At 40.0% G+C, this 144,179-nt stretch overlaps 1 long non-coding RNA gene across 1 annotated transcript; it reads left to right on the top strand.

The window, feature by feature from the left end:
* Nucleotides 1–53,346: 53,346 nt before the first annotated feature.
* LOC134404104 (uncharacterized) lies at nt 53,347–120,742 on the top strand. The gene is made up of 5 exons (XR_010025847.1): nt 53,347–53,595; nt 87,896–88,104; nt 90,087–90,231; nt 111,136–111,234; nt 120,611–120,742. It is a non-coding gene; the product is annotated as an uncharacterized LOC134404104 (long non-coding RNA).
* The last annotated feature ends 23,437 nt before the right edge of the window (nt 120,743–144,179 follow it).

Genomic DNA, 144,179 nt, shown 5'->3' with positions numbered 1-144,179 from the left:
TGAAACATACAAATACCATAACACAAAAAGCCTTGTCATCAACCAATTATAGTCATCTTTAAGAAAAAGCAGAAGGCAATTTGTCAAAAATGAGCTGTGTTGGCAGCCTAGGCGCCATTTTGCATCCTCCACAGTGCATTGTGGAGGGTGGAAATTGCAGGCACTATTTTGAAAATGGTGGGAAATACTTCTGCAAAGGAGCCTTTTTCTAAGGGGAGAGAAAAAGAAAACTCACAGAAACTTTCTCATAAAATATCTCAGAGAACTTTCAGCTCTCAGTTTATTCAGCATGGAGTTGGATCCATATTTAGGCACATGCAATGGGCCTTGGGGTGGGGGGAGGGAGCAGACTTCTCAGCCCCTTCTCCCATCCTCTGTGCAATGGCGGCATTGCCACTGGGAGAAAAGGGGACGGAAATCTGCTTCCACCAGCTCAGCTGCTCTTGTCTACATATGGATTCATGTGGATTTAATAGAGGATGGCAGGAAATGCAATGCACTTTGTAAATAACGACAAGGTGTTCAATGACATAACATTTAATAAAAGTTCTTGGTTAATAGAGCACCGATGCTATTCTAATAACACAACCCTTCTATATTTGTTTTATCTATGTCACAAGTTTCTGAGCCTTATACCCATGTCAGGCTTAGAAAGGCACGTAAATTTGAGTTTCACTGCATCAACTTTGAATGGAAGGACAGTTAACTCTTTACCCCAGCAACAGTGAACGATCTTCTAGTTCTTTCCAAGAAAAAAGGTCATTAAACCCTTCAACCCAAATTTCCATAAATATTACACCCAGGTCAAGGTCTCAAGGGGGAAAAAAATAGGAATACAAACTTTTTGCCATGTCAGACTACAGGCAGCTTTATTACTATGCATTCTTGTAGTGGGTCATTTACTATTGTCTGTGGTTCTTAAACTGAACGATTCAGGGCAAAGGCAGTTCTGTAGTTGGGTCACAGCAGGATTAACACTTAGCAAAATGCAAAATTGAGAACATCCTGCTTTCAGTGACCACTTGAAGGCCAAATAGGACACATGCTTGTTTGGTTATATTACAGCCAAGCTCTGATACCAGAAGCAAGCCTGCTGGGGTGGGTGGGAGGGGGAGTCTTAAAGCAGCAGAGGATAAGGTGGAGAAGAGGTGGGCTCCACTCTCACTCCCCCACCTCCATTTAGTCTAATAAGTGAACTCTCCCACATCTACTTCATAGCCAAATAAACTCACATATGCCTAGTTTGGCTCTCAGAAGCCATAGCCTTGCACTATGATATGGGGTAGCAAGAAGAATGGAAGTCTCCATACCATATAATGTATCCATAAATTAATCCATAGTCCACAATCCAAGTCCAGCAGACCTTTTGTCTGAACAGCAGCTATCCAAGTTGCCTAGCAAGCTACATTTGAAACTAGGGGAATTTCAGAAGCAATTTGTAAAGTGGATGGAAGCTACTCTTCATAGAGAAAAGGTTCAAAACAATACACTCCTGGGCATGCAAGTTTAGTCATATGGTCCTGTCTGGATTATGCTTAAAGGAATTTCTGGTACTGTGGCTATGGTTTAGATTCTTCTAAACTCTAGAAGTACAGAATTGGTATCATCAGATATTAATTGCAAAGGTCTTGGGTCAATTAATAGTCTGTCTGTGTGTCAAGGTATACAGCCTTAGGTTAATAAATTCCTCAGCTCCTTTGACTAGCTCATAAGGCTACTTTGCTACCTCCCCTTGAGAAAATGCCATGGTCTAGGACCTCAACTCCAAATCCTCAGAGGACAAGGTCTCATAGTTAATGGGAAGAAGACTCCATGAGGGTTTCACAGCCCCCTGTATCTGGTGGGGGCTATATTGCCATTCTCAGATTCTGAGGACTCCAGCCATGAATACCTCCATACTGCAGTCACTTTCATGCTTTCGGAACCCAAAGCTGCTGAAACAGACCAGGCCCCTTTAAGAGAACATGTCTTAGTCAGTCTGAGGCCTTCCTTTAGGGTCACCCACGTAAAAGAAGCCAAAACCATACTTAAGGCTCATTCATGATTTGCTGCTTATTGAAGCAAAATACAGACAAGCTTGCCTGGCTTCTAGTCACAGCATCACTCAGAACTCTCCGTGGTGCTGATCTGTTTCTGTTCCTCCCACTCTAGGAAACCTGACTGCTGCTTGGTCAGAATCTTCTGAACCTGATTTGCTTCAAGTCCTTGCTGTGAACTGGACCTTATTGTGTCCAAGGATGCTAGGCCCTCACTGCAATAGGGGGCATGCAGACTGACCCAGAAAAGAAAAGAATTCATGTTTTGTTCTTTTCTGTCTCCTTTGATACTTCATTTGAACATTAGCAGAGCTTCTTGTTATTTTATTTGTGTGATGTTTAAAGAGTAAGGAATTGAAGTGCATTGTGATAAACAGACTTGGCATACTTTGGCAATAATATTCTGGCTTCTACTTCTACAATTCCCTAATTTTCGCAAATAAATATGTGTACTGTTTAGAAGCCAAACATACAGATGGCATCAGAAACAGTGAACTCTAGTTCAGTTTTGTATATCAGTCATTAATGAATATGTCTGACAAATAAAGCACTGTATTTTTACAGTTTGTTTTTTTGGTAGCATTGAACAATAAGAGGCAGAGGGGAAGAATCTGAAACAGTGATTATCCTGGGACTAGCAGGAGCTTAAATATGCTATTTGGAAGCTTGTCCTTATGTAAAGATGCTATAAATGGAGATTGTGTGTCACTAGTTCTAAAGATTATCCATGTTCTACTTCTGGAAAACCCTAGAAATGTACTAGACTCTATCAAACCTTTAGTGCTGAGAAGGTGACTGCGACGTCTGAGAAAGAATCTACTGCGGCCAGTGTCATGGGTCCCAACAACTGTCAGTGCACTTCAAAACTGCTATAAAGCAGCAGTGTAGATCCTGCCTAGGTTAAGTAGCTGCATTGTGGCCTGGCCATTTATACTTCAGGGTTCTGTGGAAAGAGGATTGCTGGAAATGATAAAACCTCATGAAAATGCTAAATAGAGAGCTAACTATAACCAACAACAGTTCGTAGTCTTTTACATTTTTAGTTTGTGGATAACCTTCTTGATAGCCACTACATCTAGATCCTGGTAACACATGCTACCGGTAGCCCTATTCAGGCAATCTCCTCATGGGTAAGCCCTAGATTTACTCAAGGAGAGCTTCCTCATATAGAACAGACTTGTCTTCTGTAGAAGGTTACCTTCTAGGTATAGAGGGCAATGAGAATGGTGAGGGAAGGGTGTGGAGCTAGCAAAGTCATCCCCTTGGTCTCCTTGTGTGCAGAGCTCACACACAAGGGAAATGCCTGAATAGGCTACTGTCCGCCCACTCTCATTAATTTTGTCATGTGTGATCTTGAAGTGATGACATCTTGCATGTGGTTTGGAATTTTAATATCAAACCAAATTGCTAGGTATATTCTGTGTTATGGCTGTTCGGGTAGAATAATGAATAGACTCCAGTAGGCTGGTTAGCTCAGCCCTGGGTATGTGCTGCCAAGCAGACAAAGATTGAAACTATGGTTTGGATCCTATTCTGTATGTATGGTAGCTAGACTGAGGAAGACCACTGTCTGAGACCATGGAGTACTGCTAGTCAGGCTAGTTTGAATAAGAATAAGGCAGCTTTAGATGTTTATTCACACACTCAAGGCATTGTTGGGGTGTCCATTTACCTGAAAAGTTTAAACAAACTTGTTTCAAGCAGACTTTACATAGAAAACAGTAAAAAAAAAAATCTCTAAAGTAAAGGTGTGAATACATCATTGCTGAGCACTTATCAAGTCTCCTGTTCACCATTTCTTGATTTGTCTCTTATTTGCTCAGATTTTTGAGGATATGATCCTATACCCACGTATCTGGGAGAAAACTCCACTGAAGCCAATGGAGTAGACATGCATAGAATTGCATTGTAAGTTGCATTTTTCTATGGTCAAAATGAACCTAGATATTTCTCAAAAAATGTATTTAAATTAAACAACATATGTTTATGCAAAACTGGGCTAGGAATCATTATGAGTTATTTGAAAATTCTGTACTTTATTACTTGAAATGATTATTTCAGGACATCAATTTCTGTTTCCAGCTAGAATCAGGAATGTAAAGTGGTGTGGTAAAATGAATTAAATTGTAATTAAATCGCAGAAAACTAATCTGAACTCTGAAAGCCTTAAAATGAGAATTACTGTAGACTTTGATATTCTTCGAGCCCACCATTTCAGGATAAATTCATTATAAAACCTCTGTCTTTTAGGGTGCTTTTTAATCAGAAGTTGTTTGTTTACACACAGTTATGTTTACTGAATTCAGCCAGACATTTTAAAGAGTCTGATTTCACATTTATTATAACCCAGGGTTATGGCTGTCTTGGGAAATATAGCCCAACTTATTACCCATGAGTACTCCCACTAATTCATTGGGGCCATTTGTAAATGGTGTCAGATGTAGTAATAATTCTAGGATAAACCATACTCCCTTATAATAAAAAAGCCAAGGCTCTTACAAATTCACTCATACAATGAAAAGCACGGAAATAGTAAGCTAAGGTTCCTGCCTTATCTTCTCCCCTATGGAAGGATAAAAACATTCTGCAGTCTCACATATTTCAGGCCCAACCTGAAGAGAAAGAATTGGGGATGAAAGAACAAGGTAAACTTGAATGTATAGAGCAGGCACAGCATATGAAGCTGTATAAAGTCTCTAGTGGTTGGTGCAGAATGTATTTCTCAATAAAATCTGTTATTGGTGGCACAAGACTATGTCTTGTTTCTGTTACAACAGTCTTCCATGGCTACCCTTCTGGAATATTCCATGGTGGGTTGCACCTTTGGCTCATTCCCAATCTTCCTCTCATCTTAATTTCTATGAGCATTCTGATAAAAAAAAAACCTATATCCATGTGTGGCTGAAAAAGCATACACCAAATGAAAGGTGGCTTAAATTATGAATTCAAATGAGCAGATCCGCTGTCTTCCATTGTACTTTATCTCCCAAGCCTGTAATGTGGATAACTGAAATAAGGAATGAAATCCAATTCCATTTTTCCATCAGTGGAATCAAGAAAGGCGGTGATTGCCCCTATGCTGCAGCAACTGCACACCCTCAAAAGTGGGCAGGGGAGAAGAGAGGAAGAAAGTCCCATTGCATGTGACATTTATTTGTTAAAGGTATATGCTGTCCAACTGGCAAATGCCCTTGGGGTTTATTTATTTATTTATTACATTTTTATATCGCCCAATAGCCGTCACTCTCTGGGCAGTTCACAAAAATTTAAACCATGAAGAGCATAAAACAACCAACAAATTTAAAACACAAATACAAAATACAATATATTTTGTTTAGGGTTGGTTTAGGACCATAGAAATACCAATAACCAACAATAAACAACAGAAGAAGAAGAAAAATAAAACTGTGAAAACATCAAAATAATACAATATTAAACATTTAAAATGTTACAAAAATATTAAAACCACTAAGAGCCAGCCATTAATTATTAAAGCACCAGTAGTAAAAATTAATAATAAAAGCATCTGATCAAAGATGGAATGCCTGCTAGAAGAGGATGGGCTTTAAACCTGGTGTCTAATTGTATACAGTGAAGATGGCAGGTAGATCTCCCTAGGAAGCTCACTGTACAGAAGGGGGGCACTACAAAGAAGGCTCTTTCTCCAAGGAGGGAGTGTGGGGTTGCTAGGCAGCCATCTGGGTACCGGACCTGCCTCCGCCCATCTTCCTGGTAGAAAACAACCAATCACCGGTCACCTTCAACCAGGCACCTCCCCCAGATTGGCCCCACAGTGACGTCAGACTTTAGAAGCAACGTAAATCCCTGAGTTTTTTCAATCTGCAGGTTCACGGGAAAGCCCTGTGGTAGCTGCGAAGCTGCACCTCCATCATCTAACTGATGCAGTGCAGATGTGCAGCCACCATGGGGCTTTCCCCCTGAATACACAGCCCCATGATTATCTTAGAAGTAAGCCTAGTTTCAGATGACTCTCTCTGTTTGGCCCCTTGTTTAAATTTTTAGGAAGGGGCACTGTCCAAATAGTTCCATCACTGGTCATAGAATCATAGAATAGTAGAGTTGGAAGGGTCCTATAAGACCATCGAGTCCAACCCCCTGCTCAATGCAGGAATCCACCTTAAAGCATCCCTGACAGATGGTTTTCTAGCTGCAGACGGATGGTTGTCACTAGGGCTTTTGTGGATGGGAGCGCATTTCCTCAGAGCTCAAAATGAATTCTCCAAGGAATTTTTAACTTCTGAAGTCAGTACTAAATTCATAAAAAGAAAATTGGAAGTTAATATTAGCTACAGTTGATTGTGAGTTTCTTTTTGAACAGTTTATGGTCATTTGTTTGAATTGTTATTTTCGCATGATTGATTGTTTTCATTTTTAATTGGATTTTTTGTTATTGTATTTTATGATATAAATATATATTTTAAAAAGACTAGTGTAGTGGAAGCAGGGAAAGAATATAGATATAGCGGGTGTGTGCATCAAATTTGACTGAATCCAGAACTGAATTGGATGATTCGGACAGATTCAGGAGATGTACAAATCAAATCAGGGTTTCTCCAAAATGGATCAAATCCAAATCTGCACACTCCTGAAGATCTGAGTTTTGTAAAGACACAGAGACACAGTGTGCCTCCAAAATAGGTACACTTCTACCCATACAAGGAAAATAACCAGTGTGGGAGGAGGGGAAAGGAGGAGGGGGGTCATTTTATGACTTTCAGCTCTAGCATCTAATCACAGGGAATGGTTTTACCAGTACTCTCCAATCCTAGTGCTTTATGGGAGGGATATTAAAGTAATATATCATGGGACTAACTCAGTGTTCAGTGTTCTTTGTGTTTGGTGCCAACTGAGCAGAAAACAAAGAAGTCTTAAACTGTTTTTCATTATAACTCTCTTGTCCCTGCACCTATTCATAGTGAAGTTTGCAGATTTCTTGCATAGGGACACCTGTGTAACATATGGCATTTTCATACAAATTGCAATACAAACAAAAATCATGGGGGGGAGGTAAGGGGAAGTGAATTATCTCTCTCAGCTTTGAACACTCCCCTTTCATAAAAAGTGCTTCTGCTTCTGAGATTTTGGACATTCTTAGATACCACCACTTCTATGCTGTGTATCATCTTCATACCAATTGCCCACAAAAACATGTGGAGATTAGCACATCCTTTTTCGAGGCCCCAAACTATAAATGTGGCCTTTTCACAAAGTTCCCTGGACCCATACATATGAAATTTGGTAGGCCTGATCCTCTCAGGAGGCCCAATGATCTCTTCAATTTACATCCAATTCTGGGAAGAAATTAAAAAAGTTATCAGCAGTTACCTTTTAAAAAAGTGAAAGTAAAAGTGCATAGCACAGAATTCCCTGCACCTATTGGTATGAAATTTGGCAGGTGTTGTCCTTTCATAAGCAACTACTGTGCCTGCAAATTACTTCCAATGCTCCAGCCATTGGTTAAATTTCACTGGGAGGTTTGAAGATTTGGATTTCTGAATCTAGATTTGGATTCGAACCCAAGTTGAAGCGAGTAATCATGTTGAAGTGAGCAAGCTCTAAATTGTTTCGAGCTGAATTGAGAGCCAAACTGAATCTCATAGCCTGCCCATACCCCTCATAAATAAGGTGCAGGTATTTATTTGTATATTCTGTACAGCACCAAGTACCTTGCTGGTGCTGTATAAATAAATAATAATAATAAGAGACAATCTTCTCTGTTTACCATGATGTTCACAATAGTTTAGATGAAGGGGAGTTTCCTTTGATGGCTGAAGTTCCTCTACATCCAATTCTATGACCCCATTCATAAGACAACTTAAACCATGGCTTTAACCACAGTGGTTAAGCCAGAAAGCCAGGCTGTGTTCAGAAGAAACCTTAAACCATGGCTTTAACCATGGTGAATAAAGCCTTATTCGCCATGGTTAAACCCATGGTTTAAGGTATCTTCTGAACACGGCCTAACTTTCTGGCTTTACCACCATGGTTAAAACCATGGTTTAAGGTGTCTTCTGAACGGGCCCTAGGTGTTTTACAGAACAATCCTATACAACTCTACTTATAAGTAATTCTTATTGAGTTCAGTAAGTTACTTCCAGGTAAATGCATAATATATATCATAATACTTTTATACAACTCTGTGGTGCAACCACACTTGGAATACCCTATACAGTTCTCAGAAAGGTGAAGGGCAACTTCCCAATGAGGAACGTTTGAAACTTTTCAGCTTAGAAAAAAGAGGATAAAGATAAGTTTTCCTTCCTTTCTTTTATTACTACAACCTGGGGTCATCCAATGGAAATGAATGGTGAAAGATTCAGGATAGATAAAAGAAAGTACACTGCATAGTTAAACTATGGAATTCACTACCTCTAGGTATAACGATGGCCACCAAAATGGATTGCTTTAAAAGGGGATTGGACAAAGTAGTGGATAAGGCTAACAGTGGATACTAGTCATCATGGCTATATATTACTTTCAATATTGAAGGCTGTATGCCTCTAAATATTAACTTACTGAGGAACACGAGTGAGAGGATACTATTGTGCTCAAGTCTTGCTTGTGGACTTTCCGTAGGCATTTGTTTGACAACTGTGGGAACAGAACGCTTGACTAGATAGGTTTTTGGTTTGATCCAGCACAGCTCCTCTTATGTTTTAGGATTGTGATCTCGGTAACCTTATGTGACAGAAGCTAGTGGAATACATTGGAAAGTACTTAAATCAATTAAATGAAGGGCAGCTTTGAACCAAAAGGTTCTAATTCAACTAAAATTAATGTCACAACTCCCCTTAAATGTGGTTTAGTTAGTCATGATTGACTTCTCCAACTGATTTTGCTCTCAGTTAAAGATTGTTTTTCTCTTTTCTTTTCACTGTGTGATATTTTAAAGTTTGAAATTGCAAGTCACCATGGGGGTTCTTTTTTGGTCTGAAAGGAAATTCGGAAATAATTTTATAAATAAATAAATACAATATAAAATGTATGAGTAATTTTAGTTAGACTGAGGCCTTTATGTCCAAATTTTCTTTTAACTTAGTTGGCTTGAATCACCTACATGTTCAGTTCAAATCAACATTGCCTTCATGTTCCCCCATCCTGGAACCTACATAGAATGCAATTGTTTGCTTTACCTTTTGAAAAATATCTAAACACTTGCAAGAAAGTTGTAGGTTTTATTTTTGGTAGATTTATTTCCACGTATTGTCTAATAACTTCTCTCATTTCTACAATAAATCGGCCATTTTATTGTTTTTTATGGCAAGTTAGAAAATCATTGCTTTGTACTCTTGAGTATTTTTTTTGTAATCAGTTTATCACCAATATTTTGAATTCAATCTTTCTAATAAATGAGTCTAGAAAAGAAAGTACCATAGGACATTTGCAAATTATGGCTGGAATTTCCGACATAATATTATATCATTGCACAAGATGTGTGAAAGAACCAGTCAAGTACATTCCAATATATTTTGGAGATACAATTTCAAGAATATATATATATGGGGATGGAAATATGGGTGGGTTGGGTGGGGGGAGAATGTCTATAGAAAAGATTCTAGGTTTCAGGGGGTTAAAAATGACTCCTTTGCTCAGATTTATTTATTTTGAAATTTTCCGCTTGAGGACAAAGCATTTAAACAGATGTAAAGACTAACAGCTAAGAAAAAGCAAAAGATATAGAAACATTGTCTGAGGAGGAGGCTATGGCTAAAATAATATATGTGACCCCCCCCCCACACACACACACATTGGCGGCTAAACAATTGGATTTTGTACCATGAGCACATTAATAGCTGTTTCATAGATTTTGGAGGAACAGGATGGCAGCTTGCATTTTCACAAAATCCTGTTCTGCCTTAGTATTCTTTCAAAGACAGGGGAAATATCATGGGAACCTTTTTTTTTTTTTAAAAAAAAGGTATTGTTCCATGTGTGATGGTAGCTACAGTACTATCCCATTGACAGTTGGGAGCACAAGCCTTTTAATGCACAAAGGGTAGCAGTACTTCAGCCAATCTGTGATAAAAAGGGGGGATGATATCACTATGGAAACGGCAGGGAGAATCTAAAAGGTTTCTTTATAAAGTAAACGTCTGATGTTTGTGACTGCGGGGGCAAAAAATTCATAAATCTGTATGATGTTATCATTTCTGATTTGTTATCACAGCAAATGCCAAGTATAAGCAGTCTGACCAGGGCTTTATTAAGTGCTTTCTTTTGCAAAGATAGTTACTATTCCACAAGAGAAAGCGAGAAAGGGAGGGAGGGAGAGAAGGAGAGAGAGAGAGAGAGAGAGAGAGAGAGAGAGAGATGGCAGTGCTGCAAGGGAGATCCCATTTGTTTAAATTTTTCATCATAGTTTTTTTCTTTTTTTGTAATCACACAAACCTTAGAGCTTCCGCAGTTAGAAGCACTGTGAGGTTTCCACTGAAATGCATTCACTCAGGGAGCTGAACAGAACTGAGAAAGCGATGCTTCGCCCCATTATGTGTTTGCTTTTGATCTCATATTGAAAATCTGTGACCCTCTGCCTCCAATCCAAAAGCAAATAAAGGCAAAAGGGACGAAACTTTCAGTACGCAAGGTGCTAAGGACCATATAACGAAGGCAGTTGCTGTTGTAACAGCTCTCATGGACCTGCTTGGACAGCAGACAGCTGCCACTGGATTTGCTGGACCAGTTTCAGAAGATTGCAGTGAGCTGAGACAATGCAGCATCTCTGGTCCTGCGAAGGCCAAGCAAAACTGCTGTTTACTAGGCTTTTGCTGTACTGCTGCCGAAGCGCTCATAAAAGCAACAAGGCAGTCATATCTTATGAATTCCCAGTTCCTCCCATCTCAAAGCTCATGCAGAAAGAAAACTATGGTAAGCCAACAACTATTTATTTATTGCTTTTAAACATTACTTTCATTTTGTGTCTTGCAGCTAACAGGAATCCTTGCCTTTTCAGATATTTGGGTCTTTTAAATGCATTTTTTTTTTTTTTTTTTGCCATGGTTAAAGATAAGATTTGTTGATCTGGTCCAATTTGTTCATTAGGACTATTAGAAATAAGGGAACTGGGTGGGTACTAGGGGATTATTGCAGATTGTTTACATAGGTTTGAGGTCTGACTAAGTTCGCTGTACCAACTTTAAGTTAACAAAACACATTTGATAGTTAAAACTATTTTGATTTTCAAAGCACAATGTTCATGCAGCTTAACTTTAATCATATGACTTAAAAAGAATAACTAAGATAAACAAGCTTTAGTGCCACAGATGAATGTCTAAAAGAATAAGAGTTTGAAATTACAATTCACATTGCAATGACTTGGGTTGTAAAGTTCTGAAAGAAGTATGCCTTCCTAAAAGCATTTAGAGATCGAGGTATCTTTATCAGTTTTAACTAGAACAGTATGAATAACAGATTCTTTTCAAGCAACTATAAAACTGGCAGTGGAAACAGAACTAAACTTTTGGGGTAATATATACATTTAAAAATGTTATGGTTTGACATATTGATTTCATTGCTGTTTATTATACATACCATGAAAACCAATTACCTGTGGAGAAATTTGACTTTGTGGTGTGAAATTAAATTGCCTTTTAGGGACGTCCGTAAATAGTGCTAAGTTGAGGGAAAGGCAATAGCACAGCTGTGAATAGTAAGGTCCTTGCTACATTGATAAATCATGTTGTATTCAGTCTTTTATCAGACGATGATGATAAGACTAACTGTACAGGGCAACTCCTGAATGTCTGTATTTTCTTCTGTCAAGATACCCTACACATGGCCTTTCCAGACCAGTAACTCAGCAGAACAGAACTTACAAGGTAGGTCGGAACTGACAATCAGACAACTTGATAGCTTCAAGAAAATGTAAATGGTAAGCCTTGCATTTTTGTAGCGAATAATGTCTTCAACTGAAGTATATTTATGCAAAGGAGAGACTGATTTACATGGATGCTTGCCTTATGTATTTTTATTATGCAAAGAATGCTTTTGGTCCTGGCTGGTGTAGGATACAAAACAGAACTGAAAACTAGGAAACACTTGCATGTATCCACAGATAATGCTTACACCTCCCTTCTCCTCTGGGTCACAACATTCTGTACTGATATTTAAGAGCTTCTGATTTGTACATTTGTGTCTGGAGCGAATGGGGTTCTTGAAAAGACCTGAGAAACACTTGTGAACTAATTCACCTGTGAGATTTCCAAATACTGCACAAAAAAAGTTGTAATTGATAAGATAAGTGGGCTGTGTTTTCCTTGGAGCTAAGATGACTGTGATGATGATGGCAGCAACTGGGAGATGTCTTCATGAATGGATCATCTACCCAAAATATAAACGTTATAGAAGAGTGAATATGATAAGCATCTTTGATCCTGGTTCTCTGATTTGCCAGTTGCTGTTCCTCAACTTGTTTCACAGTGCCTAGCAAATAATGCAGTGTGCTAATGATATTTCTATGAAACCAGTTTTTAAAAAGGCAAGTTGCTGCAGTCATTTTTTGGGGAGTGGGTGGGAAATATATTTATCAAGTCACATCAGAATAAAGTTTTGGGGAATTGATGTTTGTAATCCTTTTTTCCAGAATCTGTAATACTGGAGAACTGTCCCATTGGCATGAATAGAACTGCAACACAGAAAGTGGTTGGGGAATCCTAAAATCTAGCATTGCAATCTACTCTTTTCCTCTGTTGATATTAATCAAATTTAATCTTTTTTTTTACAATAAATTTAAATTATGAATACTTCATGTGGGTTCTGCCAATGATTTTCTCTGCACAAGTGAGCACAGTTGCAATCCTGAACACACTGATCAAAGCCTATTGAAGTTAATCCTGTTTTCAGGATTGTAGCTGAAGAGTACAATATTGAACATATATGTTGACATTTAAAACAGATTATTGATATTTAAAACAGCATTAATTCAATTACTATAAGGCTTGTTTCCCCACCTCTTCCTTTTGTTAACACATCCCATTCATTCTGCAAGCTATAAGCACTAGATGTGACATTAACTTGTTTAATCTTAGACAGGGTAGCTCACCATTTTAGATAATACAGATTTACACATTGAGATGAAAGTTAATCTTGGAAATCTTGGAAAACATGCCCTGAGACTCATAGCACCAAAACATGAATGAAGCTGATATAATTCTAGACATTTTCTCTCTAAGTTTGATATGTATATTTTTTCTCAATCTAGACCCTCTTCTGAAAATTCATTAAAACCATCCTTGAGGGTAAATGGATCCCAGATATCAGTAACTTAAACACCTTTGTGTGAAAGCACATAACGTTATGACTTAGCTGAAGGGAATACTGTAACTATATCCTCAGGTAACATTTCCATGCACAAGTTTATTATGCAATAAAATGTATGTGTGTCATCTCCACTCCACATCACTTTCATATTTCTTATGAGGAGTATTATCTAAACCATTTAAAGCAAGCCATGTTTTTGGTGAGAGGTACAGAAAACAATTGCAATAAATCCTGAAACACATGTAAGAGATATACAATTCCTCTTTTGGCTACTTATGCTTGTTCTTCTGTTCTCTTAATTTAGGCTGAAACTTCCAGTGAAGATTATCAAAACCTGAGACAAAATGTCAAAAAAAGCGCTTTAACAAAAAAGATATTGAGTAAAATTGCCATTACTTATCAGGGGTATTTATTGTTCAGGATGGTCTTTGTTAGAATTAAGACCCATGTAACCAATTCTATGTATTTGTTAAAAAAACATTTTATTGTATTTTGTGGGATTTACTCCCACAAAACTATGCATAAGATTGTAACACATTGTTCCAAAAAGCTTATAATTTCAGTTTCTTTTACACCATCTTTATTTTCTGTTTTTAAAAAGCGTGACTAAAGTCGCTTCATTGCTGTAGTTTTACAGACTTCTGCAGTGAACACTCATATTTATGCCACTATACCTTGTAAGAGCACTGATCAAAAGTCCCTGCCAACCTGAGTAATGTCATGCTTTGCTTTGTGATACTGCAGTGGTGCACGTAGCCCATCATAAGCATATTTTTTTTCTGGTGCAGCATCTCTTGGATCAGCATCAAGTGCCAGGAAGGATTGTGGAGACCCAAACCTTTTGCGTGTGGTGGGGGAAGTAGAAGATAAAGTAAACAAACAGGCAGCTTTCAGGAACATCTTAGGTACAGGATAGTCTAACTTAGTCATAGAGTTGAATGTCCCATCGACTTTTGGCAAGTTTTGATTTCGCCGTTCTAGAATGCACAAGTAATACACTAAGCATTGTGGCAAGTTTTGTCATTCTGTTTTCCCCAGAAAAGGGACATTTGCTTCCAATGGTTTGAAAAACAATTCCAGTTTGTTTGCTTCAGAGCAGTTTATAAATGGTTGCCAGGTATTGCCAGAGCCGAGTACACTTACCTCCAACAGTATAGTGCTGTGATGTGCCATCAGACCATTCTCCTAGATAGTTTAAAATTCTATCCGGTCTCGGTCTTGGTCTTGGTCTTGGTCTCTCTCTCTCTCTCTCTCTCTCTCTCTCTCTCTCTCTCTCTCTCTCTCTCTCTCTCTCTCAAACACACACACACACACACACAGTGGGGGGAGGGCACTTTCCCAATATGTGAATCATGGAGGAGGTGATTGCGTGGATCTTTCCACTTGCTCTTAGAACACATAAGACATGATTGATGACAGTGGGTTAATATGTTAAAGTTTGCCTTTTTTGATCTGTCTATCTATCAATCAATCAATCTTTGTGTTTGGGTACACACACAGCCCAAAATATGTATAAGTAACAGATATAGGCTTTGCTTCTTGATGTATTTATTGCAAACTGTCCAGAGAATTTTATATTATGTCCCGGGCCAGCAATAAATAAATTAATAAAGGACCAGTTCGCACAATCAAATAAGCCATGATGACTTGTTTAAATCCTTGGCTTGTGCCACATACCGTTAGCTGAATTACCTGCCTGGGCGTGGCTTGTTGTATCATCCAAACCTGGATGGCATGGCTTGTTTGAGGGGAAACAATGCTCAAATAACCCATGTCCTGTGTTATTAGGGTTGCCAGGCAGATAGTTAGGCTAATGGTGTCCAACATGCTGATTTAAATAAACCCTGTGGCTTGTTTTATATAATCTATAATGGCTTGTTTTGATTGTGTGGACTGGGTCAAAGTGTCTGCTTTTGTTAAAATCACCAAAATTGTGGACATCAGGCTCTTGGAGATGATTCAGTGGGTTCTATCTCGAGAAGAACAGGCAGGCCAGTTAGAAGAAAATGTCATAGCCTGTCTAACCAAGGAATCTGAGACATACCCTTCTCTAGATATTTAATAGCAGCCTGGCTGGACATCTCTCAGAGGGTTCTAAGAAATTTTGTCATTGAGTGGTCATTGGACCACCAAGCAGCTCTAAGTTGCTATCATTATTTAAGGCTTTAGCTAGACCTAAGGTTTATCCCGGGATCATCCCAGGGTCATCCCTGTTCATATAAATGACACACAAGGGATCCTGGGAGCAGGTAGGGATGACCCCGGGACGATCCCGGGATAAGCCTTAGGTCTAGCTAAGGCCCATGATTCAATATCTGTGCTACTTTTTCTGTATTCTTCTGACAACTGGTTAATTGATCACCACCACCACCCTGTTAAGACAGACATCCCCAAAAGCTGTTCTTCGCAAGACAGCTTTTATGAAGTGACGATACTACTTAAATCCAGTGATGCAGTGGGCTTAGATGTGGTAAACAATCCCCATACATTGATGATGATGCAGATAGGGTAAAATTGAGGAATCATCATCTTTCAGATTTGGAAAGTCACAGGTTTACAAGGTGCTTTACAGATTAAACCTTGCTGCTTTAGGTCCTTGGAGGAAGATCAGCATCCACATATAATCAATTATTTCTTCTATAAATGGTCTGAAGTATTTATTTTAGACTTCTAACATTACATTTAGACTTTAGTACACTGGGGGGGGGGAATGAAACAGTGGCAAGTTATCATCTGATGTTCAAGGGAAAATTGTGTTCCAAGGCACTATTTCCCTTAAAAATGTTCTGTTCCTTTCCTTTAGGCTTTTATTAAAATCACAGATTGGAGGACAACATATATTATAGGAGACTTATTTTATTGAGTCCCCCCCCCAAAAAAAAGCCCCTCATCCTTTTATGGAAACATTTTGTCTCAACTTTGAAGTCAAGTCATTATATAGCATGCACTAATGTATAAAGTAATTCTAGGAAATTACTATAAATAGAAACTCAACTTTCTGCTTTGATAAAAACAAAACATTTCCATTGTAATACATTTAATATAAGAATAAAAATCATTTTGTCATTATCTCAGTTAAAAATATAGTCAGTTTATTCTCTCAAAGATAGATGAATGAAGAGATCAGTCTGCTCACATATATGTATGCACTACACACACACACACACACACACGCACACACACACACCAGTTTCAGGAATTCATGATCTGTCCAAACTTGCTGGGGGTTGTGGTTGTGGGGGGGGGGGCTATGTGTGATATTCCAGAGATACAAATCTGTGATCCAAAGTATTCTCAAACACACCAAAAGATAACATTCCATTAAAAGAGGAACCTCAGCATTATACAGCCTTTGGCCATAATAAGTACATGCCTAAGATGACCTCAGTCCCTGGAAGCTGTGTTTGATATCATTTGAACTTACTTTAAAAGGAAATTGAACACAAATTCTAAAATGCCGACCTGGTCTGAAATTTTCCATGCAGAATTCATATCTGTAATGCTCTGTTTCTTTTGTCCTTAAAACTCAGCTCTTCACTTTTATTTGGAGGAGGAGAGTTTTTTAGAGGACCCAGAAGGACCCTGCATTTGTCTGCCTTTGAAACCAGATGCAGAAAAACCCTCATTGTCCAGAACTGACAAAGCATAAACTTTGTCTCTAGAGGAAGATGTAAATGTATAGTGCAGATGGATATAGCTCACACTGAAAATTGAAATGTGCAAAGTTATTCCTGAGTAAAGTTTTCCTTTAGATGACTTACCTGTAGCATTTGGCATATGAAGTGGTGAACTAGAATTAGAAAATAGTTGTATGCTAGAGGTTAACATATGTATCAGACCACAAATAGAACAAATAATTTATATTTGCTAACAACAAGAACACTTGTATAATTCTTGTTATAAAGAAATTCTTTCTTTCATGTATAAGTTGCCCTGTATGTCAAGGCGACATATGCAATTTTTCATGGAAGGGTAAAGTGATTCTCTTTAAATTCTAAACACTCTCCAAAGAATAATATCCGTTATTCGTTTTGATTATGTATAACCATTTTTCACTTTATACTCGATTTGTACTTCTTAAAACAACAACTCGACATGTTTTTCATTTTCTACGTTTGTTCTGAAAACCTAGAGGTTTGCCCTTAATCGTATTCCACCCTCTTCTGTGGGTTGTGAAGAGAGCCGTGGGTGGTTATTATAGGAAGGTAATGCACCAGTAAATAAAGAGTTAAAAAAAATAAAATAAAGGCCGGCTCCCTGGTTTGTTGAGATCTGTCAGAGTCTGAGTGGCTGGCTACATATCTGTCTCAGGAACAATAGGTACCTGTATTCTGCATGGGTTGCTGGGCAGGCAACTAGCAATCTGGAAAAGGTCTGCTTCTGTTAGAGGTCTCTTCATGAGAATCCCTAATGACAGTCACACTTTTCACGGGAGGGGGAGGGGGCGGTGGAAATCCCAGCTCCTGCCTTGATGAGGGGCAGAGCTTTGATCATTTCTATTCAGCCTTGACTTGGCCAGAGATTGAGGTTCTCAGTCTAGAAGTCAGCAGGCTGCCTTTTCAGTTACTTCACACTGGCACACACAGAGAAGCACATTCTCTCTCTCTCTCTCTCTCTCTCTCTCTCTCTCTCTCACACACACACACACACACACACACACACACACACACACACACACACACACCTTTACTGGTCTAAGCAGCCTGCTTAGTGTCACAACTACAACTGCCATCGGCACGGCAGCACCGGTTTGCTGTGGTAGGAAGAGGGTTCACTCAAGGTGACACAATGGGGAAGACTCCTTGCGCTTGCGAGTTTAGGTAAGAGAGAACGTTTCCCTTCTCAAGTTTTCTGACGCTTTACAATGTGTTAGCTTTAAACTATATCAGTTTAAGGACAAAACTCTTTGCTATTTCTGATGGTAGGTTTTCCCAGTCAGTTTCTAGCACGTTCATTGCCTATATCTATATCTATATACCTTTTCTAGTCTTCTTTTCTGAGATGGAGGCTGCTTTAATTGGAAATTTTCCTAACATTCATTCACCATTCAAAAATGCATTGTGATGCTTTCTTATGAGCAGAGGTGGTTATGTTATGTGGAGCGGTATTTGTTCATTATGGTTCAAAGGGATAAAATGCCGCTTTGCCCTACATATTCAATATTAAAACTGTGTTTCATCAACTCCAATTTTTTTAATTTCCCCCCACTCTTAACTGTTCTGAGGTCAGAGAGTTTTAAAAATTAATGAGCTTCCCTGCTGAGTTCAAATACTATAATTTACAAGAACTGCTGCAGCGGGAAGATACATTATTCTGGGAATATTTTTAATGCAGGTGTAACCTTTAAACTTTTAATATACTGCTTTTTGAATGCTGTCTATTTATCAGGGGCTTGTGCAGTCTGTACTGGAAAAGGATAAGCTATTTAAATTAAATAATGTTACAGCTGAATGTTAACAAAATGTATTATATAGAAGAATAAAGCTAGAGAAAGAGTTTTAAAAATTGGGATAAATAAATAAATTTTGGGCATTGTCTGATGCACTGTGAGCATTGCAAAGAACTTATTGAATATGTGGTACAAGACAACACATAATTGTCAAGGAAAACAGTAAGCAGAGTTTCTTGTTGGAACACAAAATGTAAATTCTGGAATGAAAAGATAGCTGAGAATACAGGCAAAACAATTTGAGGTATAAAGTTAAACTGGGAAAACAACATGAAAGGAGGTGATGCTACACTGGTGTAATGAATTCCATTTTTAATGGAATGTAAACCAGATTCCATTAATTCCTGATCACAAAAAGATAGGATTTGCTATAACAAGCCAACCCTTTACAAATATTAACTTGCAGTATGAATCCCACAGAGAAACAAAAATCATGAACTTTGACACTGTGCACTTTATTGCACTTTCTATTTATTGCAAGCCAGTATATTGTTTAAATGAAAGAAAAAGGAAGGTAGTTTGAAGCTTGAGTGTACAGTAATCAGTGCGAGAGATGCATTTTATTCAGTTGCCCATTTATAAGATTCATTCTGAGGTTTCTGTGATATATTGTTATGTAAATATGGTTCAGTAGGGGAAAGCAGTACTAAGGAGATTCAATTTACTTTGAAAGTTGTTCATTTTAGATGGGATGAATGTTATTTAGTTGATGTGATTCAAAGGCAAGAAATGACTTTTTCATTGTGAAACTTATTGTGATGGTGCAGGGTGATCTAATCTTTTTAATTTGGCTTTCACACTAGAGAAGATTAAAGAGAGATCTCAGTTCCTTTAGTAATGGCTAAGTCTTCGTGGACGCCTAAGGACTATTCTTGGTTGCTATGGCCAATCTGACCTCTGTCTATGCCATTTTAGGAACTAAGGCAATCCTTTTTTACATTTAAGAACAGGTACCTTGATTTATGTCCAAAATTGTGACTAAATGTCTTTGTATCCATGTGATAAATGGTGGCATGCAATTAATCATTTCTTAGAAGTAAACACTGCTGTCCCACTCAAAATATGTTTTGTTCTGAGTTAATGGTATGGAACAAGCCATTCTCGGCAAACAGCTATCTATTATTTCAGAGAGCTACTGAAACTTGGATCAAACAGAAGGAAATTGGCATTCATTTTCTCTTGCATTAGTATTTCATTTCTGCTATCTGATGATGAGACAGCATGTAGATTGACAATGAATAGCCAGCATTCCATCCCTCTACCAGAATATATAATGGATTAATTCTGGAAATATTTATTCCACAAGGCTAAAAGATAAAAGAAAAAAAGGTCCACACGGCTTTATCTGATACTGTTTGTCTGCTCCTCCATTATCACTGACTGTACAAAGATATGCAGTTAGAAGTACTTTTTCTCCTCTGAAAGAAGCTCAGTGTTTTACTCTTATGCAAGTTCCTTGAACTCAAATACTATCAGATATTGTTACTACTAAAAATGTTCAGCATGGATGATACTTAATGGCCCTTGCATTCATGTTTTAGAGAATTCCTTTCAGAAGGAACTGCTGTGATTAAGAGGTTTCTTTAGTACAGAGTGTTTAGTGAGGAAAGAAATAGCAATATTTTCCTGTTAGATGAAAATTACTGGTTTGACTTGTTGTTTGGGTTCTGTATGCCAGGCTAATGTAATAATGAACTCAAACTAGCAGAGAAAATGATTTGTGTGTGTTTTTCTTTTCTTTTCCTTTTTTTAAAGCATAGCTGAAAAACACAGTCATGCTTCATAGTCTTTTCTGTTAGTAATGATTTTTGGCCCTAAATTGGCTAGCTAAGATTGCTACAGCACAAATAACCAGGCATGAGATGGCTTGCGTTATAAATAAAGAAAAGCTTGAACTAGCTGGTAATTATGCAAAAGTAGTGCTTAAAGGTCATTCTTTATTCTCTTTAAAACAATGCTTCATACATAAAAGTGGTGGAAGTGAAAACTTGAATGGTTGGATCCAGACTTAGTCGCTGTAGACCCACTGAAATTAATGGGACAAGATAGGTATGACCAAGTTCAGTCCCACTGATTTCAGTGGGTCTACTCTAAGCATGACAAAGTCTGGATCCAATCCATGGCTAAATAGCTACAGCTGAAATGGATTGTCTCCTAGCTAAGCACCTCTTGGGAGACTAAAATAATTTCTCCTTGGAATGTCATAATTACTGGTATAAAGTTAAATAAGGTTTAAAGTTAAATAGAGTTTTATTTAAAGCTCTTCCCAATCTCGGTATGCTACTTAAATCTGTTGGGCATTTTCATCATGTAACTCTGAAAAGACAATTTAAGGTGTTTGGGGTGCACATACAGTGATAACGCTTACCTTTTAAGAGGTTCAATGGAAATTGCTGTTGTACAGAAAGTAGGAACCTAGATTCAGTAGGTAGTAGCTGGCACTGAAGTCAGTTCTTGTGTAAATGGACTTTGAAAGGTGGATCTTTTGGGGCACGTTTGACAGAATGGTCAAGGGTTACATAGGTGGAACTATGTTAATGGAAGGAGCATGAAAAATAATGATCTTTTTTTTCTCTATTCACTGCACATAAGTAGAGCTAGCCTAAGATTAGGATGCAACCAAAACTCCATTTAATTGAGGCTGTCCCACTGAAGCAAATGAAAAAGTCTGGAAGAAGTGAGTTACAGAGTGTACCGAAGTCTTTTCACTGGATTTTTATAGTTGTCAAAATTATTGTGATTCAAGTGCTCTCCAACTTCCTGAAAAACTGCAGACCTTTTGTCACTGATTTGGATTTGGATATCAAAATCTCTCAGTGTTTAGTATGCAAACATATTTACATTAAAATGAGCTAAGGAGTTTGGTGGCATTTTAACTGCTTACTTTTCTGGCTTCATGGTTGTCAACATTTGGAGATCCACGGTTCATGATAGTTTTAATATTTATAGATCAGAGGCTTAAAATGTATTCGTTTTTATGCATAAAGCAATGGTTAGAAATGGACAGAAATTTCCTGGAGCCACTAACCAAATGGAGACATTAAGTAAAATAAGGTGGTGCATAGGATTGAAAGGCTGCAAAATTCAACCTCACACTGCCTTTGTATTTTCATTGTCTCTGCTCTTAAATGTGTATGTAAATTACAGTGGCCTGAGCATAATTTCCAGTGTTCCATATGTCTACTTAGAAAAATAACGTGATAGAATTACATTGTCTTAGTTAACTGCTGCCAAATACAGCAGTATTGATTAACCAGCAGGAGATGCTGTTTAAGTGTTTCAGCTGTCACCTTTTCATTGGAGTACATCAGTTTCACAACTGACTCATTTCCCACTAATCCATAGAAAGAGGGAAAGAGTTTATTCCTACACTTTGACTTCCCTGAGCTTATGAACCAAGTCTTATTTGTTAGCTGTTTGCTTTTAATATTTGTTTTCTGCTTCTGGAAAATAATTTGGTTAAGGCACATGTGTATGACAGACGCTGAGAGTCAAAGGAATGGGGATATGTTAAAACCAAAACACCCCACATAAAATCATTGCTATATTAATCATTGTCTCTTGTTAATTTGTTTAACACAATATTATCAGAACCCTACACCTGTTTGTAAACATTTTTGTGGCTGAATGGTGTTTAAAATTGGACACATGTACACACAAACACACACATGAGACAAACAGCCACATAGAATCATATAATACTAGAGTTGGAAGGGGCCTCTAAGGCCATTGAGTCCAAAACCCACCCACCCCGCCACTCAATGCAGGAATCCACCTTAAAGCATACCTGACAGATGGTTGTCCAGCTGCCTCTTGAATGCCTTTAGTGTGGGAGAACCCACGACCTCCCTAGGTAACTGGTTCCATTGTTGAGCTGCTCTAACAGTCAGGAGGTTTTTCCTGACGTCCAGCTGGAATCTGGCTTCCTGTAACTTGAGCCCATTATTCTGTGTCTTGCACTCTGGGAGGATCATTCTACAGTGCAATCCCCTTCCTAAGAGGAGTGCTTCTATTCAGGATTCCAGCCATACTCACTCTCTCTCCCCCTCCCACCACTTCCCTGTTACTGTTTTTTTTTATTATTATTATTATTATTATTATTATTATTATTATTATTATTATTATTATTATTTTCCAACTGAAACTCAACATTCTGGGACAACTGAGCATGCTCATTGGGCTGTTATTTGGCGAACTGCCCAGACCCCTCAGGTTGTTTTTAAATATATTTTGTACTTCTACAAATTTCAGGTTTCTCCCAAGTATGCTGATACTTCTATCTCAGTGGACTCATTTTGTCTCTATTCCTATTGACCACACACCACCTGAGTTTGCTCTATCTATCTATCTATCTATCTATCTATCTATCTATCTATCTATCTATCTATCTATCTATCATCTGTCTGTCTGTCTGCATACAACACAGACATAAATTACACATATGCAAATAATCTGAAGCATTCTTTTCATTTTGTTGTTGTATGCAGTCCTGTTATAACATCATTTCAAAGCACAAAACTGATGCCACCATGCTGGCCTTTACCTGCAGAAATGGTTCAGAATTTCTTGAGTTGTTCCAGATATATTGTTCTAACCTTGTGCCCTAACTCTCCCATTACTAGAGTTTTGTTACAGAGGGGATTGGCAACTGTAACCAAGAGAAGAGTGACATCCCTTTAAATTCCCTACTGAATTGAGGAGCAAAACAGCTGTGGATTCTCTTACCTGTTCCCCTCAGTCCTTTACCTGCCCCTCTACCTTCACATCCGGTAATGAGCAGGACTCCATGGTGGCAACACAGATAGCAGGGTAGAGGAGCAGATAAAAGGAGCAAGACTAGAAGAGGTGGGAAAAGCCATGGATGCATCATCTCTCAATTCCTATTGAAAAGTACAGCGCATGGCAATATGTTATTGCATTTCTCTGCATTTTCAGCACATCATATGTTAATGGCACAAGTGAACACTGGACTGTGTATCCAGTGCAGCACAAGTGCAAAGACACTCCTGCAAGAGGAATTCCACCACTTGCACAAGCCTCCTCAGCCTGATATTTTCTCATTCCCCTCATGTTACAGCCCACACCCTGGGCATTTTCTGAGGGCCCATTTTGGGTACAAGTGGGGAGAAGGGGTGGAGAATTCCCCAGCATTCATGTACTTGTGCTGCATTACATGCAACCTACTGTTTATTTTGTGCTTGAACAGGCTATTAGCTAGGAGGTTAGTCTCCTTTTTGTCCATTCCCACTGTTCCTTTCTTTCTTAGCCACACCATCTCTGCCTAAAGTTTTCTTGTAGTATGCCATATCTTATGCATTTATTTAATTGCTCTCCTGCCTTTCCACCCAAAAATGGTGCTCATTTTTATGTGCATTGTACGATAGTGCATGAGTAATCTTCTTGTGTTTCCCTTTGCCATGTTGATGACAATGTTTCAATTCAGAGGATACATTCTGGCTATCTTTCTGACTTTCTGACTACCCAATATATTTCATCAAGAGAACAGGATCTGGAAGGGGAACCCTGGGGAAATGGCCATCAACCTTCCATAAGGCACTAAGGCTCAAAGTGTTGAAGCTCTGCACAAAGCCTTTGAAGTGCATTCGACTGAAACAGAACATTCTTGCAGGATGTTAGGTGGGGCTTCCTATCTGGAAGAGTGGTTTGAACATACGTTAATAGATTGCTTGCTTCACTAAATCCTGGATGCTCACTCACAACTGCAGAGATTTATGTGCAATGCAACAAAGAGAGTATACATAGTGTGCTAAAGGGAAATGATAGAGGGAGGTGGTTGTATGTTTGTGCATGTTCAGCCAAAAGGTGGGAAATGAGAGTTGCAAAGGGAAAAGTGGGAGTAAATAAAAAGGAGAGGAGATTTCTATTTCTCTCCCCACTCTTAACAGATAATTATTTGTCCTGCAATATCATGAGCACTGGTGACGTTATTCCATCTTAACTATTCCGTATATTTCTCCCTATATTCCCAACCACTCTTTATATTTCCTTTCATCATCTTCATCTTGTATAACTAGAACTGATGCTGGTTCTCAAGACCATCTCTGCTTCCTTCTCCTCTTCCTCCTCCTCCTCCTTCTTAAGTTATATATATTTTTAAAGTGTACTTCTAAAAATGTAAAGTATGAACAAGATAGGCAGGAATGTCAAAAATATGCAAGACACAGAGAGCCAGAACCAGAACAGGCAGCCCCGAGTGTGTTGCTGTGTGATGTGTGACTTGGCCCTATGAAGTGCCTTGTTTCCCTGTTCCTGCCATCACTGCTATGAAAGTCACCTCCCAACCTTACCAGGAATAGCTCTGTAGTTCAAGGACTATGTAGATCAGTCTAGCAGGGGAGCTGTCCAGCAGAGAGCACAATGAGAAAGGTATTGCTTCAGCGAGAACTAGGCTCCAACAGAGCAGCTTTATAGGGAATTAGAATACTCTATTCCTTCCTGACTTATTAGTAGGGCCCCAATCCAGAACATACCTCCTCCTTGAGAGTAAGGATCAAAGCTAGCTAATGTGCTGTCAGATGAGCACTGTGTCACTGGTTCTGAGCTTTTGTCCAGACCTGGTACCACCTTTGCTCATGGGGTCCCTGGTGGGCCTGAAGCAGGGGAAAGTGATCAGTCAAGGTGCTTAGGTTTCATCCATGCCACAGCCACCTCGAGTGGAGCATAGCTTCTGGTTGTGGTCTCAGAAAGACTATTGGCATTCTTTGACCATTTCTGAGCCCCACAAGCACTAGGATTGCCTGCCCATGGTCCAAGGTCTCCTCAACTTCCAGGGCTGTCCAGGCAGAAAGGTGGTGGGACGCAACTACTGCACTAAGCCCATTTTAATGTATAGTAATTAAGTATCTCCTGCCTTTTATTTCATTAGCTGTGCGATACCTTGCAGTTTTAGAGGGGTAGCAGAACTGCTTCCAACCACTATCAAATAAAAATCTTACATAGATGTGAGGTATTTGCATAGAGAATAAAGAATAGCATGGAATGTTTGCTGACATGATTTCTTCCCTACCATCTTCAGACACATGAAGATATGCCTGCAGACAAAGATGTTTTTATTGAAGCAGGCCTATTGGTTTGGGGCTGTTTTTATTCTGCTGTTGTGTTTTAATTGTGCTTATTGTTTTATTATTGTTTCAATCACATTTTTATTTATCAGTGCATTTAAGCTGCAAATCATATCAGCTAAATCAAAAAAGGATTTTTTACATTCACATACATTGGCAAGAGAAGTGTTTTGATGTATGTAGCTTTGACAATGTTCATCTATTTTAGAACTCAAGCATCAAATATCAACAAGGTTCTAATTTTTGCATTTGGCTCATTCAAACACACACCTCAATAGGATACCCCAACTTCTTTTTAGGTCATATGGCTAGAAATGCTGATTCCCCCAATGCAACCCTCGGGTATTGCCACCTTGAATGTCTCTCTCTCTCTCTCTCTCTCTCTCTCTCTCTCTCTCTCTCTCTCTCTCTCTCTCTCTCTCTCTGTGTGTGTGTGTGTGTGTGTGTGTGTGTGTGAAAGAGAGCGAGATTGAGTATTCAGCTATCACAATATCCATGATTTTCAGCCACACTTTATGACACAATTTTCTGCCAAAAAGTGGTACTCCTTAGAGATACTACTGAAAATGGTTTCCCAAAGGAATTGATCCCCATCCAGGCTCAAACCAGTGAAGCTGGAGAGGTGCCACCATTGGTGGACCTCCACCACCATTGCACTATGAGCCTCTGCTCTCCATTCCCCATTCCTGGCTGCTGCTAGTAAGGCATGAAGACTCACAACATGATGTCAGAATCTCACTTGCCAACAGGTGATACTTCTTGGTGTACCAAGTGTGAATTCTAGAACTGCTGCCAGGTCCTCCTCTTTTCCCCACTGGCTGCCTCCCTCCCTCTCAGTGCTTCATTCTAAGGGGTCTCTGAGTTATGACCTGAGCAGACTGCCCAGGTCAAATAACTCAGAGACCCGCCAATGCATCACTTGAGGAAGGGCCCCTCAGAGCAAGACATTTGGGCCAGGCAGGCTTTCTAAAGAGCTGTGCCAGCTTCTATCATGCTGCAGAAGTTGCCACAGCAGGAAAACAACCTGCTGGACTTCCCAGAGAGCCCTCCCATATGAAGTATCTCTCTGAGGAAGGACCCCTCAGAGTGAGGCATCTGCTGCAGCAGGAGAAAAGCTGGAGATCCTGGTGGACTGATGCCTCATTCTCCAGAGTGAGACATCATCCCTTCACTCTGGAGAATTATGCCAGCTTCTTTCTTCTTGCATCATTTGCTACAGCATGGCTCTCCAGAGCACCTCCCCACCCTATGCCACACTCTGAGAAGTTCTTAAAGTGAGGCATAGGGTAGGTGATGGTAGCTGTCTGAAGCAGCCTTTGACACAGCAGGAGAGTAGCCAGCAGGGCTCTCCACCTTATGATCTACTGCTCTTCCAGATGTACTGCTGCCTTAGATCTTCTTCGAGTAAGGAGACCGGGTACCCTTTCTCCTCAGTCAATGCTCAGTCACAATGACTTCTTCCTGCCTCATATTTCCTAGTGCGGCATCTGAACTCAATGCTGCTTCTCTTTACTCTATGCAGATGTATTCCTCCACACACACCCCCCCCCCACAGAAGCCAATGCTGGTGATTAGCGATTTCGGCAGCTCTAACTCAGTGTCTTATCCAATGAGGTTTTGCAAACTGGTAAAGGATTTTTCACACAGATGAGTATTGGATCCTGCATCCACCTCAAAGTGCAGGTTTATATTGTGATATAAATTCAAAGCTACTTTCCTAATCCATAATCTCTTTAAAGAAAGATATGTTTATGTAAACCTCTATTTTATTTTCTCAGTATTCCATTCCATATGCTTTTAAAAAATCTACCACAAACAATCCACATAGATTGAATTACCATGTACATCTTCTCTGGGGTTGGCATCGGATATTTTTTCTATTGCTTATTTTACCTCATTATCCTTTGTTTGTGTTGATCAAGGCTGCCTCATTTCAAACTTCTTCTCCTCATTCTCTGGAGAAGTAATAAGAGTTTGCAGTCTTTCATTTTTCATTGGTAACTGAGCATTTCAACAAAATAATCTCTCTTTTCCATAGCAATATCATTTTCCTTTGGGCCTGGAGCATAAGAAAATGGTTGCTCTGTTTTCACTTCTGATGGAATAGACTTGGTTGTGAAGAAATCAATTTTCCTACTTCTGTTATTGCCTTTTGGCATTTAAGTCCTTGCATCCCCTTCCTAACAAGTTCAGTATTTGGAAAGCAAATTGAATGTTCTCCCCTTTGTTTGAGAGACAGAAGGTATTAAGGAGGAGCCTGCAAGTCTCTTATAATAAGGCAATAAACTAACATTTCCACTACAGTGAAGCAAAGTAGGAAAGTCGTGTATTTTGCCATGATTTTTTTTAAATCTCAGGATGGCAGTACTAGCAATAGGTGATCCCACTGTTCCCCATTTCTATTTTACCAGGCCCAAGCAACAGATTTCTGTGGAAAAGTCAATTGGAAATTTGACATTCTTTCAGACCTGTCTATGCAGAACAATGACAACAGTAATAACAAACTGCACACCATTCACTGAAGCCTTAGCTAGACCTAAGGTTTATCCTGGGATCATCCCAGGATTATCCTTGTTCATATAAATGACACACAGGGGATCCCAGGAGCAGGCAGGGACAACCCCGGGATGACCCTGGGACAAACCTTAGGTCTAGCTAAGGCCTGAGTTTTCAGTTATTCAGTTCAATAACTGGAGAACAATTTTTTGTTCACAATAGAGGTTGATGCTTCTTGTGAACATGCCCATGACTAAGGGCATGGCTAGATGGGGCAATATCCTGAGGTTACCCTGAGATCGTCCCTGTGCATCCACATGACACACAGGGCATCCCAGGAGCAGGGAGGGATGATTCCTCCCTTTCTCTGGGACATCACCCTACCCTTCCATCCTGCTTTTTCCCACGGTCTCAGGATGATGTGTGGCCCACAGTCATGATTTCCCCCCCAGCTCCTCATGAGTAACTGTGAGAGCCGGGAACGGAGCTCCTCAGGAGCTCTGTGCCCATTGTGGGTGGGGTAAGGGGAGCATGAGGTGCACCTCACGGTTCTGTTGAAGCACTCATGCACTCCTTTTCCTTAAAAAAAAAATCCAAAATGGCGGCCATGACATTGCGCCCTGCATGTAGATGAGGGGGATGATCTTGTGATCATAAAATTGCGAGATCATCCCCCTCAACTCCCCTCATCTAGCCATGCCCCATATCTTATTCCTACATCTGAGACTATGTACTTTATATCAGGTCTTGAAATATTTCCTGAGGCAGCTATTCCACCATTCCTGCAATAGCTCTTAAGGAAATTCATCCTCAGTATCTGCTTACCCAAAAAGATTATGGCAAAGCAGGGTGCTTGTTATTTCATTTCATTTATTACATTTCTATACCGCCCAATAGCTAAAACTCTCTGAGCAGTTTATAAAGATTAAAAATACAATATTGCACATAATATAAAAACCACTGACATATAAACAGATGCACACACACACATGCACACACACCTAAACAATTCTAACAATAAGAAATCTGATTAAATACCTTATCCTATGCTGCCAAATGCCTGAGAGTATGCAGAGAAAAGTCTTAACCTGGCACCAGAAATGGTAATGTTGGGGCAATTGTTCCATAATCGGGAGTGGGGAGGGGAACCACTGAGAAGTTCTTTCCATCCCATTTATGAAGCAATTATATGAATTTTGATCAGTTCTTATAAAAAAGCACAAACCAAATGAAATTCTCATTCATCCCTAGGGAAGAGGGCATTGGAGCAGACCTCAGGGACTCTCGGCAGGGTTAGAGTGCTGTTTGGCCCCAGTGGGTCCGGATATTAGGTGGGTTTGGAAACAGTACCCGTTTGTTTCTCCTATTTCCAAATTAATCTGAAAGTTACTAATATTAGCCAAATCAAGATGGTGGTGGTGGCAGTGGTTCATCTATCACTGCAGATGATACAGATCTGCTAGCATCATATCCCCTCATGGAGTACGCTGGAATCCCCAAATGCTTTTTCTCTGACTTCTATTCTGCATATCTTTCAAATGTCCAGGATCTTACACCCTGTGAAAATATGAAAATCAAGGTCATTTGAATGTAAAATGTCTTGGGGGTGATTTATTTATTTATTTGCTTTGAATTTGTAAATGTTTTGATATCCAAGGCAAATGATGATACGTGATACTGCTTTCATGTTACTTGTTCTAGCACTCCACTAAGATGAAAACGGCTGCTTTAAATGTCAATTTTGCCTTTCCAAGGCCCGTAGTTGGCCTCAGTGGTCTTTACTGAGCTTATCCCTATGGGGAACACGTCATGACATTATTGACAATTGAGCTCTTGTCCTGACAGCACTGAGATGACAGTGGTTTGCCATTTCTGTTCTATTTCTGGTGTATGTGAGCTCAATTTGAAGGGCTGAATTAGACAAAGCAGCTGCTGCTGTTGCACTGACACGAGAGGTAAGGATACAATCAGAGGGTAAAAGCTTGATAAAAGAAGCCATAAATTGCCACCTCAAAGCCTGCTGTAGAGATTCTGACAATCCCAGCATAATTTTCCCAGAGTTCCTGGTCAGAGCAGACTTGGGAATAGGAATGAATTTGAAAGTCCTGAGACTGTCCTGAATGGTGGATGCTGTGGTTTCTATGGCAACATACACTGAGGATGACAGCCAGGAGGTGTAGCTAACAAAAGCTCCTACTGGACTTCTGGATGCTTAGCACCCAGCTAATATATCTTACCGAATTTATCCCCTTTCAACTTTCTTTCCATGGAAAGGAATAAGCAGTGGGTTGCACTTGCCAGCAGCAATGGATGAAATAATCTCTTCCCACTTTGATATGTTGGCTGTCGGGTAAGAGCCAAAAGTGCTTCAGTTTTCTAAAACTCTGAGCAGCTTTATAAGGTGTGTGATTTGTAATAGTCTGAGGAACCATGCCGGAGGATCTACTTCACCTTCAAACACAGAATGCAACTGTGTAGCCTCTCAGGAAGAAGTTTTCTATGAGGTTGGGATGACCAGCTGCCCTCATATGCTGAGCTGTCCTCACTTAAGTCCTGATGTGCATGATTTGAATGTTGGGGACTGAGTTTAGGATCACATGAACTTTATTCATTTGTTTGTTTGTTTTATACCCCAACTTTCTACAAGGAAATGGTGCTCAACGTTGCTAACAACAATAACAGTAACCCCCCCCCCACAAAAACCCATAATTAAAACAATCATTAGGCAAATGCATTAAAAGAGAATTTAAAAATACAACAGTAAAAGCCCCACAAACATGCCAAAGGTTTGCATGAATAAAAATGTTTTTGCCTGCTGGTGGAAGGACAGCAGAGCGGGAGCCAACCTAGCCTCCCTCAACAGGAAGTTCCAAAGCCGGGGAGTGCCTCCGAAAAGACCCTTTTTTCATGCCCCACTAAATGTGCCTCTGAGGGTGGCAGTACTGAAGTGCCTCAGTGTTTCATTTTCTTCACTTTATACCCTCAAGATAAGAACTTAAGAACATAAAAGGAGTTGTGCTAGATCAGACCAAGGGTCCATATAGTCCAGCATTCAGTTCACACAGGGCCCCCAAAAGCAGGACACAGGTGCAACAGCAGCCTCCCGTCCATGTCCCCCAGAAACTGGCATACATAAATTTACTGCCTCTGCTACTGGAGCTAGCTCATTGTATCAGGAGTAACTATTGTAACTATTGATAGTCTTCTCCAGGAATTTATCTAACCCCCTTTTAAAGCCACCCAAATTGGTGGCCATCATTACATCTTGTGGTAGTAAATTCCACACATGCACTGTATTTAGATGACTAAATATAGAAGTCTAATAACTCAACATAAATAATAAATGGGTTGTATTATTATTATTATTATTATTATTATTATTATTATTATTATTATTATTATTATTACTACTACACCAGTTCTGGAAAAGCTTCTGCATTGGCAAACAACCAGCAGATAAGAATTGCTCTGCTTTAGGGCAGTTATTGTGAATGGTGTTTTCCATATATTTGCTTGTCAGCGAGGTGATTTTGGGCTGTCTATACATTTGACGGTTTGACATAGCAGGTCTTTTAGGCCTTAGCTAGACCGGGCTTTATCATGGGGCGAACCCCGGGAATGTCCCTGTGCATCAACATGACACACAGGGGATCCTGGGATCAGGTAGGGATCATCCCTCCCTTGCCCCGGGATAGAGCCCTCCCCTTTGGGCCCGCTTTTTCCGTGGTCCCGGGCTGAGCCTGAGACAGCAGAATGTGTGGCCCATTGCCGTGGTTTGACCCGGCTCTGTGCACAGACGCAGCGCTCCTCAGGAGTGCTGCACTCATCGGGGTTAGGTTGGGGGGAGCAGGGAAAGTAGTTATTTTTTTTTAAAAAAAACTTACCTTTAGCACACAAGCGTTCATGTGCTCTGTCCTCTTTAAAAAATAAATAAAATGGCGGGCGCAACGCCTCTCTTCCTGAGTTCGTCATGCCTCACGTGTAAACGGAGGAGGGATCTCGCATTAATCACAACGTGAGATCTTCCCTCCTCCATCGTGGACTATAAGGTAAGTCTAGCTAAGGCCTCAGATATGCAGAGCCCAAGGAAATTTGAGATTTATATCAACATTTTGGATTGAGCCCATTAAAAAAAAGAGGGTGCTCACACCAAATGAAGTTGTATCTAGGAGCCACCACAGGACTTGATATCAGAATACCTGTGGGAAATCATGTACTTTCAGTGCTAGGAGTTCTGTAATTAACTTCTGGTCTGTTTCCAGGGACAATTCAAAGTGCTGGTTATCACCTATACAGCCCTATACAGCTCGGGTCCAGGTTATCTGAAAGACTGTATTCTCCCTTACGAGCCTGCCTGTGCTCTGAAACCTGAGGTCTTTCTCTCAGTCCCAACAACATCCCAGGTATGCCTGGTGGGTACACGGGAGACGGCCTTCTCGGTGGCTGCTCCAAAGCTCTGGAACTCTCTTCCTAGGGAGGCTAGGCTGGCTCCCCCTGTGCTACACTTTTGGAAGCAGGCAACAACTTTTTTTGTTCTGGCAGGCTTTTGGAACTACTCTGGACTTGTGTTAATGTATTGGATTTTTTAGTTTTATTTTTAATCTGTTACTGGGTTTTTTTAAAATATTTTTTTTAAATTTTTTTACTGCACTACAAATTTAACTTTTGTAAAATAGAATTTTATATTTATATGTTTTAATTGTACATGTTTTAATCTAGTAAACTGCCTTGAGTCCCAGTACTGGGGAAAATGTGGGGTATAAATACACTACTACTACTACTAAACTTAAATCCCATTCATTTCAATGGGTCTTCTCTAAATAGGACTAACATAACATTGGATAAAACTGAGTCTTTCAGTGAGTCAAGCTAATTATCTCAAAGACGGTTTGCATATTCCAAAGAAGAAGCGAAGGAAGCAATATGAAAATGAGTACTTCCCACATCTCTGGGACCTAACTGAAGATGGAAGATGTGTATATTTGCTATGAGAAATGTACTTCTGGTCCCTCAATCTGGAGAATGCATATTTAACAGAAAAGTGATCTAGAAGTTGTATAAATAATTGATAAATAAATGTAGAAGACAAGAAATGTAAGAAGAGACAGTAGAATTCATCCACGTTTCCTTTTCACCACTTCTTCGGAATATCCAAAGTCTGTCCGTCTTATATGGACTCAGCTTCCATGGACTGACACTTATTGTGATTCCAGCTAGAGATGGTTTGGTGGGAAGCAAAAGAACAACAAACATACTCCCAAGTACTCGCTTGTGACACAGTATGATGTAGGCTGCATAGGAAAAAGCAGCACTGAAAAGATAAAAATAAAAATACATTTAGGGCTCAAACCTATGCACGTTTAGATAGAGAAAAGTCCTATAACTCAGCATTTTCCAGCCAGCGTGTTTACACTGGCTGGCTGGAAAATGCTGGGAGTTGTAGGCCTTTTTTTTCTGACTACACGTGCATAGGATTGTGCTCTTACTGTAGTAATTGCTTATACCATCAGATGCATAGATTGCTTAAGTTGAATCTGTAGGTAGATGTGCCTTGCATTTTGGACAATTTGTTGAGCTTGGTGGCCTCTTGGCACCTTCCAGCTTTATGATTCTAGACTGAGGGCCTTGCTAGACCTGCCGGATAATCCGGCCGGGAGTCGGGGCGACGGCGCACTGCAACTAGCGCGCGCCATCGCCCTTTTCCACATGTAAGACGCGACGGGGCAAGGGGAAGCCACGTCGCGTCCACCATTTTATTTAAAACTTAAAGGGCTATGTGCGCAGGAGCGCACCGCCGCCAGACAAGGTAAGTTTTTTTTAAAATAAATATAGGGTGCCCCGCTCCCGCTGCCCCTGATTTCCCCCCAATTCCTGATGCCCCCCCTGCCCGCTCGCTCGTCCGTCCTCCCCTTCCCCGATGCCTGATGCCCTGTCCTTCTTTCCCCCCTTCCCCCTTCCCCGATGCCTTGTCCTTCTTTCCCCCCTTCCCCGATGTCCTGTCCTTCTTTCCCCCATCCCACTTCCCCGATGCCTGATGCCCTGTCCTTTCCCCCCTTCCCCCTTCTCCGATGCCCTGTCCTTCTTCCCCCCCCTCCTGCTGGGTCTAGCCTTTCCCCCAGCCCCTATCTCCCCCCGTGATTCCCCCCCCCCCCGGCCCGATGGGGTCAATTGTTACGTTCAAATTTCCCCTGTCTTATTCTCGTCAATCCTCCCTTTCATCAGCTTCTGTTCCTAAAATAAATACATATTAATTTCTCCATCCATCCAATTCATAGCTAAATTAATTGGGATAGAAAATGTTAATGAAAAGTTATATTTTCAAAATGATAATCACTTTTTTATACTCCATACTTGGAGACTCTAATATTTAGTTTTTCTTTAAAAATAATGAAAGATATCTTTTTTGCTTAGTTCCAAACGAAAGAATATTTCTGCTTATGGGAGTGGGGGTATTATTGCTTTATTAGAAGGCAGCTGAATACAGAACCTCAAGGTTGAACTACGCATTCCAGAGAAATAGCAACAGAGGATGAACCCTGTGGGTGGGACTATTTCACAAAGCAGAGAAAAGGGAGGCTTGAGTGCCCCCAGAAAATACTACTACTTGTGGCAGGAACTAGACAGATTCTGGAAGTATGTGAGAGATGGAATAGTGTGGCCTGGGGCACCCAAGGGCCATGCTAACCAACTTCCCATGCATTGAAGGCTCCAGCACACTGAAAAGAAAGCCACATCATATAAGATGGTCACATCCTCTTTTACAGAGGACAGTCCTCTATTTGAAGGACTGTGAGTCAGGTTTAAAGATAAAGAACCCTCAGAAGAAAGGCTTGGCCTCAAAGTTGCCATCAACAGCACCTGGACAGCAGATTGAGCACAGCACAGAGGTCACTTGGTCACTGTCTTCCTTCCATACTATGGTGAGATGTACTGATTTATATTTAAATGATAATAATGTTTTCTAAATGAGTAGCTAAACATATAAATTAGAATATGCAAATATTATGCAAAAGACAACTCTTTTCTCCTTTTTTTTTTTTTTTTTGGCGATGCATTTCCTCTTTTTTGGTGATTTGTAAGTGGGCTCCCTTACCTCACCACTTCCTTGGCACTCCAGAGGTATCAGCACAGAAGGGGCAAGGCTCTGTGTGGTGATGTGGATCCAAGGGAGTGATGACATTAGTGTCAAGCTCAAGCTGTGCCCCATTCATGAGTATGTAGAGGAATATGGAGAGCATGTCGTCTGGCTGGCCACTCTGGGAAACAGAATATATCAACCTTCGGTCTGATTCAGCAAGGCTCTTCTTACATTCTTATGAATGTGTGTGAAAATTCGACATCATTTTTGAGAACTGGAGTTGATTTGTCAGTGGCAGTGGCTTTCCTCTCTCTCTCTTTCTCTTTCTTTCTTTCTTTCTTTCTTTCTTTCTTTCTTTCTTTCTTTCTTTCACAATGTTGGTTTGACACCAAAGCAAGTGGCTTCAGCGAGATCTAGCATTGATCCACTGTGTGTGTCAGTGGCAGGGGAAATGAGGTGGGTGGGAATGCAGCCACCAAGAGGTGGCTACTGATATGGCCTCTAGTACCTTCTGCTTGTGGTGACAGAAGACCAATGAAAGAAAAGGCAGCAAAAATAGCTCCTTTGCAAACACCATGAAGAGTTTAGCCCCACCCACCCAAATCATGTAAAAAATTCTCCCCTCAAATGTTGCAAGGGATATTTGGTGTCCCTTTCACAGACACCCTCCCCCCTTTCCTCCCCCCTTTCCCATCCAATAAATCTATGCTTATTTCTGAATCTTAGAACTCAAGGCTGCCTGGAAATTATATTTTCCAACCTGGAACACTTTCCTGCTAATCATGAATAGGGTTCAACAATCTTGCTCACCTATCTTGCCACAGTCATAGGCCAGCCAGACTCGAGTGTGAGATGAACCCGAGGCTTCCTCCCAACCCTGGAAGTACAGAGGGGGAGGGATGAGCCCCACCCTCTCACCAGCCCTAAACATGAACAGAAGCATGCTATTTGTTTAGCAGCATCAGCGTCACTTTTAATTTGTATGCCGCCTTTCTACACAAGATACCTACCCAAAGTGGCTCACAACACAACTACAACATGACAATAACAAACCAAACAATTAATTTCGCTGAAACTAATATGACATTTAAAATTAATTACAAAATAGGCCATTAAGACACAGTATCAAGTTATATTAATCAGTAATGTATAAGCCAAAGAGAAATACACCAGTCCTTTCTGATGCATTGAGACATTAACAATCACAGAACCAATAATCGCTCCCCGCCCCCAAGGACCAGATACAGGAAACGGCAACCAGGATTCTTACAGCCTTTAGCCTCTGATCAATCCCATTCCACACACACTCTCTCTTATTCTGGTGCAATTTATATGGCTCCAGCAGAGATGGGGGAGGGGGGACAATTTGCTGGAAGTGCCGAAATGAACTTCTGCTTCTCCTCTCTGGCTCTGAACTGAACAGGGACAGTGCAGGAGCATTGGAGGTTGGAGCTCCCACAATCCAGCAGAAGCAGATAAAGCCCATAAGCCTCTGCCAGGAGAAGGACGATGGACAGTTATCTCTGTGCAGGGCTGGTCCTACCATTGGATTGGGCTAAGTAGCTGCCTCAATTGGCAGATCCTGGGGTCTGGAGAACAATGTTGAGGTGTTGGGGGACAAAGGTGAATGTGCCCCACACAGCCTGCCCAGTGCTTAGCATTCAAGTAAGATTTGATTGTCAGTCTGTTTAACTTCTGTACATGGAACTGAGGGTGTCATCTTATCCTTTGCCTCAGCCAGCAAAATGTCGTCAACCAGCCCTGTTTCTGTGTCTGTTGGGGTTGGAGCTCCAACCAGATGACAGGCACAGAAGCATTGAAAGCCTGTGTGCCATCACATTACCAACTCTGAGCAAGAGGATAGTGGAGGTTTGGAGAGGAGTTTGAGCACTACTGCCTGGCAGGAGTAGAAGCGGTGAAAGCCTACACACCTACACACATACAGGAGAGGGATGGTGGAGGTGCTGAGGCTTACCTGTGAGCCTCTGGCTTGCTTGGAGCTCCAGTCACCCAGCAGAGGCAGCGAAAAAACATATGCCTATACCATCCCATACCAGCTCTGAGCTGGAGAAGAATGGCAGAGCAGCTTCTGTGTATTCCTGCCCTTGTGATGCATGTCCAAAATGCAGCATGAAATGAGGAACAACCCTTGCAACTGCGTATTTTTCCTTGGTCACCAAGGCCAGCCAACTTCAGAACTTGAGTTCTCATCATAATTCAGGGTTGTGTAGGCAGAGAGAGCCTACACATCTTGATGGTGAGGAAAAATCACCATCAACATGCTGCAAGGTTATCCAGGTTTTAGTTATTCACAAGTGGGACCAGCAACAAAATATTGCAGTCTGAAATGCTCTTGCTTAATATTCCAGCCAGACATGGCTTTTTCTAGGATAATCCATTCGATTACCACCCTCCCCCTTTCAAATTTTCTATTTCCCTCCCTCCAATAGTCAGCCAGCATTCCATGGCCATGTTTGGAAGGGTCCCGTCTTAGATTTTTCCCTAATTTGTTTTGGTACTTCTGCAAATCTTGGGGGTTTCCCTCAGCATGCTGATACCTCCCTTGCTTCATGTTCATGGATTATGCCGTTTTAGCTACATTAAAGATTCACACCTGGAGAATAACTTCTCTATTAGTATATAGGATGTTTTCTAGTGTTCCAACCCTGGCAGTGATGAAATATTCTAGACCTTGGTTCAAATGAAGTTATGGACATAATAATTGGCAAGGAGAGAAAACTTCCCAGAAATTATACTTAAAAAAAAGAAGAAAAAGAATGTAGGTGGCAAAAAAAAAAGTTGTTTCCAAAAAAATTGTGAACATGTGTTGAGATAAGGGATTAAAAAGATGTGTGGAAAGGAGGCAGAAGGGAATTTGAAATATGTTTGCAGAAATATGTTAAGCAGAGTGTGAGCATGTTGAGAGGGGGCAAATTATTTCGGGGGTGGGGGGAATCTTACAATTATTGTATTTATCATTTTACTTTTATTTCTAGTGCAAATCCCAGTCATATGCATTCAGGTCAAACTTCTATATATGAAGTGTTTTGATAGAAAATCTTAATGATTAAAATTGTACTTATGAATGTTGCTGCAACTGGCTTTCTTATGGCCAACTCAGCTTTGTAGCTACAACGGAATGCCTTACCTTGCTTACCCACTTCCATATACTTTGGGGAGGCTGTAATTTAGTGGTAGAGCACATGCTTTGTATGCGGAAGATCCCAGGTTCACACCCTGGCATCTCCAGGTACAGCAGGAGAAGGCCCCTCTCTGGAAATCCCAAACAGCCACTACCAGTCAATGTAGACAAGTGGTGGGCCAAAACCCCACCTACCCTTTTGCAACCTTTTGGTTTCTCCACAGTTCTTCTTCTGCCTTTTTCACAGGAGATGTTGAGAATTTTGAAGGATGTTCTCTGGGTACAGGGCTTCAGCGCTCACCTTACTGTAAGGAGGTGGCCAAGGGGTTCATGTGTGTGCTTAGTTTTACCATTTTTAACGCATTCTGGTTTTGCACCCTGTCTAGCTGTTTGCGTTTTATGAAAAGCCCCATAGAGGACTGGGACAGGAGCTACACTACTGCTTTAAAATTGTTTATAATAGTAGTGACAACAGTTGGGGCCCAGGACACACTTTGTATGCAGTTTTAAAACCGTTTTCAAAGTGTCATATCCTGCTTGATGCAGATCTGACCTTAAGCAGGGCTTCCTCCCTTGGTCTTTCCAGTGCTGCTGCCTGCTTAGTGCCTGGAAGCAGATTGAGGAGGTTGTTGTTGTTAAAACTACTACTACTACTACTACTACTACTACTACTCACTCAGTTTTCAAGCACTCAGCAGGCTGTTTCCTGGTTTTCCCCAGGAACATGGACTTTGTTCCATGAGGCTTCCTCCAAAGTAAAGCTTCATAGCATTGTAGCTATTTTATTCTTTTTTTATTTCGCACATTAAAGCAAACAGAAATTCTTAACTTGTACTCATTTAAAGTCACTGTCAGACATTTTTTCCTAAAACAGGGGTTTAGAAAAGCAATGAACATTGTAAAATATTGCTCACTGGGCGTTAGAGTTAAACAAATGGCACTGGCTTTAATTACACAGCACTTAATTGCAAACTGCCAGGAGGTGAAGCTATTGATGAATATAACTCAAATGGACATCAATTCTGCTTGTTGTAGGGGATGTCCTTCAATTGGCAAATTGTGTTTTCTGTGGCAAGAGGAGCTACTCTGTCTGAAGTTTGGCCCAGACTTTGTGTATGGACTGTTTTAGGCGACCAGCATAATATATGTACAGCTCTCATTTGGCCAATGACTAACTGACCTTCTAATCCTAGGGCAAGCGGTACCATAGGCTCTCCAAATATTGTGCTTTTGGGGTTGGTACATTCTTTCAGTGCTATCAGGCATCACTAGGAAAAAAGCTTTAAACTAATTCCGTAATTCCCTAGCCCCTGCACCTATCCTTCTGAAACTTTCCAGGTTTCTTGTCTGGAGATGCTTCTGTGAGGTATGTTATTTTCATACAAATTGCCCAAACAACCACAGAGGGAGGAAAGGGGATGTTCACACTTCCACATAAACTGGCATTTCTGAGGTATTTCACTTTTCTTTCTTAGGAACACCTCTATGCTGTCATTTTCAGAAAAATGATCCACAAGGAACATAGAGGGATAGTGTGTCCCTCAAAATGTAACGGCTGCGGGCTGCTCTTGCATAAAAAAAAATACATGCACCTATTTATCTGAAACTTCATCTGAAACTCCTCAATTCACACTCGGCCAATCTTGGCTGATTCAATTCCAGTACAAGCATGTGAATAGGATTCCTTTGTGGTGTGCTAAGGCCTCTACAACCAGGCCAAAATAATTTTGCTCAAGGTTATTCACATGCTATTGCAACCTGGTGGCTATGCAATCAGGCAAAATTCCTGGGCAGCCCAAAGTTTGTGTTAAATGGCAGCAGCTGTTATCATGGTGTTAGTGTTTATCTGGTGACCATTTCAGATTATTTTCCTCATCCACCAAGGTGACTTTCCATTCAATCATTCTCCCATCCCAGCACTGCTGAACGATATTCATATCAAAGTATTGGCACTATGTACAAAGCTATTGGATTCTCTTATACTTTTGGTGAAGAATTATGTGTTATGTGTACTATGACTTCAACATGAGATCTGGACTGAACATAAGAAGAGCCATGCTGGATCAGACCAAGGGTCCATCTAGTCCAGTGTTCTGTTCAGTGGCCATCCAGCTCTTGACCAGGAATTCACAAGCAGGACATGAGTGCAACAGCACCCTCCCAATCATGTCCCCCAGCAACTAGTGTACATAGGCTTAATGTCTCTGATATTGGAGGTGGCACATAGCCATCAGTACTAGTAGCCTTCTCCTCCAGGAATTTATCCAACCATCAAAAGCCATCCAAATTGGTGGCCATCATTACATCTCGTGGTAGCGAATTCCATAGTTTAACTATGGGCTGTGTGAAGAAGTCCTTCCTTTTATCTGCCCAGAATTTCCCATTAATCAGGATCATGGGATGACCCCAGGTTCTAGTATTATGTGAGAGGGAGAAAATCTCTCCATATCCACTTTCTCCATACCATGTATAATTTTGTACACCTCTAGCATGTCTCCCCTTACTCTCCTTTTTCCAAGCTGAACAATCACAGCTGTTGTAATCTTCCCTCATAGGGCAGTTGCTCCAGCCCATTGATCATTTTAGTCGCATTTTCCTGCACTTTTTCCAACTCTACAATATCCTTAGCTGCAGTGGCCAGAACTGTACACAGCATTCTGAGTGTGGTCACACCATAGATTTGTATAAGGGCAGTTTGATATTAGTAGTTTTATTCTCAATTCCTTTCCTAATTAAGCCTAACCTAGAGTTTTCCCTTTTTACAGCAGCCGCTCATTGGGTGGACATTTTCATCGAGCTGTCCACACAACGCCAAGATCTCTTTCTTAGCCAGTCACTGCTAACTCAGATCCCATCAGGTTATCCTTGAAGTTGGGATTTTTTGCCCCAGTGTGCACCACTTTACCCTTGCCTCATTGAACCTCACTGATACAACCCTGAAGCTCAGCTCTCAATGCCATATGGAAATTGCATTATAAAACGAAATTGCATAGGCCCAGGGTTAACTGAGCAGGAAGCTACTCAGGAAGGAATGACTCCCATGATCCCTTATGAAGCTCCAGTTTGTAAATAATATGCATATCTGCATTTTTATGTTTATTTGTAGCAGTCTTAGTAGGAATTAAGAACATGTGGCAACACACATTAAAACAGATATCTGTAGCTCTGTGTTGAAAAAGAGCAGGATGTTTAGCCCTGCTTCCAAAATGGTGCTGCTCCTTGTGCACTCCACTATTGCCATAACTAAAATGGGGTGACTCCTGTAGTTGTGGAGGCTCCATGCATGACGTAGAGCCCTGCATAATCATGGCTTTATCGGAGAGGGAGCCTCTGATTAAAGGACACTTGCCATTTCAGACGTTATGCCGAATACAGCGACAGCAGGGGTGAAAGGAGGAGCATGACTTTATGGGTGGAGCCAAACGTGTTTATGGATGAGCTATTTAAAATAAACCACATACGAAAAAAGCAAAACCAGAAGTTTTCCGTTTGGAACTTTTACATACTCACCAAAGGATGCTGCACGATAGTCTGCTCTCAGATCTGTCTCCATGTTCATTTCTGTACTATTCTGAGCCATTCTTCCATATTACAGATTAAGGATGCAATGCTATGCATGTTTAGACTGAAAAAAGTCCTACAACTATCAGCATTTGCCAGCCATCCTGGCTGGGGAATGCTGGGAGTTGTATGACTTCTTTTTCCTTTCTAATCATTCATAGCATTGAGCCCTGAGATATATTAACAATTGATATAATTTGCAGGGTATTCCAAACAAATATTCTTGCTTTTGATAGTATGCAAAGGGTAGGACTGGATTACCTTTAATGTCCTTAATAGCCATAATATTTTATGATTCCAATATTACCTGGAAGGGATTCTTGCTCAGAGTTTGAATTTTCATGTAGAAGTCCTTGTCTCCAAAGTTTGTATTTTGAATTTCAAAAATATAGAGAGAAATTCATTCCTGTGGATTTTCCAAAAATGTTTAGAATAATTAATGTATGTTTATTTGTCAGTTTATTTCTATTCAAAGTAGTCTCTTCTCTCAGATAATACCATGATGTATGCAAATTTGAAGAATAATATGTCTCCATTTTCACACCCCACTACTGGCATGTTTTTGTTGCACAACTCAAATCCTGAATAGTATTTCCTTGTTTTAGATGGCTGTTTAGGATCTATGTCCTTGAAATGTCTGGTATGGCTGTTGGTGGGCCAAATTTATATTTGGCTACACTGTGTATTTTTGTTTATGATATGAGTGTAATGTATATGAGTGTAGAAGCATATATATTTTATATATATATATATATATATATATATATATATATATATATGACATTAGCTTGTCAAGATGTGTTATTTGTCTGTGGGATAAATGAATACATGCTTAAAATGAGTAAAATAACTCAAATACAGACGGACTTTTTATTCTACCGTTTTCCCCTAGAGGATTTGAAACCAATTTAGGGTGTCTGTTGCAGCTGACCTTTGAAAGAATAAATTAGGTTTTTCAAGTCTTCTCAGATGTGTAGCCAAAAGGGAGCTGTCTAGTTACATGCATTTTTAAACATCTGCTAGCAGAATCTAAGATCAAAATGCAAAATCTTTGGCTCAGTGATTGTCCCTTGAGGAACTGGGAAATCTCTGAACTTGTAAAGGAAAAATAGGAGCCCTTTCAGAAATACAGTATTTTCTGCACAGAAAACTCATTTTCTTTCTACATCGACTATTTCAAGCATACCATTGAACAAATAACATTGTTATGCAATAAAGAAGCAAACATGTGGAAGCTCAGCTGTGTGTTTTGTTTTATCAAGGAAAAATAGAATGTGCACCATGTAAGCTTAGTTCATTTACTTATTGCAGTGGAAGCTGGTGGTTCTTATATCAGTGGGGTGATGAATCCACTCCAGGTTTCAGTCAGAACTCTAAAGTTGCTACCCAAGGCACCTTGGGTACCTCCTTTAGAATTCTGACTGGTTCTGACTAAGACCCGGAGCAGATTCACTGCCCCACTGACATCAGCGCCACCAGCCTCCACTGTGTTATTGCATACCACCCTTCCTCCAAGGTCTTCTGCACAAAGGTTTGCCATTTTATCCTCATATCAACTTCTCAAGTAGGTTGGTTTGAAAACTCGTAACAGGCCCAAGTCTAGTCAATAAGCTTTATAGCTGAGCATGGAGATGAACTTGAATCATCTTGGTTTAAGTCTCCTATTCACTGTACTATTGAATCAATATATTTTACCACAGTGGTGTTGAAATATTGGGGAAATTATGATGTAATTTGCTATATACCCTGGTTTTTCACCAATATATACCAAGGCTGCACAACTTATGTCTGGGGCCTGTATGCAGCCCCCAAAGCCTTTATTGTGGCGCCTAAAGTGCCCTGAACATCTCCCCGCCTCCGCTGCCACCAAATTCCCTCCCCTATAGTCCTGCTATAGATTGCTCTTTCCTCACTGACTCTCCACTTCTCCCAACGATCCTCCTGCAGCTACCAGCAAGGAAAGAGCAATCTCTCTCAGGATGGCTGATGTGTGTACACGCATATGTGTATGTGTGCGGCCCGACCCCTAAGCCGGCTGAAAACCTCAAGGCTCAAAACCTTGTGCATCCTTGATATCTATTGTATTCTCAGGTCATTTCAGTGTCTAAAGATTTCCTCGTCACGAGACTAAGGAAGGCTTTAAAAGTTCATTTATCACACCAAAGATACGTTTCTTGTCTGCTAAACGTTTTGTATCGCACAGCATGCATTTCTAGTCATTTGAAGCAGTGCACCAGCAGAACGCACCTGAAAACTCTAATATCATAATACTTACTTGAAGCGAGTCTTATAGGATAATTCTGTTTATACATTTTGTGACAAGCATGAAAGCAGTACTTTCCACTTGGAAAGCTATGTGGTGCCAACCATGTTTACCCAGCGTTAGTGCAATTTATTCTTCTAAAAGCACACTTTCAAGAATGTTATTGGTGTCTACGACACCACATAGCAGGGAGCCCAACCCCATTCCTAACCTGCCTTTTCTTCTTCTTCTTATTATTATTTATTTATATAGCACCATCAATGTACATGGTGCTGTACAGATGTTGTGCAATTGTCCCTAAAATGTACTGTTACCCCACAGTAGTATTACTAATGTACTATTGCTGGGGGGGGGGGCAATATACCAGCCTTAGCGCAAGGACAAATCTGTGCACTTCTACCAGAGTTGGGACACTTAAGCCAATCCTATGGGCTGGTTCATTGCTGGTTCAACAGTTCATAGAATCTGGCAGTAAAGACTCATGACATTGTATGTCATGTGCTGAAAATGGGAGCCTCTTGCTGTAACTTGATTGCATGAAGCTTTTGCCACGGGCTGCTTTGTACTCAGTTCATCTGCTATCATCAGTGTGGCAGGAAATGTCACAAATATGAAGCTCAGTACTATCTTGGGGCCCATAAACACAAAACTGGCTCTGCATGGAGTCTACTTTAATGGCTCCCTGGGCTGTGAAGGCTGGTGACCCTGATTTTGGTCAGGCTGTGAATCCATTCTGGGTTTTAGTCTGAACTATTTTGGGCCAGGGTTCAGTACCTTCGATGGTTCTGACTGAAAATCAGAATGGATTCAAAGCACCACCAAAATGGGAGCCGCTGGGCAATGTAGAGAAAAATGCAAACCACGGCACTTTAACATGGAGAGTCACTGTTGTAAAATTGCCTCTACAACTACCCATCTTCAATACAAAAGTGTAAGAGTATATTATGCATTTAACATTATTTTCAATTTAGTGTGGTTGTTGCTTTTACATTCTTTTTTAAAAATATGTTTTATTATTGATTTTGTTGTATTTGTTTTTATTATGTATGTTGCCCTGAGAGCTTTAGCTATAGGGCAACTCCTAAATTGAATGAATGAATAATTGAATATTTTTAATATAATTCTCAGAAGAAAGACTTACCCTGCTAGGGGAAAAGTGCAACTTGGATCAGACTTGGATCAAATGCTGGCTCTCATAGATTTACACCAGGGTTGAGCAACTTGTACTCCTCCAGATGTTTTGGCTACCACTCCCATCAATCCTTACCATTGGCTTTGTTGGCTGAGTGATGGGAGTCATAGAGGAGAACATCTGGAAGGCTACAAGTTGCCGTACTCTGATTTACACAAAACCAATGTGGGAACGAGTGGAAGTTATCTCAACACATGGGGTGGTGACAACAGGTGATCCCTGAGAAGGTTCTGTGAGGATATCACTGATGTGAATATCATTAATGCTGTACTGAAAATTTATCCCCCCCTTTTTTGACCGCTCTCATCCAATTTGATAGAAAAGAAATTCCTTTTTTAAAAAAATCAAAGGAGAAGAATAATTTGATACATTTCTTATGGGTGGAATGTGGGTTCTTGTGCTTACTTGAGTAACAAGGTAACTGAGAGTGTGTGAATGTCCTGTCTTTCATTGTACAATCCTCTCTCTAGGGGTGTGCAACCTCCCCAGCTTCCTGCATTTCAGTTCATGTATTAACTTCTCCACCAGGTGGTGGGTTTTTCCCCCCCAGATCAGGACCCACGGACAGTGGGTTACAGACATCTTTTAAAAACCACAGCACACTTAGCTACCTTGCAGTGATAAGCTCAAAAACGTCACCAAACGTAATTCAAAAGAAATTCTAAAACTGCCCTCAGGTTGAGATTAAAAAAGAACACACACAAAAAAAACAGTGTAGGGGAAGAAAACGCAGGAAACTGGAGTACAGCTGTCAGCAGAACATTAGCATGTCCTTGGATAGATTTACCTTACCCTAGAGCTAAGATGTGTTTCCCTTTTCTCAATTTCACCTGTATTTGGAACCATCTTTTCCCAGAATGCTAAGTTCCCATGAAGTAGAATAAGACAACTTCTTGTAGCTTGGCTTTGGCAATTAGCTTTGGTTTATTTTTCTGAAACAGAAAATGTAAGGCGAAACATTTGCAAATTTCAGATACAGCCATCTTTCCGTGACAGTGAAATTATAATGAAAATACATAACGTTTTTAATACATAAACCTGGTTCACTAGATACAATGGGCTAAATATATAGAAAGATTCCTGGCAAATGCAACAGGTTTTAGTCTTAGGTAATTGGTACTTAGATTCCCATCCCTCCCATTTCTGTGCCTTATGCCACATTTTTCTCTATTTCTGTATATTTATATCCTTTCTTTCAGTCCACCAATCACCCTCAAAGCACTAGTGGATTCTGACTTTCCTGTCTTCTTTTAAGTGCTTCCTGAAGAATGACTTCAAAAGCAAGTAAACGAAGCCTATTGAGGTTCCTCAACCACTCTTGCTAGCCAAACTCATTGTCCAGTTCTTCCCTTTTCAGTACCCACTACTCTTAACCTCTTCCAGACATCTCTGTTGTGACTGAAAGTCCCCTGAGTAGCAACAGTGCTATATTTGAATTTGTAGTATGAGAAACATATTACTGATGGGAGGTAGCTTAGCCCATCATTAGATCTAGGTGGCCCTTCCCTCTTCTTGCAATTGCACAGTGTGAAGTGCATAATAGTTTTAAGAGTGGCTGCAGGTGGGACAATGATTGTCCCACTGCTAAATACACTGATTAAAATAGGCTCAGGTCCTCCTTCCACATCTGCAGTCTTATACTATTGCCAGATATCTGCCCAATTGTTGCCCCAGTGTGCTCTTCTGAGCCCTTGAAATGGAGGTTAATCAGTTGCTGATTTGGCAGGAAGCAGCTTTGCCAAAACCTTTCCTTGAAGGATGTTCTATCAACTTTGATAGCTACAGTGCCAGGGAGAATATGAACATAAGGGTTTGCCTGCCAGTTTTAGCTCTGCTGTGATTGAACAAATTAGTTAAATGTGAGTTACATCTTGTCACACAACTTGTAAAGGCAAAGGAATCTTTGGCTCAATACCTTATAGCTATAGGGGGAAAGTGAAGATCTTTTTGTTTATGCAGGCCTTTGAAATTGCACATATAGTCTGAGGTTCTTTTAAATCGGTGTGTTTAATTTTCAGGAGCCCTGAATCTTGAAATTATTGAAATTATTTTCAATGCAAAACTTCTTTTAAAAAATTGTATTGATATTGTTGTCTTTTGTAAACCACCTAGAGAACTTTATGTTATGGGGTGGCATCGAAATGATGCAAATAAATAAATAATACAAACCCATAGCTTTTATATATCGACTTTTTTCTCTTTGTATCTCATTTTAACATGGATGGGTCCTACCTGGGAATGTTTGAGGAATTTGATCTTTTCAAATACTGATGCAAAGCTGATCTGCGGGATAATGTGCAAATCTGAATATAATTTTTCTGTGGATTTTGCACTTCTTCAAATTTTGCAGTGCCTTTCTTACCTCAAAAGCATACCAAAATGCATATTTTAGAAGAAAATCTTTAGAAAACATTTAGAATATTTAGAAAGTAGTTAGAACATATTTTTCTTTGTGATCAAATGTGATTATGAATGCATATTTTATGAGAAAAGACATTCAAATGCATATTTAAATACAAATCTCTGTAGATGTTTTTCTGTGAAATTCTCAGAATAATGCAGACAGTTCAGAACAGACTCACATGCAAAACTGACATGGTCATCCATCTATCTATCCCTAGTCCTACAAGGATTTGTAAATGTTTGAGACAGAATTACAATTTGAGTAAGGATGACCACAGTCTAAGAAGATGGCCAATGGTTAAAGAATTAAAACGTTTACTGGGCTTGTAAATAGATTTTATCATGACACAATGCCAGATTTCCATTGTGAATATAAACCTGGTTTAATACTCGTCGATGTAAATCTAACTTTGAGGTTCTTCAGAGTGAATGAAATAAAGTTTTGTGAAGGTGCTGGGAATTTTCTGTTAGAGATCAATCAGAGTGATTCTAAAGTTCCTTTGAGTTCAATGGGACATTCTCCCCATACATCAGTTCAGCCTTAATGCCCTAAGAGAGCAACGGCTTTTAAATTATGAAATGGAATCCGTCTCATTGATACCACTTCTGAATTTGCAGTGTAGACAGATACCAAGCAATTTGATTTTCTACCTATGCTAGGTTATTCCTGGAGTTCATCTGCTGTGGATTGTCAGAAGTCACGTAAATGTCCAGGCTTCTATGAGCAAATGTCATCCACCTATCATTGTTTTTCCCTTCTGCCTAGTCAATATATTTGTTGTGTAAATCGGTCCCACGAGGCCCTGCATTGGGCTATTTAGAAATCACTTATGTGATATTTAAAAATATTGCTATTGTTTCTCAGCCTACTTACAGAATCCTTGACGCCTTCCCTGTGGTGGTATAGTTAACTCTCTTCCCAGGGAAGCTAGACTGGCTCCCTCCTTGATGTGCTTTAGGAGGCAGGCAAAGGCTTTTTTGTTCCAGTAGGCCTTTGGCAAATAATTGGGACCTCTGTCTGTGGCTGGGTGAGAGGGAATAGCACCAATGGAAGTTGGGTTTTAAATTTTAAATTTGGAAACAATAAAACGTTCATTGTATATCAACCACAGCACCAGAGCTTGTCTCTCCTTTCTCTCCGACCTCTGTCTGTGCCAAGGACTTTTAAAATTGTCATTTTAAATGTTTTAATACTGGAATATATTTAATATATTTTTAATTTTGTATATTTCTATTTATAGGTTTTAAATGTATATGTTTTAAATTTTGTAATGCTGCCTTGAGGCCCAGCATTGGACAAAAGGTGGGATATAATAATAATAATAATAATAATAATAATAATAATAATAATACATTATAACAACAACAACAACAACAAAAGAACAGCTTCAAATAGGCTGTATTCCAGGAAGAGTCCAGAACATAATCTGGATCTGGAACATTATACCACAATGTTCCCTGCTGCTCCATGATGAAGCAGTTCACAGCATGGTTTTTGTACCCTTTTACTAGTGCATATTTTACTATTTCCTAATTTCCTACTGCTACCTGAAATCAGAAAAATGATCAGGAGCTGTCTGAGGAATCTTGGGTTTGTCTGTTTGTCTACTGAAAGCATTAGCATATCAGCATCAGTTACCTAGGGAGGTTGTGGGCTCTCCCACACTAGAGGCCTTCAAGAGGCAGCTGGACAAGCATCTGTCGGGGATGCTTTAGGGTGGATTCCTGCATTGAGCAGGGGGTTGGACTCGATGGCCTTGTAGGCCCCTTCCAACTCTGCTATTCTATGATTCTATGATATCAGGGAAATAAACAGAAAAAAACCCTCTCTTATAAAAATAGCTTTAATGGCAATGGATTTTTATTTTATATTGGACAGACCACAAAATAATTGTTTTTACAGCAAAGATCATGGACTTGTAGTAATGAGTTTCTGAGAAGAGATGTGCCTGTATCTCTTAGTTCTTTACTGTGAATCCAAGGGACAGCTTTCCGTATGATATTGAAAGCTGTGCAAGAGAAATTCCACACCCCATCCTCCCCAATGCAGTCCTCTGTACACCCTGAAAAGCATATCTTGAAGATTGGGGGACCCTGAATTCTCCTTACTCCCTCCCACATTAACCCCCACCCCCAATCCCAGGCCTTTTCTGAGGAGTCCCAAAACCCTCAAGAGAGGATTTTCAAAGGGGCTCCCGGGTGCTGCAGTGATCCCCTTTGTGCAGGCAACCTTGCAATCATGCTGCATTGGATACATACAATTTGGCACTTGAGCGTTTATTTATTTATTTATTGCATTTCTATGCCACCCAATAGCCAAAGCAGTAGAGCGCATCAAAGCAGTCTCCATGGGTATGTTTCCCCTGCCCGCTATATTTTGCACTGGTCCAATTCAACTTTGCCTCTGTGGTCTGGCTCTGTTCTTGCTATATTTACAGATGCTGGCTCTGTTCTTGCTATATTTACAAGCAGGAGTAGCTTGCGGAAAAGCCCAGGATGGTTGTAGTAGTGGGTGTGGATTTCATGGGACATTTGGATAGCAATGCACCTAATGCCTCCTCAAAACTGTCATCTGATGTGCCCTTATAGCCAGTAATGTCACTGAAACTTATCTGGTTGGAATACAAATTTGCCTAGTTCATAATGCTCAGGTGCCGCACAAATCAAACACTATCTCCATCAAAAGCTTAGAATTGAAAGCTAGTTTCTGCACATATGCAGAATGCACTTTTTAAACTTAAAATCCACTTTTAGTCCAACTCTTCTATACCAATCAGAACTTGCATAAACCTAAGCTAATGCTTCCTCAAATTGTTGTTGCCAATACTGCTGTTGATTTGGAAAGTTGGTGAGTCAGTCCAGCAATACTCACACATCTTGTGGGGTGTGTCGGAGAACGTGCAGGTTCTGAACATTTCAGAGCACATTCTGGAATACTTTTAAACCCAATTGGCCAGTAGCATAAAAGATAGGCTTATGTTACAAGTGGTGCTATCTTGTCCATGTTTTCACGCTCTCTTCAGCTTATAGCAAGTCCAAAAAGAGTCAAAAGTTCCAGATGCCTCATTCCATGCAAATTACAGCAGTAATTGATGACTCATTTCCATATCACCAGGAGTTTTCTGTCACTAAATAAAATGCTGCTTGCAAACTAGTCCACAAAGTTTGGTAGTCCACAACATTTTTTGCTAGTTTACATAAGCAACCCTAAGTTAGGCACATATTTGTGATCTAAAGGAAAAGAAAAGACAGAGACAGAACCAATTTTGTGAAGCTTTCTTCCCAGGTCAGCTGGTGGTAACTCTCAAGTTGCCACAAGCGACCAGGGGGGCTGTCTATATGCTCTGGACGATACGATGCAGCAGCCACCAGGGAGCTTTTTGGAGAAGCTCTGCATTTTAAAAGTCAGGGACTTTTCAGGATGGAGCGAGGCAAATATGGGCCTTCTGCCATCTAACCTTGCTGCATCCTTGATGCAGAGGCATTCCTGGGTGGATGGTGACCCCTGATTGTTTGCCGTCCTCCTGGGCAGAGGGAAAGGGATGGGCCGATGAGCTAATGGCCACCAGAACGCTCCCGCACTGCATTCAGCATGGGGAGCGTAACAACAGCAAAAGCGCCGGGTTTTGGAAAAAGTGGCGGCAACCTGGCACCGTCAAGGCAGCCCCCAAGCAAGTAGCAATTTTTAATGTATACATTAAAGCCTTTCCACATGTTATGCTTAAAACAGTGCCTGCACTTGCCTTGTTTCTAAATCGATGAAAGTTATATTGATTAGAAAGTCGCTTTAAAAATAGCGTTCTTCTACTTTCTATCCTGTGCTAACAATACTCAAAAGTGATGTATTTGCAACTAGACAAAGGATGAAATTCTACCCACACATATTTGGGAATAAGCCCTATTGAACTCAGTGGTATATACTCCTGGATAAAATTCATTGGATTGGACTGTTCACCACAGATGCAAAATTCTTTTCTGTGACATGTTTGATTAAGTCAGAAGGCTTTTGCAGCTTTCATTAGCTGAAACATTCAAGACCTGAACTGACAATGACATGGAGAATAGCTTAATTTAGAATAAGCTTGAAACGAATAATAATAAAAAAGCATACTGTGATGAAAATTAATCAAGGGAATATCAAGTCAACACTTTAATGTGGGCTTAATTGTGTTTGGCAGAATGGGTGTTCTTGTGTTTTTAGCGGTTACATCTTAACACATGCGTCTCCAATAGTTCAGTTCACAAACTGTGTATTCGAAGGTTCCCCCACTCAGATGTGAACTTCTGCTTTGAAAGTGGGCCCCATTTTGAGCCTTCTTTGAGCTGGATCTGAGTTGACTCTGCTCCTGCTGCTACCCAACATTCCCAATTCCTGCCAGCTCCCAGCTTTTCTCCAGCAAAAAAAAAAAAAAAAAAAAAAGAAAAGAAAAGAAAAGAAAAGAAGAAAAAAAGGGGGGGAGTGTGGAGAAGGGAAGGAAGAGATGGCAATGAGTAGCAGGGTAGGTTTACTACTGTAGAGGAGAGGACTCACAAGAGCTCACCTTAATTGGAAATGAAGTGTGCAGAGCTTCACTTCCTGCCAGGGATTGTAACGTTTGTATTTTTTCAAATGAAGTATATCAAATAGGGTGACCATATGAAAAGGAGGACTGTATCTTTAACAGTTGCATAGAAAAGGGAATTTCAGCAGATGTTGTTTGTATATATGGGGAACCTGGTGAAATTCCCTCTTCATCACAACAGTTAAAGATGCAGGAGCAGAGTGACCAGATTTAAAAGAGGGCAGGGCAGCTGCAGCTTTAACTGTTGTGATGAAGAAGAAATTTCACCAGCTTCCCCATACTTACAAATGACACCTGCTGAAATTTCCTTTTCAATACAACTGTTAAAGATACAGGAGCCCTGTCCTCCTTTTCATATGGTCACCCTAGTATATCATTTCCAGCTAATGAGGAGATTGTTGGGCCTCTCCTGTTGTTTGATATTATGATTACATTTATATCCCACCTTTTTCCTTTTAGAAGCCCAAGGCAACTAACATGGTCCTCCTCTCCATTTTACTCTTGCAACAACCCTGTGAGGTAAATTAGGCTCAGTGACTTCAGTGAGCTTCATGGCCAAGTGGAGACTAGAACCAGGATCTCCTGAAACCCAGTCCAATACTCTAAGCACTACACCACACTGTCTCTCAGTTACCTTGTCCTCCTTTCTATAAGCTTTATTTTTTTGCTTGGGAAAAGCAGGAGGGACTGGCAGGCAATAGGGGAGCTGTACTTTACCCATTTGTGGGTGTGGGAGCAGGCTAGCTGTGGCAGGGGGCGAGGGCTCGCTTCTCGCTCAGACTTTTCCAAACAAGAATGTCACATTTGTGCTGGAAAACAGTCTTTATCCCTTAATATTTTCCAGATTTGCTAAGAAAGAAAGAAGGTTATCAGAAATAATCTCTCTCACACACACCTTGTCTTTTCACTCTGCAGAAACTACAGGTTTATTGAGCGACTCATCGATCCTCCCAAAGTGAATCCGCTCAGAGCAGAATGGCTGTAGGAAATCTGTTCAGATATGGCCATTGATGGCAATGCAGAACGGGACTGCTTCCTTTAAGATTTAATACAGGTGGGTTGAAAATGTTGGGAACATAACTCATTATTGATTTTTCATTAATGTTTGACAAGTAGAGTTTAAGGGAGTAATACAACAGGTACCCTTGATACAAAAGATTATATGAAATAAATGTCACGGTGAAAACCTCTGTAGTATACTAACCAACAGCCCAATCCTATACAAATTTACTAAGAAGGAAGTTCCATTGAGCAAAAAAACATGCATAAGACTTTCAGCTCTAGACTTTAAGACAAGCTGGTGCCCTCCAGATTTGTTGGACTACAACTTTCAGCATTCCTGACCATTGCTCATGTTGACAGGGGCTGATGAGAGTTGACGCTCAAAACATCAGGAGGGCACCGTGTTTTCTTAAACTCTAGGACTGAAAGTCTTGTGCATGTTTTCTTGCTTTTAGAGGTTCAAAGCAGAAAAGAAATGGGTTTTAAAAGTCATTTCCTGTAATAGCACTTATATTTCAATGTTAATATTTTCTAAATAATTGTTTAGATATGTTTAAATAAAGAATTGTACGGATTTCCCACATATTCCAATATGTAGTAAAGCAGAGAGGCTACATACACATGTCTTGTATGTAGACAGTTCAAGGTGTGGTACTTTGCATCTGTTGACAATGGAGGGTTCAAGCACTCTGAGAAACTTTTGCTCCAGAAAACTGAAAACTTCTGGGAGGGTCTCATTTTTGTCCAACTCTCTCAGCTGCTATTTTCACCTCCACCCCTCAATCTGTAAAAAGAAACTGGCAAACAAGTGGGTTGGCAATGGTGAGGCATTGGGGAAAGGCCTGTAACAAATGTATGCACCTGAGACTGCAGTTCAGCAACCAATTGGAGTGACATGCACCAACAGCCAAAATCAGGTCCTAGGATGTCTTCCATTTCTTCTTATTCAGCCATTTCCTCCCACATTCATTTACAATGATTGCCAGTGTCTTTTGTTGTTCAGGACTTCTGATTATCCACCAACCCTTCTCCTTGGTTTTACATCAGCAATAACCTGATTAGTGTAGTGGTAAAGTTGGAAGTATGCAAGCGCTCATCGTGACAGTCCCCATAACCACCCTGCTAAGGAGAGTCCAAGAATGCAGGTAGCTGTGCTGATCCACATCAATAAACCACTTCTAGCAGTTTTCATCTTTGCCTGGAGCCGGTCTTTTGTAAAGTGAATCGGTCTTCATTGCCCATTCAAGACCAAGCCGACCCAAAATACTTAGCATTACAACAGTGAACAATATATCGTTGCTGGAAAACATCCTTCTTTAGCCCAGCTAGTTTGAGAATTGAAGCTAAGCTCAGAGGGAACAAGGAAGTCTGAGGGGGGTGGCAGATGACATCAGCATCCCTGCTAATAATAAAGTGCCATAGCTGCATCCCTGTGGGTGTTGGCTCCACTAGTCCACTGCAATTAGCCGTGGTGTGGTGGCTTGAATGTATATATACACACAGAGAGACAGGTATTCAATCATGTGAGCCCTGTTGCTGATCATCACTCTCTTTATTAAAAAGAAAAGCCACCAAGTGGAAACAGAACAAGAACAATATGGCAACAGAGAAAAACTGTGTTTATGTTGCTTCTGGCCATGTGCAAACTGCACCCACCATGTAGTCATATCATGTATCCCTTTTTTCTATACCCTATTTGCAGTTCAGATGTGTGTGGGGGGGTAGGGTTCCAGGACAGGCTGAAGAATGAGGTCATGAGCACTATGGGAACTGCATGAGCCTCTCAAAAATGTTCAGTGCAGATTGATCCTGGGACATACATATGAATTCCAGAATAATAGGTATATTGGACACCTAATTTCCTGTGGCATGAACATTTTTAGGTATCAGTGAAAGAGTCTGGAATAAAATACCATGCTTATAACAAAATAAAATTTGCCAAGCTTTCAAATTTACAGGATTCTTTGTGGCTTGAATTTGGCAATTATGCATACCGGGACCTAGAAATTTTTGCAAAGTGGTCAATAAAACAATATTCTGACCTCCACATCTCCTGGTCTGTCTTCTGGCAGTTGCATGTAGCAATAGATTTTATGAATGAATAGCTGCCCATGCAAAAGATGCTGGTTTGAAAAACTCTTTGTGATTCATTACTGCCTGGTATCGTCTTTTTACATGTTTCCATTGATAACAAGGAGCCCTCCAATTTGCTAGAAATATATATATATATTTGGATCACGTTGTGCTCTGTTTTCTGTATTTTTTTCTAGTCCTTTTACTGAATGTTCTATTTTATTTAGCTTTTTCACTAATGTTGCTTAATGGAAGGATCTTTCTCATGAAAGTGTAAATTCTATGAGTCATCTAAAAAGAAATGTATGTGTCTCTCATTATGTAAGCACACAATGTCATTTACTATAAGGTAAGGAATTTATTTTGATTCAGCTACCAAAGGGGGGGAGAGATGTAAAGATATAGTGTTCTTTATAAAGCTATAATTTTGAAGAATAAGTGGGTGCACCAGCACGTTCCCCCCTCCCCCCAAGAAATTACGTATCACAAAATGTGCACACTTTAAGGATAAATTGCTCTCTTGAGAGAGGAACATGCTGTTTATTTTAATGCAAATATGTCAGTAAAGGACTGTCCTCCAGCTGTGCTTTCTGCTTTCTTTGAGATGAGGGAGAGAAGGCTGCTGCTTAATGAGAGCCTGCATAGATGGTCACTGAATGTGCAAGCAACCACATGGGAAGTGGGGCAGAGTAGAGAAATCAGAACCATGCCTTCAAGATACCTACAGGGACTAATATCTTTCCTTCTGCCTTCCCAATGCATTGCACATATTTTGAAGTGCCTTGGGAGCATTAGAAGAGTCAGTGGGCAGAAGGGTGCAGAATCAGTGACAGGTTGGAGGTCAGTTCTTGGCAATTACATAAGGACAGTAGGGGCTGGTGGCTCTGAATTCAGTGGGGTGGTTACATCTGTCAGAACTCAAAGGAGCTATCCAAGGTGTGAAGCATCTTGGATAGCTCCTTTGAGTTCTGCTCGTTCTGACCAAAACCTGCAGCAGATTTACTGCCCCACTGACATCGGAGCCACCAGCCTTCACTGTGCAAGGGAACCAAATGTGTTTTCATGCCAATGATGGGAGTCCAAAGCTCAATCTATGCGCTCTGGCAGCATGGGCTAGGACCAGAGGTTATCACCCTCTGTCATGTCATAAATCAACATGGATCATTGCGTCTTACCACCTCCCAGGTTGGCTTTTATTTCGTTGTGTCTGCTTGATGTGATGGGATTTAGTTGTCGATGATGACTGATGAGGACAGCTTCTTCCAGCCAGATTATGAAATGTAACTGCAGCCATTGTGTGAATAATCCAGTACATAAACCTGCCTGTTGTTTTAGCACTGATTTTTGTCTACTCATTATCAGAAGGGAAACAACAGATTGCTCGAAGACCAGGTTGTCATGATCAAGTGATTTCTTGACCATGTTAAAAACATGCATACTGATAATTTCATTTGTTACTTTCTGTCCTGTTGTCATTGGTAGTGAAGGGACACCAAACAACCCATGCAGGCTGAAAGTGCTCCACAGAACTGAATGCCTGTGAAAACTCTTTACTTATACTGAAAAGACACTTGCAGGTACACTGGATATGCAGGAAAGCATTTGAAAGTAACTCATGACTTGCTTGATAGGCCAGTGAGCAATTCTGGTTTTATACCAGGGGCATGTCTACACCATGTCTTATCCCGAGGATCATCCCTGTGCATCCACATGATGTGCAGGGAATCCCGGGGGCAGGGAGGGAAAATCCCTCCATTTTCCCGGGATAACCGGGACAGCTTTTAGACCGATTTTTCCCACGGTCTTGGGATCGTACCAAGACTGTGGGAAGTGTGGGTGGCCATCCTGTCTTCGTCTCATCTCCTCGTGAGTAAACGCAAGGAGGCAGGAACCAGGCATGGGGCATGGAGCTCTTCAGGCGCTCCATACCCATTGGGGGAATCGGGATCGGTTTGTTTGTCTTTTAAAACTCACTTTTCGTTGGAGTGTACATGCCCTCATCTTCAGAAAAAAAAGAAAGAAAAGAAAATGGCAGGCACAACATCCCTCATTCCTCCCAGGATGTTGCATGTGCTGTCTGTCCAAAGGGGAGGATCTCACTATCAGAATATCATGAGATACTCCCCCCTCCTTCCCGGAATGCTAGGAGGAGTAGACATGTCCCAGGAATGGTTGGGCCAGGCAAAACAGGATATATCTTCTTAATTTCCACTCAATAGTCCCACCTAATCTGGTGTTTCCTTGTAAATGTGTGCTCAGTTGAAGCTAAGGTGGCCGTGTATCCTACTTTACAGAGGGCAGTCCTCGATTTGAAGAGTTGTGCCGCTGTCTGGTCAAAAGATAGAAGAGAAAACAGGGGCCTTGACATTGCTTAACAACAGTTAGTACGTGGCCAATGGATGGAGCAGGTGCACAAGTCACCTGGATACAGTCTTATACCACTATAGTGTGATGTACTGCATTCCTATTTAAATAGTAATAATTCTAAATTTGCATCTATATTTATAAATTAACACATGCAAGTTTTAAGTCAGTGATGTCCTCTTCTTCTTTTTGGATGCATTGTCTCATTTTTGGTTATGCGTAAGTGGCCACTATAGGTAAAGCTAGCTTTGGGACAAAAATCAGCCCTGGTAACTTTTATTTGAATCCATGTACAGTAAATTACAGCTGAACTCTTAAATTTCTTCTCAAAGTACATCTTTAATAAATGAGTCATCCTTCCAGCATTACTGCTTTTTCTACCTGTAACATTGCATTTTCACAATATTGATTTGGAAAGATCTTTGACTTAACTTTAAAACAAGAGCCTTATTATTTTATTTATTTATTTATTTATTTATTTATTTATTACATTTTTATACCGCTCAATAGCCGAAGCTCTCTGGGTGGTTCACAAAAATTAAAACCATAATAAAACAACCAACATGTTAAAAGCAGAAATACAAAATACAGTATAAAAAGTTATTAAACTTTATTTCAGTACAGAGACTTCCTTTTTGCTGACCTTAGCTTTGCTTTGCTCCAATATTGCCAGAAAACTTGGCTTTAAAAAAGGTGATCACTTCCCTTACTGCTATAGTCCAACAGCTTGGTGCTGCCAATGTCATTGCTATGTTTTGCACTTCAACATTCTGGATTGGGGCAGTATGGGACAAGTTTCCTATTTGTACACCACACACAAATGCATAAATGAAATGTATCATTCTGATGGTTCCTGATAACAGGCTAAAATTAAACTTGCTGCCAAAAAGCCTTCTGACATACCTTGATTCAGTGAAAATACTAAAAGAGAGATCTTTGGCATGCATTTGGTATGTAGATCAGAATCAATATGAGAGTCCCGTAATAGGATCATATTCTAGTTGGATGAGTTTTCGCAAAATGCTGAGTTCCTGTGGTGGAACCCTCAGTTATTTCACTATGCAGAATATGCAGACCAGATAAAATCCAGCCTTTTCCATCCCCACCCCCACAAGTTGTGCATCTTCTGGAGGAGAGGGCTATTCCTGGAGGAGACAGCTATCAATGGCTACTAGCCCTGATGACTGTGTACTGCCTCCAGTGTCCGAGGCAGTGGACCTGTGTGCACCAGTTGCTGGGGAGCATGGGTGGGAGGGTGCTGTTGCACCTTGTCCTGCTTTGTTGGTCCCTGGTCCACAGCTGGTTGGCGGCTGTGTGGGCAGAGTGCTAGACTGGATGGACTCTCGGTCTGATCCAACATGGCACTTTTATGGGCACAATTATCATGGGAATCAGGCCTATTCTAACACTACAATGTTGAAGTGCAAGTGCTCATCACTTCAGGGAGAAACCCATGGAGTGTCCAAAAATTCAGGCTGCTGCTGTGTGATCCATATCAACAAACCACCTCCAGCAGTCTTCATCTCTGCCAGGAGCAGGCTGTTGTAGAGCGAATAGGTCTTCATTCCCCATTGAAGGCCAAGACACCACAAACTACTTTGAATTACAACAGGGAGCATTATTATTATTATTACTATTTTTATTTATTTATTTATTTATTTATTTATTTATATAGCACCATCAATGTACATGGTGCTGTACAGAGTAAAACAATAAAATAGCAAGACCCTGCCGCATAGGCTTACATTCTAATAAAATCATAATAAAACAATAAGGAGGGGAAGAGAATGCACCAAACAGGCACAGGGTAGAGTAAAACTAACAGTATAAAAGTCAGAACAAAATCAAGTTTTAAAAGCTTTAGGAAAAAGAAAAGTTTTTAGCTGAGCTTTAAAAGCTGCGATTGAACTTGTAGTTCTCAAATGTTCTGGAAGAGCGTTCCAGGCGTAAGGGGCAGCAGAAGAAAATGGACGAAGCCGAGCCAGGGAAGTAGAGACCCTTGGGCAGGTGAGAAACATGGCATCAGAGGAGCGAAGAGCATGAGCGGGGCAATAGTGTGAGATGAGAGAGGAAAGATAGGAAGGAGCTAGACAGTGAAAAGCTTTGTAGGTCAACAGGAGAAGTTTATATTGGATTCTGAAGTGAATATATTGTTGCTGGTAAAATTAATTTCCCCCCAGTCATGGTAAGATTTGCTGCTAAGCTCTGAGGGAGATGGAGATTCTGAGGGGGTGGGTGGGCAGATGACATCAGTGTCCCTGCTAATCAACACATTCTGGTGCTGCATCCCTGGCCTAAACTACACCAAGTAGGATATTGCACTATGAAAGTGGTATGAAAGCGGTATATAAAAGGCAGGAGCCACACTACTGCTTTATAGCGGTATGAGCCCATTGACACGTACCATATACTGCTTTATACTGCTATATGCTGCTTGGTGTGGCTCCTGCCTTTTATATACAGCTTTTATAGTGTAATATCCTGCTTGGTGTAGATTAGGCCCCTGTGACCCCTGCCTTCACTACATCACTGATTACATCATCAAAGGGGCTAGGGGGCTGCACCTCTGGCTCCATCCCTAATGATGCACAGCTGCCATTGCCCCTGCATAGAGACCTCTACATGCATAAGTTTCCCCGGTCCTGGAAACCTGTGTAATTAGTTTCTAGTCTCTGGGGAAGCCTCCATGCATAGAGGTCTATTTGCTTAGGCTCTTTCACTTCAGTCATCCATGCAAATGCACCATCAGCATAGCTAGCAGTCCTGGAATGGGCCACAACTCCTTTAATCCTATGATGCCCCTTTGCGAAAGTAACATGTGAAGGGCTAATTACTGTTAAGAGATGAGAAGATGTTCTTGGAATCATTTGAGAGGACTGATGTCATGCAGAATGACATTTGAGGTAACTTGCAGCTCTTTGGTTCAGTGAAAATAGCAAACCCCAATAACAATCCATGGTCAGTCCCAATCCCAAATATGACTCTCAGCCAATCACTAAGTATGAACCAAAACAGCCCAAGCATTTTTCTGCAAAGGAACCCATGGTCCAATGCCACCTAGCATTGTGTTCTAGTTGTGGCAGTGTCTTATGATCTACACTTCATCCCACCACTCTCACTGTATGTGTGTGTGTGTGTGTGTGTGTGTGTGTGTGTATGTGTATGTGTCAGTTAGAAAGTGTGTGTCCATTTTTAACAGTAAAAGGGGCATATGGGTAAAACATTCTGACCTCTGATCTCTCCCACCGCTTAACTCCCTGTAGCCTCTTCTTTCTAAGGCTTTTCTCCAAGTTGATCACACATCAGGTATCAGATTTTGACTGAGGAGGAAAACCCCTGGAGGGAGAGGTAAGCTCTTGATGCGGGGAAGATTCTGCACTACTCAACTGGGTAGAATCCAACCAAAAAACTCAACTCCTTCTGGCTTTTAAGGAGGAACCCCGCCCCCTCTTCCTATGAGTTTGGGACAACTTTTGTGTCGAATTGCATGGGTCTGTTGCCGCTGCACCTAGTTTAACCCTAATTCTAATCTGTTTAGGTTATCATCAGACTCACTCCAGCTCTATTTTCTGTAATGCAGACTTTTGCAAGCCTGGCTGGCGGACCGGCTGCTGCCATGATATAGCCACTTTGCCACACTGATTGGAGTATTGATTGCACCGTAAATGCCAATACTTCTGTTGAGAGAGCAGAGCTGAAGCACCTTTAATGAGCCCAATCTCGCAGCCTTACAAACAAAGTCTCTGGCTGGTGTTCCTGCCATTCTAATCTACACTGATGTGCATTTAGTCCGATGTGCTGTGTAACCTTCATGGCTTTCTTGAGATAGTCTATTCCTCTCCCTCTCCTGCCTTTTTATTACATAGCAACACATCATGCAAGCGGGAGACTTTGTATTCCTCCCGCTTTCCTCTAGGTTGTCTTTTGCATACCTCTCTCTTCTTGCTACCAAGTCATTCATATTGCTGCATGCATACACTGAACAGGGTAACGTGCAAAAAGGGGTTGCTTGTTTTTAGAAGCAGTGCAGTGGGTTGTATTTGATGGTGTTCTTTTTCAAGAAGAACAGACATTGCTAGCAGATAGAATTCGTCCTTCCGCCAGCAGCCCGACAAACACCCCTCAGATCTGCTCTGGAGGGTGAGGCAAACCTCCAGCGCAGATTTGGGGGTAGTTTTGGGAGTTGCAGGGAGAAGGCGGGGAGGGAAACTCCCATGGTATGAGCAGAAGCCTACTTGCGAAATCCTACACTTAACCCAGTGAAGTCTGATTTTTCAAACTCTTTCTGGGCAGACTTTTCTGTGGTGGTGGTGTAGAATTCCCTCTTTAGGCATATTTCCATGGCTTGTTCATTACTGTCTTTTAGGCTCCAAAGTCTTTCCTGTTCACCCATGCATTTAAAACTGTATGATCTTACTCCTGCTGGAACTGTTTTGTTGGCCTTGGATAAATGTTTTTAGATAGCATTTTTACTGCTGATTTTAATGTTTATAAACTGCCTTGAGCACTATTATAGGAGAAAGGTAGAGTATAAATTTCATAAATAAATATATAAATAAATAATAACTGCACTTCCTTCTTCTTGTACAAAGCCTCTTAAGTTTCTCCTCCTTGAAGTTTATGATATTTAATTTAAATTGTTTAAGGGGGACAATGACCCATATCCAAAGAAAATTAGATTCAGTCCTATGCACACTTCCATAGCTCCAGTGATCATAGTGAGAGTTACATCTGAGTAAGAATCTAACATAAGAAGAGCCATGCTGGATCAGACTGAGGGTCAATCTAGTCCAGCACTCTGATCACACAGTGGCTAACCAGCCATCGGCCAGGGATGAACAAGCAGGACATGGTGCAACAGCACCCTCCTGCACATGTTCCCCAGCAACTGGTGCATATAGACTTACTGCTTTGGATACTGCATGTAGCACACAGCCATCAGGGCTAGTAGCCGTTGATAGCCTTCTCCTCCAGGAATTTATCCAACGCCCTTTTAAAGCCATCCAAATTGGTGGCTTGTGTTGTTTATCACATTAATGTCCCATTGAAAGTTATGGGACATACAGTATGTCAGTTGCAAGTTGCTCAACTAACATCATACTGATTTCATTGGAACTTAAGCAAAATTTAGCTTTGGCCATTAAATATGCTGTTTTGAAATTATAAAATGATTTGTATTATACCACTCTTATTTTTTAAAAAATAAATAAATAATGTACACTTTACTGGGTAGTATAAGCAGGCATTTTTGACAGTGGAAAGACAACAGATGAATTCATAAGGGGAAATAGTCAACAAAGGCAGCTACACATATTTAGGCTTAGTTGCAGCAGGATATGATGACTGCTGGGTTAAGCCAAAGACTTTACAGAGAAGGTGGGCTTTAAGAGAACATCTTACCATCTGGGAGGTAGTACCAGGCATAGGGTGCAACAAGGAAGAAGGGACAGGGTTCTTTGAGAGAGCAGGAGTCCTTGGGTTGGCTGACAGTGATAGATGTAGGGTACAATCCTATACCAACTTATCTTGGAATAAAGCCCACTGAACTCAAGGGGAGTTCCAAATGAGTAGACCTGCATAGGTTTGCACTGTTCGCGAAGCAAGGACTGCAGGCAAGGATATAAGGTAAATAAGAAATTTGGATAAATAAGGAACTTTTTAGAGACAATTGCAATACTGTCTAATCAAATCCATGCCAAAACTTTAGCCTGGTTAAATACATTCTGTTGTATAGCATAGCTCATTATACCTATATCTACTGTATTACTACTATTTATATACTGATAGAGCACAATTATTCTGTTTTGGTCCTCTTGTTATATATACTTATTATACTTTGGTCTTCCTGTTATGTTTGGTCCTCATCACATTTCAGTCTTTTAAAAGTATTTAAGGGTTTTTCTACCCTTATTGCAGTGAGCTGTGATATAATCAAGACACAATGTGTCTTACAATTCTTTATATTGGGTCAATAAGATTGCCTTTGTCATGTAGATAGGTGGTGTGTGTGTGTGTGTGTGTGTGTGTGTGTAATAATAGCTTTATATGGGAAGAATATACCCCCTACAAATTCATTCTGATTTTGATAGAATATGTTAACATTCATATCTGTTTTAATTTAGAACAGTATTGGCATTTCTGTTATTTTTGGTGAAAATTATGTCAGGGTAACCATTCTTCAGTTACTAGTGTCACTCTGCTTGTCTCTTAATTACTGTTTCTAAAATTAGCCTCCTATTTCTATTACTGGAAAGAAGATGGAGTATAGACTAGAATATCTGACGATATTACAAGCAGAAACATCACGTAAGATTTGCAAGGAGCAGCAAAAAAACAGGGGAAACAGTCCAGCCAAAGTTAAACAGTTGCAGTCCCCATTCAGTTCAATCAGACTTATGCATGCCTATGTTTAGCTCTCTCCCATTAACATCTATGATTTCAAATTGCTTTCTTTTGGCTGGAGTGGAAGGGTGGCTAGATGGTATAAGAAGGAAAAGCTGTATTTTAGATACAGAAAAGGTCAAATGCTCCATGGAGACATAAATATGGACCATTTGGTGTATACTCTAGAGCAGCTGGCTTGAAGCTGATGCCCTTCTGATGTGATGGACACAATTCCCATAATTCCAAGGCAGCTCCTTTAAAATTGGGTCTAAGCTGCTCCAAAGTTTGGGCCTAGTTCAAAAAGGGCCCAGGAGAATGAGGCAGGGGTTGGGGGAGTGGGCATAGGAACAGGGAGCTGACTAGCCCTGTTGGGATTGAGCGCAAATGTAAATGCATTTATTGAGGCCTGATTAGAATAAGGCCCAGATTAATTAGTTTAAGTTAGGTCCTTTCCAAATTAGGCTGTGGGCAGTTCGCGTTTCATTACAACATATGTTCTATGATATGGTGTACAAATACTGGTGAACCCCTGAAGAAATGTTTGATTTCAGTATTTGATGCTTTCAGTAAAAACTAGATACTATTTCCGTTTTCCACTTCTTATTCTTTTTTGCTAAGATTTGTCTCTGTATGGGCATCAGATAATTTTGCAAGTAATGTATAAAAAAGCAGGAATTGCATGACCCAAGGAATGTTATCCGGTTTGGCATCTTTCATTAATTTATATGAGAAGTTTAAATCCAAGCCCTTTGCTGGAAATTAAACCTTGTTATCACCAATGGCCAGGCTCTACCTGGTCAATAATACATCTGGGATTAAATCAAGATCCTCCTTGTGTTCCCAGAAAATAATGAGGCAGAGTTGATCTATCTGAGCACAGTATTACAGTGTTTGTTAGGGTAGTAACCACCATCGTCCTGGCACTGGCATTAATGATGTTGTGCTAGTGTAAACCAACGCAATAGGAAAAAGATGTGTTTTGCCACTCAATTTCAGTAGCAAATTGCTGCTTTCCCCCATTGTATTAGTTAAGTTGTGCAAGCGTTGGTTTGTGCTACCACAATATTATTAGTGCTAGCACCAGGGCAATGTTGGATACTATCCTTGGTGCTGATGCTTATTTTAAAATATCATTCAAAATCAAGGAGAACCTTTCTGAATCTGTTTAATCAATCAGGATCTTTACACCAGAATTGGACAATATCTGCATTATCAGTATACAGTGGTTGGGGGAGGATGTACTGTACCTTCCTAAGTGGCCATGCTCGATTAAAAAGTTGGTGCCATATACCAGTAAAGGCTGCAAGTTACATATAACATGGGTTCAGGTGTAGCATTATGAGCCATCATTGCTGGCTCATAATGGGAATGAATATTTCAAAACTGTTCGCTCACATTGAAATGGGTTGATTCTATTCATCAATTTTTCCATAGAATGGTGAGATAGATAAGAATATCCTGCAAAAACTCAAGATGTTTTATTTGAAAGCAGTCATAAAGGTTCAAAAGGCATCCCATACCACATTTATTTAAGAGAGGGGTGTGGAATAACAGTCCAATTCTATGCATGGCTCATCAGAATTAAGTCCCAGTGAATTCGTTGGGACTTGCTCCCAAATAAATACATTGAAGGATCAGTGAGATGAATCAATGAAAGTTGAGTTGGGTGGACTCTGTCACAAAACCATTCCTCCATGAATAACTGTGTCCATTTCCTGTTTCTTACCAGCTCTATACAGGTATACAAAATGAAACAAATATATAAAATTAAAGTGTGTCACATCTCTGTTTCTTACAACTCATTTTTCCTTCTTTAGTTGTGCAACTATGGATGAACATTTAACCAGACAGTGATTAAAATGTAAGGCCAGGACATTGGTTAGAGCTGCAGCTGCCCCCACTGGCTGCCAGTTAGACATCTCTGCTAACTACGGTGATGCTAGAAACATTTTTAAAGCAATTTTTGAGAGGTGGGGAGAGAGATTGGATAACCAAGATCCCAAACCAAACTCCTATATCCAGTCTAATCCATATTTAGAGACCATACATGTATTAATGGTTCCATAGATTAGAAAACAAAGTGGCTTTTTATGAATTGACTGTTTAAATGGACTTTTGCCAAAGCATCCTCTAGTGGGCCCCCTCCTGCATCTGTGGTCCCTCGTGGGGGCTTTCCTGGGGGCAATGATTGACTGCTGTACCTATGGTCCAATGAGCACTGTATGACTGGTTCTGATAGCTACTGCCATTTAAATCCCACCCCCAAATGAATGGCACCTACTAGGAGGAACCATTTTGCTTTCCTGCAATGCCCTGGAGCAACACTACATCATCATATTTTGGGAAAGAAAAATGGTGGCAGCTCCCAAACCTAGCTACCTGACTCTCATTCGAGTGCCAGAAAAAAACATTAGAATGAAATAATCAAGTTTACATTCACATTCTCCAACAAGTCTTGAAACAAAAGCAGTAATTTCTACAGTCAATGCCATGGCATTAAGAAATGAATGATAGAAGAGTTAACTCAAATGAATTAAATGTTTAAAAAAGATTGTGTGTGTGTGTGTGTGTGTGTGTGTGTGTGTGTGTGTGTGTGAGAGAGAGAGAGAGAGAGAGAGAGAGAGAGAGAGAGAGAGAGAGACCTTTGAAAGCATAATAGTACCAGCTACCCATGTCTAGCTACCCATGTCTTCTTTTAATTTTCAACCCATGCTCATATTTATTCCAAATTCATGTCAGTAAAGTCTTGCATTGTGTTACACTTGAAAGAATACCTTCCTTTTCCTTTTCCCTCTGTGGAATTTGTGCTTTCAAACAGGTGAAATGCGCTTATGGGGAGTTTGCAAATTATCTCATGAAAGCTAAAGGAAAATCAATGGGAATATTTCCCTTAGGGCTTAGCATACTGATTGTAGAAATATTAATACTTAATGCCTCTATTACGTCTCTTATCTACACAACTGAATAGGGTGGCTGAGGGGAGCGAGGGAGGGTGGCTTTATGCTTTAAAAAGAAGCATTGATATGTGCAAGTCCTCCACATGTCAATTTTGTTGGCAAGATTTCTGCTTGGGACAAAAGAAAATGTGGAAAAGAGATAAGCGAACACAACTGTGTAAATCTCATGAAGTATATCACAGATGTGCCCTTTTCCTAACCATATACATGCATGTAAGACCTGGTAACATTGATGAAAAGAGCTGATATTTCTCACTGATTATTACAGACTTATCTGTAATAATACGTTGGCTGTTCTTGTTTGAATTACAAATGTTTCCTCTCATGCAGGGAATAGCTATGACTGTTGACAACATAGTGCAATGATAACTTTTGTAATTCTTACAAACGGCCCGGCACCAGGTACAATAGCATATGAAATACTCAATTGTACACTAGAACTATAAATTTTATCTTATGGAGGGAGTGAAAGATATCTGCTTCATTTTTAATTTAATTTATTATTATTATTTAGAAATATAGTGTTCCAAATGGACATGATGCATCACCGTGAGCCTTGTGGAAGTGAATGGGTGTCGTGCTCTTCCACATCTCCCATTCATTTCCTTTTTTTTTTTTTGGTTCCGGCAACTTCCTACAGAATGGTAGTAGTTGTATAATTCTAAATCTCTTTCATTGAGTGTCTAAATCATCCTGTTTGCATTTATTTTTAAATAGTTAAAACTGTATCTGGAGATTTTGCTGAGGGGATCCTGCATAGGTTTACAGCTCTTGGAGTCAATTAATTTTTAAAAGATCCAAGTGAACAATGTCTATTGAAATTATGTAAATAAAAGGGAGGCGGCGGCTATTGTACTCTGTTAAAGATGTAAGAACTATGTAGGCTCTAAAAATTAGCAGTACTAGAAGTGTGAAAAGAAGTACTACCAAACCCCAAGGCATAATCTGCAGGGATTCATCTGCTGTTTTGTCCTGGCTTCTAGAAGAGATAATGATGCCTTCACTATGAGGTTGTATTCTGCAATTTCCACTAATTTTCCAACATAGTACTGTAAGGCCCTCTAGTTCAATTTCCCTATTGAAGATAGGACTATCTATTTACCACATATCACTCCCTGACTGTATGTGCTCTGTAAATAGAAACTTGTTGTGTGTACATATAAATTCCTCAAAGTTGATTACGCAATAATGGATGACTTACTGTATAAAGCGCAATTTAAATAATTGCCACTATCTGACAGAGAGAAGAAGAAATATGCCAGATTAATGTTCAACCAGAACAAAACATTACTTCACATAGCATCACAGAGTTGGAAGATACCTCTAAGTTCATCTAGTCACATCCCCTGCTGATGCAGGAAATCCATCACTCCAACGGCTCTGACAGGTGGCTATCCAGCCTCTACATAAAAACCTCTAATGAAGGAGAGTCCACCACCTTCTGAAGCAATCTACTTTACTGTCAAACAGCTTGTAACTTCAGGAGGTTCTTTCTAATGCTTAATCAAATCTCCTTTCTTGAAATTTGAACCCTCTGCCTCAAGTCCTACCTCCTTATTTCTCCATCATCTTTGTGACAACCCTTCAAATATTTGAAAATGGCTGTCATATTTCCTCTTAATCATCTCTTCTCCAGGCTAAACATATCCAACTTGTACAACCTTTTCTAATAGGACTTGGTCTCCAGGTTTATTGACCTTCCAGTTTGTGGATATCCTTTTAAACTATGGTACTCATCACTGGACACAGTATTCCAGGTGAAGCCAAACAGAAGCAGAATAGAGTGGTACAGTCACTTCTTGTGATCTGCATGTTGATGCAGCCTGGAATTGCATTCTCCTTTTTAGCCACCATACCTCATTGCTGGCTCATGTTTAGCTTGTAGTCTACTAAAAAGGGCCCAAGATATTTTGCTGCTAGGGGCAAATAAGTTCCACACGTAGAAGCTGACTGGCAGTTAAAACTTACTTCATCACTGTCAATGTACAGCACCTAAGGGCAGCAGGCCGGCCACATGGCACATGCAGTCCTGTTCTCCAACACATTACTGCCACTCCCTGCCCTGCAACATACGCTGTCTGAAGCAGCTGCATCACTCTGCCTAATGATTGAGCCAGTCCTCTCTAGATCTTTTCCTGCTTCTGCATCTGATCTTGCCTGCCTAAATGCAGGCCTTTACATCAAATTCATTTGGTTAGTTTTGACCCAGTTCTTCATTCCGTCTAAATAATCTTGAACCCTGTTTAAGTCTTCTAAGGGTATTTCTTACCCCTCCCAATTTAATGCCATATGCAGATCTGATGGGAATCACCTCTGCTCTTTTCTCCATTTAGAAAAATGTGGAACAGCAGTGAGCCCAGAACAGAACCCTTCAGGCCCCACTTATCACATCTCTCCAGGTTGATGAAGAGCCATTGGTGAGCAATCCTCTGGTACAGTCTATCAACCAGCTATAAATCTACCTAACAGTTGAATTATCTGGCCCACATTTGTGGCGGGGCACCTTCTGAAAAGCCTTACTGAAATCAAGACATATTCCATCCATAGCATTCTCCTGATCATAATGAATAATATACCCCATAATACCTAATATAGCATTAAAACTTTGCTAAATGAAATAATATTTTACATGTTTCTATCACATTGGCATTTTAATTTTTACAGCCCTTATTTTTCCTAGAATTTTCCTTGTGAACTTTTAACACTCTGCTTTAACAATAGCGGAGATACAGGGCAAGGAATTAGATTAGATATACAGAAGAATATTTCAGTTTCTAAAACGTAGGTCAGCCCAAACGAATAATGTGAGCACATGCTCCTTTTGTGCATGGTTTTGGGGGTTTTATCTTTTAAAAAGGAAAGGATTTCCATTGGGATTTGCTGGTCTAAATCCATTTTCTCTTCAGCATATGAAATGACAGTCCATTCTCAATGCCCCAATATTAATTTTTCAAGCTTGCCTGTATATTCATCTGCCAACCATCAACGAATTTTCTGGATTTCTATTAGCTTGTCTCAAGCTGCTGGCAAGCTAAATTTCTCTAACAGGCATCAATTCGACGTATTAAATGCCTGTTCTGCCCTAGAAGACATATTGATTATTTTTTTCTCAGTGAAGTGACAAATACCATTTTCATGACTATAATAGAGATTGATTACAATTTTATGGAACGCAGAGGGAGTTGATCTTAGTAAGACAGCCTCAGGGCTTATAAAAATTGAAGAAAATCATTTGGATTAATAACGAAATTAATGAATTCATGGGCTGATGATAAAGCTGAAGCGTTGTAGAGATAATGAAAATTACAGTAGATGCATGGTCATTACTGAATGGTGAACAAAATTTAAGTGACTAAAAAGTTGTGAAAAATAACCAAGTGTTTTTCATTAAAAGTTATATGTCATATGGCTTAATCTTGAGTTTTTAAAATGTTGATTTTAAAAATATTATGTATCCTTAGAGCAGGGGATGCCCAACATGATGCCCATGGTGCCCAGGATGCTCTCCATTCCTTGCCCCCTTTAAAAATATGTGTTAAAGGAAAACCTTGAAAAACATGAGGGCACCAGGTTCTCCTCTTGTTCCTGCACTTGCTGTACATCAGCTGTTGGCAGGCAGGAAGGAAAGGAAAGAGATCCTTTCTGACTCCTCTCTGTCTTTGACCCACACAGAGCTTTCCCCCTTGTTATCATTCTCCCCACTCCCAGTCTCTAGCTTTGCCTTTTTCTCTCTCCCTTCTCCATCCTTCCCCTTCCTCTTTCTAGCCTCCCTCTTTCACTCCCAGTAACCCTATTGCAGATTAACCACAGTTTGACTGGGAGTTTGACATGGCAAATTGCTGTTGATCTAAATTGGAGCTTCTCCCCATGGGCACACAAGAGTTGGAGAGATGCTTGGCATTATATCCAAACGACCCAATGAGTGGCAAATTCCAAAGCTCCAACACTTGTAGTATCAATTCAGTAGGCAAGATCTGCAGAAACCAGGCTGTTGGTTGCTGGCTATTAGGAATTCATTTTGTTTAATAGAGTATACCAAATATTGCTTTTCTAGAGTCCCAAGCCTTGCTTTTAAATTCTATATATTTTTAGCTTGATTAATGGTTTAATTTGTTTATAACTGTGTGTATTTTTTGTTTTATTGTTGTATAATTTTATCTGTACACCACCATGAGATCCTAGTGATATAGGGCAGGATACAGATGTTTTAATAAATAAATGAATAAATAATAGTCAGCAGTGGTTGCAATCGAAAACTGCTTACTGTATATGATGCTTTATGCAAATCTCCATATTACATCCACTTGCTTTCGTGTTCCCCTCATTCAGATCTGAAGGCTCCTGCTGCCTTTAAAGGATAAAGTGCCTGTATTTGACAGCAGAAGCCTAGAGACAGTGTGAGGGCATGATTTTTTAAACTCCTTTCTTCTACTTTGCCCAATAATTTCTGCTAATTGTTCAGACCAATGGAAAACAGGTCCTGTTTCAATAGTCAAGTAATCATAATAACTGTGTTTATCATGGGTTGGATCCAGACTTAACCTTCTGCAAACAAAAGGGCTCCTATTCTTGGAGGGAGCAGAGCCACCCCCCTGTAGCCCCCATCACCACCTAATACACTGTTCCAGAAGCCGCCGCCCCCCCCAAACTCTTCAGAATGGCATGGTGCTGGGGATAGAGGAGGAATGGAGAATCAGAGAAAATTGCTGATCCACCCTCTACCCCAGCACCAGTTGAAGTCTGCTGGGTGCAAATCTGGATTCAACCCATTGTCTACAAATTCTGAGTGCCACCCGAAGTGTAGCAGGCCTGTGGCTGCTTCACACATTACATTTTAAAGGATTTTCCATACAGTTTTGTGCAGGAGAACTAAGAACAAATGTAGTTATCATACAGGTGCCCGCATGAGGAAGACAGGACTGGCCAAAGACAAGGTTCCCTTCCATGCATATATGTGGCTGAAACATATGGTTGCCCACTATGTAACGTGTGGAGGAACTCTTTCAGTTTAATTTTTTAAACCCTGGACTTAGGTGTATCAAATCTGACTGTGTGTAAGACATCTGAGGGACTTTCATCAACTGTGCCCCTTAGGTATCCCTTGCGCCTGCCTCAATTGCTGCTACTCTAGTTCTTTGTACAGTTACCCTTGAAACATCAAATGAAATTCACCACCTCCCCCGCCCCCCGCTCCATTCACAGATTTGCAGTGGATGCTAGTGGCTCCTATTTCTGTGGGGCAGTGAATCCTCTCTGGATTTGAGTAAGAATCAGTCAAAATTCTAAATGAGCTATCTGAAGTGCTGGGCATTCTCCCCCAAACCCGAAACCTGCCAAGCCGGAACTTTCTGAGAAAGGACACACGGATTCCCACACTTTCACATGCTGATCCAGGGAGGGGAGAACTGCTCATGTTTTTCAAATTAAGAGGCCCTAGTTTAACCCAAGTTCTGGTGTCTGTTTCTTTATTCTATGCTTCCTTCTCCACTCGCAAATGGGTTCAGCACTTTGGATAGCTCCTTTAGGGTTCTTACTGCACAAATCACACTGTACAGCAACATAATTTATACTGTGTCTATGCTGTGCACAATTTCTTGAAATAGGAGCATTTGCTTTAGAAAGTAAAAAGAAAAAAGAAAATAAAATATTTTATATTAGCTTTACATCTAGAATAATATTTTTACATTTTCAGAGCAGAAATTGTGACTGTTTACATATACAGTTTGGAAGGAAAATATTCAAGCGTAGAGAAATCATTTCTCTTATAATAGCTGGATTACCTTATCCCAGATACAGGTGTCATGTCAAAAACAACAGCTACAGTGTGGCAACCTGTGTAAGGTAAGCTGCAGAGCTGCCTTGCTTGCATGTAAATAGTTGCTTGGATGTAAACCTACTTTGTCTTAATGTGGGTTAATGGAATTGTTTTATATGTATTTATTTTATTTATTTATTTATTTATTTAAGGATTTTTTATGCCGCCATTCAGCCAAAAAAGGCTCTCATGGCGGCTTACAAAAGTATTTCTTGACAGTCCCTGCCCATAGGCTTACAATCTAAAAGACATGACACAAAAGGAAAGGGGATTGGGAGGGAGGAGGGGCTTTAGATTGTAAAGTGCCTCAATGCCAGAAATAGTGAGGCGGTGCTATAAAAATGCTTTAAATAAATAAAATAAATAAATACTTTCTACAATTTAGTGCAGTGCCTTAACTCCCCCAAAGCCCTTGGCTCAGAGCTCCTACATGGTATAGCAGGTAACAAGGTGTCCTCTACCCTATTAAATAAGGTGGGGGTCAATTCCAAATACCAGAGTAAGCGGATGAAATGTCTCCTTTCAGTGATGCTGGGACCCTTGAAGCTAATCTTGGGTTATGCTGCCGTTACACAACAGAATGTCTGATCAGCTTCACATAGCTTCACATGCACAGCCCTATTCTGTCCATGTTTACCCAAGGCCAATTAAATATAATGGCAGCCAGCTCAGGATTGGAGCAGTACTGTAATGTGTACAACAGGGTGCAGAACCCCCGGTCTGCAAATCTATTCCAGTTTGCCGAGCTGCCCAATCCACCTCATGGCACCATGGTTTCCTCTGAGATTGGAGATCACAGTGGGGATTCCCCTGTGTGCCATGAGAAATCCCCACTATTTTCTCCACAATGGAAAAGAGGGCATGCAGACGGCCAAGTCGCTTCATGCAGGGACACCAGGCATGTGCGAAGCCAGGGACTCATCCAGCATTGGCGACAGACTTTGTAGACTCTAGAAAGGGGGGTTTCACGGGAGCTTTGAAGTGAAAGTTCCCCTTCCCTAAACAATAGTTTGAACTTCCTTGGTAGGAGAAAAATGTTAAACGAGAGAGAGAGAGAGAGAGAGAGAGAGAGAGAGAGAGTTTGCAGGAGGGGCAGGGGGGACAGAGAAAGGATTCAACTTCACCCTTGCACACCCATGCCAGTATTATTATTATTATTATTATTATTATTATTATTATTATTATTATTATTATGCCAGTAATATGAAGCATGCTCAGTGCAGGCTGGTGGCTCTGATATCAGTGGGGCAGTGTATCCGCTCCAGGTTTTAGTCAAAACCAGTCAGCATTCTAAAGGAGCTATTCAAGGTTCTGGCTGAAACCCAGAGCAGATTCACTGCCACACGCAGGAGCTATCAGCAAATTTTCAAATCACCCCCACAACAATAATCTATTCCATGAAAGCATTTGTCTTGCATTTTATGTTAATGGGCATTTTTAAAGGGCTTTGTGCTGAAATCGTTTTCCATATGAATCTGCCTGATATGCTTGGCACACATTTTCCGCTACAACATTTGAGATAGCTTCATCATCCTGCAAATTACCAACTATTTACTTCAATTTCTGTTTTGTAAATATAAATCAAGTTTCTATGAATATAATTATGGCTAATTAATGTGTGTGATTGCATGTTAAAATATTGTTGTATTCCTTCCCTACTTCATTTATTTATGCTTTGTATGATGCATTGGAATTTTGGCTGCGGAGTGACTGAATGATCAAGCACCTGATTCCTGTAATAGGTGGAGGGCCCTCAAATCAGTCTCTTTGGAGTTATTTAGCCGGTACCAATTACTCCCTCATGGTAAACAATCAAAGTGGTTGTATCTGCAGGCAGTAGATAACCTGGAAATCAAATATATCAGCTGTATACAGATCCATAAAGAGATTGTCCTGTCAGCGAAACAAGAATAAAAGATGTGATTGCACATAACAGCCCCTCTTTCTAGCAGGCTAATGTGAGCACTTGTTGCCATCCTGACATGACAGAAAATGCAAGAGAAAATGCATGTTTTTGTTACACAGAACTCTTTGCACTGTTATCCTTTAGATGTCTATTCAGAAGTAAGTAACACTGAATTCAGTGGGGCTTACTCCCAGGTAAGTAAGTCTGCAATTGCAGCCTTCATTACCTAAACATTGTGGCTACAGACTTAAATCCAGCCTCAGTTTACATGTCTAGCGGGCAGCCTTTATGATCTCAATGAGTGTGGTCAAGTGGATGAATGAATATCCAGCAGACGGGCCAAAGTCAGACATTTGGCTCCATGGTAATGGCGTCCTTGTGGTGTGATCCAGACTTGAGTTGGGTCTTCAGAATGAGTGTATACCCAGCACCATGTATGAGCAGAGAAATCCTGCATATAAATTATGTGCAATTTACCACTTGCTCATGATCTTTCTACCCCTTTGGAGAGGTGAAGGATCAGTCATATTGGGTGAACTCAACAAATATTTGTTTGTCAATTGCTCAGCTCACAAATTGCAATTTGCATAGTACTGGACACATCTGAGGTTCCATAGACTTCCTATTGCTTGGATGAATGATTTTCTGTTAGCTTTATTTCCCTCACTCTAAACTGGGAGGAATAGTTTTGTTGTGAGGGCATGTGCAATAATACTTATCTTTATTAGCATGCTACATAATGATAAGAAATAACAGAATATTCTGTCATTGCATCAAACATTGCTCTAATAAAATCTATTTTCTTAACATTCTTGCATCTCTGAAGAGCATATAATTGTAATATAATTGGAAAATGGATGACACAGGGAAGGGAGATTATTTTACTTTTTCCTCCTTGACACATTTTAAAATTGCATGCTAAAAATCTGTCATTTTTGGTATCCTCCTCAGGAAATCTGAGAAGTATTTTGATGATGCTACCAGCTGGAATAATTTTTCCTCTGTTACAGCTATTGAAATTATAGTTTTTCCTGATGTATTTATTTGCAAGGATTATGTTTGAGTGGACACCATAGGAGGTAACTGCAAATGAGTATAGACAACAGAACAATAAATGTAATATTTATTTCCTAGTATTACTGCAAAATAATGATCTTGCTGGCCTTTTACTAGCCTTTTGCTAGCCTAATGTGTTTATATAATTATTTTTAATTGAATGCCTTATTGTTGATGTCAAAATTATAGGGTTGGATCCAGACTTATTCAGACTAGACCTTTTGAAATCAATGGGGCATAAGTTACTTATGTCTTACTGAAGTAGCATTGACTTCAATGGGTCTACTCTAAGTATGACTAAGTCCAACCCAATCAAACAAAACATCCACAGTGTTTTAATTAATTTAGGATTTTAAATAGTTTATGCTGCAATCCTATAACCACTTACCTGGGTGTGTAAGATCTACTGAACATGTATAAGATTGTTACTCAGTTGTTGTTGTTTATTCGTTCAGTCGCTTCCGACTCTTTGTGACTTCATAGACCAGCCCACGCCAGAGCTTTCTGTCGGCTGTTGCCACCCCTAGCTCCCCCAAGGTCAAATCTGTCACCTCCAGAATATCATCCATCCATCTTGCCCTTGGTCGGCTCCTCTTCTTTTTGCCTTCCACTTTCCCTAGCATCAGCCTCTTCTCCAGGGTATCCTGTCTTCTCATTACTCATACTGTTACTCAGTATGGTGGCCCATATCTTAGATCTTCATGCTCAAGGGACTGTGAATGGAGTCCTGGGTGGTTTGTTTGTTTTTACCTTACACAGGATGTATGGGACACAATTGAGAAGGAGATCTATGCCCTAGTCCTTGTTCGATTGTGGTGCATGCGTATAAACCTGTTGATGACAGCTGTAGAGCAGAGAGAATATACTGTGAATTCAGATTTAAGAGAAAAACATCAAAGCCCTTAAAGAAGCAGCAGCAAAACCAAAACAAAACCAAAATCCCATATGGGGTGGTTGTAACTATTTTTCATATATGTTAGATACAAATGAGTCACTGGCATGAAATGGAGGGAGGGGAGGGGAAGAAATCTCCAGATACCCAGAAGGGTGTTTTTTGACCCCAATTCTTTTAGGATGCAGTTGGCACCCGAAGATTGGAGTTGGTGATGTTGAAGCGGCTCTGAAGCATGTCACAGTCATTAAGCCTATTTCTGTGTATGAGGTTTTTTTCCCCTTGTCCTGCAATTGATGCCTTCCCATGTTTCTTTATATGTCTGTGATGGGAGAAAGATGGGATATAAAATCTATAAATATATCTTTCCATCTTGACTGATCTCTTAGCATAGATATCAGTAAACAGAGACCTTGGCCAAATCCAGTCTTTTGCGGAACTCAAGCTGGTCCCTCAGTTGCCAAACGGAGGCAAGAGGGATGTAGGAAAAGTGTATGTTGAAATTGTTAGCATGTTAGTGGTCCAGATGGTTGTGTGTGTATGTGTGTGATTACTGGCCTGTAGCCAGTTCTATCCTCTCAAAGTGGCCAGCTCCTAAAACTAGTTGCTGATCAGCGCATAAGGTTGTATCCAATGGTATCCTTTTGCCAATGAAACAAACAATGGTGACAGAGCAAATGCACCCATCCCACATACCCCAGGTCTGGTCTGGAGGTTTGGACGCCCTCCTGGGCCCATTTGTGGGGTGGGGGCAGGACAGGTGGCTGATTGCAGGAGGGAGGAAATAAGGTCTTTTTGCATAACATTGGATTTAGCCATAGTTTTTAAATACTTCATTCTACAAGAATGTGGACTAGAATGTTTTTTTTAAAAAAACAAAAAACAAAAAACAAAAAACTATAATGTTGAAATCAGTAACAACATGAATGCTTGCTGTTCTTCACTGCATTGCTGAGAGCAATCAGATACTCAGAGTTGATCAGAAAATATTATTATTGATATATTAGTAGGCTATATTATGATGGTAGATTTTAATGTGCAGCGATTTCCAAATGCATGTGGCAATGATAATATTTTGTCTCTTTCCTTTCTTTACTGAATGGTTTCTTAAACCAGATATAAGGAGGAAATATGGCATCATTACACAATATTTTTCTGAAATTTGCCATTTCATTTTAAAAAAAATATGTATGCATTCAGGACACTTCCATGTTCCATGAAAATAGCTCTTTAGTACATAAGTGGCTATTTTTCCTTCCAGGCTGACTTCCTGTGGGTTTGTCTGCAGAATAGCAGGTGTACCATTCCAAAGTGTCTTTACAAGTGGCTCAGCAGGGTCTCTGTGCCGTACATCCACAGGAGACAGCTCATCTGTTTAATCCTTATGTTTTAGTCAACCTTCCTTATTATGTGTGCAGGGCTCCGATGCTCAGCTGGATTTTGACTCTCAGAATGAATTGATGGAGCTCTTTGATCTTTGCTGTGTATTGCATCTGTTTCATCTTTCATCTTATTGCTCTTCCCAACTCCAGCTTTATTTTTCCACATGAATTCATCAATTTTACTTTGTTCTATTTTTCCTTGGCATTCCCTTTTTATGTGCATTGAGCTTGATAGCATAATTTGAATATAACAATAACTGTTTGGTATGCGTGTATTTTAGAAATACACAAGACGGCCAAGAAATTTATGTTTATTTGGGTGGGACATTTAACAAGAGCCAAATCTTTAAAAGAGACATAGGATCCATCTATAAAATATACAAATGATTACACAGATTACATATTGCCACTATCAAGTGAAGAACTGGAAAATGTTGCTTTATTTGCCTAAGGGGAAAAAAAAGCCCACAGAGTGAAAAAGTCACTTAAGTTTACTCATTTGCCTGTGTGCATTGTTGTGATATCCATTACACTACAGGAAAACATTAGCCCGATATATAGGAGGGTTCTTAATTTTATTCAGAATAGTGGTCCAATAGTGCTCCAAGTCTTCTCCAACCTGGTACCCTCCATATGTATAAATCCCATCACCCCCAGCCAGCATGTACATTGGCCATGGTGGCTCAGGGTGGTAAGAATTGTAGTCCAACACTTCTGGAGGGCAGCAGGATGCAGAAAGCTGCAATAGAGTTAGGGAGTGTCTCGTTCTGTGGCTCACAGGGAAAGCAAATGTCATCTGACGGGGTCACCTCTGAGCAAGGACAACCAGTCTATGCAGAACAATCAGGTCAAGGCAGGTAGAATCTGGCCAAGGTGAATGAATCTGGCACAGAAAGTTTGGGAACACCAGAAGCCTTCTTGTGTAAAGGGACAGCTGAAACAGGGCCAGAGATAGCTCAGAGTGAACTTGGTTGGCTGGAGCTCTCTTACTAGAAACATTGGAGGATGTTGTCACAGCAGCAAGTTAAAGCAGGCTGAAGCTGCCACAAGCTTTAGTGTCGTTAGTGTCACCCCCTCTGGGGGAGCTGTTAGGATTTTTAAAGGGCCCTTGCTTGATTCTGAAGTCTCAAATGTCTGCAAGTCTACAGGGGACTTTGCTGGATGTTCCTTCTCCGACTCAGAGGATGATGGCAAGGGTGGCCAACGAGGCCCTGAATATGAGACTAACTGTACTTCCCCTGGTAGAGTGGTCTGATCCTCATCCTTACCAGAGTATTTTCCTGCACCCTCAAAAAGCATGGGTTGGAATTGTTGACAGGGAGGCTCCCTGGGAAGTGCAGCTATTTCTCAGTGGTAGAGCAGCTGCTTTACATACAGAAGATCATATTTCCAGGGAGGGTGGAAAACTCCTGGCTGAAATCATGGAGAGAAGCAGTCAGTCAGTGTCAACAGTACTGGGCTAGATGGACCAATGGTCTGACTCAATATAATGCAGATATTTATGTTCCTATCCCAAGTGACTCAGGGGTTTTATTGAATTTTTGGACTTGAAGAAGTGTTTTGGTCAACTTGAAATCTTGCTTCCCAATGCTAATGTTACAACTGATTCAATAAAGTGTTTGATCTAAAGGTCCACATTTTTGTTCATGTAATTGGGATATATTTTGTGAACTGCCCAGAGAGCTCCAGCTATTGGGCGGTATAGAAATGTAATAAATAAATAAATAAATAAATATACAATAATTGTGTTGTGCTTTTTTCTGGCTAAGTGTTATGATGACTGATGCTACAATCATCCTATACACACTTACATGGAGGAAAGTCTTTTTGCAAACAATAGTGTTCTCTTTTGAGGATTATACTGTGGGCTGTAATCTGCTCCAAAAATGATGGAGATTAGAATGCTTCTCAAATTAATTTAATTTCATGCAATCCAATATATATATATATCAGAATACTGTGATTCTGCCTATTCTGGAAGAACAGATATGCAATACTGAATGCACTTTTTTGGAGGGGTGCTTTTAGAAATCTGCTGTTGTGATCAATTGTTTCATGGTTTTGTTTTGTTTAAAAGGCTTATCTCAATATCCGAAGAAAAGAAGGGGGGAAAGCCACAATATGCTTAGTGTCAGAAATCAGCCATTTTTATTAACCATATTTTGCATCTAGGTTTCTTCAGCTGTTTCACCTTAACACATGAAACTTAGCAACGTTGTCAAGGAAATTAACTTGCAGAGCAATCCTAACTAGGGTGTATGTGTACGTGGTGGGAGGGAGGGGTGAATTAGCAGATCCCGTACCACTTCCAAAGACTTGCTGGCTTGTGCTGGCCAAGATGGAGAAGGGGGAGACCCTCAAATTGTTCACCCTTCATTGGTGATTTTTGTTTTGTTTTGTTTTTCATTCTGCCTCTGTGAGTTATTTATTTTTAAATTTTCCATCCTGATTTCAACAGGTGTTTTTAGCCTGAGGCTTGAGTAAGCAAGGGGACAAACCTGAGACCTTATGGAGGAACAGAGGGGCTATGGATCCAGTGGAATGCCCCACTTAGAGGGCTAAAGCTACCTGCTGTGTGTATAACTGGCTCCATCAGGATGGCTCCCCACTGCTACAGCTCCAACACATTTCCTCTCTCAATCCCATCCTTCTGATTGCCATCTGAGTAGGTTAGGATTCTTGCTATGCTGGACACCAATACAAGAATTGCATCAGCATATGCTTCTGTTCTTAAGTCCAGCCTCCACCCAGTGCAGTTTTTAAACATCAGAGACAGAATTCTCTGCACAGAGATTAAAGGGGGGGGGGGAGGTCATCCAAGGGGAAGGCATTTGTCTCATTTCCCCACTAACACATAATCTTTCCTTTAATATGCAAAGTGCACGGGCATTTACCACAGCTTTGAACCATAGTATCTTTCTCACAGGTGCTTTTTTAATGTTAGTTGTTCTTTTTATGCTAGGGGATCATTAACATTAGACAGGTTGAGGTGTACCATGCTTTAGTGGAGGAAGATGTAAGAACCTTTGGAATACTTCATAAATTAAGCCATGAAGAATGCGTGTTTGCTATTCTCTGTAGATGTGGTGGGGAGTCTCAGTCAATCCCAGGTCATAGAGGTTCCCATGTGTTTTGGGCCAGGCTAGTGAATTTCTTGGTGTGTGTGTAGGTGCACACACAGTTTCACCACACCTAGGTTGCTACAGAGTTTTACCTAAAATTAAATTAAAGTTGGAATTTGGAGGTTCCTGCTGAGCTAAAATTTCTAGAAATTTCCAGAGCAGTGAGAAAAGTATTGACCTGCAACATTTCTTCCATCCCAAGTTGGCCTGTGCTATGATGTGCCCCTTAGAGTGAGCTACTAGAGAATAAAATAAATAAAGGGGCTCCTAGGAAAGGAGTACATCTTGTGTACATCTCCTTTAGAATTTGGACTTGCTGTATTATTATTAGAAAAATAAATTATTGAGTAATAGATTAAACCATAACGATAAATTATTACTATCTAAAATACTCAAGGCTAATAATTGAACATACAAACATAAGAAGAATCATGCTGGCATGCTCGATCAGACCAAAGGCTTCTCTAGTCTAGCATTGTGTTCACACAGTGGTCAACTAGATGCCTACAGGAAACCCACAATTAGGGCTTGAATGCAACAGCACCCTCCTGCTCATGTTCCCTAGCAAATAGTATACAGAAGCATCCTACCTCTGACACTGGAGGTAATATATAGCCATCACGACTCATTGATAGCCACATCATCCAAGAATTTGTCTAATCCCCGTTTAAATATGTCCAAGTTGATGCCCACTACTGCATCTTGTGGTGGTGAATTTTAGGATTTAACTACGTAATGTGTGAAATGGTTTGGTCAAGAGCTGTTATTAAAGCCATCCATGGTACAAGGACCTTACCTGTAAACACAAAGTAAATCCCAAGTACATTTAAACAATTAAAGATATAGAGAAGGTTCTGCCTTCTCTCTCTTTCTCCTTCTCTCTCTCTCTCTCTTGGTAGCGTTTGACCATTTCTATAAAAGTATATTGAATGCAGCATCAAGTTGTAAATGTTGTAAACACTTAAGAATATAATATTCATGTCCACATAAAAATTCAAAATATGCCCAGCTTATGATAACCTCTACATGTTACATGATAACCTATTGTCGGAACTGCTTTTACCTGGGTAAATCCTATATCACAGCTGTAATTTTTAGAAACTGGCAACCATACGAGCAGAATGGATTGTGTGGCTGTTTCCCCTAGAATTGCCACTTTCCTTCTCAGGGACTGTTGGTTAAATTGGAAATATCTATGCACTTGGCCCCACATGTGTTTTCAGGTCTTTAAATATTACAGCAACACCATGGGATGAACTTACAGATGTGTCACTGTGATGGTTCTATCACAGCGACACCACAGTGTAAAGTAGGGATGGACAAATCTTTCGGCTTGCGTTCTGCCACATTCAACATGTTTAAAACTCAAGTTCTTTTTGTCTTGTTTTTGTAATTTTATTATGTTCTGTTAATAACTTCCAAACAAATTTCTCATCCATCTGTACCAACCAAACCAAATCCAATAGGTAAGTTATTCTTGGTTTGGAGAGGACCATACTGTACCTAGTGGAGGCTCACCCAGGATGAACAAATCTATCCGTTTCACTCTCTCCCATATCCATTTTGTCATTTTTGTTTTAAAATTGCAAATTCTTTCTGTCCTTTTCTTATATATAAAAAAATCCAAACAGGACAAAATTCTCACCCATCTTTTGTGTGAAGGGTCCCTGTTGCTCATTATCTTCTAAATGTGTATAATGCATTATTTTAATACTCTCTGGTGTAGCATGGTTTGGAATCTTTAATTTCTATCTGTTTCCTTTAGAGCCTTATAGATATCACCTTTTTGCTAGTTTAGTTACTATTAAAATTGAATATGCATTTCAATTTGGATGAAATAAGAACTTAAGAGTATGTGAAATACATAGATGTAATATTGCTTAGCAGTCTATTGCAGATCCTTGCCATTTTAGAAAATAAATAAGAATATCTACAACATATATTTGACTTGACAGCAATACTGAGGCCTTAGCTAGACCTAAGGTTTATGCCGAGATCGTCCTGGGGTCATCCCTGTTCATGTAAATGACACACAGGGGATCCTGGGAGCAGGCTGAGACGACCCCGGAACAATCCCGACATAAACCTTAAGTCTAGCTAAGGCCTAAGACTGAAGTGCTACTTTTTCAGTTATGTCATAGACAGAGGTACATTGTGCTGGGAAGATAATGCCTTACATACAACCATATGCATTAGTTGTTACTCAAGAGTCATATTATTGAAGGCCTTTCCCTGCTACAAGCATACACTTCCTTTCTACAAGATGTTTTATTGCAACAAGTGGCAATCAATAGGACTTTGAGTTGTTTTGGAAAGGATCGCACCATTTCAACAGTAGGTTCTCAATAGGTTCTTCTTAATCCTGTACAGTTTGCATGCAGCTTTGGTTTCCTAGGCCCTTAATATTCTTTTGTAACCAATGTGAGCCATAGTGGTTTAGTGAATAGATGTTACTACTGAATTTTGGGAATAAATGAATGACACATAGCACTATGTGAGCAAATTAAAATAAAACAAAGCAAAAGAACGCTTACATAGCACAAACATATCGGATCTTAATTCTTAGAAAAGAAGTGGTGTTGTGGTCCTTGGCACCTTTACGAAGGAATAGGCATGGATGAAACTGGCTGTTTTCCTTTCTTATAAATTTCTTAAAAAATCAAGCACAAGCTTATTCTGTTCTGTTAATGCATTTTACAAATTTGTTTTAAGGTCCTCACCAAAATTTGCATGCATGCATTTCCCCCAATATGTACTTTTTTTTGGAGGCACTTTAACCTAACATATGCCTTTTTGTAAACTATTTCCCCCAATTTATGAAAAAAAATGGAATTTCCCCTAGCATACACATTTTTTTGCAGGCAGTTTTTGATCAGAGAACTGAATTGTAAAATTCAGAGAAGGGTGACAACTCAAGGATAATTGTGTTCCTGTTTGTGTATTAATTTAAGAAATGTGAACTAGGTTGTTTCATATCGAAATCTGAACCATACTCTATCCCTACTATGGTATAAACTCAATGGAACTTACACCTGGGTAGATATGCTTAGATTGCATTGTTAGGCATAGGTGATGTAGGCATTTTAGATGATGTAGGAGCAAAGATAGGCTTTGCTCTGCCCAGATTTTCCCTAGCTGACGAAAGCTTGGGTGGAGCAAAGCCTGTGTTTTGGCTGGGGACCCAATGACATCGGTGGATGTGGAAATTAGGGCTCCAACTATTGACATTATCTGACCAGGGGGGAGGTCCCAGGGGTGTCAAATTTTGTCCTGGATGGAAGTAAGTCCCCTCCTATACACACGTATCAGGGAGTGCTCATTAAAGTGAATGCGGATCACCTTTGAGTAGACATGCATGGCATTGCACCATTTTATGAAAATGGTGCACCATTGCACCACTTTGAGTAGACATGCATGGCATTGCACCATTATTAGATTGTAAGCCTATGCGGCAGGGTCTTGCTATTTACTGTTTTACTCTGTACAGCACCATGTACATTGATGGTGCTATATAAATAAATAATAATAATAATAATAATAATAATAATAATAATAATATGGTCTCACTGCGTGAATGTCACTCTCATTTATAAATATGACTCTTTCTCTATCCTGTAAGTTCAGAGTGAGCCAAGAAAAAATACACCATGTATTCACTATGGTGAATGAAATAAGCAGGCATTTGGTATCTATATTGTTTAGATTCCTTCTTGTTCTGTTCATCATCATTATATTTCTTTGGTTGGAAAATAGTTGTGTGTGTGCATGAGTCTGTGTGCGTGTGTGCGCGCATGCACAATCTTGTGGGTGAAGCTTTTGTTCCCAGAAAACTATTTTTATGGTTCCACAGTATCATCGTTGTTTTCCCATTAAGTATTAAAACTTTCCTTTTTAAAGACTTATTCCTTCCTTCCCTCTGTCTGTCTGTCTGTCTGTCTGTCTGTTTCTCTCTCTCTCCCTTCTTTTGGGCCAGATTTACACCAAGCAGGATACAACACTTTGAAAGTAGTTTGAAAATGGTATATGGAGTGTGTCCTGGGCCTCAATAGTTGTCAATATTGTTATAAACCATTATAAAGCAGTAGTGTAGATCCTGTCCTTGTCTCATGTTACTGATTTCAGATTTCAACTCCTTGAATGTATGATGTAGGAGCCTTGATCTAGAGTTCTATTAATTTGGTGGTGGTGGCAGGGTTTCCTTGGTCATCTCAGCCTTATAACAATATTCTTTCTGAAACCATTGGAAATTTCCCGCAAAACTAGCATCATCATATAAATAACTACTTTGTTATCATTTCTAGAGATGGCCAGTGAATTCTATTTTAATTAATTTCTGTGGTTCTGTAGCAAATACAAACATTCATTTTATCAGGTCTTCACTGTACCTATATATTTCATTGGGGAAATATAGTTCCCCATGGCTTTTCTTGGCAGTGTTTAAAAATAAATAAATACTCCACCTTTCCTTATTAAAGTGCAAAGTGTCTCACCATAAGACCCATGAAATAAAATAAAATAAAATAACACAATAACCAAACAGTAATCAAATATGTATTCTATATTGCGTTTTGTACTGCAAATTATAAGTCCTAAAGTGAAGGAGACAGTGTTGCACAACAAATTGGTACGAATCTTTTGCAGCTGAGCTATTATTATGTTCTACTCCCAGTCTGGACAATGAAGAGAGTAGGGTAGAATCTGATTGTTAGGGTCAACGTGGGATTTTGTTTTTGTGTATTGGTATACCTAAATGGTTACATGTGTAAGCTTCCTTAGATTTTTAGAGCAATAGGCCTTAAAATGCTTTAAATAAATAAATAGGATGCTCTAAAAATAGCCCCAGAGTAGAATTTGTAGTTGCATGGATAGTGCTGGTTTTCTCCTGGCTTTTTGAATTCAAAGCAGAATGCAGGTCAGAACCAAATGTGTTTTGATTTTTTTCTACTTAGGCTGCAATCCTATACACACTTACTTGTGAATAAGTCCCATTGAATTCAGTGGGGTGTACTTCTGAGCAGTAACATTCAGATTTGCATTGTGAGCCTCAAGAACAGAGAGGGATGTCACGCTTTCAATGGCAACTTTAAAAAGAGCCAAGTAAAGTGCTTCCCTCATAATTCGTAATGTACATCAACATAGCCATATGAGACCTTGATGTCTTTATAGAAAGAATATTTTGAATCACAGATGTATGAATTATTGTTGCAAGTAATGACTAGTCAAAGTGTGTGTTTACAGTAACTCCTCTACAAGTGCTAATAGTACTTGAGAAAGTGAGATAAATTTTGCATTGCACCGTAAAACCGTCCTAGTCATGGAAAGCACTTATATCTAATTTTTGAAATAAAACTCTCAGCATGCTGGTTTTTTATATATATATAAAAATGTGGCATTGGGTCATAACAAAAGGTTCCTTATGGTATGCATGTATATTTTTGAATTTAAGTGATCCCTGGTCTCCTGAACGGGGGATTGAATTTTTATGAGATGTCTTGCTGTAAGGGATTCCAGCATCCCCAATCTCTGTCTATTATTATTATTATTATTATTATTATCATCATCATCATCATCATCATCATCATTATTATCATTATTATTATCATCATCATTATTATTATTATTTAAATGTTGTAGTTTTAATATGTTGTAGTTTCAAGAGCCACAATGAATATTAACTATCTTAGCACAGTTATTTAAGAGAAACCTTTCTATAACAGGATTAAAATTCAGGTGACTGTTCCACTTGTAGGAGTTTGTAGACTGTCAGACTAGTTAAGATGGAAGGCGCCTACGGAGAAGTCTTTAATGGACGCCAACTGCTTCTGTGGGCCCAATTAAGACTATCCAACTGTGCAATACAGTCCCCTGGGTAGATGTTAGATTGACCATTTTGGGATTAGGGGAAGGGCAAGGGCAAAGGGAATGCCTAGTTTCAAGGTTAAAAGTGAATTGTCTAAATGTTCAAGGGTTCTGCCTAATTCCCTCAATTTTAAGTATGTGTTATTAATAAGGTTACCATTGGAGTCCCTCAGTGCAAGTTTACATATGCACCACAGCCTGAACCTGAAGCTCTGGTAACTGTTCTTGAGATATGGATATGCTCTTGGTCCCAAATCAATCTTGTCATTCCTCAGAAAGCAATGAAAGATAATAAGTACTATTCACCTGATTGCCTTCCTGCTCTGAGACAGCTGGTGACGCTTGTCTTCCTGATAACCAGGACTTTCAGATCTAAGGCAGGGATAAAGAAAAGCCGGGAGCTTGCTGAATCTAAATTTGACAGTCGATGGCAGTGTAGAGGGGTCAGGAGGGATAGAATCTCTGACACGTATAAGAAAGGAACAAAATTTATCTGCTCTGGTCGCAATGATTAGATGTCTCGTTGTCTGGCTTTCTTATAGCGGATGATTGATCGTGCCCGCCAGCTGCCTAATATCATAATTAACAAAGTTGCGACTGTGTCTGAGAAGTTTAATCGAAAAAAATTGCCAGCAGTGGGATGCCATTGTTGCCCACAAGGATCAGAAGCATGGCAAAGTCGACTTTTGGAGTAATGGAGCTGCAGAGCGATGTGGGCAGAATACGAAGCAGTGCACCTGAATGTCTAATGGTATGTTTCTATTCACAATTACATCCTCCCCTCCGATTCCTTTATTTATTTATTTATTACATCTAGGAAGACTTTAATTTTCATTTCAGACTGTCATTTGGTCCATTATCATTGGATGCTGCTTGATATTTATTAGCTGCACAACAAATTTAAAATATCCTGCCATTGTTAATTATGTTGCCAAACATTGTTTAAAACAGCTGGGAACGCAGTAATTGTTGCCATGGTTCATCTGTCTTCCCTAACCTACCCCCGTACCAACTGCAAATCCTTTAAGATTTCCACTTTTTTCTTTGCTTGTGTTTTAAAGGTAAATAAATAGGGAAATATAGTCAGTGCCTGTTGGTTTTATGTTAAGGAATATTGTTTTAAAAATATACACATTTACGCGTATGCTTATGGATGTAGAAATTTGTAATTGTATCTGATTAGCAATCTTGATTCAGATGCGCCAGAACACTTGGGAAATATCCAAACATTTCAGTAATTGATCTGAAATATTTACATGTTTTAAGGCTTTAAAATTACTCTGCTGACCTCTTGCTTCTTTGCAGCTCTCTCTCTCTCTCTCTCTCCTTCCTCTGTGGCTTTATTTGCTCACATCGGTGTCCCCCGAGTACATGTTGCTATTGCCAGTCTAACATATGACTGTGAATATTGACAGTGATGTGTGGGTATGCGTGTCATATAAAAAAGAGAGCAAGATAAAGAATGGGAAATTCTAGAAATAAAAATAAAGGAAACAATAGCTGATTTACGCAACAGCACATGAGAAATCATAACAGGAGAACTTTGTATAAACCTTGTATACTTTCCCACTATTTGGAAAGAGACGTTTGTTTGGCATGTTGATAATTGTGAATGAAATTGCACATTCTAACCACATTTGGACAACCATTTTCTGGTGCATGTTCTTTTAGGTTTCACTGAATATGAAATAGCTAATGTGATGTTCTGACCATAAATATATCTCTGGAAATTATTCTGTTTCACACATTCTTTTCTGTTAGCAATATGTCATCTGCAGATTTTAAGAAATGTTAAAAGAGTATTGATCTCATAATATATATATTTACTGTATAGGGACTTTTAAGGATGACTCAGTAAGTATTTCACATTGATATTTTATCATGTCTAGTCAGATCCCCTCTCTCTCTCTCTCTCTCTCTCTCTCTCTGTGTGTGTGTGGGTGTGGGTGTGTGTGTGAGATTAAAAGTGGTGGCTGGCCTTTTCTCAGGATATTGCTCTGAACTGAAATATAATTTCTTGTTTAGAAACATTATTTGTAATGATAGATAATAACTTTAACCTTGCTTGGCATTTTTATTGTTCATGATTGTTGTTGTTGTTGTTGTTTAAAAAAAATCAATTCTTTGTTTTGCCTGGAACAAAGAATGGTATAAATATAGAAGGGGGAACAGATTAGTAATGCAAATTTCAAACAGAAGGCAAGATTAAGCTACTAGAATGAGTATATTGTTGTTTTAATCGGCACTCCCATAATATTTCATGTAATTAAGACTTAGTGCATTGTTCGAACTCTGCTGGAGAACCAAATGTCTATATGGATTACAGGAGCAAACGCTAAAGCAGTGTCTCAGCAGATGTGTCTGGCTTTTAACAGGATTATTTTCTGGGCGATGTAGCAATGAACTCCTTGTAATAGTTTCATAGGAACTAATAACTTTTAGAAATATGTTAATAGCAGATGTGCTAATGTAGAGGGTTAGAAGATTAGCGATGCATTCTTTTGCAACGAAATAAGAATATAATAAATGTCTCCCAGGTGATTCAGGCTGCAGCAATTTTTATTGGAGATTAAAGCTTGATGGACCTTTGTTCGGGTGATTAACCCTTCAAAAATTAAAACCCAGTGCTACAGAATTCTGACCAATTAAAATGCAAACACAGAAAAAAGAGGTTATTATTCAAGTTTTTAAAAATGTTTTGATTTTTCTCCCTTTTGTCATGTTGATGAGAAGATAAGAACGTTAAAAGGTCCATGATTTAGCTTGGGCAAAATTGTTCAAGGAGCAAAATGGCTTTCTGGAATCCAGAGCTGAGGAGGATGCCTTACAAAGGGATTTCAGAAATATGAATGGATGTATTGAAGCTATGATGAAACAGGTAGGACAGAAAAATGATCTCTTTAATTTCTCTAATACAAACTTCAATTAGATGGTGTTCTTGCAAGGTAATTAATACTGGTGATTGATTTGTATATGTTACAGCCTAACACAAGAAAGGTTTCAAGAGTTTAACTTATAGAAAGTCTTAAATGTCTGCCTCTAAAATGGCAAGCCATTATAGAATATGGTCTAAAGAGGACTGGCGACACCAATTTAGGCTGCAATCCTATACTCACTTATCTGTGAATAAGTCCCACTGAACTCAGTGGGGCTTATTTCTGAGTAGGCATGTTTAGGATTACACTGTTAATCACATAAAAAAGAAAGAGAACTGCATTGGTCCATGAGAAAAGATTCCAAAATCTAAAATTTACTGGATTAAGATTTTTCTTATGTTTATAATAGATTTGCATGATAGGTTCCAATAATAGTTACATCTACTTATTATCTTTTTAAATGTTATAAAATGTAGAGTATATGAAGCATTGATAAGATGACATTTTAGCAGACTGCAATATAAGAGGCACTCTGTTTGGGGGCTGAGAACCTGATTCCTTGTTAAACTGAAGTTTCATTGAAATATTTATTCATGTTCAATATTTTTATCTGTTGGTTTAGAGTAAGTATCTAATGTATGTTTACTCTTCTTTATTTAGACATCAGAATATTAATCATATCAGAGTCAGAATTGTATTTTCTTTTCTTTTCATTACTTGTCAACTTCCATGAATGATTTTGACATTTTGATTTAACATTTTCCCATGAATAAAGAAAATTTCTTGAAATGGCATGGAAAGGAAACAGTGAATCTCAATTTTGCTAATGTTTAAAAATTGATGAAATGGCATAATTTCATCATTGATGATTAAATTAGAATTCTTGCAAAATTTAGCTAAATGCATAGTGAAGCATAGCCTTATTGGGAAACAGATTGAATGGCTTCAGAGTATAATACTAAAATATAGATTTAGAGTACAGATATTGGGTAGTATCCAGGTATGACTTTGGGTTAGCATAATGACATGGTGCTAGTGTAAACCTACATTTACGCAATGTAACTAGTGCTTATGCGGCAATGGGGAAAAGTGGCAGTTTGCCGCAGAAATTTGATACCACTGCTGAATTTTTGGCAGCAAATCTTTTTTTGTTGTCCCAGCAAGCGCTAGTTATATTATGTATAGGTTTATGCTAGTGTAACATTGTTAGTGCTAGAGCCGGGCCTTGATTAGTTACTCCCCATTGATTAGGAGGAAAGTAATGTGTCAGCAGCACATTTGAATTTCTGCACCGAATTCCCAATCAGGCGTGTAGTTTTGAATATTATATGGGAGAATTTGAAGACAATTTTGATGTGTTTCAGTGCTACTGTTCATGTCAATTCATCTGCTGTTACAAAGAAGAAACTAAAGGAATTAAGCCAATGATTCTCAAATTGGTTTCTCTTGTATATATTTTTCTTCTTCCATGCTCTGTATTGACATTGCAAGCATTCTACTAGGGTCTTGTGGCATGTGACTCTGCCAACCTGACAAGCGGACTAAAGGCAGGGGAAGCACTTCTTCGTGGACCTCAAAAAACAATAACATTTCATATTCATTCATTTCTTTATTTACAGTCAACAGACCAATATAAAACAAGAAGATACACCATTATATAAAACAATACAAAGTAGGGAAAAGGAAAGAAGAGGGAGTGTTACAAAACCACTAAAGATACTAGCAGATAATGTGGCAAAACTGTTTGCTCACACTTTTGTGCACTGGCTCTCGCTTTCAAGGTCAAGATAGCTATTTACTGTTTTACTCTGTACAGCACCATGTACATTGATGGTGCTATATAAATAAATAAATAATAATAAGAAGAAGAAAGATCCTTGAGTACAATCTTCTTGCACATAAAAAGGGGGGGGAATATCCCAGTATTTTGTATGTTCTCCTCTTTTGTATGTTATCCATTGATCCTAAAAATCAATGGTTAAATGACTCTGCTTCAAACTTGGCATGGCTAAAGCCCTACTTAAGAGCTATCATGATGCCAAGTTTCATCTCTTCATCTTTAAAATGACATTTTTTAAAAAATAAATAAAAATAAACCTCAAACATATTTCCCCCCTAAAACTCAGTGGATGAACAGATGTGCTTCAAACATGGCATGGCTAAATCCCTACTTAAGAGCTATCATAGTGCCAAGTTTCATCTTTTTATCTTTAAAAATGAAAGAGCTGTAAGCATTTTTGTTAATTCCCATTGACTATAATGTAGAGCTGCCCTTTGGATGGGGAGGATGGGGAAAAAATCTGGATTTTTCTTCAAATTTCATAATCCCCCCCCCCCTTCCTGGATATGTTACCAAAAATCTTGTCAAATCCTGATTTTTTTCCTGTCATATGGTCACCCTGTTCCTGTCCCATCTTCCTCATGGCAGTTCTTCTACCCCCACTCCAAAAAAAGAAAAAGAAAAAAGCTACACAGTATGTCAGGGGCAGCGCTGAATGTGATGGGCTGTGGTGGTGAGAGGATCTCCCCCCCTCCTCAAAAGTAGGAAGGCAGTTTCTATAAAGTAAGTCCATCGCAGCCATCCTAGTTGTATCACCAAAATCTGAAACCAATCCCATGTGTAGGAATCATTTTTATAGGAGGGGAAAGCATTTAATCATGCTAACTCAAGAGTCTGTGGGCTGGCTCTGCTAGTTCTGACTGAAGTGGAAAGTGGAATCACCCCTCCCAATTAAAAAATGACAACAATTGTATTTTTCTTAGAAAACTAGGTGCAAATTTTGTTTTTTTATGTGTAGGTGGTGGCTTTTGGGGGGTGGAGGTGCCATTCATAAATCTTTGGAATAGGATGTGTCTTTGTAGGTACAACATAGTTTGGAAAGCAGACAGTCAGGACTGGAGTGGAATACAACTTCCTGTAAAACAGAGCAGCTGAACATTTGAGAAAAACTGGCCTACATCCTCCAGTATGGCTGTACAACTAATTAGCTCTTTTTTAAATGGCTGAGGGAAAGAAGCCTAGGCCCTTCATGTCTAAGAGAGCAAGGATCCTGCTTCCTTTTTCATGCTGCTACTTGTGAGCCAAGCTAAACCTTGGTGTTACATTCACTGCATAGTTGGAATGTCTTATCTTTTACAATTTGGTGTATGTTATTAAAATGGTAATAAATATGCAATCTCCTGTCCCATTCAATTTATTTCTCTCTTTCATCAAAGATGAGTTCCCAGTGACTCTGTCAAGATAGAGAAGTCCTAGGCATTGTAGTAGGGAAATTAAGCAGCCTGAGGCAGAAGCTCCCTTCTACCTAGTCCTTTCATTTACACTTAAAACACCCTCCAGGAAAAGAAAAGACCCCCCCCTTTTTCTGGGACTCCATGGGAAAAAAGTTTAAAAAGATGAGAATTAAACTTGCTGTGGAGTGGTTCAGTTGGATGATTTTTAAAAAGAAAAAAGAATACTTTTGTATATTGAATATACTGTAGATAGATAGATTAGCACCATGTTTTAACTAAACAAACCACTTGCTTAAAATATCCTTGATTGTCTCTTAATTATATTCCACTCTACATTTAACCATTTTATCTCATTTTGAATTGTTATATAGATTACTAACTGCTACTTGTCAGCTTTTGCTCCTACATTTATTCAAATATTCTCTTTACCATATAAACATTACCTTTGAATTGTTTGCATAACAAAAAATAGTACATTTTTCTTTGAAATGCTTTGAGCAATCACACCTAGATTACAGGTTCCTATAAACACACATTTAAATATTGACTATGCCTGAAATATATACATTTCCATTGGTTTTAGCATCTATGGCCATTTCTACACCTGCCTTTTTCCCCAGGACCATCCCTGTGCATACAAATGACACACAGGGGATCCTGGGAGCAGGCAGGGATGATGCCTCCATTTTCCTGGGATAATTGTTAGGTGTAGAAAGGGCCTATATCATTCCATTCAGAACTGTTTCTTCAGATAGAATTAATTTGAATGTTAAGAAGCCACTTGACTTTGCTAATGGGTTTTATATATCCAGTGTTAATATAACTTCTCTTGAACATTGCCATTACTTCCACATTTTAAATTAAAGAAAAATATGAAATGGAAAATACTGTATAGATGCAGGCCTATACCCACCTGTTTATGAAACTCTTTACTTACCTGCCAAGTTAGTACCCCCTTTTAAAAGGCAATGTGAATTTGTAAAATAATTTATCAATATATTGCTAATTAGGAGCATATTGTATGCATAAGAACATAAGATCAAGCGCCATGCTGGATCAAAGCGAAGGTCCATCTAGTCCAGCACTCTGTTCACACAGTGGCCAACCAGCTGTCGGGCAGGGAACAATAAAGCAGCACTCTCCCACTCAACTGGTGCATATAGGCCTCAGATACTGGAAGTAACACATAGCCATCAGGGCTTGTAGTCATTGATAGCCTTCTGCTCCAGGAATTTATCCAGCCCTAGAGTGACCATCTGAAAAGGTGGACAGGGATAGAAAAGGGAATTTCAGCAGGTTTCATTTGTATCCATGCAGCACCTGGTGAAATACCCTCTTCATCACAGCAGTTCAAGCTGCAGGAGCCTTGCCCTCTTAACCAGATACAGTTCTATACAACTGTTAAAGATATAGGAGCCCTGTCCTCCTTTCCATATGGTCACCTTATCATATTCACAGCTTACAACAGGGGTGAAGAAATTAGGGGTGTGCACGGACCCCCCGCTCTGCTTCACTTCCAGATCCGCGATTTGTGGATCGGGCCGCTTCGCTCCACCCCCACTCCGCCCATGTCCGCTCCGCTCCGCTGCGGAGCTCCGGATCCGGATCGGAGCTCCGTTTCCCCCCCATAGGTTTGCATTAAGCTAAAAAAAATACAACTTTTTTTCTGTGAAAGTTAGAAACCTCAAGTTTGGCACCATGATACCTCATGGAGGTATACACACGCACACCAAGACTTAAGGCAATCCCATCATCCCCTGATTTTTGGGGAATTTATGAAAATCGGGCACCCCATTCACACCCCTTTCCATAGCTCCGTCAATTTGCACGTTAGAAACCTCAAACTCGCCACCATGATAGCTTATCCAGGGATACAGATGCATGCCCAGACTCAAGGCAGTCCCATCATTCCCTGTTTTTTGGCGGGGCTTAAACCTGCAGACATCTCAATGGGGCCATTTCAAAGGAAATCCCAACATGCCATGAATTGGGGAGTAAGAATCTTCTTCTACACTTGAAAAATGGATTTGGAACTTCCAAAACTCCAAGTGAGCGCAGGAAGGACTTCTCCCCTGAGTCAAAGCCAGACACACACAACATCCCTGCGAGGTGGGCAGGGGAGGAGAGAGGGAAGGCAGGCAGGCAGGCAGCAGACATTTCTGGGGGCATAAGGAAGTGAGCCAAGGATAAGCCAGTAATGCATATAAAATGGAATAAATAAATAAATAAACAAAGGAGGGGTGGAATTAAAAGCAGCAGTGTTGCTGAATAAACAACAAGAAGAACTTTTTTAAAAAGGCTATATCTGTCTTTTACCAGCAATAGGGGGACGTGCCCAGGGGAGGGGGAAGCAGCAGCTGCCAATTTGACTGGTCAACCAGTCTTTTAAGAAGCAAGGCTGTCAGTTCAACTCATGAAAGACATTGCTCCACCACTAAGAAGTAGAACTGTCACTTCAACTCATGATAGGCATTGCTCCACCGGGTTACTCTCTTTAGAAGGCTCTGATGGCCTTCCAAGTACAGGAGAGAGTGAGGGCACGTCCACATGGGATGCCCTAGGGGAGCTCATCCCCTTGCACCACATCTTTTCAGTTGTTCCCCAAAGTTAGGGTGGGTAGCAGTGCTGTGTTTCTATCTCTTATTATTGGCTTAGTATATGATTTCACAGGTTGTGTTTGTGCATTTGGTGGGGCTACTGTTTTAAAAAACACTGGGAAAAGTCTGTTCAGACTAAGAAAGAGAAGTTCCCAGAATCCCAAGTTATCCGTTTTGCCTATTCCCTCCTCTGACTTTGGGATCATGTGATCATGACCGGGAGTTGACTCTGCCCCTCAGCCCTTCGGAAAAGGTATTTTTCCCGCCGGTTTTTTAAAAAATTCTAGCGCGCGACCCGCACCACACAGAGAGCTGAGAGTAGTCTCAAAATGACCCCCATCCACGACTCTCCAAGCACAAGAATTTTTAGAAAGATAGCTTCAAAAACAACACGGTTATCCCCCTTTCTTTTCCGCAATGCAATCCTATGGGCGAAATATTTCAAGATGGTAATAGAAGCGGAACGTGGAAACCGGAGCGCTCCGAAAATGGGCGCTTCTCTTCGCCTTGCTTCTAGGGGTCCACGGTCTGCTTCTACTCCGCCTCTGGGCAAGGCAGAGCAGGCCAATTCGCTCCTGCTTCTGCGCTTCTAATCGGAGCGGAGCACATGCCTAGTAGAAATCAAATGAATTAGAGGGCTAGTTCTGTCCCTAAAAGTGTCCATGGCCCCCATCTGTAATTTTTCACCCAAAAATGGTCCATTATTCCACTTCAGTTCACTTAACAACAACATTCCAAACTCACTTTCCTGATACATACAAGCCACTGCAAATGTTTCACTCCTGGAAGTCTGTCAAAGACAGGGAAATATATAGGAAGGGAATCAGGACCAAAACCTCTTCCAAATACCATCAACTGTCAAAGTCCGCATCTTGATGTCTACCTTGCCTTTAGTGTGGGGAACATTGGCTTGCTATTGCCTTGCTTCAAGCCCCTACACCGATTTAAAAGGCAAGTGGGGGTATTTTAGTAGTTCTGAACATAAGAAGAGCTAAGGTTGTTCAGAACAAAGGTTTATCTCTAAGTTCTCCAACATGATGCCTGGGGATACCTCTCTTGGTGCACACCAGCTCCCTGGCTCTCCTGATTTTTATTTTATTTTATTTTATTTCTTCAGTTGTTGTTGTTTAAACATTGTTTAAACTGTTAGGCTTACCAGTTGCCTCCTGGGAAATGTGTGTTTTGTACCAGGCTATGCCCACCATGGCAGTCATTTTATGAATGGGCAAATCCCCATGGCAGTCTGACTGAAATTGTTTGGCTCAATATAGGGGTCCAAGCATATTACTGGGAACCCCAGATAGGGGGAGTTGACGAAGCCTGTTCTAGGGTTACCAGGATCCTGTGCATTTAATAGTTATGCAGACTATCACTGTAGATCATATATAAAATTCTGCTGTATAATGCTGATAAATATTGGCCATTGGATGTAGCCAAGCCTACACACATGTGTGGGAACTGCTGTGAATACTGAAACCCCATAATTCGATAGGAAAGACTCATCTGATTGGTCATGCCCAGAGGCTGCTTTATATTCACATCTGTAGTCAGATATACCAAAAAGGTGAAGCTTCCAAGGGCTGTGGTGTACACATAAGTAGGCCTAAGTGATGATATTGTGTTCATCATTGTGTAGGTAAAAGCATAGGTAAAAGCAGTTCAAAATTAGTACAAGCACAATGTGACATAAAAGAGCTAAGACAGTGAGCAAACAGAGGAGGAGGCTGAAATCCCAAGGGATTCTCTGGTATATGAACAATGGCTGCTCATGCAGACAAGTAGCCATAATTTACAGTTTGTGGAATAACTTTGAGCACACACACAACCATAAATGTGCCTGAAGAACAAAATCCCATGAGTTTCACTGGTTTCAATAAGTTTTCACAGACTTTTCCTGTAATTGAAAAATAGCAGCTTAGCCCATGTACGTACCAGGTGTGTCTGTGAAGATTTGCTGTGGCTTGTGAAAGGAAAACATGTTATTTTAGAGAAAAAACATTTTGAGCTTATATTGGTTTATTATGGGGAAATGAATGTGCCAGGAATAGGTTTGCTAATAGATTCATTTCAGACATCTGGAGGAAGGGAATCGATAATACCCCTTGTAAAGTTTTCCCCTGGCATCCCAACCGCAGTGTGACTAAGGCATTTGTTAATGGCAGTTGCATGCCCCTCCTTTTTTATTTTGGACAATATATATATATATATATATATATATATATATATATATATAGCCAAGCCTCAAGATGTGAAAAATCAACACATCATTATAAAAGAACCAAACAAATGCTAAATTGAAACTGAAGAATACCACTTGTCTGGCACTTTTACTGCATTGGCCATGACCCAGAGGAGCATGGGTTCCACTTTGGCCAAGCTGCTGCCTTGTTTGCTTTCTGCATTGCTTTTCCGCTCTTCCTTCTTATGTCCCAGTTTTGTCGTGATCATTGAAAGCCACTATGGCCCTGGCTGGATGAGGGGGTTGGAGGGCAACGATCTTGCGGCCACCATTTTAGATGTGTGTGTTTTTTATCACCATCAACTTTATTACAGTCACTGACCAGACTTTACACTTACAAAAGCGTAAAGGAAAAGGAGCGCATGAGCCCAGCCCAGCCCCGATGGGCAGAAGGTAGATCATAACTTCCAACGCAATAGGGCTTACCCACACTGTGAAATAGTGATATTGCAGCAGCCACATGGAGCTTCCACTATGTCGAAGCAATTTTTCATGGCATATAACGTGAGCCTTATGGGTAACATTGAGCAATTTACTCCTTTGTAGCCATTAGCCTCCCGTCCCCTTCAGTAATGTGGGATGAATAATAGATTACTCACAGGGTTGTTGTGAAGGTGAACACATCACTTTGCAAAATAAAATGTGCTATAGAAATACGGGGCATTTTTATGACATTCATATAGGAGTATGCTAACGTCTTGCTGTAATGATTACTCAAACTTATTCTTACAGTAATAAAAAGTGCCCTGATATAAAATCTTACAATATTGGTTAATTTATCTAGTTTTATAGCCTCACTGATTACTTTTATAAACCTCCCAGAGAGCTTCGGCTATGGGGCGGTATATAAATTTAATAAATAAATAAATAAATGGAATAGGGTAGATTACAACAATAATAAATGAAACAGAAAATGTCTTAGATGGGTTTACTAATGATCCTGTGGGCTCTTGCATGAGTCTTTGAATCATACAAGCCATGGAATGTGGTGTAGTGGAACGAAAGTCAGACTAGACTATCAAGACCCAGGTTCAAATCCCAAGCTTGCTGTGTGAGCTTCGCGCAGTGTCAGTCAAACCTTCTTTATGGAGCTATGTGAGGATATTTTGGAGGTGTGTGTTATAACCACGCACACTTCCCTGAGCAACCCGGAAGAAGGGTGGGATATCAATATAATAAAGTAGTTCAGGGAAACTAAACAGGGAACAGTTTAGTGTCAGTATAACAACGTGATGTGAGGACATTGTACAGGGTCACAGACAGATCTGCTACATGCCACTGTAGTAGCTGGAAGAGCACTGGAAGAGCAAGAACTTGATGTAGCCCTACAAAGGGGTTTACAGGTAGGTTGCTATCCTTGAAAGGGGCAGAGGTGCTCGGATCTACCCTACTTATCCCAGTTTGGATGCTACTTTAGACTCAATAGTGTATGCATGTGTGTGTGTGTGTGTGTGTGTGTGTGTGTGTGTGTGTGTGTGTGTGTAGCCAAGTGAGTCTGAGAGAAAACCAGTCCCCACACTCCTGCAACTTGCATCTTTCTTTCCCTAATTGTTAATTAACTATATTGTTGTCCTGGAGCTACTACAACTTCACACGCAGAACAACACAATACAACTCAACATTCTTCAGTCTTCCCCAGCTAGTTTTCTCATTTTCTTCCCATATCTCCTTGTTATGTGGAATATTTTTGCCATTTTTTCTATTTTCCCATTTTATGCATGGATAACATAGAGCAGCTTTATTTCCATGCAAATAGAGAAGGTATATTAACAGTGCTGTGCTGTGGTACCCTCCAAGATTAGAGAGAGATCTCCAGCATCAGTGGGAGGGATTTAACCTTGGATCATTTTCTTTGCCCCTGCAGGAAAGAACCATGACCTCCACGTTTTGTTATGGGCAGGGATCTCAAACCCTTATCCTTCGAAGATCCCAATCCCTTGTCCTCCATAGAGGCTCTAGAGTTAATGATTCAGGGAGATCACTCAACCATGAAAAGGTATCATGAGGCTTCCACTCCCCAGGATCCAGTTCAATAGAAAGACCCCTGGAGTCGGTCTCCTGGCATTCAGAGGAGGTGCATTACCATCCTTAGAATCTAAGAACTCAGGCCACGAGGACAGTTGCATATCCAGCCACTCCCACATTTTCACAGCCTGAAATTGCTAAAACAGGGAAGAGACAAAACCTTAGTTAATATGGATGTTGGACCAAACAGTCTAAATGTCACTATTCTATTTAAGTCTCAGTCTTGCTCTGATCCTTGTTAGAGCAACACACAGAAAACCCTGTCTAGCATCTAGCACAAGCACCACATGGAGCTTTCCATAGTGCTGATCTCTTTCCATCTTGCTTCTTGAGAAACTCAACCTAACCTGACCCTTGGTCAAGGTCTGACCCAGAGCAGAACCCTGCAACCCAAGCTACACCACAGATCATCCTCAAAACTCACATTTTGAAATGGCACCCCCTTCTGAAAAAGAGGGAGGTTTGGGCATGTGGCATGGCTTTCTCTGTGGTGGTGCCCACCTTATACCAAATACCTCCCTGGTATTTGGGAGATGCCAACCATGGTATGTTTTAGGCACCAATTAAAAAAACCATCTCTTTATCCAAGTCTTTCCTGACTGGCTGTGCTGCCTAGTTTCCTTGCTAATTATGGCATTGTGAGTACTTGGCTTTTATATATATGCCAAGTATTCAGAATATTCGGAAACTGCTAGGAGACATTTTTTAAAAAGGTAAGCGATATATAAATCTATTAAATAATAACACCTAAGTAATAACTAATGGGCAATTTGGAGGAGGATCCAAAGCCCTTCCAATTTCCAACCCAGGGAAAACTTTATGCCAGCCTTGGAATAGGCAGAAATAATTTACCTCCCATTGCAAGCAATGCAAAGAAATCATTTCTTTTTAAAAGGGAGGGAGGAGAGAGAGAGAGAGAGAGAGAGAGAGAGAGAGAGAGAGAGAGAGAGAATGGGGAGTGGAAGCTCCTCCTCCGTCATTTCTACCCTGCTTTTGGGAGCCTTGCAGTGCTTCAGTGTTAACAATAGGATTGCCCTATTAAATGGTGTTTTGTAGACAGCATTCTTGAAAAATGGCAGACTGAATTTTCCTAGCAAAGCCCATGTTGATATATATTTGCAGATGCCTCAACCTTGAATGCTCTTCTTGATAATGATAAAACCTTTGTTCTGGTGTGAACCATCATAAAGCTCTAGCAATATTGAAGAGGATAATTATACTAAAATTCATACAGTTTCTGAAAATACAGGCCAGTTAATTGCTGAGATGGAATTTAGATATTTTTCACTGAGTCTGCAATTGATGTACATTTTGACTAAATTACCCTTGTTTCTTCATCTTGTTTGCAAAAAGGGACTCCTGCTTATTGAACTATTACTACAGGATCTAGCTTTTCCCCCAAATTACACACTTTTTGCATAAATGTGCCTAATTACCTGAATTCAGTTTTGATTAGCAGTGTTAATTGATGCAGCTGTGGATGGGATCTGTTTACCTAAATTACCATGTGCAAACAGCAATACGTCCGAAAGTGAATATGCTGAACTGAAAATACTAATTAGCTGAGACAGATTGTTATTCAAGTCACATCTCCGGGCCTTTTTAATGAAAGCCTGGCTATGTCAAGGCTTTATGATATGCAGACAGAAATGTCTATATTACATATGATTTCCTAAGGTTAATTCATGAGACCAGATGGGATGTCATCCAGGTTTCTCATAACTTGCTTCTAGTTTTAATGTGATTGCTGTGCTTTATTGATAACATGGACATTGTTTTAGTGCATACGTGCATGTGTACTTATACACACACATAAAAACAAAGAGGAATCTCATTGTATGCTTGAAACTATATTGTATAACTATGTCCAAACTGAAACAATTAGGGCTTCCCCACACCCCAATACACCTGCAAATTCTCTCTTGTTATTATTTAAAAATAATACTGAAAAAATACTGATAATAAAGTATCAGAGACTGACAATAATCTGAAAAGTATCTTATCAGTTTAATAAAAAAAAGCAGTGAATTTATTGAAGCTGAACAAAAGCAACTAGTGCAATGGGTTGGAGGGATCTCTCTCTCTCTCTCTCTCTCTCTCTCTCTCTCTCTCTCTCTTCTCTCTCTCTCTCTATATATATATTGCAATGGACAAAAATAATTCCATTTAAATGAAAAATGAAACTCCAAAACAACATATTGGTTGAAAGGCGAAATCAAAAATCCTATCTGAAACCCTTTTTTATAAAAGCAATGGTGAATTACACTACGATAACAAAACTAGAATTTGTACTTTGAAGCTGATAGACTCAATTGCACTACAGTGCTCAGTTGCAGTGGCCAGAAGCACATGGCATTGAGTAGTTGACTCTGTCACCTGGAGGTTGATCATGGGACTGTGAAAAGTGTTCCCATTCTGTTAGCAAATATCAGTTTGAGGACATACATTTCCCAATGTAGTTCCAATCTCAGAATTGAGATTATATATCTAGAATTTTGAGGAAAGCAGAAAACTGGATGCTTTTAGCATAGTACTGAACAAGAGAAGGGAAAAGCCCTCACAAATATGATCCTGAGGCAATCATGAGCATTGATTTCTATGGCCCTTGGACCTCCCTGTCCAAGGATTAGCTCTAAGAGCTTGAAGATGAATGTCCTCAGTTATCAACTATTTTCAGGCCATAATAGCGAAGAGCCACTGCTACTAGGGAGAGTCAATATGATGTTATGGCTACTTGCTTCCCACTTCAATTTTGTTCTGTTTTAAACTTATGATTTTTATATTATGTTTTATAATGTTATGGTATTTAATGGTTTTCAGTTTTGTTTTGTAAACCTCCCAGAGAGTTTCGGCGAATGGGTGGTATAGAAATGTGATAAATAAGTAAATGGCTAGAACATTAGGTTTTGACAAGGAGGCACAAATTCTTGCTCAGTGACAAATTTACTAGGTGACGCGTTCCTCAGCCTAGCCTCACAGGGTCATTGTGAAGATAAAAGGGGAGAGCCATGCACACTACCCTGAGCTCCTTGAAGGAAAAACAGTCTAAAAACATAAGCAATAATAATCTACAATGGTCTGCTGACTGAACAATTATTTACTTTTGCCATTTCTTGTTTCTCACCCTTTTTCTGTCTTGCTTAAGCCCAGTCTACACAGACAGCTTATCCTGTGTTAAAAGAGTCCATGGACTGTACCACTTTAGTCTGTGGGCAAGGGATTGCATTTTTAGTAGTCTCCCATGTTGGGTGGGGAGAACAGGCATTATTCAAAGTACAAGTTGCCCTTTTGCACAGTACTTAAAGCAGGTGAAGTGGCATGGGGCTCTTGGAACAAAAATGAAAAGAAAACCTCATGCCCATGAGCACTAGAAGAATGAGAATAGCACTACCACCTTCAGTTTGTTTACTCACAAGTAACCCCATGGAATTCAATGGGTCTGCCTATGACGTGTTCTTAGATTGCAACCTAAGTTCCACATATTGGTCTAGGTAAAATATCCAGCCTGAAATATAGCACTAACAAGTGAGGGGAAAAATGGAATAACTTGAGAATATCAAGGTCAAGTAGTAATGATCTTGCAGCATATTTTTAAAGTTGTATATAAGGCCCTTAGGGCAAGAACGATGCCTGTCTGTACAATACAAAGTACAACTGCTCCTGCGAGCCTGCTCACAGTCTCTTGGTGCTACTGTAATAGAAGTATTAAATAATTCAACACTAATAAAGAAACTGCAGAGATAGAGGGAACCAGCTCTCAGCAGCCAAGGCTGATGATTAGATATTGGATCTTGTTTTGGTTATATCAGCAGAGAAAGTCAAAATGCTGCACATTTCTGGAAAGACTATGAAGCAAAAGTGTTGTGCATAAACTCCCCAATGAGCAAGAGATGTTGGCCTTCTGATCCTCGGCTTTTTGTAACTCTAGCACAGCAATTCCTTAAGTCGGTTCTAGGCCTTGCAAAATGCAAATGTCATCTTGCAGAGACCTAGAAATCCCCATGAGTGTCCTAGAAATCTCAACAGCAGTTCCTAATAGTCCTCTAAAGGGACAAGACTGATTTCCCCATTATGGTTTTTGATATGGTAAAGTCACCAGGAAGTTATTTTGTTAGATACATTTCATATAGTGACTCTTTCAACTGAATTGGTAGAAGCTGGTATTTATCACATCAGGGGGAACCCTAGTTTGCCAGGTTTCCTTGGTCACAGAATTGTCTCATGCTGATGTATGTTGAATAGTATTTAGAATAGTTATTCCTAAGGGCATTTGTTCAAAGCTTGTTCTTAAATGAATTTTGACTAAAGCCCTACAAAACCAAGCACAGAAAAGTTTCTATGTAACATGAAAGGTGAATGTAGTAGTATAACCCATGGGATTAGTAGCTGATAATAAATGTAAATCCCAGTAAATTAATAAACCATTATTTATCAATAATTGGTTTTACCCCATCAAGTTTAGCAAATGACAACCCCAATATCTCCCCTCCCCCCACTTCTTGTATTTTATATTGGAATTCTTATATCTTAAATGGTCTGGGTTAATCTATATCCTATAGCAATAATGATATTGGGTTTTTGTTTTATTGTTGTTTTGTATTTTACTTTGTACTTTTACTTCTATTACTAGCCACCTTGAACATCATTTGGAAAGATGGGCTACAAATTTAACCAAAAACCCCCACCACAAATACATGTTTGACTGGCTACTGACTCTCCAATGATGCTCAGATTGAAGGTGAATTCAGGCAATCAATTTACCATATGGGAAATGTGGGCAAGCCTTACCACTTGGTAAAGATCCCAACCTTTAACACACATAAGAAAATGTGGGAAAAATCCAGTGGTGTATTACTGTAGCACTACTGATGTTGCACTAGTAGAAACCAATGCTTGTACAACTTCAATAGTGCGTGCTACTGCGACAGGTTTTCCAGGAAGCTTGTGTTAGTACACGCTATTGATGTTGTATGAACATTGGTATCTGCTAGGAAATGTTAATAGTGCTGTTGGCTCCTTCCCAATATACTACTTACATAGTAATACAGATGATCAACCAACCTCATGCTAGAAAGCCCTTCCAGACAGTAAGTTGGTCAACCCAACCATATTGATTTGCTTTAATCAGGTGTTAGATTTCCTGTTGACAGCTTTTTGTTAATCCTCTTTTCAAGGCTAAAAAGAAGTAGCAGGATTGGAGTTTTAATGGCTCTCAGTAAAGTCAGTGCATCTGATATTACACTGTGCATTTCCAATGAACCTGAGCAGCAGTGCAAGCAATCTGTTTGTCAATTTGTTTGCACAGTCAGGTGTAGGAATATGATAAACAACAGGACTCAATTACATGTCATTTTTATCATCTGGGCATGATGTGGCATCTTTTTTTAAAAGCTGGATAGCAATAATATTATAGCCTTATTTAATGTGGATTACATTCTCTGCTTATAATGGCTCTCTGCTCTCTTATTTTCAGTGCATCACAGGTCAGTTCTTTTGGCAAATCATTGAGAAAACAGCAAAATGCATGTGTAGCTTAGCCCGCTAGCCAGCCTGCTGCCCAGTCCTATGTGGTGTTACGTCACAACAGTGGCTCCACAATTTGGGATGCTGTGGTTGTGCCCATGCATGGTAGTTTGGGCAGTTTCATGAACACATAATTTTTATATTGTTTTATTCAATAAAAAATCACCAAAAGATTTCTAGATATTTGAGAAATAATTGAACATGTAATGATCTAACCTATAGATCTCATTGCCTTACCTGCTGTGATCATTTCATGCCATATAGGTATACAAAGAGGACTTGTATTTGCCAATTTGTAATAGCCATCTAGTTTGCAGGCAAGCTCCCCCGCCCAAAAAAAAACTTCCAGATGTTGGGATTTCTCAATGATAACAGCTGTTGCAAATCTGGAAGTTAAATAGGAAATTGTTCACAAAGAAGCCCATATTATAGGTGGGCAAGGGCAGAACCAGTTTTGCTTAATGATTGTGGATAGTGCTAGTATATTTGGACCAGCAGTTATCACCATGGGGATTGGCAAAGTGGCGTGTCCAGAACACTGATTCAACATGCAATTTTGCTGCGTGGTTTTATCCTGGTTGTGCTTTTTATATTGTATTTTGTATTTGTATTTTTAACTTGTTGGTTGTTTTATGATGATTTTAATTTTTGTGAACCGCCCAGAGAGCTTCGGCTATTGGGCGGTATAAAAATGTAATAAATAAATAAATAAATAAAATGCATTCACCCACAAAAGCAATGAGAGTACTGGGGAAATTTGGAAGCACTTTTTGTCATTTTTAAAATCAAATATTGGCTTGCAGAACAGAAATTTGAATTGGCCAGCCTTCCCTAAACTAGTGCCATTTAGATATTTTGGACTTCAACTCCATCCAGCCACATCCAGCAGGGCCAATGGTCTTGAATGCTGGGAGGCGTATTCCTAAAAATTTGGAGACCACCAGATTGGAGAAGGCTCCTCTGGGCTGAAATGCCATATGAATAGGAAGGGCTAAACTCATACTGGACCCCTAAAAACATTAATTTCTCTGGATGCTATTGATTGGCATTTGATTGATTGACTTTCTATAAAACATTTATAGATCAACTTTCTATAAAACACCATGCAGCTCTGCCAGCCTTGACTCTAAACCTCTACTTTTGAGTTTTGTTTGTTTCATTATGTATAATTACTTACATTCTTTTTATATGTAAAATTACTTACATTCTTTTTATAATGACAAATTCAATCGTCCAGCATTTGCTATTTTGCTTGTATTCACTTGAATCTTGGAAATAGAAAAGAGTAATCTTGAAAAATATTTGATGGAAGAAAATAGGGGTTTATATTCTCACATAGATTTGCAAGCATCAGTCATTCAAATGAAATGGTAAAATAGCTGCTATAACTAGTGAAGGGCAAAGAATTCGTCTTTTCTCTTTCAAATGAAATTTAATATTAATCAGATTCTGCTGAATCAGATACAAATTTTAATCGCATTGTTCCCAAATCTAGGTTTTGAATGCTCATTCCCATGATATTATTGCATGCAACTAAACCAATGTTATGTAAAGATCTAGTAGAACAAAAAATGTATAAAGAATAGATTCAGAACATTATTAGGATTTTGTTATCTGGCTTCAAATATGTCTCATTTTTAAGTGAGTAAGTTTGTGCTATTGCATAAACATTGCAGTTAGCTAGTGAACCATACATTTTTCAGAGTTCCTCTCGCCTTAAGTAGCTAGTGGTTTGGGTTTTTTTTAAAAAAAGTATTCAAATCAAAAGCTATGCTTCTATTCAGTTTTGTGAATATTTTAAGAAGCATTTACCAAGATAATTGAGCCTGGATATATTCTCAGTAATATAATGCTTGTCACTGCAAGTCCCTTCTTCACAAATTATATTTGGTTGTAATTTTAATGAATATTTCAGCTATTTAGTATCCTATTTTTAGGCTATTAATAACCCAAGACATAAGTAATAGAACCAAATAAAAATCCAGCAGCTAACACAGCTAGCTCAAAAATGAATGCTTCCTCTCATGCATTTCAACAAAACATATATCTTGACTATAAAGTCCTACAGAGATTTTGGAAAAGCTGCTGGCAACGACTGGCTGAGCTTCTGTGATGTCATGGAACATTTTAGCTGCTCAAGGAATGTAGTAGCCAGAGCAGAATGTTCATTGTTCAATTGTGAGGGAAGGGAAGATTGTCAATTTGGCTGTAATGGAAACTTTACATGAGCCCTAAGGAGAGGAAAGCTAGCATGTCCTCCAGCATTTCATAGCACTCCTGTGTGCTTGTAATTCACCCCTATTTTCACATGAAGCATCAGTGCCTTCCCCCTCCCACACTATTACATGTTGCTGGAGAGTGTTCTAATCAGTTGTGTTCAGTTACTCTGCAATAGCTTGTCCTGTGTGGGTGTGTATAATAAATTGTATAAGTAAATAGACCATAATAGTTTTCCTTTTTCTTTCCTTTTTCTTTTTAAAAAGCCCACTTTAACCATATTTAATAGAACACTTTATCTCCCAGTGGATCTATAATCTTCCATGCTCTCTCAGCATACTCATAGAAATTTAACTCTGAGGAGAGAGCTGAAACCTGGAAAATGGAAGCCTATTCATGCAGACATATTTAAAAAGCATTACACAAATATTAAATGAGGCATCTGAGATTTTTTTTGTTCCCTTATCAGCAGTGATAAACCAATCCCTTCCCCCCCAAACTATCAGAATTTGTCAAGGCCCTGAAAATTATTATGATCTTCAGGGACTATTTTTCCCTACATTCCCAACCTGGGTCAACCACTTTTGATGAGCTTTAATGGGAATATTCCTTTTGTTCAGCATTCACAGACTGGAACTCCCTTCCCATGGAAGTTTGGTTGGTTCCCTCTTTATTAACCTTAAGATGGCATTTGTTGATCCAGATTGCTCTGTGATTTTGGAGGATCCCCCTGTTTTATTGTTATGTGTTTTTTCAATTTCGTTTTCGTTTTTTTAATTGTATTTTATTGTGTTTATGTTTTTATTGTAAATTGCCTCAAGTCCTCATTGAGTGGAGTGGCTATTCAGAAATACTTTAAATGCATTAATTACATAAATAATCACTGAACAATGCTGGACTCAAGGGAAAAGCATGCAATTCAGTGGAAGATAGTATTTCAATTAAGTGAAGTCCAGACTACATGGAATGGCTATAAACAGGTGACTACTCTACAAAAATTGGTAGCGACATCTCACAGATCAAAATTGCCCATTTGTGTAGACTACGCAGCGTGATTCAACTTACTTTAAAGTAGTTTCCAATGTTTCAACAATAAAACACAAAGACAAAGCAACAGATTAAAGTTCATATACATAAAATGCCTGGGTGAATAAAACGTTTTCATTGCTGCTGAAAAGATAATGTCAGTGCCAGGCAAGATTCCATAGGGAATGCATTATTTATTTATTTATTTATTTATTACACTTATATACCGCTCCCATAGCCAGGGCTCTCTGGGTGGTTTACAGAGCATGGACTTCCATAACAGGGACTCCAAAGCCAAGAATGCCCTCTCCCTAGTTGACTTCACCTCTGAAGGAAGAAGCACTTCCATTACAGCACAGACAACTGTAATGTATGGGAATGTTAGTTATGGGAATAGGGACTCTTTCAGGTATCTTACCTATTAAGTGGGCCCCAGCATTACTGGCTATTATTACAGTATGAAGGAAGGGGCTGTGTCCCAGTTTATTTGGAAGTATCAGCTTCTATCAGTTGAACTCCGATAGCTTTCTCTGCTGTGGCACCCTGGCTGTGGAATGAGCTCCCCAGAGAGGACCGCTTGGCACCTACAGTGTACTCCTTTCATCGCCAGCTGAAGACCTTTTTATTTTCTCAGCATTTTAACACTTAATTTAACTTAAATTTAAACTTTGCTGTTTTAATTCTATATTTTAAACTATATCAATTTTTGCTGTGTGGTTTTAACCCTGGTTGTGCTTTCTAATTGTATTTTGTATACATATTTTTTAATTGTTGGTCGTTTTTATGCTTTTCGTGGTTTTAATTTTTGTGAACTGCCCAGAGAGCTTCGGCTATTGAGCCATATAAAAATGTAATAAATAAATTAACAAATGAACTCTCTCAGCCTTTTGTGTCCTTCTAATGACAGTAGCTTGCTAACATCTGTCTTCCAACACTGCATTGTGCTGTAGGTGTAAGGATATACAGTGTCTTTCATTGCAATTCTTGTTGTTTCTCTGAATACATTGGAGAAAGTGTGAAAAGGTGTGGAAATCTCTTTTCTATTCAAGTGGAAATTGTTTTGGGAGCTTTCAATCAGGTTTCAGAAACAGAATTCCACAGATGGAGTCTCAGGACCATACTTTAAAGTCCATTAAACATGTCATGGAACAATTGAGCAGTGAATACTTATTTTGTGTTATGACTCCAAGACAAATGACTTCTTAGTGAAATCAAATCTTATGTTAATTAATCTTCATCAAGGTTTAGGTGAATAATGTAACTTGTGTGTTCTAAATCATACTTAATTTAAATTTGCATGAGGTGATAGAAGACTGATTGTATTGATTATTGATCATTCAGATATGCTGAACCAGAATTATAAACATGTTTAAATTGTGTTGAAAACTGACCATGTTAACAGCAAAAAGTACACATCATTAAAGCTCATCATTTTAAGAACTTCCATTTTCCTTAAAACAATATTAAATTGTAGAAATAGTTCAGATAAATATCATTATACTTTCTAACTTTGGTATGTTCTTCAAATCCATACAATCAGTCTAGATATTCTCATATTATATACCAAAGAAACATGAGGCATATAAATTGTATTTCTATGTGATCTGTTCTATCGTAAAACAAGCTAGCCCATTTTTAATATTCAGAATAAAATTTGCAGAAGACTCTAGGAGGCTTCAGCAGATAGGATATATAGCATCTCATCTATCTGCGATACCTCTCCTTTGTCTGACTGTCTCTCGATAGCAAGTCAATAAAAATGATTAGAGCTGGCACCTCACAAAATGTACACCCTTAAACCATGAAGCCATAATACTGTGAAGGATTTTTCCCCTGACCTTTTCAAATTACATCCAACTGTCTGGGGAATTTCTCAGTGACTAGAGGTAATAAGGTTCAATCCTTTTTGCTAGTTGGCCTCAATTCAGCTCATCAGAAGCCTTAACTTATCTGTTCTTTTTATCTTGGCCTTGGCATTCTTTCAATACAGTAATCCATGCATCTAATCTTCATGTGTGCTTCCCCCCCCCTTTCTCCCCTCTCAGGTTTTGCTGGAGGATCAAACTGTGAAAACTATGACCATGAAAAGCCCTCTATTTAATGCTTTCTCCAAAACTGTGATATTAGCATGGGAAGCTAAGATGGTATGTTGCCTTTTGAGAAATGCTTCTTGAATTTAATTAGTTTTTAGATTTCATCTCCATCCTGCATCTCAGTTTTTGCCATCCTGTGTGATTTATGCTTCAGTTGCTTTAATTCTATAAAACTTTTAAAATGTAACTATGCCATTGCGCTTTGCAGAATATTAAGAACTTGCGGGGGTGGGGTAGGGGAAGAAGGAGTTTAAAGTTATTCATGTTAAATTGATTTCCCTTTAGTTATTATTGTGGGAGTTCAAATGTGATAGATGCAGCAATGAATCACCCGAGTGAGGCACACAGACTGACAGCTGTTCTAGCCTATTCTTTTTTTGAACTTCAAGGAATAGAAATGAAAACCAAAGTTAAGGGTGCATTTACCAAATAGAAGTGCAGATGTTCCTGGCAGGTCTAAAGGCAGTAGAAGCTCTCTTCATATCTTAGCTAGCAAGTACATGCAAGAGAGATCTGTGAAAGCATCTGTCCACATGCATGGCCAATGCTACATTGGATATGTCTGATCTCAATACTCACTCAAACCCAATTGTACTTGCTAGATTCATCTTATGTTTCAAATAGGGATGTGCAGCTGTGTCCAGTCATTACCCATGATTTGTTGCCCATAGCAACATCTGAATCCAAACACTTGGATTCACTCTTTATTTCTTGAAAGAGAGAGAGAGAGAGAGAGAGAGAGAGAGAGAGAATTATTGAGTCCGATATGGAAGGTGTGCCAGATTTCCCATTACAAGTCCAAACATCTGAAAACTCACTTTTGTTACAGAAGCCTGATCCCCACCCAGCCAGTACGGCTTGGGCGGAGGACAGCTTTTGCCGGGGTGGGGGAGGGAGCCAGAAATAAAATAAAAGACATGTACGTGTGCTCACACATGTAAAGCCTCATGGGGTGGGGGCAGAGCCAAGGGTATGAATGTTCACCCCCGTGTGACTCCAGCCTCTTTCGTTTTCGACCTCACCCTCCCTCCCTCCTTATTAACCAGTATGGGAATAGTCAGTCATCCTCTTTGTAGGGGGGGCTGAGTAGGAATTTCCCCTGTCATCTAGTGATGTTCAGGGTTTTGCCTACTCCATACTGGATCTAATATTTAGAAGTGGAGGATGAATAGGTCAATTATAAATGGCAGGGTTGTGCAGGAATTTTGGGAAGTCAGAGTAGGGATGGTGAGCACTCTAGCACCTTTATGGTGATTGGCAAGTTAGTAATGAAGGAGCTAGCGGAAGAACTCTCAGAACCTTTGTCTATTATCTTTGCAAAATCATGGAAGACGGGTGAGGTGCCGGACGACTGGAGGAGGGCTAATGTTGTCCCTATCTTCAAAAAGGGCAAAAAGGAGGAGCCTGGGAACTACAGACCAGTCAGTCTGACATCCATCCCTGGGAAAATTCTGGAGCAGATTATAAAGAAGTCAATCTGTAAACACCTTGAAATCAATGCGGTGATCACTAGAAGCCAACATGGATTTGTCAAGAACAAGTCCTGTCAGACAAATTTGATCTCATTTTTTGATAAGGTAACCTCCCTTGTGGAACGTGGGAATGCTGTGGACGTCATATATCTTGACTTCAGCAAAGCTTTTGACAAAGTGCCCCATGATATTCTGATTAACAAACTAGCTAAAAGTGGGCTAGATGGAACAACTATTAGGTGGATTCACAGTTGGCTACAGAATCGGACTCAAAGAGTACTTATCAATGGAACCTTCTCAAACTGGGGAGAGGCAACGAGTGGGGTACTGCAGGGCTCAGTCCTGGGCCCAGTGCTCTTCAACATTTTTATTAATGATTTGAATGAGGAGGTGCAGGGAATGCTTATCAAATTTGCGGATGACACAAAATGGGGTGGGATAGGTAATACCCTGGAAGAAAGAAAGAAACTTCAAAGTGATCTTGATAGGCTGGAGTGCTGGGCTAAAAACAACAGGATGAAATTTAAAAGGGATAAATGCCAAGTTCTACATTTAGGAAATAGAAACCAAATGCACAGTTACAAGATGGGGGATACTTGGCTCAGCAATACTACAAACGAGAAGGATCTTGGAATTGTTGTAGACTGCAAGCTGAATATGAGCCAACAGTGCGATATGGCTGCAAGAAAGGCCAATTCTATTTTGGGCTGCATTAATAGAAGTATAGCTTCCAAATCATGTGAGGTACTGGTTCCTCTCTATTCGGCCCTGGTTAGGCCTCATCTAGAGTATTGCGTCCAGTTCTGGGCTCCACAATTCAAGAAGGACGCAGACAAGCTGGAGCGTGTTCAGAGGAGGGCGACCAGGATGATCAGGGGTCTGGAAACAAAGCCCTATGAAGAGAGACTGAAAGAACTGGGGATGTTTAGCCTGGAGAAGAGAAGATTGAGGGGAGACATGATAGCACTCTTCAAATACTTAAAAGGTTGTCACACAGAGGAGGGCCAGGATCTCTTCTCGATCCTCCCAGAGTGCAGGACACGGAATAACGGGCTCAAGTTAAAGGAAGCCAGATTCCGGCTGGACATCAGGAAAAACTTCCTGACTGTTAGAGCAGTACGACAATGGAATCAGTTACCTAGGGAGGTTGTGGGCTCTCCCACACTAGAGGCCTTCAAGAGGCAGCTGGACAACCATCTGTCAGGGATGCTTTAGGGTGGATTCCTGCATTGAGCAGGGAGTTGGACTCGATGGCCTTGTAGGCCCCTTCCAACTCTCCTATTCTATGATTCTATGATTCTGTGAGGTCCTGCTCCTCAGGGGCTTTGCAGCTTTCATGTCAGGATATGGTTTGCCTTTGGGGACCTTCTTGTCTCATCTACTCAGCTTTGCAGCCAGAGTAGGGATGATGCGGGTTGGTCTCACCAAACACTCAAGTGTAGTTGGAAAGGGGGCCCGGGTCACCCGACACCTGTTTTCAGCTGAGTGGCTCACCCTGAGGGGCAGGCTAGTTGCCTGAGGATAAACGAACTAGATTCCCACACATTCACACACAGATCCATGGAGGGGAGAATCTCCATAATTAAATAAAGAGGCCCTATTTTATCCCAAGCTCTGGTGTCGGTGTTTTATTTCTGGAACTTCCCTCTCCACTGGCAAGAATATATGTACCTAGAGTTAGAAATAGTCTTTTGCAAAAAGCTTAGGAAGTAGGACTGTTATTGTTAGACATGTCTGACTAGCATTATTTAACTTTTATTTAAGCCATACAGTATACAGCTGTGTCTGATTTCCTGTCAAGAACCACCCAGTGGATGGCAAGAACACCATGGCTAGGTCTACAATGGCATAATCCATGGAAACTTTATCATGCAGATCTTATTGTGATGAATGCAGAAAGGAATATGCGGTGGACTGTAGCTTCAGCTGTTGGAAGGGAACAGTCTGGGAAGCTAAACATTCCTAGGTCTCATTGATTTCAGCTCAATCAGACTATGAAATGTTTAGCTTTGACAGGAGTCGGGGCCATGTGGTATTAGCGTACAGTTGCCTTCCAGGTCAAAAGCTTTCCATGGATTGTGCCATTTTAGAGCTACCTATATGGTTGTATATGTTGTTTCCTACATGTGTTCTTGGGGTGATAGTAAGTGTGTTAGTTGAGAAAATATTCAGGGCCCCCATAAAATGTATGTTTCAGTCAATGAAACTGTGAACAATGTGACTAGGAGAGCACTGAGCAAACAGAACAGGATATTCTTTGGGACAATGTGACTTTTGTGACTATTCAGGTCCTGGAAGAAAATGGCTGGTTGTCTGATGCTGTTGAGTTTGGGTTGTGGCAGGGAGAGGCAAGTCAAAGCAAAGCAAAGGCAGAGAGAGAGTGCAAGACAAAATCAATCCATAGCCATCAAGATCAGAACTTGGCTTGATACCCAGGGAAAGTGCATTCAGAGATGGTTCAGTGACAGCTAGAGAGACATCTGGTAAAGCAGGGTCATGTCCAGCAAATTGGGCGACATCTAGTAATTCTTGATCAGATCCAAGAGAGCAGGGGCGAAGTATGTCTGTCAGGACCCTGGACAGCGTACAGCAGGGGATCCTGACTGAAGTGTTTCCTCAGAGGGAAAGCTCTGATGTCCCACTACAAGCAATGGATGCTAGCTGTAACTCTTAAAGGGATTTCTATATCCTCCAAAGGACAGCATAAACTGTGGAGAAGTCATCTTCAGAATCTGAGGTTAAGAAGGAAGGCTACATCTTCAAGTCTGGAAATCATATGAGGGGATGCTGAGGGATCACCTTGAAGTGGGGTAATCTGTGGCTCATTCAGCTCTGGGTCTTCCTCGAGCTGCTGCTGAGCCACTGAGCCTGTATACATGACACCTAGTTGCTCAGATCAACAAGCAAGACTGGTCCAGTAGCCTTTGCCATGATCAAAGTGTACCATCTGACTAGCTGTCACCTACTGGCCAAGATGCATCATTGCTTGACCAGTAGATGACGATGATGAATCTAACAGGTGCACTTTGTATATTCTCTTCAACCAATGTCATATTTCCAAATTCATTGCTATCAATATCATGCTTTTTTATGACACTTATTCACCCCAATTCAGCTAGGGAGATCTGTGCCAAACTAGATTTATGATCAAATGAACCTGCCATGCTGAGTACAGTCTTCCAGCTAGCTTGGTATTGTCTACTCTGACTGACAGCAGCTTAACAAGAATTCAAGCACAAAGCAGTCTTGTCTAGCCATTCTACCTGAAATCCTTTCTGGTGATGGAATTGTCCTGGATGGTTTCCACTGAGCTATGGGCTTGTAGTTTTGCACCAGGATACAAATCCACATCTGCATTACAATGTGCATGCACGTCACATCCTTTGATGCAGATGGTGATATGTATCCTCATTCAGGACCATAGTTTTTGCACATAACCAGTTGAATGTGACGGGATCCAGATTGAAGTCATTGCTTGATTAGAAGCCATTATATTATAATTTTTAAAGGTATCTTCAACGGTTTAATTCATTAACCTTTGTATAAATGTGTATTGAAAAGACTGTTCATTTAGTAATGTACAGAGTGTCATGATTGCACTCATTTGCCCTTTTTTAAAAAAATAAATAAATATTTTTTAGATCCCCCATATGCTCTTTCTTAATCCTTTTGCACCAGCACATAGGTGCTGACTGCTGAGAGCAGGAGTGTCAGAGCCCAGGCAATGACGTGACACCAGCTCTGTAGAGACGAGGAGCACTGCCAGAATAGCAAAACACAAAAGCTCTTCACACAATGGTTAGAGATCAAGCTTAAAGACTTTCAGTTGAAAAAAAGTTCATTTCTAAAATTATTGTCTTTCCTAATGACCCTGAATTCTCATAAAACAGAAAGAATATCATCAAATAATAGTGCTCAAAAGGTAAATGGACCATGTTTTCTCATGCTGTCTTCCTTCATGATCATTTCTTTATTGTCCAAAGTGAGTTACCCTGTTAAAGAAAATGAGCATTAGTACAGAGAAAATGAAGAGTCCAATTATATTCCTTAGTGAACCATGACTGCAGACTTCTGTGTTTTGTCCCTCTTTCTCTGAAGAATTGGTCTTTCTTCTACTGAGATTGTAATACACACACTTTGCTGCAATGTTGTTGTTTTCTAATGTTCACTGTTTTTAACTTTTGTAAACTACCCAGAGAGCTTCGGCTATGGGGTGGCCTATAAATTTAATAAATATAAATAAATAAATAAATAAATAAATAAATAAATAAATGTTCATGGTAATATTCACTACACCTATGCATCACATCCAACCGCAGAAGTGGGTGTTTCTTCCCCCTCCCTCTTTCCCAGCTCCACTCAGGATCCATTCAGACCTAGAATATGTGGAGCACTGATAAAAGAAATGAGCATGTGCAGAGTGCTTTTTGCTTATCTCTTACCAGCCACAGCCAGCCACCTGAGATCAAAGGAAAAAGCTTCCGGGTCAAATGGTGTGACTGCAAGGCAGGCTTCATTCAGCCCTATCATTTCTCATTTTTTTAGAAATTAAAAGGAGCACTAACCAAGTGATATATGGATGAAAAGTATTGCATGTACAATAATTAGAGCCAGGGTGGCATAGTGGTTAGAGAGGTATGCAGAACCTAAGGACTGGGGGGCTCATTTGGCCCTCTGGGAGTTCCCAAAAGGCCACATCCTTTTCCCTTAACCACCAATTGTTCACTGATTTCCAAACTATTGTGCCCTCCCCTGCTCTGCATTCTGAGGGGTTGAAATGCCCATCCAATGGCTTAGTGACTGGCAGAAAGAGCTTATGTTAAATATGATATTTGGTGGGTTCTGGCCCCACGCCTTTTGCCTTTGGCCCTGCTCACCACTGGGATGCAGTGCCCAAGAGCTCCCCTGAAATGGAATTTGGCCCTTTGGCTGAAAGCAGTTCTGCGCCCTTGGGTCAGGGTGTTTGACTGGGACAGATGAGACCCGGATTCAAGTCCCCACTTGGCCATGAGACTCAAAGGATGTCTTTGTCCCTGACTTCCAGCCTAAGCTAACTTATTGTTATGAGGATAAAATGGACAGGAAGGGGATCATGTACTCTGCCTTGAGCTCCTTGGAGGAAAAGGCAGGATATAAATGCAACAAACAATTAAAGCAGTCTTCCTACTTAAGAGCTGTGATTGCTGCATGGGTGTGCTTACTTTAATCCAACAAATTTCTATCATTATGCCCACAGCCCATTCTTAAAAATATGTCTACACAGCAGGTTCCTTCATTTTTAAAATAGTGCTTTCATCCAGTAAGAAATGTAAGGAGTCTTGTAGAGACTAGGCTTTGTTGCAATCAGAACATCCATGGTTCAGTTCTTATCCTCTCCTTTTAAAAGGATCTCAAAGAGCAGGGCTGGGGAATATGCTTCCTGAGGCTTTGGAGAGCTGCTCCTTGTTTTGGGCTAGATGATCATATGGGGGTGGGTGGGGTGGAAGCAGTTGCTCAGTGGTAGAGCATATACCTCCTATGCAGGCATTCCAAGGTCCAGACCTCAGCACCTCTGTTTAAACAACATCTGGGCTAGGAATGACAATGGCATAAGATCTTGCAGAGTTTATTTATAACATTTTTATAGAACTCTTCATCAAATACGATTCCAGGACATTTACAATTTTACAGTATTTAATTTTTATTTATTTTTTTAAAAAAGTACAATATAAACCACAGCAAAACTAGCAAAAGGAAAAACAGTGGAGATTTTTAAACTACTTAAAATGCCTTGGTGGATCAAAAGGTGGCTGCTGGTTGAAATTGAAAGCTTAAGACATAATAAAATTATTTATGGATCAGCTGAATCCTGATATCAATGTGAAGGAGGAGGAGGTGTTCATTAAAGTGGCTTGATTGACTGTTGAACACACATGCTGATTGTTAATCCTTGTTTGCCCCGCTGAGGCTCGGCCTGTTTCTGATTGGTCCTGGCTCCATTTATAAGTAGTATTGTCGCATGCTCTTATCTGTGACTGAAGCTGGTGCTTTATGCCAAAACATTTCACATTTTAAAATCTGTTTATATATATTTTAAAATCTATAAATTTATAAACTGGGTATCATATTTTGGGTCATTTGTTTTGTTCTGGAGTGCCATGTCATGCCATGTCATATATATCACATCTCCTGCATACCAGTTTGTACTAAATTGGTTGACTTTAGGGTGCCACCAGATTCGTTATTGTTTCTTGCTGGTTGGAATATTATTACACCAGATCAGTGGTTCTCAACCTTCCTAATACAGTTCCTCATGTTGTGGTGACCCCCAACCATAAAATTATTTTCGTTGCTACTTCATAACTGTAATTTTGCTACTGTTATGTAGCAAAATTATGTAACTCGGTTCCTAAGACCATCGGAAATATGTGTTTTCTGATGGTCTTAGGTGACCCCTGTGAAAGGGTCATTCGACCCCCAAAGGGGTCGTGACCCACAGGTTGAGAACCACTGCACCAGATGGACTAATGACCTGACTCAAAATAAGGTAGCTTTATGTGTTCAGGAAAACAATGGCTTCCTTCTCCCATAGACAGTTTTTCACCATGTGTGAAAATCCATCATTTTTGCTGACCCCCATGTAGGCTACTGGGGAAATCAATGAAGAGTCACAGCATTTGTGGATCATCCACATTAGCCCCTGCTGGCTATAGACTTCCTCCACCAATATATAAAGAATTAGATTTTCAAAACACCCACAAAACGTCACAGACTTCATTGAAACACCTTGGACCAGTACTTCAAGCAACTGCATCTGGGTCAAGTATTTGATTGGGCTGCTAAATATTTGTCTTTACTATTCTTTGCCTGGAACAAAACAGGTTTTTCTGGACACTGCTTCATGCATCTGGTTTTCCAATATGTCACAAAAAGAGCCCCGCTGTCAGCCATGTCATGAGAGCAGCACACTTTAGAATCTCAAAGTAACGTCAGCACTGTTAAATGCTTGACAGAATCATGCAATAAATGCAGAACATTTACAATAGTTACAAACACTTAGCATCCTTTTACCAAGGCATTAAAATTAGATTGAAATCCACAGTAATCTAAAGAATTAATAGTATAATTTCACAATTTAATCCATTAACTCCTTCAACCCTAAAGATTAGAAATGTCTTATAATAACAAGAAAAAGTCCAAAAACTTGAATTGTAATCTTTTTCATTGTATCCCTCTTGTTCTTATTTACATAGATGTAGAAATAAATGAGAGGCAATTAACACTAATAGATCCTAGGGGCGGGGGGGGGGGGAATCAGCCTAGAGGATAACAATTGACCAATATTTTAGGAGGGGAAGTTGAAAAGGTTGGCAATGATATCAGAAAAAAATACTCAGGTTAAACAGATCTAGTCATCCATATACTTCTTCAGGATATTTATTTGTAACTACATCTCTGGTGTTATTTCTGAAGATTAGTCCATACAATCTTCATAATCAACCATGTGTCTTCCTAGAATGAAAAAGAATTCTTGTTTTATTGAAACTATTGAAGAAGAAGAAAACACCAAAAAGCTAGGATATCCATGTGTCATTGTAATTAACAGTACAAAAAAGAGCAGAATATTCTGAAGAGAAAGGGATTTTCCTTGTTCATTTCAGTGTGTGTGTGTGTGTGTGTGTGTGTGTGTGTGGAGAGAGAGAAAGAGAGAGAGTCAGAGTCTCCCTCACCAGCTTCTTAGAAAATAATGCCATTCAGGCTGAGAAGAATTACTGCCTAGCAGATTCTATTTATCTGTAGCTTAAAAAGCAGCTGCGTTTTTGTAAAAACCAATGAATGTGGCCGTCCTACTTAAAGGTAAAAGAAAAAGAACACCCCTTGTTTTGTAATAAGGGGATTTTCAATTTAAAAGTGAGAGAGGGCCTGTTGTGTGAAGTATGGTTATTACATTCACTGTATTCTATCTCACCCACCAGGAGGCTAATAATGAAGGAGTTAGTAAAGGAGGCCAATGCCATGAGGGTTATCTCACAGCCGCAGATGCTGGATAAGTTGAAGAAGGCAGAATCGCTTTTGGATGACATTCAGGTCTGAATTATGACTTGGAGAAGAAAAGACTATTCTTTCCAAGGTAAACAGTCCATTTCCTCCGTCAGCTGTATATATTGGTCTAAAATATGTTTATATATCTATATCTATAAAGTTCACTTTATCACTTTCAGGTTTTTCCTTTTCTCTCGACAATGAGCTTTCAGCAATACAATCCTGAGGGGGGGAAATCCACTCTGGGCCCAGCCACACCTAGAGGGAAGCTTTGAAGGAATTGCCAGGTTCACTTTTAATAATGAGAGAGAAATTACCCACATGGAGTCAACAGAAAATGAAAAAGTAGCATGCCTACTGCGAATAATTCCAGCAAGTGCCAAGGGGCTAGTTGAGAAATGGCTTCACAAGGTGAATATCCTTAGCTTTTACTTAGGATTTTGCAACCATCCAATTGTTTTCTCTTTTAGGAGCCATGAATTTAAGCATTCTTCAGAACAAGCATATTTCCAGGTTAAATGGCTGTCAGAACATTTGTCACTGTGTTGACAGACCAGATAGCATCCTGATTGCTGTTATTTATGGCAACTAATTTAATATATGTAAATATGCACAAATAGCCCTCAAAAGGCTCTCAGGGTGGGAGACTTAATAAATGTGTGTGTCTGAAAGTATCTATGTGAATGTATGTAAGTGTCTTTGTATGTGTCCTTGCTTCTTTGTGGTAACTTTTATTCTTCATAGCTTACATTTTTCAAAGGGCCACTTAAAGATGCATTGGGGTTTCAATTCTTCCTCAAACAAGTTAAATATATGAGTGTATTTAACTTGGATTCTGTGATTGAACTTTAATTTTCAATACACGTATGCTAAGGAAACACAAATGACATACGTGGCAATATATTAAGCATTACTATTTTGGCCGTTCAAACAATTTAATTACTTTTCAGTGTGAACTAAATTGAAGATTTATCATTGGGCCATTTATTTTACCACATAAACACACAATTAAAACAAGTCTTCTGAAATCCCATCCCAAAACTATTTTCACTGCTATTTCTTTTCTTTTGTCAGAGATGCAGCCTTCCTTTTAAAAATGAAAATAAAAATTGGAGCCTGTGCTTCCTCCCTGCTGAATGTCCTGTAGCTCTTTGCTTCCTCCTTTTCATTTCAGGCTTTCAGCCAACAAGGGAGTGCAGCTGAGACAAACAATTTCCTTCTTCCACAAATAAAGACTGCCCTGCAATGCGAGGCAGTGAAGGAAACTTTCAACCCGTGGCTGTATTTCTCAAGAAGACCCCAAGAATGAAAGGAAAAATTGGCCAAGAGCCAATTTTATTATGTGAATTTCATTTGGCAGAGCAAAAGCACAATAGGAAAGGCCTGCTCCCCTCCTTCGTCTCTTGCTAAAATAAAAACAACTTTCATGACTCCGGGTTTCCCACAAACCTCAGCCATGTGATATCACCATGCCAACATAGCATTAATCTCTTCCAAAGTGATTAGTTCAAAAGAATCAAGGCCACGGCCTAATCCACCACCCTCTGAAATCGAAAACTGAATTAGGAACAACAGACATAATTGGGCCAAACTTTAAGCACTTTCATGTCCAGCTAATGTCCATAGAAAAAGTTAAGTATGCACTTAAATATCTCCTTAGGAAATCAATGGGATTATCTTGGCCTGGATTATGCCCATTTACTATTAATTCCCCAACACTTCTTTTAAGAAGAAAACAGGAATATTTTAAAACAACAACAACAACAACACAGTGGCTCCGATCTAGCTGTTGTCTCAAAACAATGAGTGGGCCCAATGTAGATAAATATTGCAATCACATAAAATGACACACCACAGGTTGCAGATGCACATTGTATGTAGATGTCCTTCCAGTTGGGCACTGCCATCCATATAGAGCAGGGGTGGGCAAGCTATGGCCTTCAGATGTTTTGGGCTACCATTCCCATTAGCCCTAGCCAGCATAACAATGGTGAGGGTTGATGGGATTTGTAGGCCAAATCATCTGGAGAGACACTAGTTGCACATAGAGTGAGCAAATGGAAGCCTGTTTCTTCATGCAGAATTTTCTTGCTAGAGTAAGTCAGCTATGGGAGGGGAAGTGATTAAATAAGGCTGTTGAGTTGTATATACATGAGGCAATATATGATAGTTCCCTTCCCTTGAGATTATTTGCATGGAGTTAGATTCAATATGTAGCAAGCAGACTTTTGCTCACACAATGGGACTTTCCCTTCCCCTTTTTACCCTGGACTCGACCCCCACATGCCCTGTTAAATCTGCTGCAGAGGATCTCCTAACCCTCCAGAGCAGATTGGGGAGCTGTGTGAGGGCTTTAGGATGCCTCAGTGTCCATTCTCGAGGCAGAAAGACATAATTGGATATAACCCAAGCTATTCATTTCAAGAACAGACAAACAATGCCAACCTGTGCATGTTTACTCAAAGTAGACCTGCACTAAATTCAGTGGGGCTTGCTCCCAAGTAAGTGTGTTTAGGAATGCAGCTAAAAATCATAACTAAAGACAGAGAACAATATAATTTATTCTATATGTAAAGTGTAGAGTTCTCTAATACACTGATTAATCTGAGATTAGACAAATATTTTGACCTTAGTTTGATTTTGTATTTGTCCTCACTGCCCCTAACAAAATAAAAAGAAAAGATAAACAGCTGTGTACATTTTTATACATGTCATTTAAATCTCACCTAAAAACATATTGGAAGGTTTGGGAGAGCATTAATCTGGACCCAATTAGTGGCTATTTGTCCTTCAAAAGTGCAACCTAAGAGTAATAAACATAAACTATGGTTTCATATGCAGTATTTAAATCATTTGCATGTTTTATGCATGATAATTTAATTTATTTATGCAGTTTGTTTCATTTATGGGTTTCCTCCTCTTACTTATGCTAACCATACCATGCTAGACAAGAAATAGGATTTGATAGGCAGGCAGAGAATAGTAATAGATAAATAAAATGGAATAGATTTACAGTGGTAATTGTGAACTGCCAATTAAAATTAGTCCTAACACATCCAGGCTTCTTTTGTTAAGGTTAATGTTAGCTGTTTTCTTTAAAGTGATTTTTGCCTTTTGAGGCACATTGGATATTCTTTAGTATATGTACAAATGTGGAAGCAAAATTATTTCCAAAAGGCTTTGAATTTAAGTCATTTTATTGACTTTTCAATGACCCTAGAGACTTGTGTTTCAACTTGGCCAATTAGCAGGAAGATGAAGAATAGTAATTTCATCTATGAATCACTGTATTCATTTCAGGACCTATGGAGTCCTGGCTTGATTTTTGACAGTAACAGTACAAGATCATTTCTTCATTGTCCATTAGCAATATGATTGTAGGGGATAGATAGTGGAATGATCATGAACTGGGATATATTATGATCTAGTGAAAGATTTGCCATGTAGGATGTTCAGGGTCCTTGACCTTTACAGCACTGTACTGTAATTTCCATATTACCATCTCCCTGTTAGTCTCAGATGCTTTAGTGTGCCTACAGTGCTGTTGTCTAACTTGTCTGATTCCCAAGCCCTGAAGCAAATCCCATCTTTGCAGTGGCCATATCAGAAAGCTATGGTGGGAATGGGTTAAAAGTTTCTTAAGTTTCCAAGGCCATGTTCATAGTTTTCTTGTCTTCTGTATGTGTCCAAAGATGTCTGTTGCAGTGCTATTTTCTGTGGTGTCCTGTCTATTCGGTGAACTCAGTGGTTGTGTGTTGTGACTGTCCCCCAATCTGTTTAGCTAGCAATTTCTTTGGAGCCTACATTGCTGTTAATTTGTGATGTAACCATTGTGGTGTTTTTTAAAAAAATCATTGAAATGTAGTTTTAAAATGTTGAGTAATGTAGCATGAAATTCTCAGTTAGTTTGGAAATGGTTGTGAAATCATGTGAAGAAAATCAGTATTGCATCTGATCAAGATAAATTCACTCTAGTGTTTTATGGCTTTTTATTCCTATGTGATAGTAATAAAGTCTCATGTAGGGATGGAAGCCATGAAATACATTGTGAAAAATCATCAACTAAGATGAGCCATCAGGATAGAATCATTATAGTAGTAGAGCTGTTAACGTTTATTGGAAAATGATGTAGTATGTTGTTTTGTTGACTTCCACGCTTGCACTGTTTCTTCATTGCCTCACCCTTAGAGTTTGAAGGATAAAGGAACTAGTTTCTAACAATATAATTCATCCTTTAAGCCAGCATCTAAGTCTTATATTTTAATACATTTTAATTTTTTATGTTATTAAAGATCACACTGTGCATGAAACACTGAATTATGCGAGCCATAACATTAAAAAAAATATATGGAATTTATGAGAAGGTCCAGGTTTCTTTACTCCCATACTCAGGAAATTATCCAACTACTAATTTAGAATTAAAGAAACAATTCCAACATTTTTCATTGATGTGTTTTTCCTAAAAGTGTATGTTCTCCCTTCCTTTCCCTTCCCTGACATGAATTCTTGGGATCTATAGTCCTGCGACATGGGAGCAGTAGCATGGGAAACCAATGGCAGTCGCATCATTGCACTGGTTTACATGGTGCTTCTTTACGAACATTACTGGAGTGCCATGGGATCCATCCATGCACAGGGGTTCCCACACTACCACGACAATGTCTCAATCAAGCCTAAGAGTGTATCTCAGCATGTTTCCAATATAATGCCTCAATGCACACTATATTCTGAGTATCATCAGTCATCTATATCTATATCCATCTTGATTATCAGTCAGATCATTGTATGCTTTGGAAAATATTAAGCAATGCTGCTACAGGTCTAGAATCTTTTTTGCATCTATTTTTGTCTTCCTCCCCTCCTAGTTACATCTAATAATATTTATTTTATTTATCACTTTCTGTCTTCTGTTACTTTCAAAAGCAACACATCTGAGTTACTCTTTTATCTCCACATCTCTTTTCAAACTTCATTGTTCTGATGATACAGCAACATCAAGAGAAATTAATGTTTCCCATTGCATAGGTCAGCACAACTTAGAACATTAAGCCTGCAATTGTATGCACAGTTTCCTGGGAATAATCCCCATTGAACTCAATTGGAATTGCTTCTGAGTATATACATACAGGATCGCATTGTAAATGCAGTTACATTTTTTTAAAATGAATATGTCACCCCAAAAATCTTCATGCTAATTGTGGGTAGTAAAATGTGTGTTTGTGGGGTGGGTGGGTTTGCATTTTGTTGAATATTCTCTTGGGCAAAAAAAGAAAGAAAATTATCTTCTGAGAAATTTTGGCTCAGATAATATTGAGTGGAGCTATATAAAAGGGTCCTGGAAGGGGCAAGACTGAGTCCATTGTCTACTTCAACAATATCAATACAATACAATACTATTTCTAGCTTGCCTGTAACAGTGGAACCCTCTCAAGGTGGTGAAAGTATTAAAATTGGATCCACAGCCTTGCCCCAAATTCTTCACCATATCCACAGCCAGCAAAAATGGGGAGGCTATTTGACAGCTCCAAAAGAAGTGGGGGAGGGAGAGAATAAAAAATATATCAGAAAATTATTTTCTGAGAAAAAAAAAAAAGCTCCCATAGAGGTGTCCCTATCTACATGAGGACTGCAGCACAGGGGCAGGGATGTAATAATAACAACTTCCCTTCCATTATATTCCTGATGAACCATGGTGCTGTTTATCCTGGGAGGGAAACTACTATGAGAATAAATAGCAACTTTCCTTCAGGGGCAAATAACAGCTTCAGCGGAGTAACTTTCATTAGGGAAATAGCACCACTGTCCCAGTTCGGATCAGAGTCCCCCATGGCTGCTTTTTTTGTTTTAAACAGGATATTTGTAAATAGGATGTACAAATCTGATCACACATAATGTATCACCTTAGCTTGGCTCTTAAATTAATTTTAAAACATGTTTATATAAAACAGTTTAAAACGTGTTACGTGTTAACACAGTTTAACTTTAATTAAATCTAGGGCCAGCCTTACCATTAGGCAAAGTGAGGCAATAGCTTCAGGGGGCAGATTCTGAGGGCAGAAGTGGCAGCCTCCCAGCTGTTCCTCCTAAATTCCCTAGCTGTTCCACTCTGTTGGAGGACAGAGTGGAACAGCCGCTCAGTGTCTGCTGAGCTCCCTAAACTAGTCTGCTGCATCAGGTTTGATGGAGGATGTTATCACTTTGCCAGTGTTAAAGTAAATTTCAACTGCCAATCCACTCAGCTTCTATAAATGTAATGGGGGAGGGCGCCATTTTGTCCATCATTTAAGACAGCAAATCGTCTTGGTTCAGCCCTGATTAAACCACAGCTTGAAGTAAATCATTGTATTAAACCACAGTATGAAGTAAGTCATTGTAAGAATAACAACTTGCTTATCACATTTCTTGAGTGGCTTTCTATTATACCAATGTATATACCAGGTGTGTGTGTGTGTGTGTGTGTGTGCGCACGCACGTGTGGTGGTCATAATTCACAGTGTGCAATAACCACAACATTTGTTTATGAGCATTATCACAAGTCTCAGAGCTGCACTGGTAGTCTGGAGTGCCATGGCTTAAGGATTCTTTGTGTTCAACATTCCACCCCCTAAGAAGGCACTGGCGGTTGCTCTTGGTGACAGAAGCTCATTCTGTAATCAGTTGTTTCCACACTCACTCCACACTGGTGGAATTTCTATTTGCATAAGTACAGTGTCATCCAGAGCTGCGGAAAGGTTTTGGCCACTAGGCATCAGGCAATGAGGACCTTTATGAGAAGAATGCATTAGAAGGCTTTGTTCCTCTCCCACCTACCTTAGTTGATATCATATCTTGAGATTCTCAAACTCTTTCTTTCTTTCTTTAATTTAGGGCCACTGATTCTCAACAAAACCTGTGAAGAGTTGTTCCAGTTAAGTGGATTAGGTATCCATTTACAGACGAATGGATGAACTACCATTGTCACCCAGTATGAGAGTCACATGCACAGTGCTCAAAGATGCAGTGAAGTGTCCTAACTACTCAACCATTTCGCTTTTCATCTGTGAAGTTGTTTATGTTCATTAGAACCAGAACATAATGGTCCCTTGCAGCTAGTACACCATCATAATTATTCCTGGTACATGGCAGAATATCACCTGGGTAACACTACCTGGCCATCAGCTTTTTTTAAAAAAATGATTTTTATTAATTGTCTAGTATAATCGATTGAATATTCTAGCTAACCACACACTGATCTGACTGTGTGCAGGTGGGGGTGGAAAAGCAGCGATGGGGAAATGTGTGTGGGAAATCATATATATTAATAACCTTTTCTGCTCCTCGCAACTCACTTAGGTAGATGGTAGCTCCTACAGATCCATACAAGTGGCATGGTTGTGGAGCTTACTTCAACAAACCTAGAATTCTGCATTAGACTAAGAATGAGAGGAGTCAAGAAAGTATTTTAGAAAGCAATTTCATAGATGCGTACATTTGAATACAGAATACTCATCATTATCTTCTACTCTTTTACACACACCTATTTGTACACAGTTGGCAAGTTAAAATTCTGCCGAAACCTGCTACAGAGCAGTCTTTCCTTCCAGCTATGGCACTTTAAAGGAAAGATCTGTAATGAAATGCCAAACATGTTTGGACTGGAGATAATGGGAAATGAATTGAAGAGGCCACAATGTCAAACTGCAACGGTCCTGCATATGCATACTATAAATTGTGAATGGACAATTTACACCAATTTATTTGGTGTAATTGGAAATACCAATAAAATAACGCCACACTGCATACCACTGTTCCCCATGTAATGAGAAAGCTTCTGATTGCCTATTCACACTGATAGGCACTTGCTACCTGACAGCACGGAGAATTAAAAGAACTTCTGGCACTGGGCTTGGTCTCATTGTGAGCTTAAACCTTTAATGGAAATTCTGAAAACACAAACAAACCGAAGTTCAGAAAAATGGATCCTATCTAAGATTCAATCAAGTTTTGTATTTGTGTATTTGTATTTGTGTTTTGTATTTGTTAACAAGTCTGATGATATAAAAAAATCTTTGTGAAGTACTGTAAGTTTCTAGAAAAATCCATTTTAAAAATACCCCAAAGAGACCAAAGTATCGTAATATGACAGAAGCTGCTGTAAATGACATTATTGATTTAATCTATTCCAATAAAGACTTCTGCCTATTCACTACTAGTTGTGTGTTCTTGTTGTTTATTAAAATGTCATATCCAGAACATAAGTCCTTTCTATCATCAGCCAGAATGTAATGTTAAGAAGTCAAATTCTATTTTGACTGTAATTCTTAAGTTTCTATCCTAAGATATTGCCTCTTCTTCTAAAAATCAGATGGTAACTAATGATTTAAATAAATAAGGCCACTGTTGACCATTTGGATATTAAAGAAATGTGTCTGCCCTGCTGTAACCATTAGAAAATGCAATAAACAGATCTGACAATTTGTAAGAATGGCTTCAAAATGAATCTCTTTTTGTGACCCACCCAGAGAGTTTCAGCTATTGAGTGATGTAGAAATGTAATAAATAAATCTCTCTGTGACCAGATCTACACCTTGTGTCAAATCATTACGAATGTGGATTAAAAAGCAGAATATGAAAGTGGTATATGGAATGTGGATTGTGGCCCAACAGTTATCAGTGCACTTCAATACCACTATAAAGTAGTAGTGTAGATCTTCATCAAACCTGGACTATATGCAATGTAAAAGTTATGGCAGCTTTTCCCCAACCTGGTCCCTTATAGATTTGTTGGAGTACAATTCCCACGATTTCCAGCCAATAAGAACAATGATCGTGCTGGCTGGGAATGGTAGGAGTTGCAGTCCAACATATATGGAAGGCTCCAGGGTTGGGCAGGGCTGACTTATCACATGAATCCACAAGCAGAACTCTGAGGAGCAGGGCATGGCCAAAGGACTCTTTGGAGAGCAATTTTCTCCTGAGAGCTTTCAGCCAAGTGAATGTTATGCCAAGTACATTGCAACTTGCCTAGCAATTAAAGGAACTATGAGGCCCTTGAGCAACTCACACACAAGAATCCCACTCAAGGGCCTGGGTCTGAACGATGCAGAAGAGAAGCAGGGCTGTCTCTATGTAAGGTGCAAAAAGGTCTTACATTCACATTGGCACATCTTGTAATGTGCCCAGCAGGAAAGAGGGGCAAGGACTCTATTGATTGCTTTGACTACACTTTCCTTCATTCACTGAGCTGCACTGAGTCACAGGAGTCACACATGTTTTGGGGGGAAAATATTGTTTGCCAGTTCCATTATTGAGTTGATGTTACCATTAAGATGTTTGTCCTAATGCCCATTAGATCTAGTCCTGCCCTATGTTACACTTCTTCGGGTATTTGAGTGGTGCTCTTGTGTCCTCTCCCATTCTTCTCTTCTCAAGGCTAAACATACCCAGTTCTTTCAACCTTTCCAAATAGGCTTGGTAATAGGCTTGGTTTCTATAATCCTGACAGTCATTGCCTCCTCTGAACACGTTCCAATTTTTTAATATCCTTCTGAAAGTGCAGCACCCACAACTGGCAACAGTGCTCCAGATTAGCAGGGACTGATGAGGGTAGAATAAAGAGGAACTATTACTGTTGGTAACTTGGAAACCATGGCTCTATTAGTGCTAGGGTGACCATATGGAAAGGAGGATGGGGCTCCTGTATCTTTAACAGTCACTTAGAAAAGGGAATTTCAGCCGTTGTCATTTGTATACATGCAGCACCTCATGAAATTCCTTCTTCATCACAACAGTTAAAGCTGCAGAAGCTATACTAGAGTGACCAGATATAAAAGAGGGCAGGGTTCCTGCAGCTTTAACTGTTGTGATGAAGAGGGTGCTGTATGCATACAAATGACAATGGCTGAAATTCCCTTTTCTATACAACTGTTAAAGATACAAGAGCCCTGTCCTCCTTTTCATATGGTCACCCTAATTAGTGCAGCCTAAAATTGCATTTATGGTCTTTTGCAACTGTATCACAGTGCCAACTCACATTCAGGTTTTGATAAACTACAAGATCCTTTTCACATGTACTACTTCCAAGGCAGGTATCCGCTATTATAAACCTATGCACCTGAATTAAATGCAGAAGTTGGCATTTGTCTTTGTTGAATTTCATTTTGTTAGTTGCAGCCTAGTTTTCCATTTTGTCATGGCCATTTTGAATTTTATTCCTAACTAGTTTTGTTTCATTTGTAAATTTGATAAGGATGCCCTTCATTCCATATCAGCCCACTCGAAACCTTCCTCCAGTTTGATGAGAAGCCATTCATGAGCACTCTTTGAATACAGGTTTTTTTACCAGCTGTAAATCCAGCTGATATAATCATCTAGTCATCAAGCGTTTAAGCAGTTTGCTACCCAAAATATAATGGAATTCTGAAAAATGCTGTACTGAAATCAGGATAAATCATATCCACAGAAACCCCACAATCCAATAAACTAGTAATCCCATCAAGGAAAGAGTTAAGATTTCTTAGCACCATTTATTCTTAGCAAATCCATGCTTGCTTCTACTAATCATGGCATTTCTAATTAATACTTTGAAAAGCACAGCATAATGGGGGACAGGAAGTTGTTTGTGCTAAAGTTTAGGATTACACATAGATCAAGAGCCCTGCTCAACTAGATTATGCTTGTGAACTTTTGAAGAGGTGTGTGCGCTTTTTTGAACACCCTATTTCAAAGCTTGCAGAATCTCTACTAGGGACTTGCTTTTTAAATGAAAGCTAAGCACTTGGGTTAGTGGGGAGCTGTAATAGCCCTGAGGGGAACACACATCAAAATTGCATCCCGCTTTAGTGCAGAAAAAAAAAAAGATGAATTCTGCAAAGAGTGTAAAAAATAAAATAAAAAAGAAGGCATTTTTCGACACTGCTCAAAATGTTTGCGAAAAGCTGTGAGTAGTTTCATTTCTGGCTTAATACTGAGGGAAGAGAAAACATGTCTGGGCTTATCACATCTCCAGAAGAGGTCCATCACCTTGTGCTTAGAGTTCAGATTCTTGATCTGCCATTTGAAGCAATGGCACAACCACTGCACTGGCCATCACAGCCTGCCTTAGAGATCAAATGAAAGCTGGGGTGTACATCTTCACAGTAAGAAATCGAGAAATCACACCAGTTTGGTTTGTAATGTGACTGGTTGTATGTTTAACCTCTTCTGCTTTGCTCTCCTTATTCATCATGGCTATTTGAATGGCTGGGTTGCTTCTAAACCTGAAGAGAGGTGTTGCTTGAAGGACTGAAGTAAAGGGATCAGAGCTCAGCAGATGGTAAAGAGATATGTCAGTAGACGTAGCACAGAGATTGCCTCCATAGGTAACATATTGCCTCTCATTACTGCTGCTTTTTATGGAGATTCTGCACAACAGAAGAAAATTGGTTAAGAAAATGGCCAGCATCCAGGTCCTAACAAAGCCAGGAAGTGGCCTAATTATGTGCCTTCTGAAAGTGTGTACACACACACACACACACACACACATTCTACAGTTCCTGGGAAATTTCCAACTGTTAATAAAAGTGCTCCTAAGAAACACCCAGCCTGTACAATAGCACACTGAGGTGAATAGTGAAGGTTACTGTTGTGCTTTGGTATGCTTTAGTGAAGAGGATGTCCCATCAGGACCTGGAAACTAGCTTCTAGAATTCTTGGTCTGGCAGTCTCAAATACAAGTGTAGGAACAACTACCCAGAGGAGAGGCAGGTACCTTATTCCTTGTGACATTCCTTCTGTGAACCTAGTAGCCCACTTGTGTGCACCTCACAGCTTACATTAATGCTATGCCAGTCACTTTCAGCCACCTTGGCTGAGGGTGCCTGATGATAAACTGCAGATCTAAGCCTATTCTTTGCCTCAGTAGGAGACTGCTTGGAGTCTCAAGTAAGCCGCCCTGAGCTGCCTGGATGAAGAGTAGGGTAAAGATAGCATTGTATGTGCCGCCTTTCCCTGGGTAGAATGAAGTTCCAAGGGAGAGCATTCTTGGTTTGATTTTTGTTTGTTTTGGTTTATCTGGTGGTTTTTTTTTTTCTTTTGTTTTTTTTAGGAAATACAGTACTTGAGAATTAGGCCATTCTTGTAATAGTTGCTTTATTTACAAATATACAAGCAGAACATATGTGGAGGCAAAGAGGGCCTATTACTCTCCATAAGATCTCCAGAGAGAGACATCTTCTATATGTGGTGTGCTTTCAGCCTTCAGCAAAATCAATCAATAAGTCAGTTTATTGATCCAGACAGCAGAATCACTACTCTCACAAAGTCACCACACTCTTTTGCTGCCTCCTTGCCTCTGCTTCAGTGTGTTCCCAAATACAAAACCGCTGTTTCTTTCTTCATACTCACACTCCTTTCCCCTACTCTTAGCTGGATGTGTGTGTGTGTGCTATCATCTATTTGCTCCTGTAGGTAAGACAATGTGGCTACCGGATTGTAGCCTAATTTACTATTCTGGGCTATTAGCCAGCAATCTACCTACAAAAGGAATGGTGAGCCACTTACCCATCACCAAAAATGATGACAGAGATTTGTATTAAATTTGCAAGTGCCCAATTATATGCATAGATGCAAATTTAGAAGGTCTTAAATTGTATTTCTATTTCAAATCAATTGTAGTATCTTACCGTAGTGGGGTAAGACTGTACCTGGGTGACTCATGGGCCTGCTCAGTCTGCTGCCCAGGTGCTGTTGATGGGCAACTTCAACCTGTTCACCCTTTTTATAGGTCTTTAGTTTTAAACTGGACTTGGACAAGACAGTTCTTCAAATAGGGGACAATCCTCTGTGAAGTGGGACACACAGTCATGCAGCAGCCCATTAAAATGACAATATTTAGTATTTATATAATAACATGCTAAGCCATGGCTAGGCCGCTAACCCTTTTGCAGCAAATGGTTAGTGAGCATGTTTAAACAGTGGTTATGTAGCCACCATGATTAGGAATGGTTCACACAACACGTTAAGCCATAATGGTTAGTTCAAAATGCTTAATTATTGTGGCTTAGCGAACAGGTCCATTGATTTGAGTGCTCAGTGTATTTCCATACATGTTGTTTTTGTAATCCCTACAACACCACGGTAACATGGCTCAGTAAAACTCTATTGTCAGTATTCCCATATTGCAGATGTGGGAGGGGGCGAGGACTGAGGGAATGGTGGCTTGTCTAGTGAGTTCATGGCTGAGGTAAGATTTAAACTAGGGATTTTCTGATACACAACATATTCTCTTAGCCACAGAAGTGTATGTATGTATGTATACATCATAAATAGGAGGCATGAAGCATCCTATATTTTTGGACCATATTTGGAATTCTCAGACATGTATCCCGGAAACTTTAGCTGGTACAAAACAGGGCAGCCCGCCTACTAACAGGGACTGGCCGACGAGATCATATTACACCAGTCCTTCTACAACTTCATTGGCTGCCAGTCCAGGTCCGGGCCTGATTCAAAGTGCTGGCATTAACATTCAAAGCCCTAAACGGCTTGGGGCCAGGTTATTTGAAGGAACGCCTCTTCCCATATGTGCCTGCCCGGACCTTAAGATCATCCACAGGGGTCCTTCTCCATGAGCCCCTGCCGAAGTAAGTGAGGCAGGTGGCTACTAGGAGGAGGGCTTTCTCTGCTGTGGCACCCCGGCTGTGGAACAAGCTCCCTAGAGAGGTTCGCTTGGCGCCTACATTGTTTTCCTTTCGTCACCAGCTGAAGACCTTTTTATTTTCTCAGTATTTTAACACTCTGCTGTTTTAATTTCATATTTTAACCTATATCAATTTTTGCTGTGTGGTTTTATCCTGGTCGTGCTTTTTATATTGTATTTTGTATTTGTGTTTTTAAATTGTTGGTTGTTTTATTATGCTCTTCATGGTTTTAACTTTTGTGAACCGCCCAGAGAGCTTCGGTTATTGGGCGGTATAGAAATGAAATGAAATGAAATAAATAAATAAATCCCTGAATCCTCAGCATATTCCTTCAATAAACTTTTCAACATTGGGCTTCTGGTCCCTAAAAAGTAGACATTTCTGGATGAATCCCAGCTCTATTTGCTTAGATTGTGGAACAAATAAGCCCTTGAGTCCTGGTGCAGAGGAAGAAAGTAGCAGATTGGGTCAGCACTAACTCCGGCCTGAAAAATGCTTCTTTGAAGCCTAATTATGTCTCCCTGATAAACCCCACCACAGCAGTCTGTGCTTGCAGGCAAACCGTCTCCCCAGATGAAACTCTCATGATACCCAGCATATGCCTTACCTCTAGTCTTTTGCAGTTAACTAATGGATCATGCCTACAGCCTTGAGCAACAAGAAACCAGGAAGGCAACCTGGGTAAAAGAGCAAGACCGAGACATGCAAAAATTAATACATTTAAAAGGAACAAAAAACAGGGAGCAAGAAAAAGGCAGGTGAAGGAAGAGAGGAAGAGGGAAAATGTTGTGGAAGTGTACAGGTATTGCTGGGGAGCAGCGAACAGTTGCTGGGTGGGGGATTATCCAGCAAAGGAAAAGGAAGGAATAGTTCTGATTTTTGTATATTGTTTTTAAGTGTCTTACGTAAACCACCCAGAGAGCTTCGGCTATGGGATGGTATACAAATGCAATAAATAATATATGTGTGCCTTCATGGCAGGTAACTGGAAAACATGACGCACAAGAAGTCACAGGGGGGGGGGGAAACTGGGGTGAAAGAACTCTGTACCAGCATTGTTTCTCCCCAGGTTCTGTTAAAATGGCCTTTGTGCCGTATGGTCAGGTAGGAGACTCTCTGTGCTGAGGACAAATCACACGAGCCCAATTCAGATACTACATTAAACATGTATGTAGAACCAAGGTACGATTCACAGGTTTGTTTACTTCTATATGTATTCGGTGTGTTGGGTTTTCAGATGCAACTTGTTCATTTTATTAGTTCACTCATTCAGTCCACCTAATTATGCATGCTGATGTAAACAAGTTGATGGATGATATCCCAGTTGGTTTCACAGTGGTAGGAAACAGGCATACATGAAGTGCTAGAAAAACACTCAGGCTTCAAATAAATGCTGGGCAGACAGCTAGTCTCTATGGTTTGGAAGACAACATGATACATGGCTATGGACTAACCATACATTCAGCTGGTCACACAACCATACACACATACAACGGACACACAATTGCCACCCCAGATTTATTCAGGTTACACTTGTACGTACAGATACTTTTATACTGATTCCTGTGACCACTTGCACATGTACATGCACAGCATCAACGTGTGCATTCAACGTAACATCCCTAGTGGTGACTGCCACCTCTGCAGATACTCTTTGCAGTAACACAAGTAACTGCAAACAAAGACGTCATACAGTGTATATTGTGAGATGCTTCGGGGAGATGCTTTGCCCTGCAAGAATGGTTTATTATTTACTTAATTACATTTATATCTTGACTTTCTTTCATGAAGTTGCTCAAGGTGGCATTCAAGGGGGTTGGTGAGACTTATCAGGGACTCATAATTAGACTTTGCAGAAGCCTTTTCCAGAAATGCCCTACCCCACTTTTGGCTTGCCTGACTGCAGGGGAAGGACATTGCAGAGGAGGGAATGACAAGATGTGCTTGCAAGCCCTCACATTGGTAGGGCTTTGTGGTGCCACTGGAGGGGCTTACGGGGCAATATTAGCCTTGGGGGGGCCTCCTCCTGGCTTAAGCAATAGGACTGTTGTCCTCCTGTGGCTGGTTGGAGTGGGCTGTGTTTGTCTGGATAGGGATGGTGATCATTCTGAGGCGTCATTGGAGGTCACAGGGGATGCATGAGGTCTCCTGTTGAAAGTTCTGTGGCCCCTGTGGGGAAGCTCCGCTCACATGTACGGGGACATCTCTCTTCACACATCCAGTGTTTCACGGGCTGGGGGGATGTGACAGGGGATGTCCCCCCTTTCCCCAAATGGGGAAATCCTGAGGGGTGCCATTCTTGCCAGCAGGCAAAGAAGGTTTCGCCCAGCTACATTGACTGGTGAGTGCTGGCATAGTAGAGTAGCCACCCCAGGAACCCCCATTGCAGATCAAATTTAATAAATGTGGCCCAATTTTCAATCCATACATTTGTGTTGTCTCTTTATTTTCTCACTTCCTTCACTCGCAGTGGAATTAGTGTTGCCTGTATGAACCTTTCAGTCTCATTATTGTCAATGGATGGATTTAACCTGCCTAGTCACTGAGGTCATCTGAGGGCATGCTCCTGGTGGTTCCACATAGACTTATAATCTAATTGGAGTCCACCAGGGGAAGAGCCTTCAGTGTGGTAGCCCCCCTCCTATGGAATTCCCTGCCTCTGGAGATCAGGCAGGCACCAACTTTGTATTCTTTTCAGTGACTCCTGAAAACGTAATTGTTCCAGGAAGCCTTTCCTTAATGATCAGCCATGGTTCACGGTTCACTTTTCATTTCGCTTCTTTTAAAAATCTATTTTAAGGTGTTTTATTCCATTTTTATTTTATTTTATCTTAACTTTGAATGGGGAGCGGTATATAAATATTGCAAATAAATAATAAAATAAATAAATTTAACAGAAACAGGGAGTAAGAAGGCAAGAGAAAGAAGAGAGAAAGAAGACAATTGTTGTGGAAGTGCTTAATCCCCTCAGTCAGCAGAAATCAATGGAACACCTTAGGTTTGGTTGAAACTCACATCTTAAAGTGGTAGCTGGATACCATCAAACTTGCTAGACTCTTTTACAGAGTTGTGACTCAATTTCCTTGTTTTTCAGTCTTTTATTTCTCTAAGTAGCAAGAAGAATTGGGATGGGAAACCAGTCTCTCCTGCTAAAGGCCGCAACCTCTTTCAGCTGTTGTGATATCCTGAGTTCATTCTTTGTATTGTCAGCCTCCTTTCAGGAAAATGCTCACATCCCTCTCTGGAAAAATGGATAAAAAACAGCATTACACAGCTACACAATATGGAATGAAAGCCTTACAATTGCTGAGATGTTGGGTCACTACTGCTGTGTGAATGCTATGAATACTTAAACAGCTTTTACAGAGGGAATCATTTGATGCATTGTCTTAAGGGATATTCTCTGTATGTATGAGTATTAAGCTAGTGATGGTCTGACAACAAAAGATTACATTACTGTGAACAGTGGACGAAGCAACCGTGTAAATGTTTCCTTAGGTGAAATAGTCTGCTTCCAGATTAAAATACAGCTGCAAATAATTTGAAAACTAAATTGCATTTTTACATTAACGCTTATGCAGAAAATGAATCATTAAGTAATTGCTATTGTGACACAAGCTTCCTCCTGCTATAGTTAAATTCTTGGCACCGTTTTAACCCCAAGCTACTCTGAGATCTACCACATTCTTTAATTTTCTGATTGATTAAATGGATGATTTGACAGTTTGGCAGAACTCTGAAATTACTGCCTCACAAAGGCACTTTCCATTGGGTTCCCCCTCCCCCAAAGATGGGTAGAGCTGCTTCCAATATGAAGTTTAGGAATCCATGAGCACATCTGGGTTCCGTTTACACACATTTACATGGTTACACAATCTGCAGCCCCCCCCCCCCCATCCCAACAAACCCTTTCTTGTCACAATGGCTTAAATGCAATTTCTTGACGTTACAGCACAAGGTAGGAAGGAGATTACCTCCGAAAGGTGAGCCTTTCATATTTACATCACTTAGCGCTGGCGGAAGAATTGAGCTGTATGAAAACTTGTCACTAGAAATGTTCTTAACACTTGACTGCTGGCATTTTCTAAACAAATGAACGCCTGAATGGATGTCCGTGGGTGCCTGCAATAAGCCAGGGGGCTAATGACAATCTTTAGCTTCAATTTTCTGTTGTCCACTGTTGTCAGTGGGAGAAGCGGATGACTTAATGCTAAGTATTTAGGGAGACAACTTAATGGGCATGGCCAGGATGCTGCCAGCTGGGTTTGGAGGTCATTGGTTTTCACCACCATCTTGACACTGATGCGTCATCAGAATATATTCAGCATCAGGTAATGAGAAACAGCTGCGGGGGGAGAATGCAGGCTCTGAATATGACTGCAGAGCACTGGTCTATTAAAAACATGCAGGCAGTGGGTGATATCTAAATGTACAACCTGTGGAGTCCTTCAGGGACACAAATGCACTAGCGCTGTGTAGTGCAGGAGTAGAGGATCTCTTAAGTAGTAATGAAAGGAAATGGGGTTAGGGCAAGCAGTCTTCTCTCTTACTGTTAAGGACTCTGCAGGACACTTTGGGGTGGAGGTGGGCATAAAAAGAAAAGTTCTTAAAGCTGAGGTGATATCATGGATTCATCAAGACTGTACATTAGAAGTAGGCAATGCCACTTGCCTCAAACATTTCACATAATGGGAAGAGAAGGAACAGGGAGGGAGGAAGAAAGGAAAGGAAAGGAAAGGAAAGGAAAAAGAAAGTTGGTGGGTATGAAGGTGGCCTCCTAGGGTGGTCACTTAAGCATCACTAAAAAAGGAGGACAAAAGAAGACAGAGATTTGCAAATCATTTGCATAAGCTCATTTATATGTTTCGATGCACATTTAGAAATATTTATTATAATGTACATAGAAATACAACACAGATCTGACCATAGTGGAAAAGACTGTGACCAGTTGACCTGTGGGCCTGCTCAGTCAGGTGTTGTCCAGGTGCTCTCTGTTGCTGGGCAACTTCAATGCAACTGTGCTCCCTCCCTTCTTTCTCTTTAAAGAGGGTTTGGACTAGGCAGTTCTACAACAGAGAACACGTTCAAACAGAGGACTGTCCCCTATAAAGCAGGACACATCACCTCTCTGCGGCCTCCTATTTCCCCTTCCTTTCTCTCTGCCTCGCTCACTGTCACAAATACGTTCACATACACTCCTCTCAGTTTTCCTGCAGCCTGAATCATGTATTTCTGGTAAATAAAATACTGTGTTGGGGAGCTATGGAAGCATAGGGGGCCACTGCTAGGCAGTTAACTTGTGTGTTTACAATTTTTCACCTCTTCGTAGAAGGAAAATCTAAGGAGACTTTATTTTTGGTTGTGATGAATGCAGGAGCCCATCTTCTTTGGGCTGGGGTTTTGGTGAGAGGAGCTTCCAGTTTGGGAAGGGTGGAGATTAGCTTGCTTACTTGTCCCAATCCTATCTGAAGGTGAAGAGTGAGAGCCTAAGAAGAGTAGGTTGAGTAGTTAGCTGGACTGAGTAAAATAGTCCCAGTCTTTGCCATCTCAGCCTCTTCACTGCTAATGGGATTGTGGGATGCGTGTGTCTTATATTATTTGCTATTGTGCACCAAAAATGTGTTTGGAGGTGGGGAAGGCATGGTGGTGAGGAATAGGCCAGTGGAGAAGAGGGGAGAGGAAGCATCTTGTAACTGTTTCTCCTTCTGGTCCACCATCCATCCTTCAGATTCCTGACTGCTTGAGAGAAAATCCATTGGATTAAAAATATATATGCTGCTGCTTAATGCAAGTTAATGGGAAGAACATTGCAATTCAGAATTTAATCCTGGATGAACAAGCTGACCTGTCAAAGTTGAAGGGGCCAATCTCATCCAGGTTTCTATGTGCAGCAGCAGGTTAGATCTGAGGGGTGGGGAGTTGCAGTGAACTATTATGAATTGACACACACCCTACCCATTTTGAGGTATCCTCTATTGAAGTGCCCTTCCAGAAATCTCTGAGATTTGAGCACCTGCATTTGGTTGTTAGGGCAGCAAGACAGGACTGGGATTCTGTTAGTGTACAGCCCAGGCCACTGCCCAACTGTCTCTCTACCTGAGCTGATTGATGTTTGTCTCAGAGATGGTGTTGATGTGCCCCAAGCTGATTGTGTTAGGGGACTTCAACATTCATGCAAAGGAGCACTTAACAGGAGTGGCTCAGGATTTTATGGCTTCCATGAGCCTGTCTCAATCAATATCTGGGTCCATCTACATGTGGCAGGACACACTTGTTCTTGTTTTTTTACTGGATATTTTAATCCCAGGCTTGAAATATATTTTAGGTTTTACATTCTTATGTGTTTTAATTTTTGTATTTTTATTGTAGATTGCCTCAAGAACTAATTTATGTGATAGATAGATAGATAGATAGATAGATAGATGGATGGATGGATGGACGGACGGACGGATAGGATAGGATAGGATAGGATAGGATAGGATAGGATAGGATAGGATAGGATAGAGAAATGGAAAGGTTGTATTGGGAGTGGAAAGGGAGAATCAACAGCTATAGGGAGGGAAAGGAAGGATTTGACATCTAGGGTGGATATGTATTCTCCTTTACAGAGGTCAGTCCTCTATTTGAAGGGCTGTCAGAGAACAGACCTCTATCTGAGGTCATCCTCTGTTTGAGTGGCTGTGTCCTATTTGGTTAAAAGAACCATAAAGGAGGAGAGAGGGGGCCTTGATTTTGACCGTCATCAGCACCTAAGCAGCAGACTGAAGAGGTACTCAAGTCAGTCTTCCCCACTATGGTAAGATCTATTGTATTCCATGTAAACTATAATAATTATTTCTAAATTTGCATCAATGCATATAAATTAGCATATGTACCATTTATGCAAACCCTTGCCATTGCTTGTCCTCTTTTTTGGTGTTGCATTTCCACTCCCTGCACTTTCTTCTAAAATGGTCCCATGACTGAGCGGAGATGAACACCATTGACAGCTGTGCTGTTTCAGCCAGTGAAGCCTGTAATGGAGATGACTTAGTGTTGTTGGGCACTGTTAGATCCAGGATATAGGATGTCCAATATGGAATGGATTCACACCAAGGACATGGAGCAAGTCAGGTATAGTAGGATTCCAACTAGGAGAAATTCCCCAGAGAGATAAGAACAGGAATAAAACAACATTATGGAGAACTCTGATGCTGGGGCTGGAAGCCAGACGAGTTTAACAGTTGCCCTGGGACTGGGGAATAGTTGCCAGCAGCCAGAGAACCTAAATCTAGTGGGAGGCTCTACCCCTTGATCCCCAGGAATAACACCAAGCCAAGGGGTAAACCAACCTGGCCCTTCTACTGGGCAGACAAAGAGCATTTTCAAGGAGCTTGCTTCCCTGTCAGATGAACACACAGTTCCAGCTGACAGTTACCCAGGGACTGCAACAGAAAAGGGAAAGAACACTTTGGCCTCATCCATTGGCCCAAGGAGCAAGAACTTTATTAAGGAAGAATACTAGCAAGGAACGATCAGCCTGGGCCAAAGTGAATTTAAATGTCCACTTATAGCTCACTACCTTGTTGTGTTCTGGCCTTGAAAAGGTGATCTCCCTTCTCTTCCTTTTCCCTCTTCCCTTGTGCGTCTTGTCATTTTCATTTGTAAGCCTGATGGCAGGCCTGTCTCTTATTATTCATGTGAGTCACTATGGGAAACAAAAAGTGTCTGAACAGTAAGATAAAAATGCAGTAAATATATAAAATAATGGATACCTAAGTTTGTCTGTATGTTGCTTCAACAAGCAACAGATTGTGACTGAGCCCTAAGAATGGCTTTGGCTTCATTTACACTAGTTAGGATTACCAGATTCCCTATTACTGGTGGCCTTTTCCCTTAATGAAGGAAAATTCGAAGGCAAAGCAAAGAGAACACTAATAGAGCTACTGGGTCATTTTGAACGTTTTTGGACTCATAGAAGTTTGTCTCTGTTTGTGTAGCCCAGCTCTGAGCAACTTGTGTCCCTCCAGATGTTTTGGCCTACATCAGCCCTAGTGAGTATAGCCAATAGTTAGGCTATATGATGGGAGTTGTAGGCCAAAACATCAGGAGGGCCACCAGTCACCCATCCCTGGTATAGCCATTTTAAAGGATGAGGTCAGAGCCCTTAGATCTCAGCTGAAGCATTGTGATCTTTAACAAACATAGGCGGTGGGGGGAGACATCATTTTAAAAGGCGTATATAACTGGAGGTGTTTCATCTTTAAATGGTGCATGCAGCCATGTGTCTCTATGGGGTAGGGCTGTAAGTCCAATAATGCATGTAAGGTTTGTTTTTAGAAGCATTTGAATTGTAGATTTGGGTTTGTAATGCAGGGCTGTTAAAACACCAAAGCCCTTGTGGTTAGGTATCTCCCATATAAAGAGAAGCATATGAAATCTCTTATTAACAAAGTTCAGGAAATTACCTGAGTAATTTTAGTAACAAATAATTCAGCAATTCTCAATGATTTATCATGCATATAATGATACTTTATATCATTTAATGTACAGCCTAACGTTAATTATACACACTCAAGAGACTGGCAAAGAAGTTGTTATAATGATGATGTGTCATTAATTCTAAAGAAATACTGCTTTTTTCCAGCAGGGCACCTGCAGAGAGAAATTTAAATGCCAAGTCAACAAACAATATCTATATTTAAGTGTGTTCTCTTTCAAATTAAGCAGTTACGACCTTGAAGTCCTTGCTAGAACATTATTTCTCAAATTCTGATGTCCATTTGTTGCCCGTGGTGATGAGAAGTTGCTACCATTACTTACATCAATCATGACATTGCGTAATGCTGTACCCGTTGTCATACTGCTCATTCAGAGCACAACAATTCTGGCATTAAAAGGATAATAGATTTGCAGGAGAGGACCAAAGGTCACCTTGTCCAGCTCCAAACCAAAATAATCATCCCTTTGTGCACTGCACAAAAAGGGTGTACACTAAAAGACAGGGCAAAGAGCTCCTATGGCTACAGTACCCTAGTATACTGATATAAGGATATCTCTGGAATGTGCTGGAGAACTAGCCTGCCACCATTAAAGTGGAGGGAGAAAATACACAATTTCCCCAGCCTTGGGGAAATTACGTATTTTCCCCTGCTGCATTAAAATTCTACCTTCTCAGAAAGTTTCAACGGAATTCTCAAAAAATGTGTAAATTAGGCAAAATTCGTTTTAAAGTTGCATATATTAGGAGAAATGGGTACAATGATGCCTACATATTTTCATGCAAATGTATATATGTGTGAATATTACACACACACACACACACACACACACACATGTGAAACATCTCAAAGTTCAGGATGAACCAAAGTTAAAATTGAAAAAAGACCATCCCTAGAGATTATACAATATATGAACACAACATCCAAAGAACCATGTAGCCAGCTCCATCAGCACAAGAGGGCTTTAGATTTTCCTCCTTCAACCAGCCACCCAGATGTCCAAATGACAACCTCCTTTTGAAATTGAGGGAAGCTAAATCAAACTACTGGTGTGAATCTAAAGAGCTCTTTGGATTCCGCTCTGGTCTTATATACTTCATACAACATTAGCCATTCTCCCTATTCCCATTTCTTCTTGATTTGACTTTAGACTTTTCTTCTCCAGGCTGAAATGGAAAAACTGGAAGGTTGTTGGAAGCTGATCAAAGCATTTCAGCATCACCATTTTGATCCAAACTCCTTGTGCAATACCAGCTTTCAAATCTATTACATTCAGTATGTGTTGTTCAGAAATTAGAACTCAGTCATGTATCTCTTCAGAGACTCCAATTTTCTTCCTCACTCCTCTCTGGCATCACTGTGAG

Source organism: Elgaria multicarinata, chromosome 9, assembly GCF_023053635.1.
Source record: "Elgaria multicarinata webbii isolate HBS135686 ecotype San Diego chromosome 9, rElgMul1.1.pri, whole genome shotgun sequence".
Taxonomy (NCBI): domain Eukaryota; kingdom Metazoa; phylum Chordata; class Lepidosauria; order Squamata; family Anguidae; genus Elgaria; species Elgaria multicarinata.
The sequence above is the reverse complement of the archived record's forward strand: the minus strand, read 5'-3'. Positions and strand labels throughout refer to the sequence as shown.